The sequence below is a fragment of the Emydura macquarii genome, unplaced genomic scaffold (assembly GCF_026122565.2).
Source record: "Emydura macquarii macquarii isolate MOO-44397 ecotype Brisbane River unplaced genomic scaffold, CSIRO-AGI_Emac_v2 contig_554, whole genome shotgun sequence".
NCBI classification, from domain to species: Eukaryota; Metazoa; Chordata; order Testudines; family Chelidae; genus Emydura; species Emydura macquarii.
In genome coordinates this window covers 3,682,536-3,814,046 of record NW_027130691.1, presented here as the reverse complement: position 1 = coordinate 3,814,046, position 131,511 = coordinate 3,682,536, and the positions used below count along the sequence as shown (strand labels likewise).

General features: G+C 47.5%; 3 protein-coding genes across 4 annotated transcripts; 1 reads left to right on the top strand and 2 right to left on the bottom strand.

Annotated features, from left to right (window-relative positions):
• Positions 1 to 27,619: 27,619 nt before the first annotated feature.
• On the bottom strand, positions 27,620 to 34,782 carry SELPLG (selectin P ligand). Its single transcript, XM_067539359.1, has 2 exons — positions 34,687 to 34,782; positions 27,620 to 29,360 (listed from the first exon to the last, which is right to left on the bottom strand). Exon 2 carries the CDS (start codon positions 29,353 to 29,355, stop codon positions 28,258 to 28,260), a length of 1,098 nt encoding a protein of 365 aa, XP_067395460.1. The 5' UTR covers positions 29,356 to 29,360; positions 34,687 to 34,782; the 3' UTR covers positions 27,620 to 28,257.
• Positions 34,783 to 44,673: 9,891 nt separating this feature from the next.
• CORO1C (coronin 1C) lies at positions 44,674 to 119,737 on the bottom strand. 2 transcript variants are annotated; one of them, XM_067539484.1, is made up of 11 exons: positions 119,619 to 119,737; positions 83,484 to 83,683; positions 67,571 to 67,693; positions 57,461 to 57,590; positions 51,372 to 51,553; positions 50,630 to 50,749; positions 49,754 to 49,858; positions 47,695 to 47,840; positions 46,230 to 46,287; positions 45,896 to 46,141; positions 44,674 to 44,983 (listed from the first exon to the last, which is right to left on the bottom strand). In XM_067539484.1, the coding sequence occupies exons 2-11, from the start codon at positions 83,676 to 83,678 to the stop codon at positions 44,864 to 44,866; spliced, it is 1,425 nt and encodes a 474-aa protein (XP_067395585.1). In that variant the 5' UTR covers positions 83,679 to 83,683; positions 119,619 to 119,737; the 3' UTR covers positions 44,674 to 44,863. The 2 variants fall into 2 exon arrangements, with proteins under 2 accessions (XP_067395585.1, XP_067395586.1); XM_067539485.1 differs by lacking the exon at positions 119,619 to 119,737 and adding an exon at positions 113,124 to 113,242.
• Positions 53,659 to 57,117, top strand: ZBED2 (zinc finger BED-type containing 2). The gene has a single exon (XM_067539486.1). It carries the CDS (start codon positions 54,991 to 54,993, stop codon positions 55,606 to 55,608), a length of 618 nt encoding a protein of 205 aa, XP_067395587.1. The 5' UTR covers positions 53,659 to 54,990; the 3' UTR covers positions 55,609 to 57,117.
• Positions 119,738 to 131,511: the final 11,774 nt, after the last annotated feature.

Below are 131,511 nucleotides of genomic sequence, written 5' to 3'. Positions count from 1 at the left end.
TCCGACGCCCTTTCAAAGCCCCACTATTGGAGCCGCTCGGGTTGGCGATGGGGGCCAGGGAGGACTTTCTAACAAAGCTTTATTACCTACTATGATGGGAAGGGCGGGGGAAGGAATAAAACCCTGGCTTGGAGCGCCTGGCCAGCCCGCCCAGCTGTTCTTCACATTCTCCACCTGGACTAGTTGGCATTGGCCAAGCGCTGAGCAGCAGCAGGCTGCTGGCTTCTCTGAAACACCCCCAGGAAAGCCGAGTGCATTAGGAGAGCTGCCCAGGGCGCCTCCAGCTGCACGGGTGGCTGGGCAGCCAGGAACGGGCCCAGCCTGATGGTCCCACGTGGTCCCTTGCAGCTGGACGTTCCTGAGCCCCCAGGGGCAGGACAGAGGGGAGGTTATCGTCAGCTGTGGGCAGCTCCCCGCCTGCATGCAGGAGAGCTATGCGACAGCCACCATCCTTCCTCTGCTCCTCCAGGGCACTTGTGCTCAGAGAAAGGAGGGCAGTGTGCTGCGGACGGGCACCCCCCTGCTCTCATGTCCACCCGCTTGGCTCCCCTACGCCCGGAGCAAGGGATTTAAAAGCCACTCTGTCCACCCAGCCCCCAAAGCACGTGGCCCCGTACAGTAGAAGCGCCTCTGGGACCGGGCACCTCTACAGGCCGACACGCTGCAATCAAGGGGCGGACAGCTGCCCCCTGCTCCTTTCGATGCACCTTAGCTCCGTCCCCGGGGTACCCAGCAAGCTACCAGTGCAGCCCTCGGCTGGGCAAAATCTGGGCCCCAGCCACTTATTTCTATAGCGTTACCGGGGAGCAGCAGTTTCTTTGCACCTCTCCACTCTTCCGCCTTCCAGGGGACTCCTTCCACTCACGCACTCCCCTCCGGGGATGCTTCCCACCATACCCCCTCCCCCAGCCATTAGCTCTTCAAGCAGCTGCTCTGTTTTCCCCTCCCCAGGAAGGGCTCATCTGGAGTCCGGGATTCAGGCTGCAAACCCAACCGGGGCCTCCTAAGGAGAGGCTCAAGGCAGCTGTGGGGCAGAGCCGGACAGCCCCAGGGCACCCTCAAACTCTTGTTGAAATCAGCGGACGTTTGCCAGCAGGAGGAGCCTCAGGATTTGGCGCACAGGAAGCTCCTGTCAGCATCTGATCCTTCACTCGTCAAACCACCACTTCACTGAGACGGAACGGAGACCAGACACCCTTCTTGAGAACCGAGGCTGGATCTGATCCAAAATTCCAGGAGCAAAAGGTCTAACCCGCGGGCTGCGTCCATCGGTCTGTTTCTCCTGCTTTTCTGTTCTCGGGCTTGCCCATCACCTGCAAGAGTTTAACATCAAGCCATGGACAGAGTTCAGCCAAGTGCATCTTGAGTTAGCTAGAGGATGTTGGGCAGGCCACCCGGACCTGCTCTGGCCACTCCCATAGGAGACAGAGCTGTACAGGTCTGCCAGCCAGCCGTAAACTTATGGCCTGTCAATAAAAAATGTACAATTTTAACAGTCAGTAAATCCGTAAATAAATGAAAATGTCCATAAAATTGGGTAGAAATCAAACGTGTTGTATTTTGCCATGGATTGCTGTCGTTCAGAATCACTTCTTGTATCATAAGACGACACTGCTCATGACTTTATCAATTTCCTGTTTTCTATTATTGCACATGCACTGATCAATTAACTGCAGCTAAAACAACTGCGTAACTCCAAATTCCTGTGTACAAAATATCGCGCGCGAGTCCATGCTTTTTGTGACGTTGTTGTATGGTTTCTGGTATTTTTAGTGAGGTCAGTAAAACGTTTACCGTGTCAGTAAAAAAAAAACAAAAACAAAACCCAACGTCAGATCTTCATGTCAGTAAAAACTAAAATGCGAGGTTGGCAACACAGAGCACTGGTGCGGGGCAATCCTTCTCCAGAGCCAAGCCTGCGTTCAGAACCAGGGACGTGCATGGGGCACAAAGGAAAACGAAAGCGTTAAAATGTTACCTGTAGGCCTTAATCCGCGGCAGGGCCAGGGGAGGGGGAAGGGGAAGGGGAGAGGTTTCTGGCTTTCTTTTGCAAGCGTTGCCAGGGAAGTCACTGCTCGCACATGCAGTAGGACACCATTTAACCGGCTTTGGGCTCTTGGTTTCTAACAGGCCATTTCCCAAACGCTCGAACCAGAAAGCGCCTGCACTAAGAAGCGTGCTTTTCCCTCCCCACGTCAGCCACATGCACGGAGCTGGTCTACGAAAGGTGGATGCAGAAAGGGCTGCGTGTGGGGCCTGATCCTCTTCCCATTGAAGTCAATGGCAAAACTGGTATGGGTGCCCACATGATGCTCTCTCTTTTTATAGGTACCAAGGGTATTTTCCCCACAGCCCAGCTATGGCAACCTCTTAAGCTAAGCTCATCCAGGCTGTTTCCTGCTCGGGGGCCAGTATTTGCTGCTGGGAGCTGTGGGTTAAAAATCCACTTTGTTTTGCCCCAACCGCATGCTGGTAATTGAGCACTTTAAATTGATGCGCTTGCAAATTTTGCAGAGGCAATTAAAGCAGCCCTTTATTTATTAGGGACTGGCGTTTCCTCACTCCTGCTCTTGAGTTTATCTGGGCAGATCGCCTACTAGTTTTTAACAAGCTCTTTTGTCGTGTAGGCACATATAGGCCTTCAGGAATAGGTCACTGAACACTGAAACTCACTAATAGAAAATCCAAAATAGCAATGAGGCCAGGGGCATATAAATACTGTGCATAACCGATGTTATTTAGTCTGAGTGACATTACATCCATAATAGAAACAGCACTTATAGCGTCAGGTGAACAAGTCACCCTGGTTGCTTTGGGCTTTGACTATGGGTGACTATAGGTTCCTAATAATTCTACACCTTTTCCCCCGCAAGACAATAATATTACAACCCCTATTCCTCTTTTCTTTGTTCCATGCTCGCAGGGGAGCACATCAAATTGGTATTTTATTTCCGAGCTTCTTCCCAATGATTTTGAAAGAACCCCCTAACAAGTTTGTGAAAAAACACTTTCTTCGTGTCATTCCCCTTTTCCCACAGGAATGAAGCAAACACGCCTCCTTGGGGGGAAGCTAGGTTGTGAGAATATTGCCCCACGGGACATTTATTACACTGGTAGGATGATTTGGGATGGAAATATGAGCCCTGTAATCCCTGACCCTCCCTCCTGGAATTTTTGCAGCACTATACTCGGGTCCCAGGGCAATTCAAAGGAAAGCCTTTGCGTTTCGGGTTTCACCCCTGTTGCCAAACGGAATCAAATTCATTTCTTTCAGAAATAATTAGTCAGCCTTGCGTGTTGTCCAATTATTGTGTCCAGCAGCCTAATTCAGCCCAGCTGCTGGGTCCACTCTTCTATATGTCAAATAACCGGGCCCCACCCATCCAGGAAAGCAGAGATGGAAAAAGAAAGCTAGAAAAAAACTGAAAAAAGAAAGCGGGAAGAGAGCTGGAGAGATTCTTCTATTTTTCTGAACTCATTCGGCAGCAAATCAAGGGCTTCAAGGACCCGGCTTCCAAAAACGTATCGATGGGAAGCCGCCGTTCTCGCACTTCTGGGAGAGAAGGGGGAAAGGGGCTGGCGTGGCTGTCCTGTAGCAGTCAGCATGGTGCAGCCTCCATGTCGGCCGTGGCTAGGGTGCCGGGGATTACGTGGCACCGTTGGAAACTGACAACTGCAGCAGCGGTTTCCAGGCTGACCCGTCTGGGTGCCTCTGTGACAGCGCCCCCAGATGGCAACCCCAGGGACAGCCGCTCATTCTCCCTGGGCCTGACAGGCCCCTTGCCGAGAGGTTATGACTCAGGCATTTGAGGTCCCTCACGTCTGGTCCGTGATTAACCCGTAGTGACCAGTCCCCGCACAAGACCAGGCTGTGGGGTTCCAATCAGTCCGTACTGCAGAGTAGTCCAGCTGGCAGAGATGCTCCAAGTGAGCCTGAGTGGTCAGTTTCTCATTTAAAAAAAAAGCCCCAGGAACAGGAAACCTCAGCACTGAACTAGCCTGGCGAAGGGCCATCTCTGAAGGTGGTCCCTCTCCTTGCCTCCGGCATGGGGATCTAAGTGCATGAAGCGGAGCCGGGTGCTGGAGCAACCCACATGAAACACCCTGTGGTGGCATCTTGACGCCAGAGAACAGCAGCTCCCCTCCCAGCCCCAGTTTCAGTTCGGTGAATGCTGCGTCCCTGCTGGGAAGCGAGGGAAGACTGATCCTGTGGCTAAGACACGGGCTGAGAGTCAAAACACCTTGCTTCATGTGCCGATGCTGTCACAAGTCCACCGTGATACCTTGGGGGAGTCAGGACATTGTTCTGTGCCTCAGTTTCCCCATCTATAACACTGGAACAAAACTAACTCCCTCTTTCCCAGGAGCATTACAAGCCTTGCTTCCTATTTCTAAAGGGCTTGAGATCCCGCGAAAGGCGCTAGAGAAGTCCTTAACGTTACGTGCCCTCCCAAATCTGGTCTGCAGAGCCATTATCCTTCCGCCGTTCAAGCCCGTCCTTAGAAGTGGCACCCGTCACAGGTGGGTCAGTGCTGACCAGTCTTTATAAGAAGCAGCGCCGCATCACAACATGCTGATTAACTGCATGAGCTGATTCTTGAAAGCCACGTTCCTCTCCCCCAGTCATTTGTTTTAGCTTCGGTTTGCTGCCTGCCATCCTTCGGCCACTTCGTTAGGATTATGACAGTCTTCTTCTGATTCCAACCACGTCTGTTTCTATTCGCTTAGAAATAAACCATGGATCCTTTTGTGCCACGGGTGGCGGGGTCATGGCTTGCGTTGGACATGGCAGAGGCAAGGGAGCCCAACCGGATGGTCCCGGCCCAGGCAACACTCCCACCAACTTCAGATCCTGGGCCATTGGGTCCATAATTTTGGTAAAGTCTGAACAGCGGAGCTTTTCCGAGCCGATTGTCATCCCCATGGCTTCCTCCTGGGCTTTTTACTTAAATCTGTCCTCTTTGATTGTTAATAGCATGACAACTTTCCCTAGGCATTAGATCTAGAATTAACCTAGGTCACAACTAACTGGTAACCCCGACCCAAAAGTCAACAGAACAAAGGGTGAAATTTGCACCATTTGTATTGCAGAAACGACGTGGGGCCCCAGAGGTTTGGATCAAATTCACCAGTGAAGTGGCCGGCTCAGTGTATTCAATGCGTTTAATAAACATTAACAAACCGTGGTTTAGGAAGGGCCGTCACCCACCTTGCTAACGATAACAAACTGTCACTCCTCCGCGGACGGGGCGCTCTAAGGCAGTTCTCAGTCAGCACGGGCAATGCTCCCTGTCTTTGGAACATGGATCGTCCCGTTCTGTTCCCCCGTAGCCTCCCAAGTTAAAAGCTGCCTTTGCCTGCTGCTCTGCTACCGAGAAGAGCTGAGCTTTAGACTTCAGAGGAACTTGTACTGGAGGAGACAAAATACTTCTTAAAAGACCCTGGCGTCCCTGGCGGTAAAGGTGAAGCGATCCCAGTGCAATTCTTCAGCATTGGAAAGACTCCACTCTGACAAAGGTGCTTTCATAATCCAGCTACCCATATCCATGCCTGGAATTTGGATCTGACACGGTTTACTAAGTGCATCGCACTCACAAAGCACGTCTCTCTGTCTCTCTCTCTCGGGACGTGCTGCATATTTTTCCTGTCGGCACAAAGATGGAGTTGGTGTTATATTGACAGGCATTGCAGCATGAATTTTAATTTGGCTTCTTGGTTTTTCTGCTAACACAGAACAAGTGAAACAAGTGCTGGAAACCCAGTAACTCCTGCTTAGTGGAGTCACACACATCTGTGTGAAACTGCATTTGTTGCACAGTAAGTTGTAATTTCCACTGTTTGGCGGGCAGATATTACTCACTGAAGGCAAAAATTCTGAAGTCCTGCTTCAGGTAAACTACAAAAGATGTTTAGGCTGAGAAAGGATTTTACCATTTGCCCATTAAGTAGTAGATTATCCAGTTCTTGTTGATCGTTCTGATGTGTGCAATGTTTGGGATACAAAAAAAGACACAGCTGGACCAGTGGAGTATATCAAAACTCAACAACTGCCATGAAGCGCGCAGTTCAGGCAATGAAGCTTAAGATACTGTATACAATTTCAGCCACTAAAATGAAGTCCTCAGTTTGTTAATGGACCTACGCGCACACAGCTGTAAACTCACTATCCACAATATGCTGCAGGATCATCAAACCATGTGTCTGGAGCAGTTGAATATACAACTGAGCTGTCAAAACCCGGTAGAGCATATACAGCTCCTGGTACTAACACACATTTGAACTGGTAAAGGAGCCAGAGCACAGCTGAGAAAGGGCGTCCCACTTGAACCATCCAGGCTTGAGCAAGGAACAATCACGAGTCTCTGCAGAGCCAGTCATGCGCCATCCATCATCTCTTCCCATAGAGAAAGACAAGCTCCTTGCCTCAAATCTACAGATGCCTCTCCTGCTTCCCAGCCCACGAGGGCTTATACCTCCCTTGATGATCTGTCCCAGGAGAATTTTCATGCTGAAACGTGGCTGTGCCAGAAGACGCCCAGCAAACATCACACCGGACCTGGTGCCACCGCAAGAAAGCCTCCTAGGGACCTATTCCATGGAGCAGAACCACGGACACAGAACTACCAGAGACGTTGGTTTATTTTCATCTTCCCTTCCATGGGGATCCAGCCCTTTTACAATGGGAAGGGAACAGAGGTATCAGATAAGTGGCAAATAAAGATCTTCAGACAAATGAGAACTGTTCCACCCCTCCCCTGGAAAAAAAGCAGGGAGAAAAGCAAGACCAATTTATGTTTTGTTTTTTGAAGAGAAGGGGCTGAATCTCAAACTCCCTGGGATCAAGCCCAGGACCATTACAGGGTTCAGAATCAGCCCGGGAATCTGGATCTGGATTTTGCAGCTCCGGCCCATCTCAGGTTAGCACCAGAGGCCGAGGGATTGCACGAGGGCTTGGAGACAAAGCAGGAAGAAGAGGTTTGTGTGAGGAAACCCACTGGGCTGCTGCTGGGTTCAGCCCACAGTCAGGGATTCCAGCCCCCAGGCCCTTTCCCTACCGCTAAATTCACTTCTCTCCGCTCGTTTAATAAAGAGAAGCCGTGCTGAACGCTGAAGGGCCATTTCAGCCAGGGTCGCGTGAGGAACAGAGCGTACACGCTTAGCCAGCCTGCTCGCCCGCCATACGGATGCCGTGTGCAAATCAGCCAAACCACACGCCCAAAGAAGGCGGGGAAGCAGGGCCACAAAGCACCATGGCAGGAAATCTCCGGCCGCTCGTTCCTCCCCAGAAGTGAGAGCTGTAAAAACTCCAAGCCTTTGACAGTCCCGCTTACGCAGCTCTTTAGCGGGCCAGGCGCAATTTCCCCATGGATTGAGTCAAATATGCTTTGTTGCGAGGCGTGTCCCAAATTACTCACTCCCCCACCAGTTTGCTGACCCCCTTGCATGGAGTACATTGCCTACTGATAAAGGGCGCGTCAGCTCCCCACTGGTCGCCCTTGGCCCTGCCGTACGGGTCTGGCATTAGCCACCCAGAGCATAGCTGCAGGGTAATTGCAAAGGGAAGGGCCTGAGTCCCGTTTGCTTGCCAGATGTACATGCGGGGCCTTGAAACGGTCCCATTAGTTATTTCCAGTAGAGCCGCTCAAAAATATTTCCCCCGTCAAGTAAAGGTCAAAAAGTGGGACAATTGCATCAAACTCGCCCAGCTTCCATAGTGGCGGGGGGACAAAGCGACGTTTTCCGCAGCTCGCTCACTCTGTCTTGGCCCTGACCCTTACCAGCGTTGCTCACCTTTGGTAGCCGAACCGGCGGAAATGCGTTCTGTTTCTGCTGGCCCAGCCGCCGGGAGCGGGTGAGGTCTCTGCCACGGCCCATCGCATGGAACATGCTCTACAACAAAACACCGAGTCTGGAGCAGAAAATCCCGACACCCAGCTCTTCCATAGCGCTTTTCATCAGTCGCTCTCAAAGCGCTTTACGGAGGAGTTCCCCCGCTTTACAGCGAGCGGGAAGAGATTTGCCCAAGGTCACCCAGCATGACGCCGGAGTTTCCGTGTACGCCCAAACCGTGCAGAAGAGGATGCAGTGACTGCGAGTGTTACATGAAGGTGCCTTATCACCATCCGTTTGGTTCATTTGCCCACCTGGGACCTGTAAGTCACTCGCCCCCCTCCGATCCGCGTTTGAAAGCACATCCCAGCAGCAGCACACAGATAGGACCTTTGCCAGAATCAAACTGTCAGCCCCCCATCTGCCATGTGTGACCGGCTAGACACGGGACCCACAGAGGCACTTCAGCCCAGGCATTACGATGCCATTTTAGCTTGCGGGATGGGGTGGCCCAGCTTTCTGACGCTGGGCAGGTCTCGCTGCTCTACTCTTGCTGTGTAATTTAGCCCAGATGAAACGTGGGGTGCCTGCAGCTGCCTGGGCTCTGCGGGACACTTTGAAATCCAGGCTCGGCTCTAACCTGCAATTTTACAAATTTCAGCCCTGCTCTGCCTGTAATTTGCTTTTCTTGGTGGATGTTTGCTGGCTCGGCTCACTGCAGAGCTTACCGAACCACGTGTGCCATCGGCTGAGTGTACAGCTGCCTTATGCATTGCATAAAGAATGTGTGTATGTGGATATATATGCACACACAGAGATAACGAATTCTTGTGCATCAACTGACCTCACTGTCATCTTTCCCTTCCCTTTCCATGATTAATTGCCCCTGCTCCAACTCCCGCACTATATGTCCGATACAGGGTCCGATCCTGCAAGACCCTGAGATCCTTCAGCTCCAGCACCTCGGAGGAAACTGCTCTCAAGTTATAAGGAGGGAGAAAGCGTCTCACCCTCAGCTCTGTGTTTGCAAAGCGCCAGGCCTCTCCCTGGCGCTATCAAAACAACACACTAACCATTTAATAATAATCCAGTATCATTCTAAGTGGCCTCATGCAGCCTGGAGATGTTTGCGCGGAAGGACTCAGCAACAGCCCTAGCCATTTTTCTTATCGCTATGTAACACGATGCGCAGAACCCACTGCATTTCCCACCAGTGGGAACAGCCCAGCGTTTCGAAGGCAGGGTGCACCATTTGCAACAGGCCTGGAGCCGACATTTCTGTGGAAGCTGCAGGGCCAAAAGCTTCTGGTTATTGACAAAACCCGTAGCCCAGCCAATACTAACAAACGCACAGTCCAGACAGCGAGTGACTCACTCGAAGCGACTGGCCCAGCAGCATTCAGCTTTCAGAGTCTTCTGTCGTGCGCTCTGGCCTGGCAACAACACAGAATTAACTAACTATGCCAAATAGGGGGGATGCCAGGCACTGTATCTATTAGAAGTAATGCTGGACCAAAGACACCTTTTCCAACCATTCCTCCTTTCCTGCCGTGTTTCTTGGACTCTTTTCTGCACTAAAAATACAGCCTCTCCAGTCCAATGTGCATGGTCCGAAAGGACAGGCTAAGCGGATGCTCAGATACTTATTGCTTGTCGGAGAAATAACACACACAGAAACAGCACAGAGCAAAACCCCAGGAAACCAACACCTGCCAACAGAACGATAGCCCAGAAACATGGAGATAAGCACTAGGAGAAGGTAAGAGGCCAGCGATTCCTGTTCCAGGAACCATGGCTAGTGGGTATAATAGAGAAACGAGAGTCAGTCCTGCTGCTGGCTTCTACACTTAATTCTGCAGCGGATATGTTGGGCTAGGTTCTCTCAACGCCTGGTGCCTCAGGATCCCTATTTGTAGCAGGGGTATAACAGCTACCTATGTACCTCCTACTGCAACTAAGAGGCTGATGAGGAAGGATGGCCCAGAGGTTAGGTCTCTCCCCAAGCCCCAGGAGACCTGGGTTTAATTCCTAGCTCTGTCACTGACTTCCTATGTGAACTTAGGCAAGTTCCTTAGTCTCCGGGCCTCAGTTCCCTATCTGTAAAATGGGGATAAATCCATTTAAAGCGTGCGTGGGGTCCTGATGCAATGGCAATGGCGGTCCTATCGGTATCTTGCACTGCTGATGGTGCACACCCATGAATCCCAGTGGGATGCAAGGTGCTGGAAACGCAAACTGCGATTAAGAATAGCTTCGCATTTCCCCGTGCCTAGAAGTGGTGCCACCACCATCCGTGTTCCTGCAGACAGTAACAGCATCCTGTGGCTTGTGAAAGGGAGACAGCATTGGGGGGATGTGATGGACTCAGGCTGCTTTGACTTACAGAAAGAATTCAAGGGGTTTTATCTGGAAATGTGTATCTTCACTCGCCAAAGGGGCCAAAACAGAGGCTGGCATCTATCCACGGCTCTCACAATGGACTATTCGTAGCATGTGATTTTTAATTATTTGAAGGTAGAAAAGTAATTTGCAGGGCACAGAGAGATTCCTTTCCCGAGGTACAAAGAGGCCTTTATCTGAACCTGGTAGAGCTGGGTACGTCCCATCAGCCAGTGACTTCTACAACCCCTAGTTTGATTATTAATTTCTCCAGGGAACAATCTGACCTGCCCGTGAGCCGGCTATTGCATTAAAACAGGAACATCACTCTTCCACTAGCACCTTGAGGGCTCAGCTGAGATCAGGACCCCTTTGTGATAGGAACATCAACAGAAGATCCCCAAGTGACAGCTGGCCGGATGGCTGCATTACTAAATGCCCACTACCAGCTTCGAACACTTGCCCAAAACCTCAAGAAACTAAAGATGGGTCTAGCCAGCAGCCGAGAGACACCCCAGGGAAAGGCTCTATAAAAACACCTACACTAGAGTGGATGAAGATGGCTGGAAGGATGGCCCCGTGGTTCGAGTGCTAGCCTGGGGAACCCCAGGTTCAATTCCCTGCTCTGTCAAAGACACCCTTGTGACCTTGGGCAAATCAGTGCCTCCATTTTCCATCTGTACAATGGGAACAGTAGCCCAGCCCTACCCCACCAAGGTGGTATGAGGATGAATATATTACAGATTGTGAGGTACTATATACTACATTGGTGGTGGCCACAGACATGCTATGTTACCCTTCTGACCCGAGCAGTTAGCCAGTTTTCAGGGTCTTGTGGATTGTTTCTGCAAGGAGGAGAACTTGCTGATGGAATCAGGTATGTCTTTGACAAAATCCTGTTTATTTACAAAGAATGTACCTAAGCCCTGTTTCCCTGAACGCTAAACAGCTGGAAACAGTTTGTTCGTTCAGAGTCCCAAGCGTTTTTCCAGCTAACACTCTGCCCAAAAGTTCTGTCTCTCTCAGCTTCCCTCAGGGCCATATTAGTGTTTCTCTGGGCATCTTAGCTTCCCTTCTCTATGTGCTTCTCTGCTGTTTGTGCTCCTTCTACACACAGCCGCCATCAAATCAATCCCCCAGCACTGCATTTATCATCTCAGACCCCAGAAAACCACCTGGACCACACGGCCCAGCCTTTGCTCAGATTTGCATGTGGTCTGCTCTGTGGGGAGTGGTTTTCCATCATTTCAGCGATCTCGAAACAAAAAGAGACGTTTAACTGTTCCCTCGCTTTGCCTGAGCGGTGAGCAGCTCTCACGCCCAACAGCTGCAGCACGGTGGTGTGATTGTCCAACCCCCAGCACAACACAGAGATCAGCGGACAAAAATCCTAGATGCAGGTGTGTTCCTTTAAAGAGCAATGCAAGATGGGAAACCCTTCTCTAAAATAAAAGGCCAATCTTTCTGTGTGGGATTCACTCCACACCGGGGAGGTGAGGGGAAGCAGGGAGGGGGTACATCTTTTCTGCTCCTAGCCCCATACTCTGCAGAGGGGCTGAGAGACTGATGGATCTTGGGTCTTGTTCACTTTATCCCCCTCCCACTGCCAGCTTTGTCTGGAGTCCACCCTGGTCTTCAGTAAAATGGAGGCAGGCTGACTCCTTGGCTCCCTTTCATCCCCCAGCAGAGACAGCACCGAGTCTGCTCCAGACCACGACCACGAGTATGCGGCTTTTCCACCAGATTTCAGAGCCTTTGCCGGGTCCCAGCACCCGCGCTGTCACACAGATGGTCCTGAAGACGCAGTCCAGCGTGACGGCCTCTCGTGATTAACTCAAGATAAGCACGAATGCATGCACGAGCCACAGGAGGTGGGAAGTAACAAGGTCAGGAGAGGTTCCTAAGATGATCAAATGAACTTCTAACACCTGTGCAACCAGCCTCCCCGCCTCGCACAGCGAGTGGGCGCTGCGGGCTTTTCCCTGTGCTACATTTTCCAGGCCGGAGGCAGCCTCAGGGTTGGATTGCATGACTGCCATTGGTCGGTCTTTCCCACCCCGGTCCTCTCCTGAGACCCAGCCAAGCCAGCTCACCCTGGGATGAGAGTGGTACAAATTCAGATTTAGCACAACCTGAAGTCACGGAGCATTCGGCTGCTGGTTCAGCCTGTCATAGAGCTGGGGAGAGTGGCCTCCCGGTGTGGGCACTGAACCCCCCCGGCCCTAACGTGTGGGGAGGGTGCTGAGCCTATTTTACAGTTCTGGTTGTAGGGCAGGCTACTTGGAGCTACTTCACTGAGGGTGGCACAAGCCGGGCAGTTCACCAGGACACCAGCCTGGCCTCCTGGGGACTGTCCACGCACACAGCGCAGGGGCTGGGCTCCCAGCTTGCTGGGTTTTGGGGGGCATTTCTCCACATGGGTGTGGGGTTTCCTGCAGCTTCTTCAGTCTGAGCTGGGCCAGAGACTCACCTGGCAGGATCAGATTGCCTGGCACCAACTCTCCTCTGCTAAAGGCACAAGGGCTTCCCCGGCAGAAATGCTCCAGCCAGGAAGCACGTCCCTCAGCAGGAAATCAAGGGGACGAGGTCCGTCTGGGAAAGGCAGCGGGGCTCTGTCTGGACTACATTGTTCTCTGACCTCGCTTCGCGACTGAGAATGGTGATGGGAAAGCCTTGGCCCAGGACAGAGCCACGCAGCCAGCCACACAGAGGAGCCGTGGGGCAGAAACGCCTCACTGCAGAGAGGACAGCCCTGACAGCAAAGAGGGACGTGAGGACAAGGTGGGCTGAGTTAGAACCAGTGAGAGCTGCCATCCAACCCTAGCCTCTGATTCCCTTTTCTCCCCTTTGCTTATCATTTCCCACACAGCTCTGGTCTGACCGGAAGCACGGAAATGCAATGTGAGGGCCTTGTCCGGGCCCCTGGAGGAGATAAAAATCAGAAATCTCAGAAGGCAGGACCTGTTCTCTCTGGGTTTGCCATATTCTAGAGTTCTGGGCTGGCCAGAGAAGCGCTCCTGGCTGCTTTTCCAAACACAGAACTGCTGAGATCTGCCCATCTTTCTGGCATTATCCCCTCAAGGGAGGACACTCCTTTGAGGTTGTCCTGAAGGAAAAAAGCAGATTCCTTCCCAATCTGGATGGTTTATAAATCTCAGGGGCCCCAGGAACAGATCCTTAGAAGACAATCTGTCCGTCCTGCATTTACCGACAATGGGAATTTTCAAAACAGTGACAATTCTTTTACAAATGAACAAATATTCGATACAATCTTTTTTTTTTTTTCCTTGCATCACAAGAAAAAACAACTTCAGCTGGCAAGAAAAAACCACACTCTCGTCTATCTTTGGAAAATGGGCTTTCTTTAACACATGTTGTATTCCATGGGGTTAGGAAATTATAGTACATGCCTTTGAAACAAAATCTAAAACAAGAAACGCTAAGAGCCATCTTCAGCAGCAGGAGTCCCTCTGATGTGCGTCTCAGCTGAGAGCACTTTAATTATGGAAACGTGGCTGAATTATAATCCATAAATACACTATGCAGATCGGGGTGGACTCCAGTCACACAATATAATAACAACGCGCAGGAGCTTTCATTATGGAACCACAAACTTTTCATGTGGACAGAGAGGTCTAGGTGATGAAGAAAGGGTCTGTTTCAAATAAAAACGATCATGTAAATCGAAGAGAGTTCTTGTAAAAGAACTGGGAAATTTGGTGAAGATGGAGGTGATAGTGGATGACCAAATGGGCAGTGCTGGGGCCTGGATGAGTTTTAGGATGGGACTCATAGTTGAGTCCATATCACGGATAAAAAAGGTCCAGATTCAACAGCAACAAAAGTCCCAGGAGCTGTTCTTGAGAGACATCTGCCCTGAATGGTAGAAATCTCCTGATCTGAGATTTCTGCTGCCTTGAGAACAGTTTCCATGAGATTTCAGCTGGCTCTGAATCAGAGCTGGAAAATAGCCCCTTCCTGGCTGGGATCTGACCCTGAACAGAACCGTAGGGGCAGCTTTGGACCTGGGGGGTTCATATCAGACGCTCTAACACAAAGTGCAGGCATGAAGTGCTTTGATTTCCAGATTCAGGTGCCATCTGCATTAGTTCTCCACTAAGTCAATATTCCAGGGCCCTCTGGATACCAAGGGTGCAGGAACACTGTGTAATGAAATAGCCACACACACAGACCCCAGCTCTCAGAATCACTGGAGTCAGAGAGTTCTGCACTTGGGTTGCTTGTTTGTGCATTAATGACCTACTGCAACCTCAACTAATACAGCATCCATACAGTATATTCCTCACTGCCTTCTCCAGGCCTGGGTTACACGGATCCAGCTATGACGCCTCTACCATTTCCTTAAATCAGAGCTGTGGGGAGTCAAACTCACAACCCACTGCTCCCAAATCACAAAATTCTGCCACTCTAGCGGAAAAGGAGCAAGGCGTGTAGCCGCTTTCCAAGACTTCAGTCTCTGGAGGACGAGACTTGGACCTGGGGGTTTCAGCGGACAAGAAGTTGGATATGAGTCAGCAGTGTGCCCTGGTTGCCAAGAAGGCTAACAGCATATTGGGCTGCATTAGTAGGAGCATTGCCAGCAGATGGAGGGAAGTGATTATTCCCCTCTATTTGGTATTGGTGAGGCCACATTTGGAATATTGTGTCCAGATTTGGGCCCCCCACTACAGAAAGGATGTGGACAAATTGGAGCGAGTCCAGCGGAGGGCAACAAAAATGATTAGGGTGCTGGAGCACATGACTTATGAGGAGAGGCTGAGGGAACTAGGCTTCTTTAGTCTGCAGAAGAGAAGAATGAGGGGGGATTTGATAGCAGCCTTTAACTACCTGAAAGGGGGTTCCAGGGAGGATGGAGCTAGGCTGTTCTCAGTGGTAGTGGATGACAGAACTAGGAGCAATGGTCTCAAGTTGCAGTGGGGGGCGGGGGTCCTAGGGTGGATATTAAGAAAAACTGTTTCACTTGGAGGGTGGTGAAGCACTGGGATGGGTTACCTAGGGAGGTGGTGGAATCTCCATCTTTAGAGGTTTTTAAGCTGAGGCTTGACAAAACCCTGGCTGGGATGATTTAGTTGGGGTTGGTCCTGCTTTGACGACCTCCTGGGATCCCTTCCAAGCCTAGTTTTCTCTGGTTCTATGATTACAAAGTGATAAATGACGGATTTTACATATTCTCCCTCAGTGGGAAAGATTTACATGCACAGACAAGCCTGACTCTTAGTAAAGGGCTCGTTACCAAGAGAAGCTGGGGGTTTGTACCTTTCAAAAAGGGCAGAGGTAGCAGGATTCAGACTGGGTCCCGGTGCCAATCTGCCCATTTTACTTGTGAAACAGGCTTCTAAATCTTTTAGAACCAGTTTGCCCCAGCTTTAAAATACACAGATGGCACAAATAAGCAAATAATCTACCCCCATCCTCCTCCCCAGAGAGGAAGTCGCCATGGCCAACATCTGGATCATCTCTGGTTTTCCTTTAATTTGCAAAGTCAGAGCCTTGCACAAGGATGGATTCCTGCATGGAAAAATCACAGTCTGCAGATTCCTACTGACCCAGCGCTTAAGCTAACGAGCTCAAAGCCCTCATTTCCTGTGCCCACAGGCTAACCAGCTGCTGACTCATTTGTAAACATTTACATTCACCAGGATAAAGCAAGAGGAGAGCGAGGATTATTAGCCTCAGCTGGAAAATATTTGAAGCAGAGTATGAATGTAAACACCAAAAATCTTCAAATGCAACATGCAAACCATCACTTCCTCACAGGCAATTTGTTCTGATGCCTCTCTGCTGAATTCGGAGAACATCTTACCCGAAGGTGAGTGGAAAACTCCTAATACAGCCTGCAAATACAGCGCTCTCAAAAAAATATACAAGTTTCCCCTCTTTTCTTTGGGCTGATAGGATGGATCTTTGATGGGAACCCAGCCCTCACGAAAATTAAAGGATTCTCAGCCCTGAAACCCAAACAAACAAAAAAAAATGCTGCCTTCAGTTCACCCACAGCCCAGACGCTTTAGAGATGGCTGTTGTATCAGATGTCTTATGCTGCTCTAAGAACCCATTGTGGTGTAGCAGAACGCCACTACCATCAGTCTGCCTCCACGGTGTCTCAGCCACTGGCATTGCCAGGAAGGCAAAAGCAGCTGAGTTAAAGCAGCGGGATGAACATTTTTTTAATGCAGAGACAGACGTCTAAACGGGGGTTCAAATCGGGGAAATGACGACGTGAAATTAGCCTCTCAATCAACAGCCCCGCTGATAGCGGGCACGTTACCGGCACAGCTGAGGACTTCAACGACATAAATACGCCGTTAACATTTTGCGCTCCTGTCAGCGCCGCAGCAGCGGAGAGGGAGCTGGATTCTGTTCCGCCTCACGCATCATCTGCGACATTGCTAAGGTCCAGTTGCAGGATCCGGCTGCAGTTGAGAGCTGGAGCCAAGAGGATGCTAAACATGGGCCTCAGTGCCATTTTTAGACACACAGAAGAACGGCGCTGGGAGAAGAATTCATAGTCGTCCCAGAGGCCATGTGCCAAAGGAGACAGCCTTACGCGTCTGCTGTGTGTCCTGCTGGGAAGAATTACCCTCTAATGTTATTTTACTTCCCCAACCGCTGTTTTGTCTCTGTTTTTAATCTCTGTGGTCTTGCCAGATGAAGAGGGTTAAAAAATAACAGCACTGAGCTTGCTAATGAATGTCTTTCCCTAGTGTATTTTATGGCTTCCTACGAGCCCCTAGGCCTCCGAGATAGAGTTTGGAAAGCAGACAGATTTATCTCCGTTGCAGTCAGTGTTCTAAACACTGTAGCTAAAACTTCACGGCGTTTTTAAGAACTACTCACTAAAGTTAACAGGACTTGGGCTTAAGTAGAAATAGCAACAGCTGGTCCAAGCTGTACTCTGGAATAAATCAATAAAGACGCAGCGGGATTTGAACTCCCAAATGAATGCCCAAAATACATGGCGGGGCACCATTTCCCTCGCCCACCTCGAGGCAAATATTTGCTGCTCTCTGCACACGTGGCGTTCCCTCTGCCAGGACCGGTGCTGGAACCGAGAGAACTTGGGCAGGGTAGCTCAAAAGACTTTACAATCTGTAGCCTGCCATGGGGCCAGTTAATAACATCCACAAGAGTCCTTGGAAACCCCTGAACGATGAAATGATCCCGCAGCCCAGAACCGACGCTAGCGTTGAGTCCACTGGGGAGCGTGTGACCCTTGCAATTACTTAAAGGGTCACATTCTTTAGCTTGCACTTGGGGCGGGGGGAAACCCCCCCTGTGGTCCAGGAGAATTAGGCCTGAGTAAAGCCTGCAGAATTCGAGCCCACAGATCAAAAACCTGTTCCTCTGACGCTACGGCTGCTCCCGATCTCCAGCCTGAGGACACCCGCGATGACGCTGACCACAGCTGCAGTGCGAGTTGCGTTGTAACTGACATAAGCCATTAGCAGCCACAGTGGAGGAAAGCAGCGCCCATCCTCCTCCCGAACAAACAACCAGGCTGGCATCGCTTTTGTATTTACATGAAGATTCCTTATAGGGCTCTGCAGAGCCATGTTTCCATCACAAACCTCTCTCTGCCGGCACTCGCCCGCATCCCTTTGAAGGCCATCGCAGCAATGGAAATTCACAATTTATTACACTTTCGGGCCCAGGCCTGCACTCCTTATTCAGGCAAAATTCCCCTTGGCTTCCATGGAAGCTGAAGCAAGAGAGTGTATCATCTTCAAAAGAAATTTGGCCGGAGCATGTCTAACAAAGCACTGCGATGTACGTGCCGATGCTAAGGGCTGTAAATGGAGTTTGACCTTGAGATCCTTAGCGCCGGTCTTACACTAGCTCCAACAGAGCAGCATTTCTCAGCTCCCCAGGCACTTTGCATCATTGTCCCCATTTTACAGATGGGAAACTGAGGCACGGAACAGGAAGTTGACTGGCTTGAGGTCGCGCAGCAAGCCAACGGCGGAGACAGGAATCGAAGCAGGTCCCCTGATTCCCAGTTCAATGTCCCAGTCACGGAACGGCACTGCCTCCGAAAAGCACAGGCTCCTCCCACTGGAGCTGAAGGAGTAACTCCTGACAGGGGCACAGGGCAAGCTGTCGTACTTGCTGATGCCACCACTAGAGGGAGACAAGGTCACATCCCTGAGCCAATGCATTATGCAAGGACCACAGTGCCCTAGACATTAACTGGTGTATTGGTAAGAAAAAGAAGGACCGACCTTCATCAGCCTTTTCTCTTCCAATTTGCCTCTCCCTGGACTGCTGCTGGTGCTTCCCCCATAACAACAGGGCAGATGCAGCTTTAGCTGTTCTGTTCATCAGCCTGCATGAGGGCCAGCACGAGTCGACCGATAGCACTTCTTGCCTCCCTGGGATTAAGGCGGTGATCTCCGTGCCGGCCAGGGCTAAGTTGTCACAAAGCCCTTCTCCACTCCCCACCCCCCTACCCTTTTCACTCACAGCCCCTCGCCCCCCAGGAACACTGACTGCACTCATGCAAGCGGCATTGGGAAACCAGCCGCCCAGCTGGGGGTGAGCAAATGCAATGCCAAGACGAAGGGCCCATGCAGCGGGTGGCTTCTCTGACAGCTTGACCTGCACTGCACAGCCCAGCAATACTCCGAGCGCTCCTTCCTATTTTTACTGAGCGCCCCAGCTGTGCCATAGGCAGACGTCTCCACCGTTTACTGCATGCACTCACACACGGGCCCATTTCAGCCAGAAACATTCAATAAACGATCATCCCCCCCTCCGCGTTCTTTGCTGGGCCCCTCCTGGAAATAACATGTGGAATTACAAACTTTGATCACACAATCCAGTTTACTGCTGGTGACAAGAGCTTCTTGCCTGGGACGCCTTCGGGGTCAACAGACTTGGTGTAATTTTCCCCAACATCTGGCTCAGGGATTCAAGAGCAAAATGTGGATCCTATTAATTAGCACTAAAAAGGAAACTTTTTTTAAAAAAAACCCTATAAATGGAAACCCTAAATGGCTGAATTTAAGGGACTCTCAGGGTTGGCCTTTCTGCCCAGGAGTGGAACGGCTTGTTATGGAACAGCACGGCCATCAGCTATCTGGTAGATAATTGGGCACCACGGCTGGTATCTGAGTTTGTCTCCTTAAATTCCTCTCTTGGCAAAAGGTGGCCAGTCCTGCTGCAGGAAGTGTTATCTACAGCCTGAGAAGAGGGGGAGGATGGTTTTGTCTAGAACGTGGAGTCAGGAGATCGGGCTTGTTTCTGGCTCTGCCAGAGACGCGCGCTGTGACCGTGACCCAGCCACCTGCAAATGAGACGGGAGCTGTGAGGGTGGGTTACGTTTTCCAAAGCACTCAGCTCCTTAGATGGAAGGTGCTACAGACGTGCTGTGGATGGGTCAGTGCATCTACAGTACCGCTATAATGCAGGCCATAGAGACACTGCCCATCCCAGGCCACCCGGCTCACCTCTGATCTGCAGGCACCAGCTGCCATAGGTGACAGGAGACATCGGTCTGCATGACCCGTTCTTTCCTTGGCTTCTCTACAGAGAGCACCCTACATGGGGATACCAGGGTGGTTTTAGACACGGCTCATTCCTCCGCCCTTCTCATAGGCTCACAAACAGCCCTGCGGTGGTACTGGTCAGACTGGATTTGAACGGGAGACCAGGAAAGGAGTTCTGACAAGTCACAGGGAATTCCTATTCATGGAGGAGCATCTGTGTGCTAGTTTGTGCTTTTGAACTGCAACGGTCTAGGGAGTCTGAGGCCGTCTTAAACAGGAAACCTTTATTACAGAAGACAGCTACAACCACGCATGCAAACGGGCTCCATACAGCTCGAGTTCCTGCTTGGTCTCCTTTGTTCACCATGCACCACACCCCATCCGAAGCTCTGTACAGAAAGCAGAGTCATCGAGTGGCTGAATAATACACCGCAAGAAACAATATCATACAGGTGCCAACCTAGGCAAGCTTGCTCGCCCTGCACATATCGGACACACGGCCACCTGCATATCTATTTGAGCCAGTGGCTTGGCACCGGCTGTGAGATGCAGCCAGCGCAGGTCTAAGGAGGGCATGAGCTCTACCAGGATGACAGCTGACGAAGGAAATGCTCTAAATAGACCCAGTGTGACTTATGCAGCCAGCCGCCGTGTGGCAGACACCCAAAGCCGTCTCTCTCCTCCTTAGCCTTACTGGGGAAATTCTTCCAACGTCCTGGCGTCTGGCTGCAGTTTCCCAGCGATCAGAATGCCCGACAGGCAGCCTTGCTGGGATAGCAGGAAAGGGTCCCTGGGTTCTACCCTCGTCTCGGGTGTGATGCACGTTTCAATGGCTAAAGCAAAGGAAATCTCGTCTCCAAACTCCTCTCTCCAGACCCTCCTCGCCCAGCATTGGCCACACGGGAAAGGAGTCCGACGGTCTCTCAGCCAGCGGGCATTTCAGAGGCAGAGACCTGGAGTAACCACATCTAGAGCAGGGTCGGGGGGCATTGCTCCCGTCTCATTTAGCCACTTCCCCGCGGAGATTCTTCCACAGTCAACCCGCTCTCACTGGCGGGGCATGTTTCTTGATCTCCATCTTCCATGTCCCCGTCCATTATCGCAGCCCCAGGCTCCTGACTGAGCCCCCGGTAGCATCCTAAGTGACTCCCGCCCACCCACCAATTTCTGGATGCCTACAGGAGATGCCTAGGACCGATGGGGGCTGGGGGAAAGACTGGGCCGTGCTTGCACAACACCATGGGGGAAACTTGCACGGCCCCTGTCTACAGCGACGGGGCAAACGTTCACGCCTCATCCTGTGTCCGCTGAAAACAGTGAGAGTTTGGCAATCACCTTCAGCAGAAGCAGGCCTTAAAAGCAGAAAACAAACCCCCATTCAGGGCCTGAGCCAAAGTCCCTTGAGCCCACGGTAGTCCTGCCACTGACTTCAGTGGGTTTCAGCTCAGGCCCTAGGGAAGCAGCGTTGCCTAGAGGAGAGAGCACTGAACCAGGGCTCAGGAGACTTGGGTTCTGTTCTTGGCTTCGCCACTGGCTTGTTGGATGACCTTGGGCAAGTCACTTCACCACCCTGTGGCTCAGTTTCCCCATCAGCAAAACGGAGATAACAATATTGACCTCCCTTGTAAATCGCTTTAGGGATGAAAAGCACCATAGCAGAGCCAGGGATGATTATTTAGGGACAGTTGTTATTTTCAAATGATCGATGCTACTTTTTAAACGTAGGCTGGTGAGAACAGCAGCGCCAAGTCTCCCCCTCTAGTTTCTCACGGAAAACAAAAGAACTAAAGCAGTGCACGATGTTCTGGAAATATTTACTAGTTCACTCAGCAAGAAAGCAACACTGGCCTTTGCCTCACAAGAGCATTTGGAGTGATTGCAGATAAGCAGCTGCAATTCAGGGGGGAAATTGAGGGAGGCCGGCGCTGCCGCTGCTGGGAAAGCAGGAGGCGGCAAAATGCTTTGAGGCGCAAAGATTAGTTATTCGTATCCAGGGCCACATCGGTGCTGCGTGATGAGGGGTAGAATCCTTCCCACACAACTGCCTGGGCAGCAAGGGTCGGGAGTTTGAAAAGCGTTTTAAAATCATGCAGCGAATGAAGCAAAGACAGTTACAAATAAGGCAGCTGTCCACAGCCAGTCAATGTCATCAAACAAGACTATTCGTGTAATGGAAAGAAATGGGCTGTTCTTCGTCGTCAGTTACAGCAGGGCTAGAGCAGGCGAGACAAACGCTGGGTTTTATACCAGTATATACCAAATAGCCACATTGCCCATAATTCAGGAAAGCAATTACAGAGACGCTCCAGTCCATCCCTGAGCTGCAAACCAACATACGCGGGAATAAGGATGCTTTACTGACTTGGGGTCAGAGTAAGTAGCCGGCCAGCATCGCTTAGCATCGGGGGTAGAACACAACAACGGGTTTTATTGGAGCCCAAGACTTGCTGCTCTTGGCCCCACCTGTTAGGAGGCGTTAGCTCCTGAGAAAGCTCTTTGAGGTAGGGACCGGCTTGTTAGCGCCGGGGAAAGCATGGCCCTCTGGTGAGAGGGGCTTGGTTGGGGCGCTATCTGGCGTGTGGAAGTACAGGAGAAGGAGGGAAAATTCTCGGCCCACCCAGGTGCGGGCAGAAAGCTTTGGCTGAGTTTAATCACGTTACTTCCGTTTCAGCTTTCAATAAAGCCAGAGGCCAGGGCAGTCGCCTGGGTGGACGTGGACTGCCGGGGTACATCCTGCTCAGAGAGGCGCCCCCCATAGCGGCTCGCAGTGGGAGGAGGGCAGACGATGGCTATTGACAAGCCTGAGCTGACGAACTGGGACTTTTCAAACCTCGGCGCTTTCCAGGCGACGCTGGGCCCCTGTTGACAGCCATTTGCACTGTGTGTGTGTCTCTTGCACGAGCGTAACCTCATCGCTGCCATGTGGCTCTGGAGGGGCTCCCGCACACCTTACGCCCCAGGCTTGCAAGGGGTGGGCGCTTCCCAGGAGCAGCAGCAGCAGCAAAGTTGAAAGTTGCAAGCCGGCGTGTGACGAGAGGGGAACGGTCGGAGGGGGCGGCTGGTTTTATTGCTCTAGGCCACCCACACGGAAAAACCCTCCTGGCATTAGCAGCAGAGCAGAAAACCCCTTCGCGTATTTTAACGCTCCCTATTGTTAAATTCGGTGCACGATTTTTTTTTTTTTTTTAATAGAAACGAAAAAAATCTTCCATCCAAGATACGCCTCCTCCTGGCACTGGCTCAGAGCGGCCTTGCCATGCAGCCCTGAAATGGGCAAAGGTTAAGCGCCATCTAGTGCCAACACTACGTTCCAGCGTAAAACCAACCACATCTTAACCAGAGCTGAGCACGGAGCTAAAACCAACCAGGCGATTCCTTTCCGCTGCTCTCGGTCGGGATGAGACACACGGGGCCACCCAGAGAAAGTTACTTTGCGCCCCGGACACGGGCAGAGTCGGCAGCTTTGCGTAAGTCCCCAGGAAAGTTGCTTGCAGGGCCTAAAACATGAACAGAGGATTGCTCCGTGAATTTCATTACGTCCGTCAGGCAGATGGACACGACCCCACACTGGAAAGCTCCCAGTCTCAAATTCCATTTCTTGGCTTTCAAACTCATCCAGTTAAAAACGTTCGTCTCCAGTGCGCGTTCCCGCAGAAAGAAGTCCAAACCAGGAGGCTCTGCACCGTGCTGTCTCCAGGCAGGCGTCCCTGGCCCGCTAAAATGAAACTCCCTGGCTGGCTGCCCAAGTTCCAGCTGCAAAACCCCCTGAGATCGCCTCATTGCCGTGGAACTCAGATCTGCAATGGTTATCAGAGCCAAGACAGGAAGAGCGGTTTTCTCCTGGACCTGCCCTTCAGCGGGAGGACAGTGAATTGCTGGATCTTGGGAGGGTGCTTAATACCTACAGGTTCCTAGGCGCGTCCTGGTTCTCTCCAAGGTTTCTGAGAAGCTCCTTAAATCAAGACACAGACACTCTCTCTTGAAACAATTTAACCACGGGCTGCACTGAGCACATCTGCACTGAACGGGAGCCCATCACTCCCCCTGTCCCAGCAGGCAGAGGGGTCCGTGTAATATAAAAGCCAGGCCAGATTCCCTTGGGCCAGTCTAGTCTAAGAGCCAAACTCCTACTCAGGGTATCTCCCTGCATGATCACGCTCACCTAACTTCAGGGGCCAGGGAGACCCAGTGCCCTCAGTGCCCTGCTTCGAAGCTCGCTCCGGGAACAGAGGCCCAGAATGGGCCATGCAGTGCGTAGCTCGTACGAGTTTCCACGGGGCTATGACACACTCGGCTTATTTGCCACGCTGCGCTGGGAGGTGCAAAAGCCTGTGACACAAGCTCTTCAGGGAGCCGGCTTCCTTCTGTGGTCAGCCACTCCAGCAGTGACTAAACATTTCCCAACAGACCCTCCAGCCTCAGCACCCGTAACTTCGTCTGGAATGAGAAACCAGCGACCGTGCAAAAGCTCTCCCCACTGGCCAGTCATTTTTTTCCCCCAAGGAGCCAAAGGATTGTGCTAGCGAGGGGGGGGGGGGGGGGGGATTCTTGCAAGCCCGCCCGTGGCCCCCCACCCCCAGAGCAGACGTGTGGTCCCTGTCTTCCGTGCCCGGACTCAGGAGCAAGGCAGCAGCTTGCTGGCGGTTTCGGGCGAGCTGCCCCGTGTGCATAGGGCTTCCGGGGGTGTTTGCAGACTCAGCCTGACCCTCTCACGCCGCTGTATCAGCCGCTGAGTAACGGGGCCCTGGGGTGGGACGACGGTGCCCGTGTGGGCTCCTGGATGGGGCCGTTTCCTGGGTGCTGTTGTGCTGGGAAGATTTGAGGGTTTGCCGCCCACGCTCTTGGACAGAGGCACCGCCCAGCCCAACCTTGCGGCCGCCCTTTCTGACGCCTGCCTCTGCTGGATGGATTCCAGGTGTCTTCCGGCCTTATACACCCACAGGCCCCCTCACTCTGTTCTCCTCTGAAATCGCCCTGGCCCCGGCCTGGCCCGCCTGCCAGCCAGGCCGGGGAGCAGTTATGGGCCCAGCGCTCAGCCGGAAGGCACGGCTCGCCCCTGTTAGCAGGCTGAGCCCCACGGCCCAGAGCAGAACAAGCCCTTTGCGAGGTGACCCTTTGGACACCGGGCCCAAAACCAGCCGGTGCCCGGCTTAACCTGGCGCACGGCCCCAGGGCCGCAAAACACAGCCCGGAAACGGCCCTGAGAGCGCGCTCTGAGCCGTGGACTGCGTTAGCAGCTGATCTTCGTGAGAGGAATCTGTGCGCTGCTGGCTGGTGCAGAGCAGTGGCATAAACTCTCTGTGCCCAGGGCTTGTGATGGGCCGGGTGGTAACCCAGGCCCATATCCCGGGGGCTATGGACAGGAGGGGTAGGGCGGGAATGGAGGCCCAGGAACAGCAGGGGACTAGCGATGGGCCGCACAGGGAGTATCATCTCAGTTTTACAGAGGAGGAAACTGAGGCAGAGAGAGATGACACTGCCTTTCCCATGCTCACACGCAGCCGGGAATTGAGCCCTGGGTCCTACTCCAGCGTCTTAACCACGAGCCAAGCCTTGCCTGGAATCAGGGTCTTCAGCAGAGCCAGTCTGTGAGCAGCCAAACTAGCGCGGCTGGACTGGAGCAGGCGACCGGACTGGCTGCCCTGTTGGATTGGGTGGAAGAGGCAGCGGCGCAGCACTTAAGCCAAGCAGTGCATTCGCCCACAGCAGAGTTAGCGCGTTTGTCCCCGTCCTGCTCCTGCCTGGTCTCATTCCAGGTAACCTCGCCCTGGCCCTGATCTCTGGCACCTGGCCTCTGACGTCGCCTCTGACCCTGGGCTCCAATTCCTCTCTACCAACTCCTGCTCCGCCCGTGAGATCTAACCTCCGCTCCATCCCCGAGACCCGAGTCCTGCGCCACCTGAGAAGCAAGCCCACCCAGGCCCCGGTCCCTGATCCCTTCGAGTTGCCACGGAGCGGCCAGATGGGGTTCTCTGCTCAGCCTTGACGTCTGCTGCTCTGCTGGCGACCCCACCTTCACTCCCATTTTCCCCCTAGCCCCTGCAAGCGCAGGCGAGCTGGTGATGAAGGCAGCAACGTAATGGTCACGCTCACAAGCTTCCTGCAACTCAGGTAGGCCTGTTACTGCTGCGGGTAAAACGGAGGCTGCCGCGCCCAGCGGATCGAGGAAGAGCAACGTATAGCTCGGCCTGGCTGAGGCACGGAGGGCCCCCCAACTAACTGCAGGCTCCTGGGACTTTCCCATGTGCAGAACCATTTCCTTCTCTGTATCTGCAGCTGGTCCGTTCGGCCAGCCAGAGCTCGACAGAGCTCGGAGCCCCTGCAATATTTATTCCAACGGTGGCAAACTCGGTACACGGAGCGTTAAAAATAATGGCACCGCAGGTAGCTGCGACTCCGGAGTGAATGACACACTATGGCGCCCAGGGCAGAAGGCCCAGACCAAGAGACGCCGCAGCAAACAGCAAGTGTCCTCTGGTCTGTCCCCGTCCCTGCTTCGTGCTTTCCAAAGAGGGGAACCCAAAGCCCCGGGACTTGGACAGTCCAGAGAGGAAGGGGGTCAGAGAAACGCCACCCAACATTTCCCTCCCGGTGCAGGGTGCCGGGAACAGAGCAGGCCCCTGTTTGGGACCTACAGCAGAGCTCGGCATTGAGGGGCCACCGCCCGCCACGCAACACTGGGGATTTGTGGGCTCCCTCGTCTGCAGCCAGGCCCGGCTCAGAGAACGCTAGGCTCAGAGAACGCTAGGCTCGGCCTTTCTGCTGGCGGGAGGGCAAGCCAAGGCCGGAAGTGCCACCCAGACACAGGCGAAGCCTGATTTTGTGGGGGGGGGTCTGGGAAGACGGGGACAGGGCCCAGCAGTTCAGAGGCAGCTTGCCACGCCGGCCTGCGTACGGAGAGATCGGCTCCCAGCCAGACTCCCCAATGGATTGCGGGCCACATTCATCCTTGGCGTAAAAACACCCCTGAAGGCTGGGGAATCTGGGCCTGCGTTGAGTGGGAATTGTGCCAAGACAGCGGTTCCCACAGCTCAGCAGCCATTCTGGCGCCCCGCTAGGCTACGCTGCAACCGTCAGCAGCAAACGTTGGAGCGGGAAATCGATCGTTTACCATGCCATATCCGGCGAGGAGGATTGGGGGCTAGGGAGAACCCAGGTAGCTTTCCCTTAGCAGCACTCTTCTACCGCCTGGGGCGCCTTTCCCACCCCTCTGTCTCCAGGTCCAGTGACCCAGGGTCCCCTCACGGCAGCACGTGCGAAGGACTGACTCTTGTGCATGTGCACGAACGAGCCCAAGGCCCTGGGCCGAGTTCTGCCTTCAGGGAGCCCAGGGCAAATCAGGAACAGCTCTGTTGAAGCGAGAGGACGTCAGTGAGCTGGTAAGCCTACAAAATACACGGCAGCCGGCAGGACCCCGCTGCTGTAAATCCAGAGTCGCTCTGATGAAGTCAGTGGAGTTACTGGGGATTCCCCTTCACCAGAGCGTAGCTGATGGAGCCTCGCGGGTCCCCTTCACACAGGAACCAGCTGGCATTTGCAGCTGGCAGCCCCTTCCCTCCCACCGAGGCGCTGGGCGAGCGCAGGCTCCCGTTCCCTCTCCTTCCTGCTCTGCTCGTGCGGCAAAGGGCAGGCTGGAGACCTGGGACTCCCGATGAAGAGGGGACCCAGATGAAGAGGGCTGTCTCTGAGCAGCCCCCCCTGCCCTTCCCCTCTAGGTGGCCCAACAGCTTACACAGGGCATGTGAGCCCAGGGCCGTGACTTTCCCACCCTGACTTTCCCGGATTGCTGGATGGCCGCGGGGTCTCTCCCAGTACAGAAAGGAGGAGAGCCGCTGTCTTAAAGGGCCCGGGCCAAGCCAGAAAGGCGTTCACAGAAGAGACTTAACCACAGACAGGTGCACGGAGATTTTAATGAGATTCATTTGAACGAGGAACATTACATTGAGATTCCTTCACCCGTTTAAGTGCAAAACAGTCGCTTGCCCCTTGTACGTTAGTATAAATTAAAGCAGCACCCCGGCTGTAACACCGTCTGGGCCAGTCCCACAGCTGGGGTAACTCGACTGGCTTCCTGGGGGGGCTGTCTAATTCACCCCAGCTAAGGATCTGGCCCCTTGCGCATAGCATCAAACACAGCAGGCAGGGGGAGGTCAAGAGGACAGAACAGCGGTTTCAAAATCCCCACGCCGGGTGGGGTTAAAAAAAAAAGCCAGTGACACCCCGACCCCGTTGCTCATGCTCTGCTGCTCCTGGCAAACGCCGTTTGCTGACGCTTTATCTTGCGAGATGCCAAGCGCCTACGGCTTTTGGGGCTGAGATTGCATAACAACTCACAGGACCAGGCCCTGTTGTGGCTACAGACAATGGGTCCCATTCTCGTGTAACACAGACCGAGGCAACCTTAGGACTAGTTAGATGGCCACCTGGGCCACCGCATCCAAGAGAGCATCCCCGGGCCGTGTCGGGATGGAGGGTGGGTCACGCCAGCGCCGGGACAGTCCCGGACACGAGAATCCGACCCCCCGGGCAGGTGGCGAGGGCTCTAATGGTCTGGCAGGAAGCTGCTCAGAGTCAGATTGTCTCCTTCGGTCTCCGAGCCGTTGTCCGTGGGCAACTTCATCCTCTTTATCTTGCTGGGCTGCCCCCCGTTGGCCACCGGCTCGCTGTCGGGCAGCAGGGCCGAGATACACACCATCTCGGTGTGGTTGCGCTGCTGCGCCTGGTAGATGCGCTTCTGGCGCCAGAGCAAGCTGGCGAGGACGGCGGTGCAGACAATGAAGGTGCCAGCCACAAGGGCCAGGATGAAGAGGGCCAACAAGCATTTCCCCACCAGGATGTTCGTGTGACTGGGCGGCTTCTGCGTGGAGGCTTTCGCTGTGACAGAGCTGCCTGCCCCCAGGACGAAGCCAGGCCTAGAAGGGGCCGGCTCTTTCGTGGAAATACCCGAGGACTCTCTTGGGGGTTCAGGTGGCGAAGTGGGGGAGATCACCTCCGGTTCCTTCACTACCGCTGACCTGATGGAGGAGCCATTCTCCCTGCTCTCTGCGCCGCCAGGGAGCATTCCTTCTGTCCCAGCGATGGCCGCTTCCGAGAAGACGTTGCTGGTGCCTGGCGTTGGGGCCGCCTTCGCCGAGGTCGCGAGATGGCTGCCTGCTGGACCGCCGGCAGCTTCTGTGGAGATGTCGTCAGAGGTGGCAGGAGACCCAGGCTCAGCCATAAAAGAAGTATAATCAAAGGAGTTTTCTTGGGGGGTGCTTTCATCTAGCAGGTCAGGACTTGGCGAGAACTCGTTTTCATCCCAGGCCTGCCCCGAAACAGCCGTGGGGAAAGTGTTCGGGTGCCCGGCGGTGGTAGCGATGATGGTGGTCTCTTCAGCAGAACGATTGGACGGCTTCTCCTCCGCTTCCCTCTTGCCACGGAGAAATACGGGGATGTCAGCGGTCCCAGACCCTGCCGCGTCCCACGCCGACCGGCCCCGGCTGCCTGGCTGAGCACCCCCGTCTGCAGGAAGCCTTCCCGCGGCCGGGTTCTCTCGAACCGCGTCATCTTGGCCACTGAGCTGGACGGCTGGCAGCTTGTAAGCTGGTGCCTGGAGCAGGCTCAAAAGCAACAGCAGCAGATTGATCCAGATTAGAGCCATTTGACCTAGGAGGAGACAACAAAGAGACCAAATTAATGGTTTAAAAAAAAAAAAAAAAGGCTGAGGAGTCTGAGAACTGCAGGAGTCTGAGAGAAGTTGATAAAAACATCCCAGCAGAGAGGAGCTCAGGCCACAAACCGAGGGCCCAACATTTGGGCGTCTCCGTTCTCTGTCTCGCTGACACTCACTGGGTTATTTCCCACAGCAACACTGCCTGGAAAAGTCTGCCTACCTCAGAAGATAATCACCACCCCTTGTCCCCACATCACGCCTCCGTACCCTAACAAACCCCTTCCTTGCCTCCAGCATGTGCCTGGCATTAGCAGAAGGATTACACCTGGGAACCACACCCATGGATGAGGGCGCCCCTGTGCTAGGTGCTGTACAGACAAATGAAGACACCCGTCTCTGCCCCAGGCAGAGGAGAGACTCGGCAAGGCAAGGGGTGGCGGAGGATGATGGAAGAGAGCGAGCAGCATTTAGCTACAGCATGGAGTCTTGGCCCCGGGTTCCCGCAAGCCGTCCCTGTCGCTGATGGGGTGTTAGGCGGTGCCCAGAGCGGCTCCAGGCAGCTCACTAACAAAGCTCAGAGACGCCCCAGGTGACAAAACCCAGACGAAAAGTGCTGCAAAGCCATCAACCCGACACCGGCTTCTGCCTGACGACAGAGCGGGCTCGAGACGACGCCCTCTCCTTAAATCACAGCCAAGGTCCCTTCGCTAACGGCCACATCTGCCCCTGCCACGCCACCTGGAGATCGCCGCCTTCAGCATCCTCCAAGCGCTGGGCTGCAGTCTGCCGGGCCATGCAGAAGGCAGCCTGTGTGTGCGGACCACGTGCCAGTCTCTGCCGGGGCACTCACCCTTATCTGATCGGGCATCCGGCCTCCGGTGTGTCTGCAGCAGGTCACGGGCCCCCACCACTCCCGGCCGGCAGCCGCCCAGCTCTGAATGCACCCAGCAAGTTTTGGGTTTTTTTTCCCCTCCCTCTCAAGCTTCTAACCCCTCCCAGTCCGAGTCTCTCTGCTCCGGAGAATGTGCTGCTCCGTCGGGAACCCCGCTGGAACGGGCCAAAAACCCAAAGACTCTGGGCGCTGACGGAAACCCAGCACCGCTTGCATTGTGGACGCGTGGGTTGTATCCGCCGCCCCGTTAGGATCCCCCCCGCCTTGGGGAGGGGGCTTGGCCTCATTAGCAGCCATGGCATAAAAACCTTAATGCTGCCCTCCCACCCGCAGCTGGCTTGCAAAAAGCTGGGCTGTTTTACCGCCGGGGAATGACAATGAGCCAAGGCCCAGCCACGGGTCCCTTGCGTAACTTCTGCCGCTGCTCAGAGCTGGATGGGTTGAGACAACGCTTCTCTGGTTGATAGGGCCCAGGAATCCAGCCCAGGAGTGGAGCCCACCCGAAACTAGGCATGCTACACAGTATAAAAGAGACGGGCCTTGACCCACGGAGCTCCAACAAAACCAGGGGCGGGGGAGCCCAAGGAAGCAATGCAGCAGCACAGGCAGCCTCCCGGCGCCCCTCTGCAAAGCCGTCGCCGGGCACGCTGGGGATTTCGCGGAGGAGTTGGGTGGAGGACGGCGTAATGACTCCATGGGTTCCTCCTGGAAGCTCGTCTTCTGCAAACGCCTTCCACACTCCTCCCGGTTTCAATTCCACCTCCTCGCCAGGCTGGCTCTGTAGGGTGGGTCGCATTGTACCCTCCCACCGAGCTGCACAGCTCTGCCTCTTTGCTCTTACACCCAGGAGAGCGTCGCTTGGTGTCATGCAATTTATGGGGGGGGGGGCAGCTGTGAGAGGTGACTCAGGCAGGGGGGACTGGCTAGCCACACCACTGCACTCGCGAGCACAGAGGAAACCACTGTCAGCCCCGTCGCCACCCCCCCCCCCCCCCGTTTCAAACAGGAATCAGCTCCACCTGTGCAAACAGCTGATAAAAAGCGATGCGCTGGCCGGGGTTGCATGCGTCCGGTCTTGCATCATCCCTCCCCCCCACAACCCTGCGCAGCCTGGCGCAGGAGTTGTATGGTACATGGGGGGCGTTCGCTGATTTAATTACAGCTGTTCTGGCATTCGGGGAAGCTCCCAGAGCTCTCCAACTGTGTTTAGATAAAAGACCAGTTCACCACTGAAATGCAGCCTCCTCTGGGGTAGAACGCGGTGATTTTTTAAAAAGATGCGCCGCGGCACGTCCCAGAAAATGACCATTTCACCTGGATGTCAGATTCATCAGTAGGGGTCAGGGTAACAGGCTGTAATTACCCAAGGTGGAATTTGGCCCAGACAGCAGGTTACTCCTGTAGCCTTATGAAAGGTGCCTCCATATTTTTGAGGCACCCCAGTTGTCAGGTCACTTTACACCTCAACAGAAAGATGGCATTTCCACCTGCTGATCCCTCCAACAGCCGAAATCCTAATGCGGACAACACCCAGGGCCCCCACATGGAGCGGGGGAAAAGGGTACACTTTACTGGGGCCTGGAAGCCCAGGGGGGCCCCGGCCCAGGCTGCACCCCCCATAACCCCCATTACAGGGGGGGGGGGGGCGTGTTAAAAATTTGTACTGGACCCAAAAAAATTATGCTTGGGCCCTGACGACACCCATCTCCATCTCACGGTTTAAGTGCAGTTTGTTCACCCTGATCCTCGGGACAATTTGACTTGCACCATTCATGCAGAGACCCAGCTGCAGAGTTCCCACCCGGCTTATCATCCTGGTAGGCCGGGACAGCCCCGGGCCATTGCCTTCCACATGCTTAGGTGACTTTGGGTTCATTTCTAGAGGGACAGCCTGGGTGTGTCTGGGTAGCTAGAGCAGCTCCATCCAGATGGAGAGAGGAAGTGTTTTCTGGATGGGCAGGGAGATGAAGCAAGCCACAAAGAGGATGTTTGCACAATAAACACACCCAGAGCGAAGACCTTTCAGAAGCAAACAACATCTAGGCCAGTGTGAAGGAGGAGAACATCTGCTCCGCCTTGCATCCAAGGGGCGGCACGCCAGCCTCCTGTGGTCAAGGGCGTCAATAATCGTCAGATTGACAGCCAGCAGGTACTAAAGAAAGTCGACTCCTGCTCTGGGGGATGTCACTAGCTAAGGACCCGGAATCAGAGTTTGCTAAAGCAGCTTTTGACAGCGGACAGATCTTCTGCTGGCTCAGAGAGAAATACTTTCTTCAGTTCAATTTATTCAGCTGGTTCAGTTCAATGAAAAGCTCATCTGAAGTTGAGAAGCTGATGGGCAGTTGAAAAAGCAGGAAAGTTTGCCTTCTGCTTCCAATCGATGCATAAAAATGATGTGTGAGAGGATAAAATACCAGTTCTAAATCTTGAAGGGGTTGCTGAGCAGAAAAAATTAGTTCAAATCACTAACTACAGATAAAACTCACTGATTTAATAAGGGAAATGTTAAGTGCAAAACATGTTTGCTAAAGGTACCTTTTTCCCCTTATGCATCAAGGGCATTTAATATAGTATTATTTAAAAACAGTTTTTAAAACACTGGCTTTGTGCATTTTTAATTTAATTCCAACTTCCATCCAAATGCAAAACACAAGTAAAAAATTAATCTCACAAAGAAGAAATGAAGCATTCACCGTTTTCTAACATCATCAAAAATGTAAGAATTAGGAATCTGAATACATGTACAGTAAGCTACGTAAGTGCCTAAACAAGAGAGAGAGAGTATATCCTCTTGCTTAGCAAAAAGTAGTAACAAATTATACCAATCCATGTGAATCAACCTTTTTGAAAGACGGTAACTACAGCACAAATTCAAAACCAAACTAAAATGGCCGACTTAAATCAAGCTTTCCTATTTGCTGATTTAAACTGTGATTAGAACAGGTGAGTTAAATCGCTTGGGTTTAAATCCCCCCTCGTTTGCAAGCTGTTTTGGCGGGTGCTGTGAAGAGCTGAGGAACAATTACTTTCCTGTAATTTAAGGCCCTGCGGGGTTTCTTCGGCAGAGGCGGTTCAGCTAAGAATGAAAGGCCCTGTCTTCCCAGCTAACGGGACGCGTGGGCCGTGGATCAGCAAAGGAAGGACTCACGTGTCCTCCTGTCTCAGAGGCAAGGTGCATGCAGCGTGAGCGGCTGAGACATCAAAGTGCTGCCAGATAACGTTCCAGAGAACTTCCACGTTCACAGTGGATCTGAATTTAGGCGAGACAAATCCGCTGACTCTTACAGAGCTGTGCCTTTGGGCATCTCCTGACAGGGCTCCCCGGGACCTAACAGAGCTTTTCCAGTGCGAACCCTCTCGCAGAGCACCCTAGGACACCCAGAAGTCAGGAGATGCACAGCAGTTTAGGTCACTGGAACATCTTTGGAGTCAGGGGAGCTGTGCTGAATGACGCTGGCTGAGGAGCCGGCCCCAGACGTTTAAGGTTGGAAAAGAAAATCTGTGGGAGGAAGGCCAGTTTCAGGAAATGGGGAGCAAAATCGGTGCAGCCATGAACCAAGGGTCAGGAGAGGATGCAATTACAAAACAAGCAGGAATTCAATCACTGGAACATTACTCATGTCTCCAGCCAAAACACAAAGGTGGAAACATCCCCGCCTGTGACCTCCTGGTCCCTTGTCCACCCTTGTCTTTTCTGGTCCCTTTCCACCCTACCTTTAACAGCTGAACTCAGGACGCTCTCACGCGGCATTAGTAAAACGGGGGCTGCTTTGAAATCCCATTACACGTCACATCTGTACGGAGGCCAACATGCAAGGGAAGCTGCTCCAGATCCTTTCACGGAGCGTTATATTAAAACACCAAGACCCCCGTCTATAAAGGCAGTGCTCTCCAGTGTTCTAGAGCCCAGGCTTTCTCTCCCAGCTCTGCCTCGACTTGCTTCGTGACCTTTTCCAGGTTAATCCATATATTTAACACAGCTATGCCATTTCACCCCACGTGCCTCAGTTTCCCCCATCGATAAAGACAGGGAGAGCGGCGCACAGAGCTCTACAGCAGAGCCCCACACGGATACTAACGGCCCCATGGCACCGCGTAGGAAAGATGTCAGGGGTCACATTTTGCCCTCCTCAACAGCCGGGAAACCCCACTGCCTGGGCAGAGCAGGGTGTGGAAATCAGCCCAGTGGGGCTAGCGTCAGTCTTATGTCTGGCATTTGAAATGAAACCTGAGGCCCGTCATCCTAGTGGACCTGCAGCATTGGCTCATGCCTTGCCCTCCAGGAGTTTCCAGCCGAACGGTTCCAGGAGCTGCAGCTGTTACAGAAGATCTTTCAGTCAACTCTGAAAATGCCCGGGTCTGACTGAGCTCCAAACCCACCCACCCACCCAGCCAGCGCTGCCTTCCCCACGCCGATAGCCGCTTACCCTGCCTTGTAGAAGGCTTCACCTGCAGATGCCCGGTGCAGCGTGTCTCGGGGCAGGAGGGGAACGCCTAATGCTGCCTCAGCCGGCTCATCTCTGCCAAACAACTGAAACGAGAAGTGGCCCTACCTACGATAATTCAGGAAGCCTCCCCACCGGCGTAAAAGCAAGAGTCGAAGGCGGAAGAGAAGTTGTGGTTTGGAGAGCACATCGCGCCGCTCCCAGAGAGAGCGTCACAGCCGACGAGGAGAACTGCCACCAGCCCCCACCGACCGGCTTTTACGGGACGCGTCACTAGCTGGGCAGCCAGCAAGTCACAGGGTATCTCAGACCCAGGCAGGGCTGAGCAGCGTGATAAACATTAGCTAGAGCAAAGGCAGAGGCAGGAGAAGACGGAAACCTTGCAGCTGCGCCCAGGTTAAATGGGCCCCAAGAGTCAGAATTCAAGGGGGGGGTAAATGTAGTACAAAAGAGTCAGTTGCTCCAACCAGGCAACGCCTCGGCGTCTCCCTGCCCACGGCAAACGCAGGCAACGTCTCACTTCCTCCCCTTCTGCAGGCAGCAGGACGCACGTCGCTTGCACAGTGTGCAGCGCGTCCCGCAGATGCTTAGTTCCTGGCCGTTTACTGTGTTTGCAGCCCTCCCTGGACTGCGAATGGGGAACTGGGGCCAGTCTCGCAGCGGTGGTTTAAACGCGATAGGTAAAATCTCTGCTCGGAAGGGGCTTTCCAAATCCTGCCTGGCTGGACTCGTGGTAACGAAGGGAACCTGGCTTTGAAAAGCAGAAGGGGAAAAACAACACACCCACTTAGGTGTTTTAAACTCCCCCGCGGGGCCCGCAGCAGAGTCAGTCTCTGGGCTTCCCCGCAAGCCCCGGCCCTCGGCTCTCCCTGTGACCCCCGACCGCAGTTACCCTCCAGCTCTGTCCCTCGGCTTGTTCCTGGGCTCTGCCCACCCCTGGACCCAGCTCTAAGCGGGAGGCTGAAGTCCTGCATTAACCACTAGGTCAGACCACCCCCGGCCCAGCTGGTAACACTCCCAAACCTCCCGCAAGGCGATGGTGTGCAACACACGGCATACGCCGCCCGGGCGATGCCATGGGGCGAGGGAGGGCTCCGCAGCCCCCCCGTGGGGTGCCGCCCTCACACAACTTACGCTGACAAAGCCTTTCTCCCCCCCCACCCCACCCGCCCGTTTCACACCTGTGCTCACGTGCACCCCGGCTCCGTGGGCCGAGGAGACCGCGCCTTGGGCTGCTGCTTTGAAACCTCAGGACTAGACTAGAAGGTCATTTGATGGCCAAGGGGTTGAGCCAACGCATGTGCATAGCAGCCCACGCTTAAAGCCGGCGAGGGGCTGTGGGATACGCACACCTCCCTGCTCCGAGCTGGGGCCTTCCTTGAACATGAAGCCAGCATCTCACACGACGGGGGGAGGAGACATTCGCCCTTTGTCAAAAGGAAGCAAATGACTCTTTTTAAATCTCCACCACTGCGCGTTGGCATAATCGCAGCTGCTGGCCGGGGCAGGTAAGGCTGGGGCGGGTGCCGTCCCCCCGCGTCACGCCTACCCCCTGTCCTCGGCCGTCCCTTGGACCCGCAGAGCCATCCCCGAGACGAACCAGGAGCTGAAAGCCGGGGGTGCTTGGAAAGCATTTCAGCCCCCACGAATGCGACAACGCAGCAGCGGGCTGCCTCTGGGCGCGCCTCTCGCCGTTACTGCGTCACAAAGGCCAGGATTTCCCAGGGCTTGGGTGAAGGCTGAGGCCAGGGACCAGCCAGAATTCAAGCCTGTTGCCGAGACCGGACCAGCAGGAGCAGACTAGAGAGGGGAGATCTGCCGTAGACCCCGTGCGTGACTGTGGGCAAGTCACTTCCTTTCTTCCCCACCCGGGCACCGTGCGTGCAGTGCACCTAGCACAATGGAGCCTCAGTTCATGTGGGGGCCTTCAGAGGTTACTCATAATAAAAAACAAAAACACAACACAGGATAGGACACAGGCCTGGAGAAGAGTTAGGAAAAAGCTGCGTTTGCCAGGTTGGTGGGACCTAGAGTGCGTGATTAGTAAAATTCACTCGCCCTCAGGCAGCTGGAATTTGCACAAAATGAGGGAATTCGGCATCTTACTGTGTTTGAAAGAGAGGCCAAAAATGATGTCCTTAGCCGGGCACACAGAATTCCCTACACAGGGCAGGGCAGCCGGGAATGCGCTTGAGAGGAAGGAGTCGCCCGTTTTGAGGGTCTCTCTCTTTAGACTATCTAAGAAATGGTTTCCATGCTGCTCACACCCCTCGGCAGTTAGAAGAGGCAGATCGATACACTTCAGAAAAAGGAGTTCTTCTGAAGCAGCACGTTCTGCACAGACCATCCCACTTTCCATCCCTCCTGGGACGCTTGGAGGACTGGATGGGTGTTCCTGGTATGTTGGGTTGTTGGTTGGGGTTGTATTTTTTGGGGGGGTGGGGTGGATACGTCTCATAAAAAAGGGTTTTTTGGCTAGGTCGCAAAACCAGCATAGCCAACGTAGCTACTTTAATGGGATGGGAAGATCAGATAAGGTTGGGTGTTGCCTGTGTCACATCCGAGGCATGCATAATGCAGAGATAAGCAGTAGTTAAGCTGGAAGTGGCTTTCTAGTTTTGACTGTTCTAAACAACGTCTATTTAACCAGTGCACGAAAGCAGAAGCAAACAGTGAGTTGGCAAGAAAAAAAAAATCTCTGAGGGAAGGTGACAGCTGATTGCCATTGCACTTCAGAAATAAATCCATCTTTGGGGAGTGTTTCCAGTGCAATACGCAAAGCCGGCAGGGAGAATTTAGCTGCTTCTCTAACTTTAAAAAGTGCTAAGGGGTCCTGTGCCCCTACCTCACCTCCCAAAATTATGTTTGGGTCAAATCAAGAAGTGTCACGTTTAATCAATCTTCGCATGTAGGACGAAAGGCGAAGAAGGCACAAAGTGAGTTACAATTGGCAAGGGGCGTAAAAGGCAACAAAAAGAGGTTCTTTAAATGCATTAGGAGCAAGAGAAAGACCAAGGAGAATGTAGATCCTCTACTTAGCTGGGAAAGAGAGCTAATAACAGAGGACAGGAGGAAGGCTGAGATGCTTAAAGCCTATTTCGCTTCAGTCTTCTCTAGAAAGGTTAATGGTGACCAGATACTCAACGGTAGGGGTCCCACAGGGTCAGTCCTGGCTCTGGTACTAGTCAATAGTTTCATTAATGATTTGGCTAATGGAGTGAAGTATACGCTTATACAATTTGCAGATGGCACCCAGCTGGGAAGAGCTGCAAGCACTTTGGAGAATTGGTCTGAAATCAACAGGATGAAATTTAACGAAGACAAGTGAGAAGTACTTCACTTAGGAAGGAAAAAAAATCAAATGCACAGCTATGAAATGGGGAATAACTGGCGAGGAGATAGCACTGCAGAAAAGGATCTGGGAGTTATAGTGGATCACAAACTCAATGTGAGTCAACCATGTGATGCAGTTGCAAAAAAGGCGAATGTTATTCTGGGGCATATAAACAGGAATGTCGTATACAAGCCATGGGAGGTCATTGTCCTGCTGTGCTCGGCCCTGGGGAGGCCTCAGTTGCAGTAGTGTGTCCAATTCTGAGCACCACACCTGGGGGAAAACGTGGACAAATTGGAGCTCAGCAACGATGGGAGGCTTAGACAACCTGCCTTGTGAGGAAAGGTTACACAAACGGAGCATGTTTAGTCTTGAGAAAAGTAGACAGAGGGGGGCCCTGGGAGCAATCTTCAAATAGGTTAAGGGCTCTTAAAAGGGGACAGGAATCACTTGTTCTCCATGCCCACTGAAGGTAGGACAAATAGTAATGGACAATCTGCAACAAGCGAGATTTAGGTTAAATAGTAAGAAAAGCTTCTAACTCTACAGTTAGTTACGCTCTGGAAGAGGCTTCCAAGGGAGGTGGGGGAATCGCCATCACTGGAGGTTTTTAAGAACAGGCTGGACAAACACGTGCAAGGGCTGGTCCAGGTTTCCTTGGTCTTGCCTCAGAACAAGGGGCTGGGCATGACTTCTCGAGGTCACCTCCAGCCCAACATGTCTATGAACGTCCTTCTTCCCAAGTGGCCTCTCCATGCCCCGACTGCCTTACAACCACACTTCGTCTTTCTCCTGCCCAGCTCAACACCCTTTGTCAGCCTTCTCCCACACCAAGCTTTGGTGATGGAAGCATCGCCCCCATCCTACCAAGGCAGCCACTAGCACAAACGTCAAACGCCCCATGTCTGAGAGAGAGACAAACAGAAGCCAGGAGTCCGGATTCCTAGCTCCCCACTTCAACCAGCACATCGGACACAGCCTGCTCCAGCACTCGGCTGGGAACAGATTTCCCGTTGGTTTCTGAATTCCTTATACGCCACCCAGCATTTACGGAGCGTGAAACTGGAGCCTATGGTTCAGCTGTGCAGAGGCCAAGCTCCGGAGGAACAGCTGCCGCAGTGAAAGAGGATGTGCACTTGCACGAGCGGATTCGGGGTTCTGCACAAGGGAGGCGTGAGCGTCCAGTTAACGGAGCTCCGTATTGTCCGTGGTGCATCGTTCTCCAACCCAGGGGAGACCCAGACCTTTACGAGTCAGCAGCGCTGGCAGTCGCCACACAGAGCTGATTCAGGGTATCGGAGGGGAAGTGCTCAAAGATCCAGTTGTGAAATGAATCGCTGCGACTTACTGTAAATTTCACAGCCCGAAGAGAACAAAGGGAGCAGTGAGTGCCAGCACATTCGCTACACGGCAGCTGCTCACGTGAAAGCACGCCACTGGCTTACAGCTGTCACCTCTTCCTCTGAGTCGAGGTTTCCATAGCAGACCAGGGGACCTCCTCCCACGACTCCCAATCCCAGCCTGGAACTTCGACATTGCCCGGTTTCTCGTCTCCCTGTGGTAAATTTCAAACAGACTGAACTTGGGAAAGGGGTAGCTGATAGCACAGCACGTCCTAGCTCTGTGCAACAAAAACCAGCGTGGGCTGAGTCTGTTCTCCTTTCACCTCCCACCCACTGCGCTTCCTCCGAGGGACCTCCAGCTCTGGAAGGCCTCACGAAGCCATCTCAGCCGGCAGCAAGCAGAGCAGTTGGGCTTGTGCAAGTCCAAAAACACCGTGCGGCTCCCTTCAGTTAAAAGGGACGTGGCTGGGCAGTTCACCTCCAGAATGAACTTTGCTTTCCCTCCCAGTCTTTTCCCTCAGGAGACTCCTGAATACAAAGAGTCGATGGAAACAGTTTCCCAGAAAGACATGCTTCCAAGATTTTATTTGTGCCACCGTTGGGCTTTGCTCGGTGGCCAGGAATATTCAGGGAGCAACAACGGATGCACTGCCCCGTGGCAGGGCTGAAGGTGGGGAGGGCTAAGCCCTTTGGCACTGATTCTGGTCATGTTAGAGGAGGAGCTGTTCCTCCGTCTCTTGGCACAGAAAGTCTAAGAAACACGCTCTCCGGCATCTACTGAGCTCTGCAGAGGAGGACGTGGAGAGACACGACAGCGGCATGCAGGCTCATCTGGGACCCCACTCCTTTCTCGACCCGGCTTTCTCAGCCCCGTCAGGAACCTGCTCTATGGGGAAGTTGAAATTTGCAGCTGAACTCTGGGGAAACCATCAGCTTGGCTGGATGAAATGGCCTGGTGAGAGTGGGGAGAAGCCGAGCTGAATGGCACAAACGGAGAAACTTTGCCTTGGATCAAACTTAGACTAGATACCAAACTTTCAGCTGGCACAGGCAAAGCCCGGAGCACGGAGACTGGTGGAGGTTGCTCTTAGCACAGCTGGGTGAATGCTTCTCTCACCCAGCTGTGGGGGTGGTAGGGATACCTCACTGGGAGAGGGCCAAAGGAGCTGGGGGCCTCCTGACCATATATGATTCTGCCATGGGACTGGAACACATCTGTCAAATCTGTAAAACAGTCACCCCAGTATTCACCTGTCCTGGGGAATCATACCACCCGTCGCCACTGATCCGTCTCCACCAGGCGCAGGTTTGCAAGAGGCTTTTAAGAAGTCACCACCTTTTTGTTCTAAACAGACTCTTGCTCAAACCCTTCAGGGCCAGGCAGTGTCTCAACAGCTGCAGATTGTGAAGAGGGCGCACGCAGCAAATCGCACTGCAGTGGGCAGGCCCTGCAGACGGTCTGCCCTGGCCACCACACCGCAGCCTGCGGCAGATGGGCGCTGAGCCAAGTCAGGCATTCGGGTTAAAGCAGACAGAGATCAGGCCCTCAGTCACTGCCACCGACTTAGGGCTGGAAAACATGGGAGATTTTCAAACCCATCCATCCTCTTCCCCGGCCAGTGGTGAAAAGGTCAGGTGTAATGTTGTGTCTGTTCTAAACAGGGCATGTTGTCAGCCCGGGACATTACAGCACTGTTGGGTGACCCCCATCTTACAGCCCAATGAAAGGAAGACGACCATGGGGGAGAGGTTACATGTCCTTGTCTCAGCCTCCTTACAACTTCTAGCAAGAAGCACCCCATTTATTTGAACTTTCCTTTGATAAAGTACATTAAATGTGCTGGGAGAGTGGCAGCATTAGAGAACATGACGCTCTGCTTACACAACATGCACCATGTGGGCAGCAGCGGCAGAAGAATCTCTACGTGGCCCTACCATTGTGTCTCCTCTGTCCTCTGGAGACCCACCATTACAGGGGAGTCTGCGTGGGCTGTTGCGCCATCCCAGGCTGCATGGGGTGTGGTTTTCTGCTAGGAACTGGATTGACAAACAAGCCATTTCACAAAAGCCTCTGAAGAGCCATGGGATGGGCACAATTTTCAGTCACTGCTGATGTGGCTTGGATTCAAACCAGCAAGCCGGAGGGGAACAGCTTCAGGCTCCATTACCCACTCCTCAGCCATCCAGCCTGCACACCCACTGACCCACAGAAAGACACGAAAGGGCAAAGCTCATTTTGAGAAGGGTGAATTCTGCAAAACTGGAAGCGGACTAGAAATCCAAGGCTCTTGCAGCCTGGCTGGGGGAAAGGCAATGCTCGAAATAAATGAAAATACAAGAGAAAGTTTGAGAGTTTTTGGCTTGTTTCCAAGAATGTCCAACTAACGAAAGGACGTATTTCTCTGATAAATGGCTGTGGGTTACATTTTCAAGTGTGCCTAAACTTGGATTAAGTGCCTGTGTCACTTTTGAAGATGAGCCTCAGGCACATTTTTGAAAGTTTCACCGTCTATTTTGTGTGTTTATAGGTCTAGATTCTTATCATTTGCAAACAGACAGAAATCTTAACTCCCAGCAAGAAATAAAACAACCGCTGACTGCTGCCTATCTGCTCAGCTTGCTGACACTCGCTCGAATGTAAGTGAGCAGCACAGGACATACCAGGAACAAGGGGTCAAAGAAAAACAGCAGACGATGGAATTTTGTAATCAATGATTTTATCTTTGAAAATGGAAGCCAATATTTGGACAGAATACTCTGGCCGCTCTATAAGAGCGCATCTCTCGAATACTTCGCTGGTTCTCTTCTGGGATATCACGGCTAAAAAAAGCTTCAGGCACTGACTCCGTTTGAGCCTGGCTAGGCATCATCAGTTCATTTAAATAAAATACAAGCTATCAACTAAAAATCAAGGAGGACTTTTCCCCCGTCCCCTTCTTAAACCATCATTCCACCTGGCACCAGGCTTGGTTAGGCAGTTAAATCGGGCATTTCAGAAACTTAATTCCCTCTGATTAGAAAAACAAAGATCCCCAAGCACACAAACTTGAAGCCACACATTCAGATTAACAGGGAGATCACTACTGTGGGGAGAGTTGGGTTTGGTTTTGTTTTTCAAAATCCACACCATCTTATCAGCCATTGATCGCAGTACAAAAAACACCGAACATCCAAATAACCCAGAATTGCCTGGGCTGCAAATCCAGCCGAGCGCCTCTTTTCAACACACAAGGCCAAGAACGTTTGCTCACTGCCTTAAATAACCCAGAGCTGGTTTTATGTAGCTTTCATCCTGCGACACTTGACACATTTTCTGTCCTTTCTCATCAAGATCTTATGCTTCACCTGCTAAAAGTTCACTTCACTGTCCCAATGGGACGATTTCACCTTAGGTCACAAACACTCACACTTTCCAGAACAAGAGACTCCTTAATCGTAAGTTTTGAACATGCAAATACAAGAAAATGGAGAACTTGAGAAATTCTAGCTAAGCTCCCGGAAGAAGTTCAGTGCTCATGCCTTAGCCCAGACAAAGGAATGCAAACCCATCCCATTCCAAGGCAGCCTGTCGTACAGCACGTCCCCCGTTAACTGGGAAAGCAGCCCTCATGTGCGTGTATGCCTGACAAGCACATGCACACGTGTGGATACGTATTAAAGCGGCAGTGAGGCGATTCAAAGATCAAACTGCCGGTGGAAAAGGATATTTTAGGCTTATCAGCGGATTCACTGCTCTGGCACACAGGTTTTAGCTACACTTGTGTTTGATCGGCCCTCCCAATGCCAAGACAGGTTGTTCTGGCACGGGCAGCGCTTGACCCACGTTCAACGCGCATCACAGCAAGCTGTGCAGACCCCCAGAGGTCTAGCACCCTTTGCCCCGACTGGTCCTGAACCTGCTCACAGCTGCCTGCGAACCCTCTGCAAGCCTGATCCAGGGCCAAACTGGGAAGCTGCGTTTGTCACTAACCACCACTTCCTCTCAACGCAGACCCTCACGGTAAGCAGATATTGACTGTGCTGAGGCAGTCACTGGACACTTGGCGTCCCACACCCACGTCAGGAGGTTGGCTTTGGATGACCATGCACTTACACCGAGTCTTTCACCTGAGGTTTCTGAGACCAGGGCAGAAAAGCTGGGACTGCAATGAGACTGGAGAGAAAGGTCACTTACATTACAGGAAAGCTCGTGTTCCCCTGGGTGGGATTTTACTATAGCTAGTGCGGCTACCAGGAGAGAGTGACAGAGGGAGAATGGATATTGGAGGTATTTTATTTTTGGGGACCTGTCAATGTAAAATTACCCAGCTGCTTTTAATGATGCTTTGAAAGCCAGAGTGGGGCTGGAACCTCTCAAACCAGCATCTAAAACGGGGGCAGGAATAGTTTAAGCTCACAAATTTAAAAGCTTCTTAATGAGCAAAGGAGCCTGGTCTCACAGCATTTAATGCAGACACTCACATTTACAGCTAGGCAAATGACGAATAGACACAATGGAAAACCTGACTACAAGCTCACATCCCGCTGGCCTGCAAATCAGAAAGCTGGGCCTTCGTCTTCGCTATTTCACTGCAGCCCCTTACACCTTACGGGAGGTGATCAATAGAACACACGTCTGCAGTGTAAAAAATATTTGGCCTTTAAAAACCAAAAGGGTAAATAACACGATATGCCCATTTTGACAACATTAGAACAATCCAAAGCACTGGGTGTTGGAATAAGGACAGCACGACTCCATGGGTCGGGCTCTAGAATGCCAAAGAGTTGTGTGGGGACATGAGTCACTTCACTCACAGCCAAGTTTTTTAGGTAGGTGCTTATGGTGACTGGGACACTGTTAAAAAGGCAGTCAAGTCAACTCACGTGGGTTTATGGGAGGGTCTCTACAACTGTCTTGTCCACACGGCAAATGGAAGATGAAGATTTATACAAAACAGCTTCATTTTGTTCTCAACACAGTATAAACACACACACACGCCCACACCCCAATCTCTACACACGCACACACAGTGCTGTCCCTTTAGATTTAAAAAACAAATACTGCAAAGTGCCAAACAGGAAAAATAAAAAGCTTTTTTTTTTTTTTTTTGGCAACTTTAAAAAAAAAAATGGTTCAGAACAATGTGGCATTGGTCCCTAATTCTATAAAAAAATATTTGGGCACAACACTGAAAGTCAGAACAGTTTGTTTTTCAAAAATTCATAAGATCTGGAAACAGAGTGTGTAAAAGTAGCACTTATTCTTTCGACTCAATTTTGACAAAGTCACGTAACACATTAAAACATCAAAAATCTTTCACTAAAAAGCTTGGCTTTTAATCATCGGCTTTCACCGAAGTTAATTTAGGAGCATAATAAAATTCTGGTTGGAATGCTGCACACGCTGCTTGCTTGACGTACTTCTGAAATGGAAGGTCTTCTCCAATGGCAATGCCTCCCCAGCCCCTCTCGCTTCATTGCTCAAGTTCTGTTCTCTTTGCTCTCAAACGCCGATCTTCGCCATCTGCTGTTCTAACTTGGAAATGCGCTCATCTTGATTGGAGATTGTGTCTTTTATAGATTTAAGCTCTTTCAAAATCTCATCCAATTTGGCTTCGTTTTGCTGGAATAAAAAACAAACCCCCAATTCATTAAAAATTGGCCTGGAAGGAACAATTCTGTATATTGAAGTTTGAGGTTTCCAAAGCAAACCTTGTTCCAGTTTAAAGGAATTTTAAAAGAGGAATCCTACAGATAAGCCAGCTGGGAATCATGTGCTCTTGAGTGCTGAGATGAAGCTTCTGATACAGGGCAAATGCTAATGGCCTGGCTTTCTGCACAGCTAGCAGCAGCGTTCCTAATGGAGTTAGTGGAAATGTAAAGGGTACGCTGGACCAGGGTTTGCTTTTTAATGGAGTTTATATTCCCCTTTATTAATAGCCTTCAGTTCAATGGCCCAATACATTGGTATAAAAGCAGATTCAAACATCATTAGGGCACCGGTCAGCCAGCATAACTAGACCACAGTGCATTTCATACACTCTTCTTCTCAGCGTAGAATGTCAGGGGTTATTCGATCGGATTTCAGACAAATGATGGACTTGTGAATTAGGATCCAAGCTCCTCTGTTAACCAGCTGCTCTCTCTGAATTCTGTACAAAAGTCAGGTTCCTGTGGCCGCCACCCGAGGACAAGCTCCTATCACAAGCCATTTCAAACCCTGCCACTGTCTGACAGCACAAAACCATCTCTCAGTGGGAACGTAACTACCCCACATCCATGTGTGGCCAAAACAAGGCCTCACACACATTGTTCAAAGGTTCATAGGACACGCCATTAGCTACAAGTGACCTGTTGTCCAGAAAACCACATAGGGGCCAAGTGCTACTAGGCTAACTCCCTGCTAGCTAGCTTGGCTGTTACTACAATGATGAGCCCCGTGTACCTTTTTTTTTTTTAAACTGATTCAGAGGGTACAGCTCCTCTGCCTGAGACTCCAGTGCCACTCCCTGATGGCCTGTGAGAAGTTACTCACAATATTTGAGGTGTCTGCTGCTTTCTTTGGGGTGTTAATGAGATCACTTTTCTTGTTTGCTGCAGGCTTGTTGTCCAAGATGTTCTTCTTGACCACTTTGAGATCCCTGTTTTTGCCTGGAATGTACCCATGTTTCAAAGAAATGAGAATCGGATCAGCGTTCTTCCCTTCAAACCACTCTTCAGCTTCCAGAGCTGCTTCAGGACCAGCCGTATCGGGATACAGGTCATCTTGGAAAAGGTCAGACTAGAAGGCAGAAGGAATGAATTGGTAATGTGCTTTGGGCTGGACAGCAGGACAGAGCTTCCAACGTGTAAATGTGAGCAGCACTCACCTTTCGGGGGACAGTCATGATTATGGGCTCGCACTTCCGCTCGTGAAGTTTGAAGAATCTTTCAAAAAGAAAAAGCATAACTTAGTGGGAGCATATCCAAGTCAGCACACGAAAGCTGGGTTTGATTCCTCTGTTCACACAAATGATCCTAGTAGTCAAGAGGTGTGGAAGAGGCTGTAAAGTGAGAATGATTAAAAGCTGGGTAATTCCACCCCCTGGCCCCAGCTGAAGGGGCTTTTATAAGGGCTGGTGAAAACTACCCAGCTTTGTGCTCCAATGCTTCTATCCCTTTAATTACCGGGTGGTCTGAAGTGCAGCCTGTGTGCAGAGAACAGTACATGGAAACCAGATCTTTAGACAGAGGCCTGGTCTATATTTATCTTGAAATTCGGTGGCAGGCGACAGGAGTTACGCAGGCTACGCAGAGCAACTTGCGTAACTCCCATCGACTTCGTAACTCCTATTCTACACAGCGTCTTCACTGTGCTGCGCCGACGGGCAATGTGCTCCCGTCGACGCAGCGCTACGCTGCTTGAGGGGGTGCTTTTAATGCTGTGTCTTCACTGACCGCTCAATCGAGCCAGATGGATCCATCTGACAGCAGCAAATTCACCGCCAGTGAAGACGTATCCAGACTCTTCACTTTGGTCTGACGATGCTCTCAGCAGGACACAGATGGCTGCCAAGACCATGGCGACAAGCACTGTACAAATACAGGTTACACGCACTGTATCCTTGGCTGCCATGCTGCTGCGTTACACACAGCCCATCTCCACCCCCCCTCTGCCACCTCTGCTCATAGTTTAAGCTAGAAGACAATCACCAATCAAACCATTAAGGTAGGTGCCTCTTCTTTGTCATGGGATGTTGACCTGGCATGGCTGTCACTGACAGTTTTAAGCCATGTCAGCAATCTTTGGTTAAGCCAGTGCTGCTGTTCTCCAAGAGCCTGAAAGTGTTTCTAACGTAAGTTTATAAAACAGCATGGTACAACCCAAGGAGATTGATACCAGACCATTAAAGAGTTCTCTCTTTAACATGAAATCCTGTAGGAAACTAGGCTGATCTTGGACCTAATACAGACAGAATCGCCTAGACTGAACACACTTCGTTTTCGCAAGGCTGATTCCAGCAGCTTCCTGCTCATCAGCCTGTTATCTCAATCGAAACTCTGCCCCACTTTCTGATATTACCCCTAGCAGATGCACCTTCACTTCTCACAGGGAAATCCTGACGGGACATGAAACGCGCCCCCTCCTCGCTTCTCTCCAGTTCTCTAAATCAGTCGTTATTTGTGTGTTGTGCCATATGCATCTCCTGCTTGTGTCGGACCATTCTGCTCTGCACTGTATGAACCTGGCCGGTTCTGCCCAGGACGTGTACCAAAAGCAGGAATTTAAATGGGCTCACCCAATGAGCCGTGTTGCCCAAATCCCCGTGCCAGCCGCTCAGCGTTTCTAGTTACCTGGCTATCTCACACTTGTTGACATCCAGGCCTCTTTTCGGCATGAAGCCCATCCCTCTCTGCGGTTCTTTGCTGCTGAAGGTGTTGAGGTAATGTACGTATGGGGACTCATCTGTGATCTCAAAGTAGCGAATGCTGCTGTCACCCTGCGGGGAACAAAAAAGGATAATAAAAGGCACAGGGACTACTCCGGGGCCCAGGGATCCCCTCTCCTTGCTATGGGGTACTGTGCTTAGAATGTGAGGGGCTCCCTTCCCGACCAGGCACCATGACCTCCACGTGAAAAGCGGGCTGGGGTCTCCTGCTGTGGATCCTCCTCCCTGAAGAGAGAAGGAACGAATCAAGCCAATACACAAGCAGCCCCAGCCCACTGGCCGCCTCTACGTGGCTGTCAAACAAAACGGCCATGCAAAGAACATGCGCTGCACTGGCACGTCAGCAGTCCAAAGCGGACATGGATGAGGCGGTGCTGAAGACGCATGCAGTCCCAGGGTACCACGTATGTGAGGCAACAATGCAGGGGCTAAATGCAGGGACTCTTGGAGTTTCCATTACATGGGAGGCGAAGGTAACATCTCATAACAATCTGACCTTCAAAACGCATCACATAAAAGGAGAGAAGCATCAGAAACAACTGCCCCATGAGTAATGTACATTTTATAGTTGATTTCCTCCAGCTGAAACGTCCACTGATCATCAGGCTAATGGCCTCATCTCAGCTGGCTCAGAACAGTTTACTGCTGCATTCAAATATACCATTTGCATGGCTATCATAAAACAGATGTCCTGTGTAATCAAGGCTCGTTATCTCAACAGGCTCTCAAAATTGAGGGATATGGTCTGGATTTAGAAATCTAAGTGGTGTAGTATTCTCAGCATAGGACTGGAGACCAGGAATTTCCATGGTCTAGTTCCACCTCCAACACCCTCTGTGCTATGGACAAATAAAATTAACCTCCCTGCTTCAGTTGCCTCATCAGCAGAATGCAGATAACTCTTGCCTTCCCTGCAAGCCTGTAGAAAGGGTTGGTTATTTGCACAGCACTTTGAAATGGAAAAACTATCTTGAAGCATTATGTATTTAACTATATAATATTGAGTCTTCTTTCTGTAACAAGGATTTCATTGAAAATAAACATGCAAAGCAGGCCATTTAAAATGCAGCATTGACAAGGAAGCATCTGCACATGTCTGAGTCTGCCTGGGGGTAGAGATTAATAAAAATGGGGGGTCTGGAGATATCGGACGGAAGGGCTAGAAATCAATTACTCCTCATGAATTCCAGGGGATTCTAGCTGTCTCTCTAAAGCAGCAGGAGAAGTAGCAAGAATGGAGAATGAATCTCTCTTGTTAGCTGCTTGTTCTGAAAACGTTCTTCCATTTGCTTGCACAGACACTTCTCCGTAATTGCTCATTTATCTTGCTCATCTTTAGCTGCTTGTTTGCAGGAAGTCTGGAGCAGCCGTGCTCAGGAGTGGGCACTTTACGGCACGTTAACACTGACAGTACCTCACTTTCAGAAGCAACGCACACAATTACAGCAATCGACTCATAACACAAAGTTGGCTGAGCAACACATTCCACAGTCTGTAAGGGCAGCCAAGGTACCATCAGTGTGCGCCGTCCTCCTGCATTAATGCAGGTGGCCCCGGGTCAACATCAAGCAGTGAGTCTGGCTGCAAGGCAAGTCTGCCTTGTATTCTTTATGTACAGCTTTGTTTTGCCTAAGTAAACTCTCCCAAAATAAAACCCAGGGTCGAGCAGCATCCCTCATATTTTAGGCTCCATGGACCCTTGGAAAATCTTATGGAGTCGGGATAATTACTTTGAAAGTTGCAGATCTTTGTAGATTCATCTGCAGCCTTGACAAATGCTGAAGTACAACTTTATGTTTCTTAACTTTCCAACCTTCTGGCTTTTCAGAAACACTTTTGCACACAACGAATGATGCTGCATGAAGCAACTGAACGCAACGCCCTTCCCCAGCACCGTCCAATCACCAGTATCACAAGAAAACGGCTGCACAGCCACTTCACTCCTCTTGGAAGTTGCTCTTTACCTTGCCACACAAGTAAATGATATTGGTGTCCGGGTCATAGAAGGGAAGCAGCACCCCATTGCTGGTGTCCATTTCGTGCAGGGCTATTGGCTCTTCCATATTTTTCTGCAAATGAGAATTTGTATCATATCATTAGAGAATAGAAATACCCCAGTACATTCAGTATCTAAATTCTTTGTGATTCCTATTGTTTAGTGGAACGACCACCAGCGATTTCACTTCTCTGAAGGGCCTCACGTGGCAGCACACAGGACAGGACACAGCACATGCTGTCATGGTTTGTGAGGCCACTGGTTTCCCAAGGACTTGCTATCAACAGTGGTTTTTAACAGGTCCCCAAAAACACTTGCAAAGTTAAGGAAAAGTTCAGAGACACAACCATGGTCCTAAATCTATTGCAGAGTCTAAGAAATAGACCACGGCACAGTTACGTACAACACTGTGCTGGCACATGAAAGGTTTAGGATGGAAATGGCCCACTCCGGGGGCTTGCAGGGTCTGCTTTTTGCTGTGGTCAGATTTACGCTGGCCTCGGCTGGTTTGTTTGATGACATCACTCCTTTGCCTTTATTTTCTGATCTGTGCAGCTTTAACTATTTAGCTAAAATGACACCTCCACCGTTCTTGGGAAGATACAGAAGGACTTCCTCAAAGGAGGTGATACGAGAGTCGATGTACTTTACAGATACAATTTTGGGTGAAATAGGCTGGCTCTGTCCTCTGCTGTGACATGTTCGGGCAAGATTAGAGAGCTGCAGAGAAGGGGAATATAATCCCGCTAATAAAACGTAAAGGTTGTGGGAGCTAGCGGGCTGTCGCGGCCGGTAACTGATGACAGCACCGGAACAAAGGACAAGCAGCTGGATGGGCACGTACTGGATTCCAGAGGGCGAGCTGCCGTTCACTCATGCGGCTGAAACCGGTGGTGAAGACGTTGCCGTCAGAGAGGAAGATGGCTCTTATGGGCCGTGCTCCCTCATGGGCCTTCTCCTTCTCCTGAAATGGATTTACAGAGAAAAACATTCAGCATTAAACACAAATCCCGACTCATGATGAATTAACCCAAATACTATTCGAGTTGCATGGAACCACTGCCCCATGCAGCCTACGGAAGCTGACCAGGTGGGATACAGCCACCAGATCCTTGCCCAGTGCTTCAGGGGAAAAAATAATTACTAATGTACTAGAGAAACAGCATCCAGTCAGTTGGTTTCTGTCAGCTTTGCCTACCAGGAAGAATCAGACATTCTAAAAGCAAGATTAAAACCAACGGACATTTCAGCAGGCTGTAGCAGATACAAAGGGACAGCTATGCCGCTAGCCCTCCCGCTGTATCCCATTTTGCATGCACTGATGTGGTACTGTAATTGTGCATGGAAATTAGGTGTGAAATTACATTTGTGCAGTTTTAAAAACCGGGCCCAAAACGTTGCTAATTCAAGCACAAATTCCAATCAAGTTAGGCGAAGTCCCTCAGCACTGCTACCCTCCCTGTTACATTTCCCCTGCTTTGCAAGTGGCTCACCACGTTAAACAAAAACACAAAAATTGAGGTTTTTCCACATGCTTTTACTAAGCGTCTGCGGCACTGCTACTCCATTGATTTTAGCATACTCACAGCAATGATTTCTTGTTTCCTAGGGTCAATTACTCGGACTTTTTTGTCTTTAGAAGCCGTACAGATCAGGCTGCCATTGCGATTCCAGCTCACATTGTAAATCATATCCAGATGCATGTCATCCAGGTTTATAAGGGCTTCACCTGTTCCCACATTCCAGATGATGACCGTATTATCACAACCTAAAGAAGAACAGTAACCAAGCATTAGCACCACCCCACATCCAGAGCACACAGAGCATTTTAGAGTGTTTTAAAACAAGGATAATTCTAAGAGCAGCCACTTCTAGTCTCAGGAAGAGGAAAAAACTATATGTTCTGCTTCCATTATTAATTGTGTTACTGCAGGTCTAGACGCCTAGTAACAGACCAAGATCCATGCTAGGAATAGAAACAGATTCTCTAGAACAAAGACCCCACCCCCCCCACTTCACACGGTTTGCAACTGCAGAGTCAGTATCAATCTAGCATAGCTGCGTCATGTGCAGGTCATATGGAAGGTCTGCTCCCATTTAAGGGGGTGTCTAAGTCAGAAAGCTGTAAAGCAGGCCAGAGCCACCTTCACCCTCCAGGATTCACCACCTGTGCATGTTTAAAGATGCCTGTAAGCTTTGTGTTGGGATGAAGAACATTTGTCAAGGTCAGTGACATGAAAGGAGGCTAGGAACAGAAGGTAAAATGTCTTCGTGCCTTCGGGCAGGTGCTTGCTAAGGAGCACTGTACAATCTGTTCCCAGCTCTTGCAATGCAAGAATAAAAGAGGAAAAACTCAAAGGTGTAGGCAACTCCAGAATTCACACACAACCCTTCCTGTGGCTTCTTAGTGGACTGGGGATCAACATTAGCTACAAGTTAATGAACAGAATCTGAGTGACCTTGTAGCAGAGGGCAGCTACTGAGAAGTCGGTGTCAGGCTGGAGGACATTTGTGTTTGCTGGAGTGACAGCCATCCAGGCCAATGGGGCAAGAGGCCAGCAGGGTCTGCTTTCTGCGGTGGTCCGATCTACGCTTAGCTCAGTGGGCTTGTTTCCTGGCTCAACAGGCTCAAGACTGCCTCTAACAACCAGGAATGGAAACTCTCCCCTTCTTAAACACAAAGTAAGAAGCTACTTCTTAGTATTTTAGTTGCCTCTTAGATGGTGTGTTCTGTTCCCCCCGTGTCAGGCTTTCAGCCAGGACACTCGACAAAGAACTGCCCACGGCTCTCCAAGATCACTCCTCAGCTGACAGCTTTTTATCTGGACTCCACCCCACTCCCGGTTTCCATGATAAATATGGACCACATCGGTAGTAAGGGGCTAGCAAGAATGGAGACTTTTCACACAGCGGAGGCGCTCTGCACAGGCAATAATACTCAGCACAAATGCAGCGCTTATCTTCAAAGCACTGCAAAAGCCTCACACCAGGGTACAAATGTGTCTGCCCCCCCAGTGGCTGGATCTCCTCACTGGTGGCGTGGATGAAGTGTTCTGAAACCTAGATTCCCTCCTGGTTCTAAATAACCTGTGCACCCCCAAACCCATCTGCCCCGTGTTCATCCAGCTCTCCCCACCTCCTTCTGGCCTGCTGTTCTGCCTCTTCCCCCAGCACCCCTCTTCTACCATGCACTGCACTGCTAGAACAGCTGAGCCCTTTCCGGCCCCTTTCCACACACTACGGACTATCCGATGTCCCAGCTGTGCTCCCTAACGCACTAAGAATCAGTACAGGGGCAGCAAATCAAGCCCAGAATGTCCTGAACATCCCCAGCCTGGCACACAGGGGCAAAGCTCAGCAAGGGGAGAAGTAAAGTTGGGCATCTTCAGAAACCATCCTCCCCCTCACTGACGTGCACCCCCACCCCCTGAACCCAAGCAAGACATACAACCCTGGACCAATCAGCCACTCACTCCCTGTCCTCGCCTTCGAGATATACGCGCCCGCTGGCCAGCACTTCCAGCTCTCAGCCTCTTATTCTAGAGCCACCCAAAAGACGTCCCAGATTCGTTTCATTGCCAAATACACGGTCACGCTAATATCCTCCCTGCTCGCTGGTCTCCGGGGCAGTCTGCACAGCTGGAAGTGCTGGTTACACTGCTCTGCATGTGACGTTGAAGCTGTAACACCTGGCCTAGAACAGCCATCCAGTGAATTAAGAATCCGGTTCCTGGGACTCGAAGCTGCTTCTGGCAATGCCCCAGACCTCCTGGGATCCTGTCTCTTTAAAATTTCTCTAGTGCAGAGAACGATCGACACAGGAGTGGGCTAGCACTTCCTGGTCTGATCACACACTGAGCAGTAACTGGGGGAGGAAACGGCTGGGGAGAGAGACTTCCCGTCTCCCTGCTCAAAAAGTGGCTGAAGCCAGCCTGGGGGCCAGCGATTTCCCAGGGATCTTGGCACCAAGTGCGTGCCAGGAGAGGAACCTCCGGCTCCTCCTCTCCCCCCAGCCTGCAGAGAGGGCGGCTCCGGCAGCTGTGCAGAGGGGAGTCTGTGCTTCCAGGATTGCACATCCTGCCTCCAGTTTTGGGCTCAGCTGATGAGAAGTTGAGGCAGCAGGAAGGGAAGCGAAGCGGAATATGGTGTGGCCTGGCCTGGCCCAGGCCAGGTTTGGTAGGGCCGAGGAAGGCCCTGGGAAGTGAGCACCGTGGGAAGATAATGGGAGAGACCCACTGCAGGTACTGGCTTCCAGGGAAAGTTACAGACTGACTCCATGCACCGGATGCTGAGAACTCCAGCGGCACTGGATTACAGCAAGGGGCTAGTGAGCGGGCCCCAGCTGGGCAGAAAAGGACATGCAGCCATGGCGAAATCGTGAATGTTGCACGTGGGTTTCAGCTGCCTTATGGCTGCTGTGATTCTTAAAAGCAAAGAGGAGTCACTCTGCCCACTTTACTGACTGCACTGCTGCAGGCTGCCCCATGCCAGCAGCCACTGCACCCCATGCACAGAGAGCATGACTGAGGCAAGTAACCAATGTACAGCGGATTTTGCAAACTGGTTTGGAATACGCTTTGTGAGAGGTGTGTAGTCTAGGGAGCAAAGGACTGGGAGCCAGCACCTTCTAAGCCGTAACCCCAGCTGTGCCATCAAAAGCACTCAGAGCCTTACACCCTGGCTGCGTATTGACCTACCACACAGGGTGCCGTGAGCACTAGCTAACGTTTGTGCAGAGCGTTGATGAAAAGCACTAGGTAAGTGCTAAGAATTTCTAGAGGAGAGAAAGCTGTAACCGCAGGTCTGGTTACTGCGGCGTCTTCAGTTCACACCGTTTTGGACCCTCCGAGTTTTGGTTTCATTCAAATCCAAAACTCAAGACCCAACTAAGTGACTTTTGCTCAGCTTTGCTGCATCAGCTACGGGCAAGAGAAGTTTCACGCAACAGTGGGAGAGGCTGGGGACTGAACAGGGACTCTGCTACTAAGGAGACGACGGTCACATAAGAGAAAGACCGACTCCCTCCCTCTCTCCGGTGGAGGGTAAAGAGGAGAAGTGAATGTTCTGGAGTGAGCTGGACCCACTGGATGCATGTGTCTCTTGCACACATTCTGAGGTTTAGGCGGCTGCACACTTGGGATGCCGGGGGTTTAGAGCATTGGTAGCATTTTGGACTTCTTTGTGCACTGAACTTCTCAAGAGGGGATGAAGCAGGAAGAGGAGGAGGTGGCTGTGAGGACAGAGGAGGAGGAGGGTGGTAACGCAAGAGCGCAAAGAGGTGCAGTGCCCGCCCCTGCACACCATGGCAGGGGAGGGAGATTTTCTGAGGTGTGGGAGTATTTCCACATTGCCCCAGCCCGGACTGGTCACCGGGCCAGCCAGTACGCTGCCTGCAGGCTGTGCGGCCGACAGGTCAGCCGCGGTCCAGGGCTTAATGTTGGGACCACAGCTCTATGGAAACATCTGAGAAGCATGCACAGGGATGAGCTGGAGAAGAGGGGACACAGGCAGGCCAACCAACACCCAGTGGTACAGCACCGGCCAGTCGCAGAGGGGGAATGGGCTCGGCTCCTGGAGCAGATGAGGGCGCTGGCTCTATGTGCCAGCCAGCGGGAGAGGGAAGTGGAGAGGAGGGAGAAAGCCCTGGAACGCAGGGTGCGGGCTGTGGAGCGGCGCGAGAGGGCTGTGAAAGAGAAGGAGAGATCTCTGGCAGAGAGGATCCTGAAGATGAAGGCTGAGGAGGTTCAGGGGCAGCTGGAAGGCGCATGCGAGAGGGAAAGGACCCGGCCCTCAGCAGCTGCTCTCCCCGTACATTTTGTGTAGGCATACTTGGGCTTTAGCCCTTGTTGTGAGACTAAGATCAACACCCAGGCAGGTGACTGAAGTAATATTTTAAGACGTGTGTACTGTCTGGACAGTGTTCTAGGCCTCTGACCTGCAAACAGAACCACCAATCTCTCCGATCCCCTACAGCTTCCGACTGCCTCCTTCGGAAACAAAAGGCAAGGATCTCGCGTATTCAAAGCTAGGACAAATGATTGTACGGCTTCCTGTTTCTGACACTGGGAAATATGGAGCTCCACCAGGCACAAGCAGTCTCAGCAAGATCCCAGCACAAGCAATGCTGGGGTAGACGGAGCCAGTCATGACCCTAGCACGCCTATGACGTGGTCAGTCAAACCTTTGGTTAGGAGACCAGTTCAAAACCAAACCAAAGTCCCAGAAGACATTGGCCTATGCAGGGAGGGCAGAGGATCGGACGGCTCAGAAAAAAATTCTAGTGAAACTCTGCTAGATTCCATTATCAGGCTCAAACCTAAAAGTAGCCACGTTTCACACAGCTTCAGGTTATGCAATCAACTCCTCACGCTGCTTTATCTGATATTGACTGGGATCACAAAAATATTTCTTCATCTTGTTTTCCTAGGCATGCCTTTCAAAGAATGTAATTGTCACAGAGGTTAAGAAAATCCCATCGGACGGATTGTACAAATAAAAGGGACAGTAAGTAATGAAATGGAGTTTGTGAAAAGACACTCTCAGACACACACAGGTACCATTCAGATGTAAATGCAAGACTGCTTGGCTAATCTCAGACAGGGACTTTGGTTTTGTCTACATGGGAAAGTTATACCAATTCAGCTACATTGATAAGGCACCCTTAAACCAAAATAAGCATCTTCCGAAGGGGGCTGCCCAGATTTCACCAAATCAGGACAATTCTCATGCAGACAAGGCCTTAGGTGCCATCCACATGGGAGTAAAACCAAGAAAGCTACACATTTGAAGCAGGGTCCTGCCAGAACCTTATGTGATCACACTGTGGCTAGCTACAGCTGGTTTTCTATACTGTTCTCCCCAGCATGCAGAGATACTTGCTTTCCCAGATATCCCTGCTAGCAGAAACCTAGCTGCAAATCCATCCCCCTACCAGGTTTCCATCATCATTTATTCACATAGTTACACACTGCATTGAGTGTGGAAACAAACCAAATCAAGACTAACAGTGTTTGAAAATTGTTGCCAACACTTATGGACTTCTGCTAACGTGGACAGGGCCAAAGATTGAACTGGATGGAAGAAGGGGGCCTGCAACATGTATGTTTATAATCTTCAACACTTTTGTTTTGATAGCCAGAATATCAGAGAGAGAACACCACCCAGTTTGTTATTTTCTGTTACTGTGAAAATGTTTTTATATGAGAAACTGACCTGGAAAAAAGAAACCTTTACACTTTTGTTAAGGGAGGGGGAGGAAAGAAGGTGAATTGTTGAACAGCTGAACTCAAAGTGGTCATTATACTTGCTTATCAATAAAGTTTGGAATGGTTTAAATACAACTTTTTCCCCTCAGACAATTTCCTAGATCTCATATCTGCAGATTAGAGCTGGCAAGCGCTTAGTACAGAATGGGTTAAGATGGTAACCCTCTGCATTATCAGAAAAAGTCATATTGTTCTGTTTATACAGCACCTACCACAATGGGGTCCGTGGCTGGGCTCCCAGGCCCTACAGTAATACAAGAACAGTATTGAGAGTGACCCAGCCCTGCAGACCAAAGAAACTCAGGTAACTGGGAACAGGGAAGGGTCAGCAATTCCCCCCTGAATTACCCGGTGTACGAATGAAATGTAGGGGAGTCATTCATTCCGCCCGCAACGCTTACACATCATACCTGCACTGAGCAGCACATTGCGTGCCGTTGGATGCCAAGCAACGATGCCAACTCTTTTTGAATGGCCTTCTAAAACTACCACAGGCTCCGTCAAGGAGAGCGTGAGTCCGTTCTCCGGGATCTGCCACACCTGCAAAGGGGTAAGTAAAAACGATCACTGAAGGGCCATCACCTTTAAGGGTCATTCCAAGTATGCTGTACCATTTGCAGAAGTCCAAATTCACACATCTTGATCTGAGCTGGAAGACAAGAAAGCGAGGGACTCACTCAGTCCCAAATAAGTCTGTGCTATGACTGGGCTGCTTGGAATATACCTCTGTAGATCGCATGTTGAGGGCACACAATTTGACCAGCTATACTTTGCATGCACATCTCCCCCATTTCCATGTCCAAGGAAGACACCTCATTTAAGACAAACTCCTAAATAAGCGAATTCAAAGAAATTCTCTTGCATCTCAAACTGCATCTGAATAAGCGGGTCCATTTCTTAACTGCCTTGTTCTTGTTGGGAAGAATAGGCAGCCATTTTAGGGTGGGGATTCTCTAGTTTTGATAGGCGTGGCTGTACTTGGATTAGCAATGTTGACAACTGGTTTCTATGTGAAAATTCAAGGTCTGATTTCTGTTGCCGGTTGGATGGGGGTGCTGGTGGAGGTTAGAGGGGTGCAGGTCGGTACTGTGTAAGCTACTACCAAAGAGCTGCCAATTCACTTCACTTCCAATCTGCAGCATCACACGTGTGTGCTATTGGTGTGGTAAGAGGTCTCCAAGCAGCTGGGAAACTCAATCTGAAGGAAGAAACACCAGAGATCATGAAATCCCAAACACTAAAGATCACGTCTCTTTGGAATTTTAAGTGAGGAGGCAGGATGGGACACGTGGTGGCTTCTGTGATCTACCAGTGTTACTCATTTCTCAACCAAATTTGACTTACATGATGTAACAAACATCTGACGAAGTGGGTTGCAGCCCACGAAAGCTTATGCCTGCAGAAATTAAATGTGTTAGTCTTTAAAGTGCTACAGGACTCTGGTTGCTAAAACACACTATAATTGCCCACCAATAGATGGCAGCATAACAACAAATTGCTTCAACCTCCCATTGTTTGCTTTTTTGGAAGGATTGACGAAGGATTGTCAGATGCTGCCTGCAATACTCAAGCAAGCTGTCAAAGTCAAGCCCACAGTCAGCCAGAACAAGATGTGCTTAAAGAAGATTTTGAAAATAAAATAGGGTTGGCTAGATGCACACAGCGGGAGCAGCACAGATTTTAGCACTAATCCCAATTTCTTCACTCCAACAGAGCATGGTCATTCATTGTAACAAAACAGACACAAAAAACCAACACCCACAACTTTGAGACACAGAGATGCTCAAAGCAAATCAGGTCACCTCAAAATAACCCCAAACTGATTTTTCACTGTTCAATGATGCAGGTTCCTGAATGCCATCTCTGCCCTGTAAAGGTCACTGACCATCCGTGCTTTGCCATCAGGCATTGCTAGCAAGTGCTAATTGTTTGCCATGTTAAACATTCAAGCCTTGATGGTAACTTGAATTACTCATGGAGTGTTTAAAGCTTGTTTTCTCCTTTAGCTGGTTCATTCCACCATTTAAATTGTGGTAGCAGCAACAATGATATTTAAAAATGGCTTTTGTCAGTAACCACCGTGTTTAAGCAGGTTACAAAACCCTGCACACATGCTCACACACTCTGCAAAGACTGGCTCTCCCATCTTATTCACCTTGACGTCAACAGGAGTTTTGCCACTAATTTCAACAAGAGCAGCAGCTGGATCACTGCGTAGGAGGATCACGTTATCTATATAATAGGATTCCCGGAACATCACTGCATGTCACTCTGAAGCCTAAAACGTCTGTTGACTCAGTGTGACACACTGGAAACAGCGACAAGCATGGGTGAAAGCTCTTTTTGTTAAAAAACTCACCAGGTTCAGTCATCACAGGGTTTCACAGTCTGTTACCATCCAATTTTTACGTTCCTGGCCATTTTTACTTTACAAATTACACCTACGCATGTACTGCCACAGTCTGGCCAGTTTCTATGCCACGCCAAGAGTCCTAGTCCAGTGTGATATCAGAATTAAATCAACCAATCACTATTCTGTCTCTGTAGCTAATCTGCATGCAACAATTCCATTGGCTGTACGAAGGAGACTGCACAGATGGTGGATTACTTGGCCCAACTGCATCTGCACCAAAACGCTTCCAAGACAACCTCCTAGACACAAGTCAACACAACCACCAAACGCAGGAACCCATCACTGCAGCACACACCCCCCTTCGCCACCAGCACAAATCCACAAACACAACCAGCACACAAATCAACACCCCCCCCTTCCACCCATACCACCACCAGCACACACCATAACCCCAAATATCACTCTGAAGCCTAGAATGTCTGCTGAGTCTGTGTGATGTGATGGAAACCGCTACAAATATGGTTAAGAGCTCTTTTTTGTTTAGAATATCACAAGGCTGAATCATCACTGGGATTTGCGGTCTGCTTCTGTCTAATTTTTTTAAAGTTCTCTGCCGTTTTCAGGTTTTGTTTTTGTTTTTTTTACACTCGTGACTTTATAAATTACACCATGCAAAGACTTTCAGCTACTAGGAAACAATACACTGATTGCATTATAACCCTTTGCATATGGTTATATGTGGATGAGTCCCAGCCATGTTATAAACTACGTGACATCTCTGTAAAATGTCTAGTTTGGCCAGAACTTTTCTTGGGACAAGTCTTTGTGCCAGGCAGGGAACCACAATAAAACCCTGCTGCTAGTGCGGAATCTTAATTCTAGTCTCTTAAAAATGGACCATTTGCAAACATTACAATAATTGTACGTAGGCCCTTTCATACCAACTATCCCACAAAACTTTGTACCATTTTAAACACTAGGATAAGGTTATAGGAAACAAATTATCTAGTGTCTAAATTAAAGCAACCACATGGTCAATATCGAAGGGAGAGAAATTAAGAGGCATTGGCAAAGGAGGCTATTTAACTGGATTTAAAGAGACACAGGGCCTATGAAGAGGAGAGTTACATGAAAGCTGTACCAGGTAGAAGAAGTTGCAGAGAAGACCCCAATGGTAGGATGGGTGGGCATATGAAGGGACTGGAGACCATGCCAGAGGGAGCAGGGAAGGAGATAGAGAAGCTGTGTCTGTAAGGTAGAGGCTGAGGCAAGTCCAGAGAGGGAGTAAGAAACATGAAGTGCATTTTGAAAACTGGATTCTCTAGTGAGTGGAGAAGCTGGTTTGGATATGAGAGTTCAGTGATCTTGCTTTTTACATAGGCTTCGATAGAGGAACAGAATTCTGCTCATGCCAGAGGCAGGGGGTATGGAGTTGGAAGAGCCCTTAAAACCACTGCTCCTTACTGTAGTGGTTTAGGCTCCCTCAGACGGAGCCCGGCTTATCCACGTTTATTTCATAATAAGACACTTTCAACAACCTCAATCCCCAAATTGACTGTCAGGCTAGCTTTAAATGTTCACGTACGTGAAGCTGTATTGCTATTTGCAAGTACTGGACTGACAGCTCGAGAGAGATCAGGCCCAGCACGAGAAGCGGCAGCACAAACCTCTGCACGTGTACCACTCGCCAGTGTGCTTTACCTTGGCCTAGGTGGACCACACCAGAGGTTAGAGCGCAGCTCAAGCCTGTAGGTCCATTCCATCTTTGTTCTCTCTGCAGAGTGCCGAGAAGGGGGACAATCAGTACCAACTGTGCTGGTGTTCTGTTATGTGGACATCCGTCCCCCAGGACTGGATCCGAAATCAAACCTGTTCTACACAGGAGCCATGGAAGAGCTATCAACTGGTCAAGACTTTTGCTCACTACCAACCCAGGCCAGATTTGACCCAGAAAGGCGAGAGGCTCTATACTCATTACCAAATCCCTTGCCTGGAGTTCCAGCAGTAATAAGAGCGCTAGCAGCCACCCCACGCCTCTAGTTTGGTTTGCGTTTTTAATGGGAAAAAATTCCATTGTGAATTTTAGAAAATCATACTACTGGTCTGGAGAGCTCAAGTGTCAGATGTAAACAGAGGTGAAACACTGAAAATATCAGTGAAATGTATTTTAAAACTACAGAAAAATGCTGAAATAGAATTTTTTTGGGGGGGATGGGGGGAAGGGAGGGAGACGAAGCCACATGCCTTTCACAGCAGCTGCAGATCACTGTAATCCTTTGCAAATTACAGCAACTATTGGCCTAACAATCCTGCTTGGTATTGCAAAACACAGAGAAAGCAAAAGGTCAGACTATGTCGCAGAGTGAACTGGCCAACTCATTCCAGTGCAAGGCGGGGCGTTTCTTATGTGGGGCATGTAAGTAGCTTCCAGTTTGGTCACAGGACCCAGCCTGCTACACACCAGACATAAGACACATTGAGACATGGGACAATCGCCCAGAATGAGGCACACAAAGGAAAGCTTAAAAATGCTGCGAGAGCCATTGCTTTGACATCAGTTGTATTTTCTGTCATCTCCGTTTCCTAAATTGGCATTGCTCCATCAGCTTTCCATACAGGAAGCGAAGCAGCACCAGCCTGGTGTCAGCGTGGAAGTTTGCCTTTTAGAACAGCAGCAGCAGCGAGGAGGTTTCTTGCAGTAACACCACATGTGAGAGTAAGGACAGTTCCACCATTTCTCAGCACTGCTTTCCTTTATAGCCTTAAAGAGTAGCAGTAACACTGCTATTCTCCCATGGCCCTTAAATTAGTGAACAAACTCAATGAGTCAGTTTCTAGAAATAACAGTTTTATTACCACATACATTTTAGGGGTGATAGCGGGGGGGGGGGGGGTGTGAATCATTATATATTGTGGTTAAAGTAAAGCAGTGAATTAGGCATCCTGGGTTTTAAGTCCCAGCTCTGCCAATGTTTGAATCACCTTGGGAAGATCACTATGTCTTTATGTGCCTCAGTTTCCCCATCTGTGACATGAGAAGACTATTTCCCTACCTCATAGGGGGAGTTATTTCCTGTCCTATTTAGATTCTTGTACCAGTGCTCATCAGCACAGGATCTGAGCGATTAATTCACTGTTTGAGGTGCTAAGATAGTATTTTTGTGGCCTTTAATTGCCATGGTAACAGAACTACGTGTTTGGGTCGTTGGTGTTATTTCTAGCTGGTGCTCCCAGATAAGCTATCTGGGCCTCTAATTCGTGCAAGAGCTCTGGTTTCATTTTTAAAGCATTCAGTGGTCAATAGTTTAATAAAACTATTTACCAAACCAACTTCTATAGGCCAGTACATGAAAAGAAACTACCAGCTCACCTCATTTAAAAGGCTGCTTGCTTATGCCAGAATTAATTCCTCCTGTCTGAGAAGAGCCATTTGATACCTTCTATAAGTCCTTCTATAATAAACATTTTCCAGCTGAATACAAAACCTGCAGTACATTATAATCATTCAGAAGGTTCTTATGCATGAATATTTAAGTAGTTCCTCATTTGCTGGCACAAGAGAATCATTCTTCAAAGGAAACATCCAACATATCTGCATAGCACAGCACTTTAAAGGAAGTCTCTCTGAAAGCAATTCAGAGAGGAGGAAATGGTAGGAACTGCTCATCTCATTCTTCTGAGAGAGAGCAGGAAAGTTAAGGTAACTTACTATAAAAAAAAAGGCAGATCTGCATTACAGAAAGCATTTCCTCAGACCTCAGTCAGATTGAGGTTCACTGTAACAAGGTCCCTCACCAAAGGCTCTTAAGGAAATTAAGCAGCCATGGAATCAGAAAATGTATTCTCATGGATCAGTAACTGGTTAAAAGATAGGAAACAAAGGTTAGGAATAAAGAGTCATTTTTCATAATGGAGAGAGGTGAGCAGTAGGGTCCCCCAAAGATGTGTACTGGGACCTCTGCTGTTCAACAAATCCATTGGTGATCTGGAAAAGAAGATGCGAGCAGGGAAACGGCCAAGTTTTTTCAAGATAGTTGAGTCCAAAGCAGACTGTGATGAGTTAGAGGAATCTCACAAAACTGAGTGTCTGGGGAACAAAATGGCAGATGAAATTCCACAGTGATAGATGCAAAGTAAAGCACATGGAAAAAATAATCCCAACTACACATATACAATGCTGGGTTCTAAATTGGCTATTACCATCTAAGAACAAGTTCTTGGAGTCATTGTAGTTAGTTCTCTAAAAGCTTCCACTCAATGTGCAGTAACAGTCAAAAGAGCTAACAGTATGTTAGGAACTGTTAGGAAAGGGATAGAAAATTTGACAAAAAATATCAATGCCACTAAATAAATCCTATGGAGCACCCACATATTGAATACTGTGTCCAGTTCTGGCTGCCCCATCTCAAAAAGGGATAGTGGAACTGGAAACGGTTCACAGAAGGGAACAAAGATGATCAAAAGGGTAAAGAATGATTTCCAGAAGAGCACAGACTATAAAGATTCGGGCTGTTGATCTTAGAAAAACAACATCTGGAGGGGGGAGGGAGGGGATATGATAGAGGTCTCTAAAATCATGAATGGTGTGGAAAAAGTTACTAAGGGAAGAGTTAATTACCTTTTCCCTCAATACAAAAGCCAGTACCCTTTTTTTTTTTTTTTTTAAAAAGAACATACAACTAACCTGTGGAACTCATTGCCATGGGATGTTGTGATGGCAAAAGTATAACTGGGCTAAAAAAACTGCATAAGTTCGAGGATAGGTCCATCAATGACAATTAGCCAAGATAGCCAGGGACACAACCCCATACTTGGGGCAACCCTAAATCTCCGACTACCAGACGCCAGGAGTGGAAGACAGGTGGATCACTCCATAACTGCCCTGTTCTGTACACTCCCCCTGAAGATTTGGTACAGGCCACTGTCAGAGACAAGATACTGATAAGTTTCCAGCCTTCATGCAAAGTTAACCATCCCAATGGAGCACAAGTGACACTGATGAAGTGGTGTCCTCCTGAGTCATCAGAATGGGAGTGAAACCCATGGCTGGTAATTGTTGCAGGGAGGAAATGCAGAGGCAAGAATGGAGAGGAGACAGAAAAAATGAAAGCAGGATGGAAAAAGAGGAACATAAAGCAAAAATGGCAGGCCTCCTATAGGTAAGAACGTTTTTCCACCAAGAGACAATGTGACTTTTCATTATTAGGTTACTTACTATCTATAGGCCATGTTCTAGCCTGGATCTTCCTGCAAACATCCCACTGATGTCAGTGGGAGATCTGCTGTGGACTGAAGGTAGCACAAATTCCTGAAATGTGTGCCACAAATTCCTGAAATGTGTGCCCCAAATTCAAAGTCAAAAATTAAAAATAGAATTTTCCAAAAATGAACCCGACATTCCTGCACAAGCCCGCATGGTTCTCTCCATCAGGGCAGCAGCATGTTTATCTTGCTTCATCTTAGTCATTAATGAAGAGTACAAAACTAATTGACAATTTACATGTTTTATTTTAAAATAGGTACATTGAGTTTTTCAAACCAATAAGAGTTTAGGAAGCAGAATTTGAAACCTATGTTGAAGACAAGTGGAGAAAACAGAATGCTAAATTACCAGTGCCAAAATATATCATCAATTAGAGCTGGAAAGAGACTCATTGATCATCTAATTCCTCTCTACCCTTATCCAGTGCAGGCTTCTTCCTACAGTATATTCTCTGTTGCTCTGTCTAATCTAGTTTAAAATGTACTTAGTGGCTTGGGTTCCATCACTTCTCTTGGGAAATAATAAATCAGTTTGTCTAAGTTTACCATGCCAGTCAGATTATTTAACTTGTTTTCATTTCACTGCCTGGCACAATTGAACTGTGTTTTCAAAATGTTAACTAATGTGTTTAAAATTTTCAGCCATGGGCACCAGGTAATGTAGGCGGGAGAAGGCTTAGCCAGGCATGGCCTTGCCCCCTCCTGCTGCCTCTGCAGCAGAAGCTTCCCGGGCGCAGCTGGGGCCGCTGGTGAGCACTGGAGCTGTGCGCAGCCGCCACACCAGAGCCACCACCAGCGGGCGCTGGGATTGCACATGGCCCCAGCTCCAGAGAGGCTGGGGCCGCACGTGGCTCTCTCTCCAGGGTGGCTGGGGCCATGTGCAGTTCAGGCCACCCAGCTGGTGCTGCTGACTGGGACTCTTGGGCAGCTGGGGGTGCCAGGGCGTCCTTACATTAAGCTGTCACTTAGGTAAGCTATAATTGCACTTTGCTGATCTTTCCGCATAAATCAATACCTCTGGACATTCCAACATGCTTCTTGGATGCTGCAACTTGGATTACGGGCTTATTTTTCCTTCTACCAAAGTTCTGGATTTAAGTTTTGCCAATTCTGTTGATGTTTATGTTTCAGATAGTACTTGTTCCGTTTCTGAAATGTGGTTTCTTACAGAACATTCCAACACCATTTCAAACATTTCTAGATCAGTGATGACCTTTACAAAAACATGTTTTTTTGGTATGTGAATACATTACATTTTGTTAACATGCTTAAGTTTCCAAGACACAGAGATCACAAGCAATGTTGCCCTGGAATAAGACCCTATAGGAGGAATCCCACCTCCACCGCAAACAGCTGAACAATAAACAGTATCAAAGCATGGGTATCTTTTGATCTGACTTTACATGAAAAGATTTCAATGTCGTTTTCAGAGTACAGAGTTTCTACGTATGGCCAAAGTAAGATCTTGCAAGTAAGATTTTCATAGTAATTTTATCTTCTAAGGATTTTCCTTTCTTTGTTATGGAGTCAATGCCCATCACCAATCAAGGCCTATTGTATTGTGGTTTGATCCAAGCTAAAAAGGAACCCAAGTGCAAAATTTAGAACCCTGTTAAAGTTTTGACATATTTACACATCCTGTTGATGTGGAAAAAAGCAAGGTGTTCATCGTTAAATCAAGGGCTGCAACAGTCCTAAAATCACCTGGGTATGTCGTCCTTTTCCCCATCCCAACCCTCCTTACTCTTCTTCAATCCCACTAGGGTGTCCAGACTGCAAGTGTGAAAAATTGGGACGGAGTGGGGAGTAATAGGTGCCCATATAAGTCAAAGCCCCAAATATCAGGACTGTCCCTAGAAAAATCAGGACATCTGGTCATCCTAAATCCCACACCCCTCCAGTTAGGAGCTCTGGGGTTAGGAGCCACATCTGCCATCTGCAACGCACTATCAAACAATACATGTCAATGACTAGCTCTGTCATGATCACTTCTTTTTTCCTCCTTACCCCTAAAAGACCCCCCATGTGAGACCATGAAGGAGACGTCCAAAAACAAAACCCATCAGTTAGTGCAACAGTTAGGAAGGATGGAGAAAGGCCAAGGTTATTACGCCAAGGCTGACCCAATATCCAGATGCTGAAAAGAGAAGGTTCCTCTAGGAGTTTTGGTCCTTAATTTTCTTGAACAAAAGCAATGAAAAGTCAGACAGACAACGGTGGAAGTTCAAAATCCTGTAATCCAACTGTGTTTCCAGATAGGGTTAAGTTTTACAGGTTTCTTCCTGACTAATAATTGGGTGACCATCATATGTAAATATATCGTATTGTTATGAATACTGATCATGGTATAAGTTACCTGACCTGCTGCATCCTGCCTCATACTTCCCTTTATAACCCTCAGTGTCCCACTTAACTATGATAAAGTAGTGATATCAGCTCTTTGGTGACTCTTCATCCATCCTGTCGTGCAGTTATGGATGGAGGCTGTTAAACACCTTCCTCTTCAATCCAATTTGTTGAATCGGCTCCGCCAGATACATTAGTGTCATTGCTTAGCCCAGGCCAGATGCTGCAAAGTACAGAGTGACCACAACTATCACCGAAGTCAATGGGAGACGCAGCCTTCAGTAGATTGCAGGGTGGGGCTTCCAGCGGGTGCTGAGAGACAAGCGCTATTACAGGAGACACTTACCTGTCTTTGGAAGTAGAGTGGCACCTGCACAGTCAATTTTTAAACTGAAACAACCTCCCTAATGGAATTATTTCAGAAGTCAATGAAACGTCAGTACCATAAAAGCTCACCCAATACTCTTCCAAAGAAACTTTATTTGAAGATCAAACAGAAGTGAAATTTTCTAAATAGAAACCAGGTCTCAAGCTTTTACATATACTTTTATTAACTTACCATGACAGTGCAGTCCTCAGAACCACTGGCAATGACGTGATCATTATGGGGACTCCAGTCTATGTCAAGCACTGGTCCTGTGTGACCACATACTGTTGGGTATGACTTGTCAATTCTACCTGTCTAAAGGGAGAAAGAGGGACAGTTGTAATGTGCAGATCAAACCAGGCAACACACATGATATTTCACAGGGAAAATGAACATTTCCACACTCTACTCTACACACAACAATTTCATAAGCCTTGATTTTATGTATCAATGACTTATGCAGCAATGCCCCCGTCACATCAACATTCTGACAATTTCTGACTCTGAGACACGTACATACATAGATGTGCAGCAAATACGGGGGCTTTCTTCTCTCAGCAGTGTAATTACTTTGCAAGCCCAGCTCCCACTGGTGTTACTGGGAGATACTTCTGGCAAAGGACATTGGTTGCTCAGATTCTCCTGACTGTAAAGGAATGTGGAGAGGCAGTACCGCCTTAGCTGTGTCCCCCACATAGCAAGTATAAAAGTTATTTTGCCATCCTACATTTTTTGTGGAGACTGGCAACAGCTAAAGATACCTAAGCTAAGAGTTATCTCAAAGGGGTGTTCTGGACACTGGAACTTCATCAGTGCTTGACTGTTGTTGCCTTTTGTGAATATAGGTTTTGTGGAAAGTGCGTGACAGCTGTGCTGAGTAAATCCCTCTACGCCCAGAAGAGAAACAGCAGACGGCAGCCATGAAGGCTTCACAGATATACCAACCGACCCACCGTGATGCACCTTTGCCTTCTACTGGAAGGGGTTGGTCTAGGGTAAGAGGAGTTCAGTCTACACAGCCCACTCAATCCTTGCCCAAACTGCTGATTGACAAGACCATCAATTAGTGCTATGTGTGATGCGGATCTCTCTCCACTAGGAACTCCAGCGGGACCAAGATAGTGATAAGATTCACTATAAAAACAATTTTCACACTTATTTGCGATTGAAAATTCACATTTCTACCAAGAAGTTAGCAAATCTCTAGAGCACTTGCCTAAATCAAGCCAATTGTAAGGACAAATCTTACAAGAAAATTAGCTACTGCCTGGCGTTCATCTGAATTCGAGAAGACAGAATTCTATAATTTATGGTTCTTTCAATTACTCAGGTTGTTCACTGGTACTACAACAAAGGGACCCTGTCAGCTTCAACATCACTCTATTGTCTGATAATCTTTTATTACCTACCACTGGTGCCAACAACATGTGAGCTTGCTGTAAGTGAAAAGTAAAAAAGGAGCGTTTTCTACTGTCAGTCTCACCTTTTTTCCTGTTCTTCTGGGTCTTTCACATAAAAACAAAATAAATCCGTATTTTTTAAAATAGGGTAATGTGACTAAAAACTGTAAAGATTTGCAGGGGGATTTGGGCAGTTGCAGTACCTGAAACGGCCTTCAACTCACTCTTTAAAACTGACTGCATTTCAAGCTGACCATGCATGTCCCCCCTTTTGCAAGGTTGCAGCCTAGAACAATGGGGCCAGGGAAGCTCCTGAGCAGATTCTAGTTTCTTTACATACAAAAAGCTGCAATTTGAATGTCAATTCTACCGTTTGGTGATTTCCTGACCCTGAGGCGTGTGCTGCCTTCACATACTGTTACTAACTCCCATAGAGCTGATTATTCCAATTCAAAATTCTCTACATATAAGGATTTAGAAAGGGGCTGGACATAGATAATGCTTGGTCCTGCCATAAGTGCAGGGGACTGGACTAGATGACCTCATAAGGTTCCTTTCAATTCTACGATTCTATGATTAGCTTTCGAGAACTACTGACATTAAGATGTATTTGTCAAGAATAAAACAAGATGTAGGTCCTAAGGGAGTACGAGGCAACGTAGTTGTAAAAACAAGGTGCAGCCATTTCTTAAAAAGCTAAATTTAAGTTCAACAATGGTGTCCCGTCTCAATGCCTCATTTGTTTCTGAAAAAACTTTTTAAATTAAAATGTTGTAGACTCAACCAATAAAAATAAACCAGAAACTCCATAATATTAAGAGCTAGAATCTACTTACATCTTTTTGCATGCAACAACATACAACGTTTAAAGAAATGAAAACAATGAACTCATGTATGAAGTCACTACATTTTAAACTAAGTCAACTTTAAAAAAATCACACAGTCTAACACATCAATACTGAACACGCTCTAAAACAGTCTCTCTCAACCTTTTTGATAGCAGGGACCGGCTTCCTATACTGTGTCAGGGAGATCTCAGGGACTGGTGCCGGTCCATGGACTGGTCGTTGAGAAACACTGCTCTAAAACACATACCATAAATTAAGTCCAACTAAAGAGCTAAATCAAAAGGACTGGATGGTCATGAAAGATAGTGTCTGCAACATGTAAATAAATAAACGTGACCATTCCTAGGCAAGGTTTAAAGTAATTTTCTTAGTAAAAGAGGAAGCTACATTGATTAGTTCCCAACTGAGAAGAGTGAGCACTTGTCAGTCTAGATTTGGGTTTTGAACAAACATCTATCAAGATTCTTATTGGAGGAAAAACATCAGTTGAAGTAAACTATAAAATGAATTAAACTATAACATTTCTCCTGTCTGTATGATCAAGATAAAGCCTGAACATCAAGTCCAGATGACTGTACTGCATGCTTCTGATGATCTAAAATGAAGCTCATTTTTTAAACTAGCTATCTTGTAATACCATTAGCTCAATAAGCAGTTGTCACTTTCAGAGTACACTAAAAATGACATGATGGGTATCCATGTTTATCGTCTATCAGTGACTCGTGAATCAAATGTGCTCCATTTACAAATGAAGATTTTTCTTTTTCCCCAGCCCTGCAGACAACCTGAACTCTGAGAACCAAAATGGATTCTTTCCTTTTTGGCTACTGATAGCCTCAACAGGACTGGACGCCAAAGTAAGCCACTGATTCCTGCCCAACTCCACTGTCTTCAGATTATTATCTCAGTAACATTGTGCAAACTCATGGTCTTCAGTGAAGATTAACAGATGGAACTGACTGGTTCTGGAACTGGAACCCAGGAAACAATTCTGTTCAGAGTGCACAAGGAGGAAAAGAATCCAGCTTACTCTCTCTTAGCTGCGACAGGGTTAACAGAAATAAATTGTAGCAAAACTCATTCTTGTCACTTAAGTAACTAGATAGAACCCAGAACACAGGGAGGCAGCTGGTCTGGGTAAGTGTGATGGGGTATATATGCCACACATGGGTGACAAAGCAGTTTAAGAGCTACTGTGAGCCAGGCTGACTTCTCCCCTCCAACCCCAATACCATGGCCATACAAGGGGCAGCAGGCTCCAGTCTATCAGCCACTCAGGCTAGCCCCGACTAGCCCCACAGCAAGCTGCTATACCTTTGGTACTTTAACCCTCCAACCCTCCCTGAGGGGAGTGAATCTGGGGCTCCACTGAAAGGATTTGGGGAATGGGAACCAGCAGCTCTCATCCCCTTAAAATAGACAGACTCTGGTGTAATTTAGTAGTGAGAGGACCCCTGTTTATGCAGACTGAGGCGCCCCACTGCCTTTGCAGAGCTCAGCCAGTCAGTAACCCAAGGAATAGGACAATAAGAAAGTTCTATTTTTAGTCCCTTTTCAGAGCAGAACTGTACTTTAAATGCTCAAACTGAGAGGAGAAAACAACAGATATACAGAGAAGAGGTCCGTCAAAAGTCTGCAGAACTGGCTTTGCATGTGTTGCAGGTGAACAGTAACTTCTCTCTATGTTTATATAGCATACCCTTTCCTTCATGGAAGCAGTCAGGGGATGATTACTACTACAGTAGATACACTTAACACCTCAAGCAGGAGAATAAAGATGGCACGGAGGCACTCACACACCTAGAATGGAATTGACATGAGCAAGCACTCAAAGAACTCCCTAGTTCTAATTCCAGTTCTGCTGCTGTGTGGAGTTGGAGAATGTCAATTTCCATTCGTGGTCTCTCAAACTAGACAATAGGATACACACTGTGTGGGGTGAGGATGAATATTTGTACATGCTTTGAAAATGTAAAGCACTATAGAAAAGTGTTAAGGACAAGTGAATTAAATACAGAACACTACATTATGAAACATTCACAAAAATGAAAGAACCAAGATGAAACTAGGGAAAGTCATCTTGGACTTTGATATAAGAAATGCCACTACAATTTAGGGATACCCCATTCAAAGTGTGTGTGTTTTAAAAAAAAAAAAACACTTCAATTAAATGCACCACCACCCTAGAGTTAAGTGGGGTATGAAGTTTGCATCTTCTATGCCAAACTGGTGGGTTTTTATCCTGCCATAATCCTAGAAGGTTTTTTTAAATGTAATCTTTTAATTAGTTAAGGATTTACAGTAAATCTCAAATGTTGATACACAGTTTAATATTAACTCAATACAACTACAAGAAATTAAATCCTTTTCATAATCCATTACCATTTAGGATGAGCAATACATGACAGTAACAGTTTCTGATAGTTCACTGGATGTGGTTTTACATTTAGGACATAATGAAGCCAATCCAGAAAGGCGAATTAAAAAATTAAGATGTTAGCAGGCTGGATGGCGTAGGCTAAGAGGTGCATGCTCAATATTCAAGTCCTTTAGCAGGCAGTAAGTTAACTTTACCAAATAAAGTCATCTAGCTGTTTCATGAATCCCAAAACAAAGTCACTGAAAGAGAAGAGAAAGAAACTTCTGTGATTAAGTCCAGAAGGGATGGATAAGAAGCACCGAAAAATAGTTGCTAAAAGTGACAGTGTTATTAAATCATTTGAATGTTTTTTACAACTGATTCTCTGCCAGGAAAGGGCAGTTGGTCAGAGGAAACAGTTCATGGATTACAGTAAAAATATGCACAGAGAACAGCTGCTTCCTCTGATTCTGTGTTGTGCTTAGTAAGATCACAGCTGAAAACAGGGAAGAGGCATCAGACTGCATAAGTGAAAGCGATTCCACTCTCTGAATGCCGAGGAAGGGGTTTGGAGAAGGAAATCAGATCACAAAGGCTGGGTTTGAAATGCTAATTTATCAGTAACTTTTTTCCTTCAGAGATGAATTGATCGTACTGGGGCGGGACTTTTTTTTTCCTACTCACCCTACAATCAACTCCATTTCACAAACCTAGAATTTGTTGCCGAAGCTTAATGTGAACTGCTGTGGCCACAGAACACCCATCTCTAGCCATGCCAGATGGTCACATATGAGGCTGATAGAATTTTTAAAAAGGCAGCATATAATGCAAGTGCAATGCTCATCCACAACCATGACAAATGGCTATTAGTTATCCAGCAAACCAACCAAGGCATCCATGGCTAATCCTCAAGGCGGAGAGTGTTACTCCCAAAATGTACACAGTGCTGTGTGTCGCAGTGACAACCGAGCTAGCGAAACCTGTAAAACATTCAGAGCTAAATGCTGCAGTTGGATTTTCACTGTATAAATATTCTTTACATCGTCCTGAAATCCATGCATCATGCTCTGCTCCAGCTCGGTTGATCATTAGTTATTTCTAAAGCTCCGTAGGTCTGCATGGTACTTTAGAGACCTAAGACAACAAAGGTCTGTGCTCTGAATTCCATAAATCTAAATTGATATACAGACAAAGGGGGAAAGAAGAAGGGATGCAACAACTGATAGGAATGTTTCTCACAAAACAAACCCACTCTGAACAATCAATCGGAAAGAGATGCAGAGCTTTAAAGTCATGTTATTATTGTGCCCCAGCAGATTTGGTATTATTGCTCACAGTACTTTAGAGAGTCTCAGGAGTGTCATCAGCCTAGCGTAGCTTGCAGCAGTAACAAGGTTTATTTCATGTCTGCTGGGAGATGAGAAATGCAGCAGAGGGGTGACTTCATTGTTTGTGCCATGTGCTCATAGCTGACCAGAGGAGAGAGATAAGGACTGGTTATAATGGACTCTACAACTAAAATAGTTTCCAGGGATGCTTTGCACCAGAAAATGTATGCTAATCCCCAGAATCCTCCACAAAATTAGCTGTAGCAATCAGCAGCATCACACACAGACTTTTTAAACAAAACAAACTGCTATCTCGCATTGCAATGAACTGGGTGTTCAGCATGACTATTCCAGTTCAGCTACCGAATATCTGATTGCTACTCTTGCATTCTGGACAAAAACCCTGCACAGCTTTCTGGAATTAAACCTCTCGGCTGTTTGGTTTTTAAATTTGCACCCTCCCCTATCCCAGTCAAAAAGGGTTTCAATGGAGTTTAGAACACACTCAAGAGGAAGAAGTATTGTCCTGTGATCACAAGAGGGGGGTCAGGAGAGTTGAGCTCTATATCCCATTCTGCTACTGACAATGAGACCTTGAAAATAGTCTGAAGTTATCATCTAGAGGTGGGGCGGGGGAGGGGGGCCGACAAAGACCACTGGCCATTGGCAACATGGCATTGATCTATAAGGGAATGCATCTGAGCTCTAAACTCGGCTGGAGGCACTATAGGAAAAAGCTGCTCAAGCAACCCCCTCCAGGTGACCATTCAGTGGTGTTCACATGCTCCAGTGGGAGTCATATTCAGCCCTACTTGCCTACTAGGCTAAGCTGGACCAACACAGGGCTGTTAAAACAGACAAGGAAGGAGAGGGATGAAGAACAGGGTAAATTTGGACAGATCACAAAAAGATATCAAATTCTAACCATTTCTGTAAAACTAATTGTGTGTCTGGATTTACAGTTTGCTTCTACCAGAAATTTTAAATGGCTGAAGTACTGGACCAGGATTTTCAAGATCTCACCCTCAACTCAGCAGCATTCCCAGCATTGCTATAAATACATATCAGAGGACAGGGCAGAGACCGAGGAATCTGATCTGCAGGTGATAGATACATGGATACTTGCCTAACCTGGAACTGACTCTCAGCAGTGCCAATTAACTATGCTAGTCTCCCTTCATGCCAACGTGCCCACAAAGTGTCAAGAACAGCTCCTTCAGTCTATTTCCATTTGGTCCTCAGGCTTTAAGACTGTGAAGTAATCTAGCACCTGTAGTTGCTTCCAAAGAGATTGCTGCCTGAAAAGTGAGTGTCTTACCAAAGCATTTTAGTTGCCCAAGTTCATCCAATAAGTGAACGAAAAACTCATCTTTAATTCCGATTTCTCTGCACTAAAATACCAATGCTCATAGCTAGACAGAAGTTTTCCCCAAAATTAGGGAAGAGCCCTCCTCCTGGGCGTCAATCTCACATGCCAAATAGATATTGGCATGGATAAAATATAAATAGTGGAAGTGGCAGTGCTGACAGCCCCTCAATAGCAGCACAATTTAAGTCAGTCATAGCCCATTTTAATTCACGGCCTTCCATCAGCACTCCATCTAAACAGCTGGAAGGATTCACTGAATCTCGGTCACAGCAGTAACACTTGATTTCTTCTTTTTGTTTTTTTACTCGTACGCACACACACATGCCCCTACTCACCCCGGAATCGTCTTTTCAGTGTCTCCTGAAGGAATTACACACCATGGCTGAATGATGAGACATAGTAACATGTCACTGACAGAATATGAGCATTTCTCGGGTGTGCAAGCACTTTATACAGTACATGTTGTTTGCAATAGTTTGGTTCAGGGTTTCGGTGGAAATGCTGCCAGTTTAAAGAAACACTAACAAGAAGCCAGACACGCAAAGGGCAAGGCTAACAAAAGGTTTAGCCAAATGGGACTGAGTAAGTCCCCAGTCACATGCACAAGTAACAGCCTCATTCCCCTCTCACAAAGACCATATCTACATGATTTCAGTCGAAAGCAGCTCTCTCAGGAGAGATCAGTTTAAGTAAAGAAGAAGGACTTTTGGCCCAGGGCGCTGTAACTACGGGTGGTAGGGATGCAGCGGCAACACCCTCCGGCTTGAAGTGGTTTCCATTGCACACCAGGCTTACATTTTGGTTCAATGGCTCTCAGCACCCCTACTATAAAAACTGTTCAAATGCCACTGCTTTTGCCAGACCTTTTTTTAAAAAGGCAAGCTGCAAAGATTTTGTCAAGAGGTGCATTGTTTTTTCGATCTCAGATTACTTTGGGGATGTGTGGACTTAACCATTACAGTACACTGGTGTGTTAAACCCAGGTATTTGAAAGTCATTTCCCCTGGTGTATCAGGAAACATAAGAGGTTTTCACTTCTGTCAAGATTAGGCAGGCCTTCCCACACAGCCCATTTTCCTTCCACCACGGATGCAGTGGATCTCTGTGCTGCTCAGCTTCAATGCCCTGTATAAAGCTGAATAAGTATATTGCATTTTACAGAACTAAGGAGGCATAGCCTCTGGCCGAACGTGGTTAAGAGACAAGTCCCGTGTTCAAAGTTCCACATTTCATCCACAGCAGCTGATCATCACACAACGGCGTAAAAAAAATCCACTATAGATGGTGCTGCCTACGAAAGGCAGCCACAAAAAGCACCCAAAAGACGACCCATCCCCCTCGCCAGGTTTCAGAGCCAGGGCAGGAACATCTACACTGTTCTTTTTAGCCCCGAAGCCCAAGTCAGTTGATCTGGAATCTGAGACTCACTGCCGCAGGGTTGCATGTGTTTTTTGGTTTGGGCTGGGTTTTCTTGCCGTATAGATGTACACTTAATGAGTTAGGGTTTTGGTACAGTAATGACTCTGTGATCTTATGCAACGAGCTGTGAAAGCACTCCTAATGAACACCCAGCAAATGGAACAGCAAGTTACCCAGACAAAATCCAAGCACACCTCAGTTCCTTTCACATCAGAGATCTCAACCGGGTGTGAACAGAAGTGTTTCTTCCCCACTTGTCTGCCTTACTACTTCTTATTTCCATTAGTCCTGCCTTGCTATACTGCAGAAGTAGTTGCAAATCTGACCTAACAGTTCATGCCTATGAGCAAGCAGGAGCTGAAGTCACAGTACTGTTGCAGCAGCATACTTGTTTCAGCACCAGGCTTGATTAAACTCAACAGCGAACCCTTGCAGCAGATTAAGGATAAATGTGGATTACCTCCAACTCTCAGTCCCATGGTGCACAGGCCATACATGTACCCTGGATAGAGATATCTGGAGGATGTTGTCTGACAAGATTTCATGGAACAAAGATTAAAATTTGGAGATCAATTCACAGGGATCTTCAGTGACATTCATCCGAGGTGTCCTCTCCTACACACCCAAGGTGATGTGTTGGGAAGAGAGTCAAAGGAAATGAATGTCTAACTCTTAAAAGCAAGGGAGTTCCAAGGTTAAAGGCACTGGGGCTACACCATGCTGTGCTTTGTTCCTGCAGTCTGGATAGTGGGTAAAACCTACAGCACCATGTCTCAGTGCTGTGCGTAGGCAACACAACAACTATGGAACACTGTGTTTGGATCCATAATTTCCTTGCTGCGGTCAGTTTAAAATCTGAGTCTATTATATGCATGTAGCTGTATGCGGTTAAGTCCATTTGATGCTCTTCTTTAAAGACCAAACCACAGTCAAAAATAGACTGTCACTCTCTAGCACTGGAAATGGTGAATTCCCTACATTTGCACGCACAAAAAAAGAACAGGAAATTCAGACAAAGCATTTCAATGGCAAACCAGTAAGGAAAGAATCAGCTGCACAAGTCCTACTACTAACCCAGCATCAGGATTTGTTTTGCTGGTAAGACAGTATGAATGGAGACAATCTGTAGGCCTCCGGCTTCCATACATCTCCACCCACTCACCCAGTAGCTGCCAGAGAGGGCCTCCTCACAATCTTTGCCCTCCCCCCAAAATTGGCAGTATGCACTAAGGGCTGCGTGGCTCAGAGACTGAAGCACTAGCCACTTCACATCCAGCCAGCTGTTCTAAATAAAACTGGAAAGCGTGGTTTGAAATCTCTGACTGTCACTGTGAACTGGGCTGGTAAAGAAACGCAACACCTTTCCTCTCAGGGTCCACACCACAGAGGGGTGACACCAGCACCACCACTCACCCGAAAAGGGCATTTGAGGAACAAACGTGGGGTTTGAAACTGCTCAATGTAATTAGACTGCACAGTGATTTAGTGCGCTCTATAATTCCAAGCAGAGCTTGCTGCAGTTCCAGGCATCAGACACATCCCTTCCTTCCTCAGAAGGGTATGGAGCCAGGGATCCAGCAGGGATGTTTTAACAATATTGATTTCCACTCATTTTTTCCGATCCCTGTCCATATTACATTTCAGCGGGAGCTGCCAAGAGCTCTTCACGTGTGAAGTCTTGCCTACGAACAGCAGAAACTCACAAAAACCAGGGCTGTCAGTAACCCCGCTGGCACAGGATCAAATCCAGGAACCGAAGAGTTAACGAGCCTTTACACTTGTCTCAGAGAGGCTTTTCTCCCTTTACAGTACAGCCCCTATCCCACCATCCTCCAGTCCTAGCCCAAAGTGGCCAATCAAGGCAAAGGGTGGAAATTATTCGGGATGTCTGACAGTCCAAAGAGCTCGGATGACCATATATGGTAAAAACCACGGTCGGAGCCCTGCAGTGCCTGCTGCTGTTAGACATATCAGTGAAACGCAGCAGCGGAGGCAGGGCCAAGGAGAAACACAAAGAATCAGCTGCTCATCACTGGGGTGCGGTGGGGGGAGGGAAGAGGCATTCATCTGCCTGGGCACAGTCAAAATCCGTCAGTAGAATCAAAAATCACTCCTGTGTACATTGCGTGGGTCTCTGGGCCAGGCCGTCGGGCTCATTGTGGCCATGCTTATTTTAAAAATATGGCAAACATTCATTGGGAGAAAAACAACAAGCCGTTTGCTTGCACTTCATATGGGAACAAGACTACACAGGGCCGGGACTGTGCCAGTCTGCGTTGTAATCATTCAGCACCTAGTGCCTCGTGCATCCCCTCGGCTCACCCCTCCCACCGTCCATTTCCCATTTCAAGGTGTCAGTCCGGAGCAGACAGATTTACAAGAACCACGAGGCGGCATCAAAGGGCAGGCGGGTGCTGAGCACACTTCGCTAACAAACAGCAGCGTTTTATTTCACTGCAGCGCCTGGCTTTCATCCCGAAGGGCTTTGCCTTCCACACGCATGCAGACCCAATGAAAGAAAGCTGCCGCTGGGTGGAGGACTGCAACCAACCAGCCAGGGCAAAGCTTGCTGCACCGCTGTGCGGGAGAAGAAATTTTTGAGCAACCCCTTCTCTTACTAGTCCCATGGTACCTTCATACACAGGACCACGGCTTTTAAAGTCCACGTGTGGTACTCAATTGTTCTGCCTCAGAAGGATGAAGGGGTAGGTCTACCCTGCTGAGATTTGAACAGATGGTTTCAGGAAGTCTAAAGGTATTTAAAACCACGAAGTCATCCCCTCATGCTGTAAAAACCAATGCATCCTTCTGAACCGTCTCCCACCTACAGCACAAGACATGCTATCGGTATTGCTGGACCAGCTCAGACCTTCATACTCAGGGGAGAACACGATGGAGCCTCCACAGCCACACGACGAAGGCCGGGATGCAGCTCGAATCTTTGCCTTTGTGTCCCCAGTGTTACACCTTTACTTCCAACCCAAGAGCAATGGGTTTCGCAGGAAAGCTCCTAAGACTTCTCTGCATAAAGATGATTCAAGTGCTGGGTGGGGACTGGCCACCCATGGTGTTAGGGCTCAGCTCCTCTGTCTCCCCCCAGGCAACTCCCACAGAAGGTGCCGAGAACAGGCTTCCCAAGTTGTACAGAAGCCAGTGGGTCATTACTGAAGACTCTATCGGGGGGGGGGGGGGGGGGGAGAGGGAGTGTGTGTGAGCGCGTGGGGGAGTCATGCAGTGGTGGGGATGGGTACTTTGCATGCAGCCATATGAAGGGCTCCCTGAGCAGAGGGCAGGATGTGGATGGCTTAGATGATTAGCTGCTGATCCTCCCATTCCCCTCACAATGACGAGCATGTCCCATGTGGGCTACTTCAACTATTGACTTTTCTTCATGTTCCCACTCATGGTCTGGCTATTCAGGTTAGGTGCTGGGATCTGGCTTTGGCCCTGAATACATTAAATGTGCTCCACCCAAATAAAACTGCTTCAAGTCAAGCATTTTAGAGATACTCTGCTTACAGAACATCAATTATAAGGTTTTTAACTCATAAGCAATTTTAGATTTGTTTACAGAAGTTCTTTAACTAAGAATCTGAGGGTTTAGTATTTAGGTAATTAATCTGTATATTTTCCACACATAGTTTTGCACATCCCTTTCATATGCAAAGAACTGCAGAAAAATCTTTGAAGAACTTGCCAAATGAAAGGGCTGCAGGCATTTGGTTTAGCCGGGCTGGTGGAGTTCTTCAGTTATGATGCCGGTAACCAAGCAAACAGACATACAAACCACCCCAGAAAACCTTCTCTCATGGTGACACTTATCCACTAATCCAAGTTATCAGAACTGAACTAGGAGTTTGAACATATCCATTTCTGCAGTACAGACCCATTCTCAACCCCAGTGTCAAAACCAGATAGAAAGACCACTCGGCTGGCTGCAGCCTTGATGATCCAGAGGTTAGAGATGCTGGTGTAAGCAGGAGGGTCCATGCACCCCTTTGAATGCAGAAGGCTGCAAATATGCTGGATCTAAGCCTCTGAGTGCTTTCCGCATTGTGTTGGCGTAGCTGTGCTCTCCCAGCCTGGCCTAGATGAGTCAGCTTGGCATCAGCAACGTGGGCCTTCCATCCACAAGAAGGTGGGGGAGGCGTGTTTGCTTCAAGCTAGTCAGATGTTCCTCCGGTGCTGGGCCTCAAAACCTGTTTACTCCTGAACCAGTTAAACTACTGCAGAATCAGAGAAAAACAATGCTCCATGGCAGAAGCAACAAATCAAAAATTTGTTCTTTTACACAAGGTTTGCTTATCAGCTGACAGCAACAAGTTGAGATGCTGGGGAGAGGAAATAAATGTTTCACTTCCTTTTAAAAGGAGGGATATTCTAGGGCATCAAAGATGCCTTGATAAATAAGATCCTTGATAATGTGTTTACCTGACTGATAAATCAGCCATTTCACCTTAATACTGAATATTCTTTAGCCTTTGCACTGTATGTTATGTTAATGTCCATGGAAGACTGTGGATAGCACTTAAATAGAACCAAAAACTGTCACCACAAAAAAAAGTTACTCAAAACTTAGAAAACGTAAAGGCAAACACAAATTTGGGAAAATAAACTCTGTTTACTTTCAAGATTATACTGACCTTTTATATCGTGGCTTTGGTCTAACACTGCATAATAGGTGAAGCCACATTAAAAGTAGTTTGCAGAGACCTGCACACTAAGTGAGGAATTTGAATAGTTATATTGCAATTAAGTTGTGAAGGAGGTTCTCGCTCTACTGGCTCTGGCAGCTCCCTGGTCTCTCAGGACTACACTGAGTGTAGTTTTATGGTCCAACACGGAAATCATCAAAAAACAAAGTCTAAATCAGCCCTTTTGTAGGTGAACATGACAGCAAGGATTTTAGTGGAAGCCATCTGTGGACAGCTAAGTAAAAACCTCAGCTCAGTGTACAGTGGCAGTCAGAAAAGAAAAAGTGTTATGATGTTTAAGGAATGGAAGAGAACACTGAAAATATTATAATGCTAATAGATAAATCAATGGTATGATACACTCTTCCCATGAACACTCTGCTCAATTCTGGTCACTATCAAAAGACGTAGCTGAAGTAGGAGCGGGTCCAGAGATGGGCAATAAAAAGGTTAAAAGCCAGGACACACTTTGATAAAAAGAGATTGAAGACACTGGGAGTGTTTAGCTTAGACAGGAGAAGCGCAAGAGTGGTCACAATAAAGGAATATAAAATAAAGCATTACAAACAAATAAAAACAAACTCCTAATACAATAACAAGGGGACATTCCATGAAACAAAGAAATTTTAAAGTAATAAGGAAACACTTTATGCAACACAGTTAACCTACGGAACGCATTGCCTCAAAACATCACTAACGGCTATATATGTGAAAGGTTTAAACTCTCCTTCTTCATGGACTGTGCCAACCTCTAACTGCCCGGGTCAGGAAGACACTTCTCGCTTGTGTATGTCATTCCCCATTCAAGCAGAAGGATACACCAGGTTCAGTTAAGTGTCAGACAGGACACTTGGCTAGATAAAGCACTGGTCTGACCAGGTAAGGCAATGCCTATCCTCCTACCTAATGCTTCCCTGAAGTCAGAGTTACAGTTTTGGAGAGAGATCCCACACACATACTTTTGCAGACTGGGCTATTCTTTTTATGTTCTCTCCAGTCATCCTGAACCAATGCATTCTCTTGTAATGTTATAATCTTAGGCCTCTTCCAAAATGACCATCCTATTTTGGAAGAGAAACTAATGTTGTGAAAGAAGAATCACTGGAGTGAAACGATGCAGTCATTTTTACTTTTTTTTAAAACAGCACATGAAGTAATCAAGCCGCTAACCTCATTTAAAGGATTTGTAACCGAAATTATGAAAGACTTATCAACTGACTGTGATAAAAGTCAATCTATCGAAAGGGGAGCTTGGAATACTTCTTTCCAGCACAGAGAAAACACAGATATTTTGTGATCCATGGCAGACATACCTTGGAGTGAGAATGTGTAAGGACTTACTTTCATTTGATATATCTATGAGACGCAACCCTATTGCTTTATGCGTTTTTTGCCACAGGTGCAGAGATTGTCATGAAGCCTTCCAGCACTGATCTCTTCAAACAGTTTCTCTCCATGTCCTTCCAGCTAAGTGGTTATCCTGCATTCTGTATTTGCCTCTGGGGCAATAGGTTTTGTAAAGTGAATGCATATATTTAAGATGTTATAGAAGTAAGACTAATGAAGAGGTAGGGATCCAGAGTGGGCCATCTATACAGCTTCCCTGCAAGGTTATTTATCAGAGTTATAGTTGCCTCTTGCTTGTACAGAATATTAAAATAGGTCTCTCTGTCAGAGATGTGTGGAGTGGCTCCTCCATTATATTCCATCTGCTGAAGGTAACAGGGCTCTGGCTGAAATGCAATCACAGACTGCACAAGGAATCATTCATGTGATCGTGGAGAAGGGTTGGAGAGACGTGGCCGAAGCGGTTATCTCACTTGGTTATCATACCAGCATTTCACAACTAGAGCCTTGAGTGAAAGACTAACCTAAAGAGCCAAACAGCAGACTGAACAGGAATAGGTCATCTGAATCTTAGGGTACGTCTACACATCAAGACACAAAAAAACAAAATAGTGACTGGCCTGGGTCAGCTGACTTGGGCGCTGGACTGAAAAAGTGCTGTGTACACGTTCAGGCTCGGGCTGGAACCCGAGCTCTGGTACCTTGCGAGCGTGGAAAGTCCCAGAGCTCTGGCTCCAGCTCAAACCCGACTATCTACACAGCAATTTTTAGCCCCACAGTCTGAATCACCTGACCTGGGCCAGCCACGACCAGACTGCAGGTCTTTTATCCCTGTGCAGACATACACTCAAAGAGCTCATAGCAACAGGGGCTTTAAGAATCAGATAATCGCCTCCTTTTTGTTTTCACTCTTTATTTTGCCACCTAGCTGTCGCTAGTCAGATGCAGAAAGCAGTTAATGCAATACTGCACCGAGACCTACGAGATACATGGCTATCTTAGAAAGCGAAAATCCTGATGGTAAAAAGATGGACCATCACTATACCAAGCAGAATTGCTTCATGGAAATACATCGTTCTAATAACGTACTTTTTTCAGACAGAACTGGGCCAAATTAGTCAAGCAAACCATTTTTATTTACTGTGTTTTGTTTAAAGAAAGCATTAGACTGATTACTAAGGCATGCAAGACTCTGTCTAATGGCATCAGAAACCAGCATTTGTCATTCCAAAAGACAGCTCTAAAGTAAGACTTCCCAGGCTCAGTCTGGCTCATAAATAATGTTGAGATGATAAAGCGAAGCTACGGATGCAATAACGAGAAACTTTCAAAAGCACCTACCTTGTGCAAAGGCAGCACCAGGAACGCTCCACCACCACTCGCTTCTATGATTATTGCAACAAATTTGGGGTTTACTGCGCAAAAGGAACTATCCCAGGTAACGCGGGAAACCCGGATGTCGTCATAACACTGGTCATTTTTAACTGCTTGCCCAAACACATGCCGAAATTTGCTCTGTCGTACCACTCGCCTCATTGTGTCTGCGGAGAAAGAGAATAGGAGTTTCAGAAGAACTTGGCCAGTTAAGTGTACATTGACTGGTCGTTTTTTATAGAACCCATCTGCCTACATATGCTAATGAGCTCACCAAAAAGAGTCGACCAAGTACCTGCTATGGCAGGAGAGGCAGCAGCTTTCATTCATTACTCCTACACATATATATGCCCAGTTCTAGACCCTGGCCACTCTACAGTTCAAACAGGGCTAGTAACAACTGGTTTCAAAGGGAGAGTTCTATTACATTTTTTATGTTTCAGAATAAACACTGTCTTGTAGCAAGCATAACTGAACTGAATTTATTTTTTAAATGATATCGTATTTTACAAGAAAAATGGTAAGACTGATTTTCCACAGAGAATGGCATTTTCCCTATTGTGATTATATTCCCTTTATTCCAATAAAAAAGCACCCAACTCTCAAAGGGATTTTTAGGTAAGTTTCTACATATTTAAAAATGGTTTGGGGACACATGGTGAGAGAAATGTATTTTGTATTTTGATTAACTTATTTACTTTCCAGGAGATGTAAATAAAATGCAGACTTTCAAAAGCTGGTACTTCTGTGAAGTGGTTTCACAAGCTAGCTAGCTTACTTTATACTAACTCAAAAATCTAATTGAAAATAAGTTTGTTTTCTAAGCAGGGAGAAGTAAGGGAAGCAAGCTAATTACTTGAATTAATTTTGTTAGCTTGTTTGCATTGCTCCCCTCCTCCTAAGAAACAAACTGTTTTGAGTTAGACTAAAGAGAAGTTGACTGGTATGGAAAATTCCAGCCCCTGCCTCTGCATAGATGGCAACGAGGTAACACTTCATAGGAACACTGGGTCTCAAGGGAAGTGAGCACCAGCATATTATCCATCAGCATCTCCAACTTCCAGATCCCTTCCGAAACTAACCAAAAAATATCAAAGGAGTTCTTCCATAGTAGGAGATTTTCTCTTCCACAATTGATCCGCTAACAGGTAAGTTAGGAACCTCCATGTACCTTCTTGCCTTAAGGCCTTGTCTACACTACCAAGATAAGTCAACTTACATCCACCGTGTTAATCACTCCTCCTCGGGGCAGTGGTGCATGTCTTCACCAGGAGGAGCTTCCATCAACCTAAGGGGGCAGTGTGGGGGGCCGAGAGCCAGCTCTTTCAGCTCAGCTGGCAGCTCCCTGCCAGGAGCCCAGCTGCCCCACAGGCTGCCCCCACCCCACCCCACCCTCCCTATCCCCGCTAGGAGCCAGGGGAAGCTGCCTAAGACTCGTCCCCTTCCCATTCCTGGCGGGAGCCAGGAGACGCCGCCCGGGGCTTCTCACACCCAGGGAGTGGGCTCTAGCTGTGCCAGCTTCTCGCCGGGAGCCAGGGAGCCTTGTCAAGTTCCAGGCCCAGCCATGAAGGGGGGGCTCTCTTTGTCAATCTGACAGCCAACGTCCGAGGTAAGGAACGCAGTGTCTATACTGACGCTGGGTCACCCTAACTACACTGACATAAGCCCTACACCTCTGGTTGAGGTGGTTTTATGATGTCGGCATGGTAGGGGAGTCGAATCGGAGGGAGGAGCACTTGAACACGTACACCTCCGTAAAAACTACTTCTGCGGTGCCCAATCTCTGGGCAACAGACATCAGAGTCCTGCACTAAGTCTGCCTCCCCAAAGGTCCATGGCTACACACCAGGAGTGGGAAAACGATGCTCCAGTTCACAAAGCTACTTGTTGAGGAAACATGGGCTCTGATTATTCTGCAGTGAAGTGGTAAACTGAAATACTTTTGCACACCACCCAGTGGGCGTGCTAATGTGTGCACAGTCTGCCTGCAAGCAAAAATTCTGAAAGATTACTCAACACACTCGTCCCATTTTTAACTTCCAGAACTGCACGAAAGTATGCTGCAAGAAAGAGGTAGGAATGACTTATTTGTAAAGTCTGGGAGCTAAAAAGTTAATGGGCTGTACATCTGAAGTAAAAACTCTCGTCAGAATTGACCAATAAGTCATACAATTAAAATAAAATGTATACCACTCTTAATAGAAAAGTCAATTACACAGTGAAGCACTTCAAGTTTCCACATAAATAGGGGAAATTCTCTACAATTTGTCTGTTTCCTGCAAAATCCCCATGCCTGTGGTGATAATGTCACACACAGGACTCGGAGCTGGACATCTGCACAGCAGACTTGCCCCAAAATCTAAAAATCTACGGATTATGCAGACTGTAAATTTAAAGTGAAATGGTGACAGTGGAAAGCTGCTGGATTGACAGCCCTGGAGAACGAAGCCTTCAATCCACAGAGACACAGCCCATGCAGCAAACAGTGAGACAGAGCTTCCACTACCTGCCACGGTCACGTTCCTGGAATGAGAATGGAGCTCAGCCTCCGTGGCCCAAACACTTAGAGGTTTCCTTTCAGAGACCAGTAATACATGTCCCAATTACGGTGGCAATTTCTGCAATATGGATATCTGTCTATCTAGGATTAGGACAGAGGCCACCAACTGCTTTCACACAGGCCAAACAGCTGTCAGATGGTAATGACTTGCAGCCACTGATGACCTTAACGGAGTTCAAGCCAGAGACCTAGAGATAAAAAGCTCTATATATTATCCCAAGTCTCTTGAGCTGTCTAGTCCAGACAGGTGGTTTTTTGTTTTTAGCATTTCTCACAAGTATTATTCTGGTACTAGCATCACGTAGCTATTCAGCATATAGCAGTCTCTATCGAGAACACAATGAAATTGCCCAAACAGCCTTTCCCTCACACTGAAGAAAACTAAGGATGACCCAGGCATATTCACAGCTCAGCTTCCTAGAGTCTCTTCTCCATCAGATAACACAACCCAACCACTGTCTACATTGATCTTGATGCACCCATTCTCAAGTCTTTCCAATTCAGCCAGGAATCCTACGTGATTGTTTAAGACAGCGCCAAAGATCTCACCTATGAGTGTGAAGAATAGGGGAGGGCTGTTTTCAACAGGGGTCTGTTAAATTGCCCAAAATAAATTAGCTGTTTTTAAACTACAGGAGTGCCACAGATAGCATTTTATTATGAACTCATGCAGCTTTAAAGAAAAGAAGCTGTAGTTTTAAAAATAAAATTTTGTGGACATCTGGTGAATTGGAAATCTATGGGCAAGAGGCACTACAGAAAAAGATTGGTATTATTACTATCCTTAAATGGCCTTATGCCGTTTCAGTATTTACAAATAAATAACTGAAAGTTAATGAGCTAATGTCCAAACGTTGGTTACTGCATATTTATTTTATGTTTAGCAAAAAAATCTAAAAAAGGGCCTCATCCCAAGCTCTACACACCTCTGGCATAGAAGTGCAATTACAAGGAATAAAACAGCAGCTTCTTTTCAGCTGCAACTAGAAAATAATCTGAGTGAAAAACCCAAGTAACCCACAAACACGAGTAACTTTTTATACAAAAACCATTGCAGCACCAGGTCAAGATCCATGGAGCAATTGAAACCTTACATAGAGAACAGCTTTCATTCAGCAAGACTCCAGAGCACACTAGAAACAAACTGATATACAAACTAGACAGATATTCCATCCCTGAAACACACTCATCTGTGGGGTGAAATACCACAGCTACTCTGCCAACAGTGCTGCAGGTTTTTAGCAGAGGAGGGAAGAGAAAGCTATCCCAAGCTGAAACGACAGGGGGGGATAGTCTAAATAGACCTGTATGTAATAATGCAAGGTGGAATTCTGCCAAGACAATAGGAAGGCAAGCCTACGTTTTAACAACCCCAAATAGGAAGGAGTGTGCAGAGCAGGTGACTGAGTCAAGAGACCCTGGTTCCATTCCCAGTTTTGCCAACGACTCACTGTGTGATCTCAAGCAAGTCACTTAACCTGTCTGTGCCATACATAAAATGGGGACAAACATCTGTCACGAGCACTTGCAGCTGCTAGAATGAAGGGCCCTAAGAAGGGCCAAGGATCGAACGAGTAAGTTGTCTGGCCCTCAGTTAAAATATTTCATGTAAAAAATTCAGTACCTTATCCAACTAGTAATTCACATTATTGAATCTTTTAGATCTGATCAATAACATCGTTCTAAAAAGATCCTGGCTTGTATTGTGGTAGAGCCTCAGGCCTGGATGAAAACTCCTCTCTGCTAGGTGCTATTCAAACATTGGTAGTTTCAATACAAAAAGCTGCCTTTAGGAAGCAAGCCAGCAATTATTTGTACAATCCCAGTGACCTGGACAGATGCACTATTAAGAAACTCACTTTTACCCTGGCTTATTTATGGCTGCATCTTAAAAATGGACAGTACCTCACAATATGTTCAACAAAAGTATTCCTGTCCCCAAAAGCTTCCTCACACGAGAACTGAGTATCTTCATTTCTTTTACCCTCTGCTATTATTCAACAGTTAAACTAACAATGAGTTGCTGTAAAACATTCTGGTATACAGCTTATATGAAAGACTTCACATTGCTAACTCTCATGATTTTATTGCAAGTCTCTCAATTTTTTTTTAAGTCGAGCTCCAGGAGTCCTGTGATTACATGAGGATTTCAGCTTTCCAATTACATCCACCCCCAGACTTTTTAACCATCATGATTGTACAGAAAAGCCTTAAAACATGAAGCTGAGGGACTCAGAACCAGAAAGTAAATATAAATCCCCCCGCAGATTTATTTTTATATGGCTTAAAAAATTATGATCCTATCTCATGATTTTAAAATGCTTGGAACTGGCAATACTGCAGCATACTGCTGTACTGGGCTTTCCAGATTTTTATAACTCACTGCTCTAATTTTGATGAACCTTTCTTCTCTCAACAGTCACTTCACCTCTTGCCAGGACACAAATAAGTGTTGCACTTCACAATTACTCAAACCAGTTGGTGGGGAGAGGACAGAGGGCTGCTCTCAATAAACACTATCTGTTGCAGTAACTGGGCACAACAGGAAGTGTGCACGCCCAGCTCAGCTATTTCTCACCTGATAACACATCTCACAGGTACAGTGCTCTACAGCAAAATTCTACTTTCTCATTTACCCAGGGTGAGTAATTTTTTCTGAAGAGCAAGTAAAATATTAGTCATCCAGGTAAGATAGGCAAGCAGGTTGTGTGTTAAGCTTTCAAGACAACTTTGTAACACTGTTCTTTGGTTAGCATTCTTCCCACCCCATGGTGGGTCAAAACTTTTAAAATCTTATGTTTTAGAAAAAGTAAAGCCAGATCTTAAATCTATATTTCTGCGGTGACCCCAAATTGCCCAATCTCAACACACCCAATAGAGGAATTTTGCAATTTGTCTGCATTAATGCTGGGAACGGGGATATGACAGTAAAATGTAAGAAGGTTATTGTGTACAGCTTGGACAATAATTCCACCTGCTCAATGAGACCCCACAAAAGAAGCCAAGTTCTCCAGCTCACAAATCTGATGCCTTTAGTTCTATCATTCCTCCCAGACCAAAAGCTGAAAAATTCCCTTCTCCCCAGGGTGAATTTCCCTTATTGTAATAATTTGAAGGAAGGGTTTTAAAAGCCTCATTTTTAACAGTGCAAAAAAGTGAGGACTATCAATTAAGTCTCCTCACTCATTTAAGATCTTTTTGCTCATGACACACACCCTCTTCCTCAGCCCAAAATGCACTGTTCTCAACAGGAACCTTGCGTCTATGATGAACACATGCTAAACACACACTAAGCCCTCATTTCCATAGCAAAGGGAGTGATTCTTGGCTTTGGATCACAGCCATTTTGATCTGGATCTTTTCCGGGGGAAGGGCGGGAGGAGAAACGTGCAGGCTCAAGTTATAAAGAGCAGTGACTATGGATCTTTCAGTGCGCCAAGGAAAGCAATCAAGTAAAAATATATACAGAGGGTTAACCTGGTCCTGAAAGCCAACAAAGAGCTTTCTTTCCCCACAGTTATAGCCTGAAGAGAGTTTAGTATCCTAATTAATTCCCCAGTAGTCAAGTGCAGCAGAGGATCCCTTCCCCCCACCATCTAAAAAATGACAGCTGAAGCCTGATTGCCACTGGTTTTCTTAGCAGGGTTAGTTCACAGTCATCAAGTGAGGCAGACTGCAGGAACAGAAGGCAACTCTTAGGGGGGAAATAGTTACGCTGTCTAGCAAACTGGATAGGTTTTTCACTTCTGCAATTGTTAGATAAACCCTGACATGCATCTGAAGCCACTCACCTTTTTAAAAGATGGATTCAGCCCTTTATCAAATAAGCAAATTACACTAGGACCTGGATAATTCAGGCTTATGACTGGGGAGCCTGGCTGAATTACTGATTTTGTGAATTCCTCAGGCAGGGTAGCACATCATGAAATAGTCTTTGTTCCCTCACTTCGCCAATTGCAGTTTTATCTGCCCATGCTATTTCTGTAGTAAGGATACTGCAGTGTCTCCTAAGAGCAAGGAAGTCAGAGGAGACTCATGACACCACTGTTAATTTAAAGACTTTGCTGAGAAGTGGGAAGAGAAGTTCAGGGCACGTGTGCTAAATATGCAATATTTATCTCAGCAAAGTACAAATCAGGAGGGTTAGAGACACCGCTCCCAGTTGGGGGTTTTAATATTGCTAGAGTTACAACCCTCAGCAAAATTAAAGGCGTCTTAAAGCTTGTGCTGTAGGGGGTATCTGGATGAACTCCCTTCAGCTTTTTAATACTAAGAAACTTGGGCCCAGACTCTTCCTTTGGTTACCCCCATCCAAACCTGATTGCAACAGCCGTTGTACAAGCATAGAGTCCTGAGCATTGAATCTGCCCCTTAAAATAATATTTAAATGGACCTTAGAAATCAATTGGATGTTTTTAAGAATGGTTAGACAAACACTTGCCAGGGATGGTCTAGGTATACTTAGTCCTGCCTCAACACGGTGGGGCTGAACTGGGGGACCTTTCAAGGTCTCTTCCAGCCTTAGCCCATTTCTATGCTTCTAAGGGTTGACACTATACATGTCTACACAGTACCTTTCATTCAATTTCCTTCTGATCTTCCATCATGACAAGCCACAAATATTACCCTGGATCTGCCCATTTTCCAGTTTATAAAAGACTTATCTGTCTAAAATGTCCAACAGATGTATTTCTGTGGCTTGGAGGGCTTTCAGACTGCTTGCTTATGTGAGAGGAAACACATCCTGCTAGGGAACACATACAGGAAAACCACCCACAAATGGCAAAATCCTGTTAAACCCAGGTGGATGTGATCCTTCTGGAGGGCCAGGCATTCAACAGGAATGGTCAATTTAAAACATTAATTCAGCCAGTGACCATTTTCAGTAAAACAATTCACAAGCCAACCTTATGGGAAGAGCTTCTTTGCAGAATTTCCTTATAAAAAGTTGGCCCCTTTGATGTGAAAGGAGGGTGTTTTTTCTTCCATGCAAGATTCCCTAATTAAAAGAACATTTTGGAGGTTGCACAGTCAAGCACTCAAGTTAGGAAATGCCAGAGTTAAGGTAGTCTGTGCAACCTTTCCTAGGTGTTTTTTTAAAAAAAGTAAATGGAAAAAACAAATTCCATCATGTGGCATCATATTGACACCTACATGGTTCATCAACAGGGTTGGAACCATACTGATCTCTGCCACTTGAGCTAATGAAGTGATTGATATCAGGGCCTTGAGAAAACATCTGTAGAGGGAAACAGCCTTACAAGATCAGTTCTGGGAGGGTATCTGATGCCTAACGGGCATCATGAGAAAAAGTGTGAAAATGTTCATGGGAGGAGTAGACAAGCAGGCTTCTGAGGTTGGCGTAACTGGTGGAGCCCTAAAGAAAAGAGGAGACACTGGTACCTTCTTCCTGAATTAGCACGGTATACTAAATCCAGGGAGCTCGCTGCCACAAGGTATTAAGGCAAGTAGCTTACTCTAGAAAAAAAGCTAAGAGCCGCATCTGCAATCAGACTAGGCGCGCTAGAAGCTACAAGAGATTGCAGTCCTCATGCTTCAAGGCCTGAGCTGATCGCTATCCAGGTCAGAAGACATTCAGCCACATGGTGTCATCATGCACAATCAAGTATATCATAAAGGGACTGATGATGGATTCACCACTTTCCAGTGCAACATCCCACAAAGGCTATTCAAGCAGTGGTGCCAGCTCTCAATTTTTTCAAGCCTTGTGATATATTTGGCAATTTCCCTAAGGCCTCAGCTTCTGCAGTCATAGGAATACATGAGAATCGCAGATTTCATTTTAAAAAGTAGAAAGCGTCTAGCCCTGTGCTAGAATGTCTTTGCACGATGTACAGACATTAAATATATTTGCATAGCGTTGTACCAAGATTCATGCTTTGAGATCCTCTGATGGATGGAGCTGAAGTAGTACAAAGTGTCTTGCAATATTAATGAGCTAATGCTCACTTCACCCTATTAGTTTGTTTGTTTTTTTAAACAGATGATGCAATGGAGGCTCAGGGAGGTTAAGTGACTTGTCCAAGATCTCACCGGATGCCTACAGCAGAGGCAGGAAAAAAAAGCCAAATATTCTGAGTCCCAGGTCTTGTGCTTTTAAACACACAGCCTTTCTTCCTGTTGCATTTCATAATTGTGTTAAAAAGGCTCATCAACTTCAGTACTAGAGGGACCATAAACACCAACTGCAGCAATGACAAAAACTTTTATTTTCAGGCATCCAGAAAGATTTAACCCAAGCTGCACATTATCACAGCCCCCGGACATATCTGATTTGCACACTGAAAATAATCTATCTGGTTACTGCAACCTAGGTTGAGCAAGATCATCCAACCCTGATTTCAGTTCATTTTAAAGAAAAAAGATAGACTGTAAACTCAACAGTGAAGTCTCCAGCGGTCAAAAAACAACTGGCAAAATTCTATTGTGCAATGAGAAACCAAACCACATAAACTAGCAGGAAATTTGGTTTTATCCCAACTAGGAAGTGTAACAAATTCAAAAATATTAAATTTAGCAAAAATATTACCATTTTTAAAAGGCTAAAATTGCTATTCCTGGAACAATTCAAGGTTGCTTGTTTCAACCTATAAACTCGTTTGGTACCATTCTAATCCCTATAACTACACCCAGATTCCAAAGTATGGTGGTCTCATCACCATTGTGAGTCACAGATTAACAAGGTTGTATAAAAATGCTTAACTCTTATAAATACAGACAATAAAAACTACATGGTCTGTAAACTGTAAACTCTGAGACCACCACAGTATGCATGCTATGCTAAGGCAGTGATCTAAAGTGCAGTTGCTGACTATACGAGCAAGCCCATGTTTGCGGATTAGACATCGGGTAATTCTATTAAAAGGTTCCTGACTGCAAAATTCATTTCCTTGGGAGGTTCTGAAGTGAGTGACCTTTTATAGCATAGTGCAGAACATCTTTGAGGTCTAACATTGGCCATCTGAGGGCCATTTACAGCTAGTTGGGTGGTGGTGGTACTGGCACTGGACTGTTTAAAAATCACTACCCAGACAAGACAGCAGGTCTAGTTGCATTTAATCTGTGTCATTTGCCTTAATTCCATAGCAATAAATGCACACAATATCATTAAATAAAGTAAGTGGTCAGGAGGATATTGATGAAAAGGGTAGCTAGAGGGCAAGAAAAAAAGCTACTTAAAAATCCTTGGCCCCAAGTTTTATGTGGACAAAATATACAACTTAAAGCAGGTACTAATTTCTTAGGGAAAATGATGTAGAAGACCGTGCAATCAGAGGTAAATACTTCCACAGACAAACCCTTTCAGATTTTATAACTGATAGAGAAAAGGATGGAAAATAACCCACTTCCCCAGTCTCTCTTCAAATTTGAAGGACACTGTCAGGTCACATTAGATCAAAATTTAAGTTTTATGAACACAAACTATTAGGAAAAAACCAGGAAGAAGGTGATTTTTTTTAAAAAGGCCAATTGCTATTTATTTAACACATAAAAGTGTTTTAGGAACTTTAAAGATATATACAATGAAAAGTTCCTGCCCGGAATAAGAGTGGGAAATTTCAACAAGCCTCATATTGACTAGGCATGTGCCATCTCAGGAAGGGATATAGCGAGAAAATCTCTAGGCACCATAAATGACAGCTTCTTCAAGCAGCTTGTCCTGAAACCTGCAAGGGAGAGGCAATTCCTGATTTAGTCCTACGTGGATCACATATCTGGTCCAAGAAGTGAATGCAGATGAACCACTCTGCAATAGCAACCATCATGTAGTTAAATTTAACATCTTTGCAGGGGGGAAGATCCCAAAGAAAGCCCTCACAGTAGAACTGTACTTCAAAAAGGGGAACTACATAAAAATGAGAAAGATAGCTAAATGGACATTAAAACGAACAGTCAAAAAGGTGAAATGGCTGCATTCCGCATGGAGAGGATTTACAAACATCATAATAGAGGCTTAAAACAAAATGAATACCCCCAAATAAAATAAAATAAAATAAAATAAAATAAAATAGCAGCAAGAGGACCAAAAAATGCTACCAGCATTGTGGATAATTCTCTGAAAACATCTGCTTAGTGTGCAGCAGTAGTCAAAAAAGCTAACAGAATGTTAGGAACCATTAGGAAAGGGATAGATAAGACAGAAATATCATAATGTCGTTATATAAATCCATGGTACGCCCACACCTTGAAAAGTGCACGCAGTTCTGGTTGCCCCATCTCAAAAAAGATACATTAAAATTGATAAAGGTGCAGAGAATGGCAACAAAAGCGATTAGGGGTATGGACCAGCTTCCATATAAGGAGAGATTAGAAAGCCTGGGACTTTGCATCTTATTAAAGAGATGAGTAAAGGGGGATATGACAAAGGCCTATAAAATTATGAATGGTGTCAACAAGGTGAACAGGGAAGCATTATTTACTCCTTCACATAACACAAGAACTAGTGGTCACCCGATGAAAAGAATAGGTAGCAGATTTAAAACAAACAATGGGAAATGATTCTTCATGAAAAGAATAGGTAGCAGATTTAAAACAAACAATGGGAAATGATTCTTCACACAACACACAATCTGTGGGACTCCTTGCCAGGGGATGTTAGTGAAGGATAACTGGGTTCAAAAAAGAATTAGATCACTTCACTGAGGATAGGTCCATCAAATGCTATTAGCCAAGATGGTCAGGAACGCAACCCCATGCTCGGGCTGCCCCTAAACCTCCGACTGCCAGAAGCTGGGACTGGACATCAGCGGATGGCTCACTCAGATTTGCTCTGTTCCGTTCATTCCCTCGGAAACACCTGCCACTGGGCCATTGTCAGAGTGACAGGATACTGGGCTAGATGGACCACTGCTCTGACCCAGTGCGGCTGTTCTTATGAAGAGCTTACAAACTAATATGGGCAAGTTACAGATCAAGGAGGAGGAGGAAAGGGACATTAGAGCAGTGGTCCCCAAACTTTTGGGGTAATGCCCCCACCCCCACAGGAGCTGCCAAAGCTGCAGACAGGAGCTGGGGCCCGAGCTGCAGTTGGGACCAGGGTGGGGACTGGAGCTGCAGCCATGGAGCTGGAGCTGCAGGACCTGGGAACAGAGGCGCAGGGGCAAGGCCGGAGCCAGGGCACATGGGACGGAGGCAGAATGGGGCTGGATGGCCTTTCTCTCTACCCCCATGGGGGCTGGCCCAAACCCTGCCGCACTTCCCCGCCCCCTGAGGGGGGCACACCCCACTGTTGGGGACTGCTGCACTAGAGTTTTTCTCTTTTGTTTGAGCCATGCTTAAATCCTGCTGTTTACGGTTTCTTAACCTCATACCAAACTACCATTATTTTTTCATCTTTTCTTTTTTAGTCACTTTTGCCTATTCTCTTTTTTCTTATTTAATCTTTGCCCATTTTCTCCAACTTTACCACAGAACTTGTTTTAAAAAAAACATTCCCCTGTAGTGTTTTTAAATCCCAACTTTGTACTATTGTGCCTGTACCAGATCCTGAAATTTAAATGGGACCAGAAACTGATTGAACAGATATGAAACTAACCTCCCAATTGTCATCATCCTAGACAAGTGAAAATCCAAAATGCAAATAGTATAAACAATGGAAAACAAAGTAGATTTTCAGAGCTGTTTTTCAATTGTAATATCAGGTGATCTTTGTCAAGAAGGTAAGGACATTTGTTTTTTAAAATATGATTTTTAACCTGTCACTGTCCCTTTTACATTCAACTGAAAGAAAGCATTAGTGAAATAAGCTATGACACTGATCACACCATTTTCACAAAGAACTGACTAAAAAGGCTGCTAATGATGAAAGATATATTAAACAGAAGACAAATGAAGAGGGGCATGAGATGCATTATAAATAAAGCAATAAGCCCCAGAACAAAGATCCAGGCAATGAGGGTAATACAAAACAACTTATGAAACCCCAAACATTTGCACACACAACGAAATCTAACAGCCATATTCAGGTACAACTGCTCACAAACTTTGGGTTTAGACACCCTGGATGTCAAAGCACCCAAGACCAATCTACGCTACCACTTCCGCTTCCACCAGTAGAGCTGTACCAGTGATGAACTGGGGTTATAAAGCTTGCTTGTTTAGACAAAACCTAACAGGACATGGAAACTATAACCCTACACTGGGGTATAGTCTTCAACCACTTTTTTAGGACCCCCAGATTAATGATTCTGAACATACACTACTTGAAAGAAAAAAGGAGTCTTGAAGGCAAATGTCCAATACCATAAAAGAGCACAAAAGGCCTTACCCTGTTCCAATGTGGGAGACTATTACCTCTACTACCGTCTTTTTTTTTTTTTTAAATGGTGTAGAAAAGAAACCGTGAAGAGGATCCCTCCTCACATCTGTATATTCATCCAGCCCCCAGGAACAGCAATATCCTTCCCAACCCAACAACATGCTTCTGCCAGAGGCACTGCTCAAGAGTAACGGAAGGTGCTACCTACACCTCCAGAAACTGAGTGCATCACCTCCACTGCAACAGAGCTCAGGACTGGAACTCTGACCCCATCATCTGCGGTGAGAAAAACACTAGACAACCAGAGCGCAGAGTCCTCTCTGCAAAACTACAGCTCGACAATCCTATTAGAAGAATCAAGTCCAGGACTCCAGTCAAGAGAGGTATGTAAATAATGAAATGCCTTCCTCTATGCAGCTGACCTAGTTTTCTTATCAGTGCAACAAAGCTAACAAGGCAGTATCAATCTGCTTGATTCTGCTACTCTACTCGTTGGCTTTTCTCGCTCTTTGAAGGTTACACATGGGTCTCTCCCAGATTTATTTTTAATGAACATGTCATACAGAATTAAAGTGAATCAAATAATGCCAAATATGGGCTCTCGTCTCCCCATAATATGCACTTGCTAGGGTTGAAAAAAACTCTTTCCCAGTGGCCCAATTGATGGAAGGTGGTTTCCCACCAGAGCACTAGCCTTGGACCTCTCTTGGAGTCTGAGCCCCCACTCTCTGCATCTACCTCTGGCTAATTATCCAAGGCCTGAGCACTTCATTTGCAACATTATTGGGAGTCATGCCAAGGAAAGAGGGTTTCAAATCCTTTTCTCCTTTATCTCCCCGCAGGAAACACACATGCCCACATCAGTTCTCATTAATAAGTAATTTGGGCATTTTATAAAATGATAAACAAAAAGGTGCAATAGCCACACTAGTGAAACTCAGCTGTTGATATAGAATCCAATAAAATCATAGAAGATAAGGGCTGGAAGGGACCTCAAGAGGTCATCTAGTCCAAACCCCTGCTCAAAGCAGGACCAACCCCAACTATCTCATCCCAACCAGGGCTTTGTCAAGCCGGGCCTTAAAAACCACTAAGGATGGAGATTACACCACCTCCCTAGGTAACCCATTCACTGGTCTCTTTTCAATCTGTCCACATCTTTCCTATAGTGGGGGGCCCAAAACTGGACACAGTACTCCAGATGTGGCCTCACCAATGCCGAATAGAGGGGAATAATCACTTCCTTCGATCTCCTGGCAATGCTCCTACTAATGCAGCCCAATATACCATTAGCCTTCTTGGCAACCAGGGCACACTGTTGACTCATATCCAGCTTCTTGTCCACTGTAACCCCAGGTCCTCTTCTGCAGAACTGCCCAGACAGTTGGTCCCCAGCCTATAGCTATGCATAGGATTCTTCCATCTTAAGTGCAGGACTCTACACTTGTCCTTGTTGAACCTCATCAGATTTCTTTTAGCCCAATCCTCTAATTTGTCTAGGTCACTCTGTATCCTATCCCTGTCCTCCAGCATATCTACCACTCCCCCTGTCTTAGCATCATCTGCAAACTTGCTGCGGGTGCAATCTAACCATTCCCATGGTATGTCTGAAGCCAAATTAAGACAGAGCTCAGATACCAGAGATGAGCCTTGCTATTCTCTTGAGGAATTTAAACAAGCGTAGGATTTCTCACTCTACAAACATTTAGTGAAAAAGCAGATATGAGTCGCTTGATTAAGCTTAACAAGAGTAATGACCAGACAGGAGGAAGAACAAACTCTATTGGCTTTAAGGTATTGTTGGAAATGCTACTCTGCTTCTAGAGGTATACCATCAGCTCTCTCAAAACAGCTACCAATTGAGAACTGACAGGAGAAAACACGAGAGGCAGAAAGCAACCAAGGACTGGATAAACTGCTCTATCTTCTTCCCAAACTGCAACATGCCCTGGCATCTACAGGAAGAAACTGCAACACTGCAGATTTCTAAAGACAAGAGTCTGCCTGATTGTGAAAGTGCCACAGGTGTCTGTGTTGATGCACTAAAATTTGACTATTCAAGAACCTCCACTGCAAACATAAATGGGACACAGGTTTATCACAGACTGGAAATTAAAGCAACAATGAGAAATCTAGCTAAACCAGAGCCTGTAAACATACAAGCCAACACCGTGTCAGACTGATGGGGTACTTCCCCAGGCAGCCTTGCCTGATAGCAAGCACTCCATTGGCTCTGCCTGATCTGTGTGAGGCACTCAGCCCTACAGGAATAAACGGGAGAGGAAGAATGAGTGTTTACCTAACCCACCTGTATAGGAAGTAGGGAGAAGTGGGCAACCAGGAGGATGAAGGGAGGTCCTAGAATGGAGTGTTTCCCTTTCAGCAATCCACTGAGGGGCATCTTTGCTACCAGCCTCAACTCGCTGGGTTAGTCCTATAGCTCTGCACAGTCAGTTTGTTTCCAATCCAGAAATGATAAATACATACCCCCAGTGTACCCGAAATGTGTCATATGGCCAGACTGGAGTTACAGAAGGGGTTAATTTGGCCCACTAACAGTGAACAGGGTAAATGAACAATAAGACATTTTCCCATTCCAAGAAACAGTAATTCCTGCATTCTGAGTAATTTCTTAATCCAAATGCTCAGTAAATTAGAACCTGGTTTAGGGAACTAAACTTCGCAGATTCACTCCCATCCTGACGGCTAAGGCCATCTATAGATGAAGCACTATCGCTGTGCAATTGTTCAGTATGTTTTGAGGGCAGCAAAAGCAATGACTAATTGCCAGATACAAGATAGTAATTTCACTAGGAAAGACAATAGATGACCTGAAGAACAGCTCAAGTCTGACAATGCAAGTATTGCGTAAGTGAATGAGTAAGTGTTTTCAAACTTCAATGCTGTACAAATAAGCTGCAAAATGAATTTCTCAGCTGTTCCAATTGGGATTGGCACTCATTTCTCCAGATTTCCATTTGCTATCCTGCCAGCTCCTCTGGCCAAGGAGCCAATAATCCAAAGGGTAACCCAGCCATTCTGTCCTGGTACCAAAACATGCAGTTTGAATGGGGGGGGTGTGTGAAGGGGGACCCTAAAACTAACATCTAGATATTTCAATGCATTAACTTGATTTTCAATCCTTATCTTGTGGTACCAATTATAGCTCCTCCAGCATCTGTTTTAACAAAGGCTTTCAAGTTCAAAACATGCTTCTTGTGTCTTACAGATGTTCTGTATCTTCAGACCTTTTCCTATTTCAGGCCAAAGTTATTATCCTGAACTACTGAAGGACAGAACCCACAATATACACAACCGATATCGTTCAGTTTACCTAAAGGTCTGTCTAAACAGCAAAGAAAACCTGCGGCTGGTCCATGCCAGCCAACTCGAGCTTACAGGGCGCGGCTGTCCCACTGCTGTGTGCAGACTTCTGGACTTGAAGTGGAGCCAGAGCTCTGGGACCCTCCCATCCCGCAGGTCCTAGAGCCCAGGTTCTAGCCAGAGCCAGACATCTACACAGCAATGAACAGCACGGAGCCTGAGCTTTGCAAGCCCGAGTCGGCTAGCACGGGCCAGCCACAGGTCTGTCTTTGCTGTGCAGCCGTACCCTAAGAATTCAGCTATCTAAGCAGGCAAGTACCAAAGCATTAGTGTAACAGTAAGCTCATCTGTCACCTCATTTAGAGGGCAGGAAACACATTTTGCCATATGGATGCATATTAGTTACCTCAACCTTTACTAACATACTTACATGATGACACAACTACAAAATATTCTACAAAACAAGGCTACATTGGGCAGAAGCCTGGATGGTGCATTACAAATGAGAGGAAAGTAGATCTCAGGTGCAGGAGACAGGAATTTTTCTACACCCACAACCCCATTTATGGCAATCCAGATTGCCAGACAGCATATTGGATGGTCACTAAGGCTATGTCTTCACTGATGGCGGCAAATTCGCTGCCATCAGATCAACTTATCTGGATCGACTGAGTGGTCAGTGAAGACCCGCTCAGTCAATCCAGAAATTGACGTATTAAGACCACCTTCTCAAATGGCGCAGCGCAGTGAAGACGGCGCGCAGAACAGAAGCACAGAAGTTGACGGGAGTTACGCAAGTTTTTTGCGTAGTTTGCGTAACCCCGGTCGACTGCCGCTGAATCTCCGAGGTAAGTGTAGACAAGCCCTGACAGTCTGCCACCATCCCAAATGCTGCAGCCCCCTGCTCTTTAAGGAAGGTCTCATTCAGCAAGCACACGAAGTGGTGCTCTGACTTGCAGAAGGCACAGATTGGTTTTGGGGAAGGGATTGACGGCAAGGTATTCTCAAAGATGGACCCCTCAACTTTGGAACTTCCTTCTCCCCAGGGCAGGTCACAGCCTGGATTCGATAACGTTTAAGCCATGCTTTCAACTGGAAACCAGTTGTCCGGATAAATACATCACTGAGTCTGCACCCTAATTTGAACCCCTGTGAGACTATGGTACCACTGTGATTGCTGGGCAAGACCATCTGAGGTGAACAGCACCATTTACATTGAGACAAGTATAGGCTTTCAGCATTTACTATTTATTTTTGCATTACCATAGCTCCTTAGAGTCTTAGTTATTGACCAGGACCCCATGGTGCTAGGTGCTGTACAAATATAGAACAAAAAGATAACCCCTCTCCCAAAGCAATACCACAGTACACAGATGCACAGTACAGAGATACACACATGCAGCTGATGTGTAGGGAAACAGGAGGTCAAACGAAGCTGAGCAATCCTTCCTTTCAAGCAGACCATTTTAAGATGCAATACAAAACATTACAATAAATAGTTACTGTACCTTCTGGGAGAAACGCTTAGCAAAGAGATGGTCCCTGGAAAGCATCACACACCTCTGGTTAGAAAAGGCTAGTGCCATCAGAGCAGCACTTGTGGTTCACGCTTTGCTAAGACAGTAGAACATATCTTAACTAGCTCTTATAACGAAAGTTAGCATGAACTGGCTCCAGATTTTCCGCAGCTTGCGAAGCAAATACAGCATGTCTGAAATGGTAAATACTTTAACCGTAAACCATTATGACATCTAGCTTACGCAGCAGCAGCAGCAATTCTCTACACTCAATAAACCAACCCTCTTGGGGGAGAGAGTTTATATATTTGCATTGTTACATATCATGGGAAGGTAAATGGCCATTCCTCATGTTCTAATTTCCTGAATACAAAGTTAATTGCTCTTAATCAATACAGTACAGTAAAAAGGCACTCAGATACCATGGTGATTAGCATGGTACAGACAAAATTACCTGCAAATCAGGGCACGTGGTTCTAGTTCAGAGTAGCCAGGACTGCTGTGTTTTAGTCCCAACCCTGTCAATGAATGACCTTGAGCAAGTCATTTACTCTCTGTATGCCTTGGTTTCCCAATCCATAAACTGAGAATATTTATCTACTCCACAAGGATATTGGGAGACCTACTTGTAAGAGTAACGAAGTAATTTGATGAAAGGTGGTACAGAAATGCGAAATATAACTGTAAATGCCATCAAAAGTGCACACTGCGCAGACTGCATCAGTCAATAACAGTGTCTAAGATGAACTGAAACACTCTGGCTTTGATGGTATTTAAAACAAAGAAAAAAACTCTGAACAGTTTCTAGAGAAAATGTCAGTTATTCTACAATGGGCTTCATGACTGATCTTTTGTTGAGGACCAACTTCTACACTAAGTCATCTGCATATACTGACAATCTGTCTTTGCTCTCTAGGGATAGATCACTCTGCTTTGAAACAGTTACCTCCTGCTAACCTCTACTGATATTAATTACATCCATAACAAACTGTGTGGTTTACCAGCTCTGGGGTTGTGTCTGCTGCCCCACCTTCAATTCCCAAGTTTGGAATATTTTAGGATGTTAATGTTTTGCATAGTAAAAGAAATCTTCCAAAATGCAACATTTCAAGACTCTACCTTTGTACATTCAGATGAGATGTATTGGGTTTCCAAAGACTCAATAACACAGTAACTATGGCAACAATACATAGGAGAGGATGTGCAGTGGGGGGGGCGTCCACATTTATAAATATTTTGATCAAAAGTGACTTGAAGTCTCATTTCTACAGATGGCTTGTCCCAGGGACCGCATGTGCAGTGTCTCTCTTAGGTTAAGGACATAAAGAGTTTTCAAAAGCTCCTTGAAAGCAGTGGGGGAAGAGGTGGAAATAATTCTCCTTAAGGCAGATTACTGAATATCCACAAAATGCTCCGTCATGGCTGTGGCATTGTTTGGAGGCAAGTCGCATCAATTCCCAAGTGGCACTAGATCTACGGATATGTACAGAAAACAATATATTTATTATTTGTATTACCGTACAGCCTATAAGCCCCCGTTGGGGACCAGGACACCATTGTGCAGGATGCTGTACAAACAGAACAAAGACGGTCCCTGCGCCAGAAAGCTTACAATCTAAGGCCTTGTCTACACTCAAAAAATAAGTTGGCAAAAAAAAAAAAAAGTGTCGACTTACGTGGCTTCACATCCACACGACCCTCCTTGGGTCAGTGGAGTGCATCCTCACCCGGAGCACTTCCCACCTCCCTACTGGGACCCCCACTGGCTGGTTCCTGGAAGGCTGCCTCCCCCTTCCCGTTGCCTGCCAGGAACCTGCCCCAGGCTTCTCCCATCCCTGTTCCCTACCGGGAGCCGAGAAAAGTCACCAGGGGCTTCCCCTCTCCCTGTTCCCAGGGGGAAGCAGCCCGGCACTTCTTGCCCCTGGAGAGTGGGGTCCAGCTGCCCCGGCTTCTGGAACCCCCCACAGGGAGCCAGCAGCCTTGTCAATTTCACGCTCAGCCGTGAAACTGACAAGGCTTCCAGGCTCCTGGCAGGGAGCAAGTGACTGTCCTGACTCACAGCAGGGATCCAGCAGCCCAGGCTTCTCACACCACTCCCAGACAGAGCAGGAACCAACTTCCCCGGCCTGGACTTTCTTGTCAATTTCATTCCCACCACAGATGTAAGCCATACACAACTCTCATCAAGGTGGTTTTATTTTGTTGAAAAAACAGGCAGTTTTGTTGGGGGGGGAGGGAGAAGGGCAGAGGGAGTGAGATTGCAGTGTGTACACCAGCACTGTTTTGTCGACAAAACCTGACTTTTGTCGACAAAACTCTCCAATGTCGACCAGCCCTAAGTATAAGACAAGAAACAACAGATGAACAGAAAGGGGAGTACAAGGAAACAGTGAGATCATACTGATTATAACTAAAGTTAAAGTGAAAGAAAACTGGAATAAAAAAATCCATTCTTAAAGACGTTAAATTTTAGAACATGACGTGAACCAACAAAAGCCAGAGAATTCCAGGTGAAGGCTGCTAGCTCCATTCTTAACACACAATCATATCGAATCCCTTGTTTTTAATCAGTTTGAATCACAATTATTTTAATTTCATTTCCATTGCTTTTTAAAGTGGATCATTGAAGGAGAAAAGAAAGAACTAATTATAATGAATTAAGAGAAACCAAACTTTGACAGAAATCATTCTGGTTCTTCCAAACACAGGATACCATGCAGTATCAGAGACTTGCAAATATGTTCAGACCAGATGTAGTCTTTCACCACAACAGAATGCCTTCTACCCATTACATCAATCCATTGCAAAGATAGTGTGCATATTTTTAAAAGATACTATAATCTGGATGAGACAAGCAGGATTTGTAATTCTTGAACTGCAGACCAATTATTCCAACAGTAGAATTAAAACCGTCCAAAAAAGCTGCGTACTTTTAATATTAGTCTTGTCTATCTTGGAAGACTGAGGATAACTAGGGAACTAGTGACATCCCAAGAACCAAGGGCTTTTCAGTCATTGTTTAATTTTTTGTTTTGCTAACTCCTTCACCCTTTAACTTCAATTACTAACATTTTAGATAATGGACATCTATGTTAAAGATTCAGCAAACACCATTATACATCACATCACTATCACACACACTGAGATCCTGCATAGATTCTAGTCACTTTACGTTGCTTCATTCCTTACAAAATTTATATCTACCATATATATTTTGAACTAAAGTAACAAACCCCACCTACTAACAAAGGCTGATGTTCTATAAAGGAAGCAGAGCTTTACAGAGCCTCTTGCATCTGGATCACTGGTCAATCCTGACCAGAGCAGTAGAGACCAGAAGATACTACCATCTGTTCAGTGGCCAATATGAAATGAGTTGGATGGTCTCAGTACATTTCCTACTGGACAGTTATGAACTTCCCAAACCAGAACTAGCCCCCTTTTAGCAATCCCCAACACTAAAGATATAGCTACTTTCCGCCCTGCAGGTGGGCCCTCTAGACAGAGTTCTAAGATAATCCTGAGGCACTTTGGACCTGCCACTGCGGTACCTGGGAGGCAGACGATTATGCTGTAATCAGATACCTTTCATGAACATCCCTGTCACTTTTTTGAAGCAGATCAAACGTCATAGATTAAATTACAACAGTATTTTAAAAATCTAAATTGTTTTATTGAAGTTGGCCAGTATGACCATGGGATGAATTCAACTCAACCAAAAGAGGATTCAGATTAGTCAGAGAACAGACAAGAGCTACCTAAATGGGATGCTGAATACGCCTAAAATAACCAACTTTCAAAAAGCAGCCATCCTGAATCACTTCAGTTAATGTGAGGCCAGGTCTCCACTGACAATGTAAATTGACATAATGTGGCTTACATCGACTCCCTAAAGTATGTGTCTCCACTGGCATGTCAGTTCCGCCGACCTAAATCACAGTAAAATTTGACTTAATAAAACCACCTCCGCAAGTGGCGTAGCCCTGAAGTCAAATTCTGTGGGTCGAATGAGTGTCAGTGTAGGCAGAGCGCAATGTAAATTGATGTCATTGGCCTCCAGGAGGTATCCCATAATGCTCTGTTCTGACCACTCTGCACATTTGCAGTCTGCTGCACTGCGGCCACATAAACAGGAAATAGCTCCTCCCCACAAGCCCCAGGAAATTTTGAATTCCCATTTCCTGTTTGGTCAGCCTGGAGAGAGCTTGCCAGCACAATTGATCATGGCGACTGCACGCTCCAATGTGCTCCAGCCTGGAGTCGACCTGAGGTCTTGGAGATCATCGGTTTGTGGGAAGAAGAGTCTGTTCCGGCTCAGCTCTGAGCAAGCAAAACAAATTTGGATATCTACAAGAAGATATCTCGTGGCATGTTGGAGAAGGGGCACAACAGGGACGTGCAGTACTGCTGCATTAAGATCAAAGAGCTGAGGCAGGCTTGTCAGAAAACTAGAAAAGCTAACAGTCATTCTGGCTCCTCACCCAAAACATGCCGCTTTTATGAGGAGCTGCATGCGATTTTCAGCGGAGACCCCACCACTATGCCACCATCCAGCATTGATACCTCGGGGGAATCCGAGGCCACAATGAATGAGGACGAGTCTGTGGACAAGGAAGATGATGAGGAGAACAGAGGGCAGGTGAGTGGGGTATCCCTTCTCCCTGAAAGCCAGGAGCAGCCCACCCAGACGTAGGAAACCGTGACTGATCAGGATGCTGGGGAAGGCACATCTGGTGAGTGCGTACTGCAAATTGCATGTCTTTGGTTATATCCCCAGTCCAGAAGCTTGTACCAATGTGAAAAAGTGGTGTGTGTGGCGGTGGGGCTGTGCTTCCTTGTACTTGGTGTGCTTAAGCATTGGGTTCACCCCGGAAAAGATTATTTGTGTGCACAGGATGCTCCAAGAATCCTCCATGCATATCTCCAGGAAGCTTTCATGTAGGTACTCTGCAATCCTTTGGAGAACGTTTCTTCGGAGGACAGCCTTATTTCTTCCACTGCAATAGGACACTTTCCTCCGCCACTCTGTTATTAATTGTGCAGGAATCATCACGGAACACAGCATAGCAGCATATGGGCCAGGCCTCTAGCTAGATGCTTACAGCAAATCCTCTCTTTCCGCCTGTGACCCTCAGCAGGCTGATATCACTCACAGTTACCTAGGGAAGATGGCGCACATTTACAGTACCCACCCAAGAAAGTTTTTTAAAGTGTGTGTTATTGCACAACCAGGGATGGTTTCTTGGTTCAGCACACCGCAAGTCCCTAAGCAGGACGTTGTTGCTATGGGTCTTTGGCATCCACAAACGAGTTCCCCTTTTTTCCTCCAGAGATGGTTAACCCGTACCCACCCCTCGCCCTTTCTACTGCCTCTTAAAAGCCTGATCAATGGGAGCCCAACATCCATGCTGGTCTAGGGAGCATGGACTTGTGCAGCATGAGCACCGGGGATTTCCCTAAAGTAGAATCACTAGCCCTTTATTTACCATGACTGGAAGGCACTGCGACCCCTACAATAGTCAGACAATGGTATGCGCTTGTAGCCTTCCCTTGGGAATGTTCAGGGGAGTTATTTTTACATTATAACATTGCTTTTTGTCCATGGGATGAGTTAATAATAGGTACCTTGTGCTTTGCTTCCCTCAGAGTGGACAATGTGGCCTTCAACACACCACCGTCTCATACTCCTGCCGCAGATAAGGCGGCAAAAAAAACCCCAGGATGACATGTTTAATGAGATAATGAACGCCTCCGTGGGTGCTGACACAGAGCTAAGAGTGTGGAGGATTTCATTATCGGACGGGCTGAATATGGACATGGACAACAGAAAGGCAGCACAGGAGTATGAGCGTTCAACACAAGAAGAGATGTTGCATATTAGGAGTCATCAGTCGGACACGTTGAGGCATCTGATTGAGCTGCACTCCTCGCCGGTTAAGGGGAGCAGAAAGAGGCGACAGCTCCTTTAAGGAGTGGGAATGTGTGATTTGTGTGTGCACAGCCAAAATGGGCTCTGTATCCCTGGCCCCACACTATGCATGAGGAACATTCAATTATCTTCCATTTCCCCCTCTGCGGATGATCACCAATAAAAAAAGTACTGCTTTACAATTGATTACTGTTTATTAATAACAAGGAAATAAAGGGAGAGGAAAGTTGGGGGGCAGGGAATGGATCAGTGGGGGAGGGGGAAGGTTGGGGGGAATATACTGCTTCACAATTCATTATTGTTCATTTATTGATAAGGGAATAAAGAGAGGAGGAAGGGGGGGGAACTGGAACGGTGGGTGAGATGGAAGGGGAGACTGGCTTGGTGGGGGATGGGTAGGGGATGCGAAGTGAAAGCACAGCACAGATAAGCAAACACATTACTGTTGTGTCGTATTGCAAAAGCATTTTTTCAATGCTTCCTTGATGTGCAGCACTGCGCAATTGGATGTCAGAGTTGCAGTGGCATCTGGCTATTCAAAATTTGCGGCCAGCCTATCTGCCTCCACAACTCAACCCAATAGGAACTTCTTCCCCTTTGTCTCACAGACATTATGGAGCACACAGCAGGCAGAGATAACTATTGGGATGTTTTTTTCCACTGAGGTCTAACCTAGTGAGCAGACTGCGCCAGCGCACCTTTAAACATCCAAATACACATTCCACCACCATTCTGCACTTGCTAGGCCTATTATTAAAACACTCCTTGTCACTGTCCAGGTGCTTGGTGTAGGGCTTCATTAGCCAGGGGAGCAAGGCAGGATCCCACAGAATCACTATTGGCATTTCAACATCACCAATTTTTTTTTTGGTAAGGGAAGAAAGTGTCCGCCTACATCTTTTTGAACAGACCTGAGTTCCTAAAAATGCACGTCATGCACCTTTCCAGACCACCCCACACTGATGTCGGTGAAGCATCCCCTGTGATCCACAAAGGCCTGCAACACCACTGAGAAGTATCCCTTTTGATTTATGTACTCTCTGGCAAGGTGGTCCGAGGCTAAGATAGGGATTTGCACGCCGTCTATGGCCGCCCCCCCAGTTTGGGAACCCCATTGCAGAAAAGCCTTCCACGATGTCTTACACGTTTCCCAAAGTCACTATGCTTCTTAGCAGAAGCGTATTAATGGCCTGGCACACTTGTATTACAGCTGCTCCCACGGTGGATCTACTGGTCTGGCATTGCTAGCTTACACAGAGCAATGGCCATTCTCTTCTTCATTTTCAGAGCTTGTGTCAAGTGAGTTTTCATGCGTTTCGGGGCTGGGGAGACCTCTCCACAAAGTTCAAAGAAAGTGGCCTTTGGCATTCAAAAGTTCTGCAGCCACTACTCATCATCCCACACCTTCATAATGGTGCAATTCCACCAGTCATTGCTTGTTTCCCAGAACCAGAAGCAGCATTCCACCGACCGCAGATGGTGCGTGACAGCCTGCAGCAAATGGCAATTGTTTTGTTCTATGGCTTGTAGCAAGGCGGCCTCTGTAACATCACAATTTTCAGTGGTGCAGCTTCTGTCTCGCCCCTGAAAATACTGCAGAATAAGTCGTGAGGTGTTTGTGATTCTCACAATAATAGTGCAGAGCTGAGCAAGCTCTATTCCTCTCAGGCAATGGTGTGCACGCAGCAGAGAGTGAAGGGTTTGATAAAATGTGAAAAGGTGATTGTCTGTTTGTTTAGACTGGGACAAGGGGGGAGGGAATACGTTGCATGATGGGAGGACGACAACCTTCCCAAAAGCCTCTGCAGCCAGCTGCACTGTGGGATAGCTACCCACGATGCACTGCTTTGATTGTCGACCCACGCATGGCTAGTGGGGACACAATCCCCCACCACCATGAGCGTGGTGTGATCATGCTCCTGTGACTTCTAAAATTCAGCAGGTGAAAGTCTATTTAAAATAAATCAACTTCACTCTGCAGTGTAGACAGACCTAAGTCTTGTACTATCTCAGTTCTGCTATTAAGAGCTAATCCTAATAACTTCTCCCTCACTTGCCCTATATCAAGTACACAAGAAATACAAGTATACATTTCACCAGCCTGATGCAGATGACATTCTGATTCTTTAACTATGATAGTTGATGTGGTTGTGGATTTTAAACAAGCAGTTTCTAACCAGCCTGACTCAATAGGCAGTAACCATACCGCAAGTGGGTTCAAGATTTTTTTTTTTGGGGGGGGGGGGGGGGGGGGGTTGGCGAGAGAAGGGGTCAGGAGCAAACACTACATTAAAATCTTGTTCATATATACTTAAAGATTTTAAACTAGGGCACTTCAAACCCTCAGTGACTTGCTGTTCCACTACATCGTTAAGGAGGCACTGAAATATTCATAAAAAATAGTTAAGCCTAAACATACAAAAAAAATCTTTAAAAATCAGAAGTATGTGCTTGGGAGTTTGCATGAAACAACATTCTTCACCCTGGGAGTGGTGCACTGATGACCTCACCAAGCAGAAAACTCAAGCCAGGAAGTGTTTTCTTCATGTCCTCAAAATAGGAAGCCGGCACCCAAATTCATTTTATTCCACGGAGGCAACAGTGAAATTGAAAACAGTCACTTAAATGCTCTTGCAATTAAAATCCAATGTTGTGCTTAAATGGGACATTTTATGAAGTCGCCATTAAAATCTTTAAGTTAACTGATTGTTAAGTGTTTATATCCTTCATACTCTTCTCTGCTATATCACTAAGGAAAGCGGATATTTTATTCTTTCAAGCATTCCATTTCATTGCTATCACACTGAATCTCTGTCTCGTGCTTGGAGTGAATCCCAGAAGTGACAGATGCAATAAGCATGAAGATTTAACTTGAAAAACCCAATGATGTTTGAAAAGGCAGCTCACTAGAAGACAAAGTAATCCCAACACAGTACATAAAAAAAGACAAATGCTAATTAAAGCAATCTGTGTGCAAGGTTACAAATGACCACTAAAAAGTTATCATCATGAAGAATATCAAAAACAACAGAGGGTGCAACTCCCTTACGCATATTACAGGTTGTTAGGTCTTATTGTAGCTACTGGAAATACACAAAAAATAAACTTGCTTTGGCTGTCTCACAACAGTATTTGATCTTTTACCTTTGTGTACACAATCTTCAGCAAACGTGAATATTAGCTGTAACAAGATGTGGCAGTGAGTGTACAGCAACCTGCTTTTCTCTTTGGTGCGTGAAAGTGTTTCAAAGCTTGCTGTTAAAATCCACTTTCATACACCCCCCCCTAAAGTATTTGCCATTTTCTCTACTCACATACCCCTATTAGATAGGGACGCATTTAATTCCTGAGGCATGCAGTGTGTCAATTCACACAGCTTTTTTTCTCAAGCTCCAACGTGCACACATGGCTTCTACCATCATGATCTTCTTACATGTGTATGTAAATAGAGGTTAACTTCAAATAGTTTAGTTATAACCCATCCTAAGGCTAAGGAAGGACTGATATTAGTGAATGGGCTGCACCAGTTAATAGTTTTCAAAAACAAGTTATCTTATATGTTGCTAACATCTTAGGCCTGATTATGCAAACTGCATGTATAGTTCCAATAGATCTACTCATGTATGCATTTCCAGGATTGAGACTTTAGATTAATAATACAAAAAAATCCTACCACTAATGCACATCAATTATCTTGAACAATAAGTGCACCAATCAGTTTTACTTTTGTTTCCAGTCGGCTTCTAGTCCATTTCTTTATCAGGTTCTTATGCACTGTCACAATACTGCATTGTAGTGTTTCAACCGCAGACAATGGAATGTTTATTTGTTTAAAAATGGTAGCTATTGTATTTTGATTTATTGGGAACATTTCTATTGATCTTTAGTTTTCTAGAAACATTTTTATAAAGCAGAAATTGGGGCCAACAATTAACATCCCTTTAATTCCAATCTTTCACTTGTCAGTATTCACAGAAAGTAGCTTAATCAAATCCAAGGGACACTTCACGTAGTTTTGTGCTTTCCTTGGTTTTCAAGGGGATTTAGAATAGGCATCATTATGACATGACACCTACTAGACCAACACAATACAACATAAGCTTAAGCAAAATGTTCTACACTTGATCATCTCTCTCCCTCTGTTACATTACACAGCAGCAGAAGAGCCTTCCACAAGATGACATACACATTAGTTGGAGTTGACTAATAGCTCCACTTGTACATAGTCAACAATTTGAAGAACAAAAGAATCAGATTTCTTCTCACATATGCATATATATTATGTCACCCCTTAGGCCTGAACTATGTATGGCTCACGATGCATCATCATGAGCAAACTGCAATGCAAAAGTCATGTATGAAAGATGTACAGGGAAAAAGAAGCTTGACTTTCTATCAAGGGGACAGGAATGTCCAATTTTTAAAATCAAGATGTTTTTCTAAAAGATAAGCTTAGGAATAATTTGGGGCAAGTTCTATGACCTGAGTTATACAACTCAGACTAGATCACAGTGGTCCCTTCAGGACTTGTAATCTATGCGTTTATGAATGTGCATCATCTCATAGTCCTTTCTTACTTAAAGAGATAACCCTTCTCTCCTCCAAGAGACGAGTCACTTATCTACAGCAGTGGCTCTCAACTTTTCCAGACTACTGTACCCCTTTCAGGAATCTGATTGGTCTTGTGTACCCCCAAGTTTCACCTCACATAAAAACTACTTGCTTACAAAATCAGATTTCAGCTTTGAGCAGGGGGTTGGACTAGAATAGATGACCTCCCGAGGTCCCTTCCACCCTAATCTTCTATGATCAGACATAAAAATACAAAAGTATCACAGCATACTACTACTGAAAAATTGCTTACTTTCTCACTTTTACCATATAATTATAACATAAATCAACTGGAATATATTGTACATAAAAGTATATAGAGCAGTATAAACATGTCATTGTCCGTATGAAATTTTAGTTTGTACTGACTTTGCTACTGCTTTTTATGTAGCCTGCTGTAAAACTAGGCAAATATCTAGATGAGTTGATGTACCTTCTGGAACACCTCTGTGTACCCCTGGTTGAGAATCACTGATCTATAGAGAGCCTTCATTATGAATTAATTTTAAGTAATGTTTTATTGCATTTCTCTTGGGGAGAAGGATTTTGCTGTGTGTTCAATGAGACGATTAAAGCTCACTCATACTTCAGAAACCTCCCCTATTCAGATTCTCCACAGGGCTACTTAGCTGTGACAGCATCCCATCTTTAAATATGGACAAGGCTTCAATAATCACCCCACGGCCTGCAGCGAGGATGCACACAGAAAGATCTCATTCAATAGCTGCTGCAAATATGAAATATCTCATCTATCAGAGCTCAGTCTCGAAAAAACTCCCTTTGTTTCCCCTGGTCAGCAGAGAAACCACGTCCCCTCGTTTGTCCCTGCTACTAGCCAGTCCCCGCTTTGTCCTGAGAACATAGACAAGCTAAACCCCATGGAAGACATGCTTTGCCTCAGCACAGGCAGCATCCATCTCCTCCCTCAGCCATCACAGCAGAGTGAACTAAAGCCCACATCCACCCAGACAGCTCCGTCCCCAGCCCACCCGGCCACCCCCATCCGCAACCTGTTTAACATCAAACCCCTCCATGCCTCTGGCTCCTACCCCACCCCATCAAACCCACCCAGCTCCCCCCCCAGCCAGCTGCCACCCCACCAGCCTACAGGTAGCTCTAACCTTTCCCCAGCCTCCACCTTCTCCACCAGCACCCTCTCCCCACCCTGCTCCAGCCCCCCACCGTCCTCTCCTCCCCGCCCCACACCCTGCACCCTCTCCCCCACCGTCCTCTCCTCCCCGCCCCACACCCTGCACCCTCTCTCCCCCACCCAACCCCAGCCCCGCCCCACATCCAGCACCCTCCTCCCCGCACCCACATCCAGCCCCACACCCTGCCCCCTCTGCCCCTCCCCGCACGCCGCTCTAGCCCCGCGCGCCACGCTCACCGCACAGCGCCAACGCCCGCCCGCTCGCTCGCCGCGCACCACGATCCCGAGCCGCCCCGCTGCGTCCGCTGCTCAGACCGGCGGAGCCGCCGCCCGCTCCTGCCGCCGCCCGATTCCGACTGACCCCCGGCGCTGCAGGCACAGCACGGGGCGGGCAGCGCCGACACAGGCCCCGCCCCCGGCTCGGCCCCGCCCCTTTCCGCACACGGTAGCCCCGCCTCCCAGGCCCAGAGGAGAAACTGAGCGACAGGCTGGACGGCCAATCGCAGTGGGGGGCGGCCTCACTGCGGGGGGCAGGGAGCGCGGCGGCCCCACCCCCAAGCCGGCACCGGCAAGCGCGCGCGCCGCCGCCCTTCCCTTAGGGCCTCCCATCTCCGCCTCAGGCAGCCGCCAGCCGCCGCCTCTCGCGGACCCCCCCGGGACGCTTCTGCTCCGCCGCTAGGAGGCGCCGGCCTCCCTCATTCACCCGGCGCGGGCGGGACCCCGCTGACAGGCCGCCCCCTCACAGGCCCCGCCCCCCTGTATCCAACCGCCGGCCCCCGCCCCCACTGGGCCCAACCGCCGCCCCACCCACCTCAGTCCCCGCCCCCACCCACTCCCGGCCCCGCCCCGACGCACCCAGTCACCATCCACCGCTGGCGCTGGGCCCTGTCCCACCCCCCAGGGCTGCGGGGGTGCAGCGTGGGCAGGGCCGCACCCCGGGGCCGTGACAGACGTGGAGCCAGGGCCGTACCCCCACGGCGGCGAGGCACGCACACCCCGCCGGGACGGACGGACGCACGGACGCAGGGCAGAGGCCCCGCTGGGCGCTGCTGACTCTGAGGGGCAGCGCTGCGCACCCCGACCCCACGCGCTGACCCTGGACCCAGACCGGCTGGTGACCAGCCCCGCGGTGCGGCGCCCCCGGCCCAGCCCCCTGCGAGGTGAAAACGAGCCACGGCTTCTCCCCCGCCCGACAGTTAAACGGCTGGCCGCGGTCACTACCGGCTTTAACGGCCCGGCCGGCAGGTTCGTTTCCTCAGCTGAAGGCTGAGGACGTAGCTTTCCACCAGCCCGAGTCCAGCTAACCTGGGCTGAGACGGACTCTGGGCCCCCCGCTGAATACTGCACCGTGCACACCCCGGACATCAGCTCTCGACACCTAAGGCTTGCCTCCTGCCGGCCGTAAAAATGAACCCAGACGTTTTGGAGGTTGGCCTCACGAAGGTACAGAACTTTTTCTCTGCCTTGTTCAGTGCAATAACCTAGATCAGAGATGTACAGAGTGGACACACACGACTGGGTTCAGTGCAAACCCAACCCATACTGCCACGGCCCAGCTGGTGTTTTTCGGTTCCTGCCAGGCACACGAAGCAGAGCCAGATTACCCTGGTTCCCTGCTCACCTTGCTCCGACTGCTGCCACAAGAAAAGACCAAGTGGGATTCCTTATAGCGGTTGGTCAAGATTTCCAAATTTGACTGCTTACAATTAGACACTTGAGTTATTTGCTTTTCAGAGGGGCTGACCAGCCACAGTTCCCATTACAGTCTCCCAAGCTTGAAAAATGTCCCCCAGTTCACTGATGCATTGGGATGAGAACACTGTGTAATAAAGTGCTTGGCCCATTTTGTGCCACATATTAAAGACCCTCAGGGGTTTTATATGTAAACGATATACGTGGTACATGACAGACAGGTGCAAAATATGCAAAGAGAAACTCTCAGCGGAGACAAATTTATCACAGCTCCTGCTGTGTCACACTTGGTAGAAACACCAAGGCATAGAGTAGCTCCAAGTCAAACAAACCACCATGTGAAACCTGACAAAAGTTTAACTGCAGCTTCAATAAATGAAAAGGTCTCCCTCATTGTAAAGAACACCACATTGACAATAACCACTACACCCAAAGATTACATTTAAAATTGGGTGCATCCCTTCTTTGAGCTGCCTTCAGTGTCTAATTCCTGTGGATCAAGATCTTGCTTCCGAAATCCAGCCTAGCAAATTTCCCCTCCATCCTCATCCACAAAAATCTTCATCAAAAATAAGAAACTAAAAAAGCAATTTGGCGCTACCTAAGTAACATTGCAACTAGTTTTTTCATCTTAGCAGACTTGAATTGTGATTCATATTTTCCACACACACACGACTTGCTGAAGGTCACACAGTGAGTCAGCGGTAGAGATGAGTCTAGAACCCAGACATTTTGACTGCCAGGCCCCTTGCTATAAATCTGCTCAGAACCATTACACTAGTGTTGCTTTGCTGATCCCTGGAGAATAACAGCAACTGTTACAGCACACCGCACAACAGAGTAGGACAGGAAATGAATAAGAATTTTGCATCCCTGTAGTTTCAGTTGGACATTTCAGATAAGGAGGATGTAATGAATCCAAATGAAATTTGGCCACCCTGTCTCTTCCAAAACTGCCATGGTATCTTCAATGACCACAACTGACCAGGGCCTGTTTTACATTTTACCCAAAAGACACTCCATGGCAAAGTTTCCCCCTGAAACCATGCTGGAACATTCACTCAGTACTGACTTAGAAAGGAGAGAGACACCACTCAGTTCTCAGCACCATTTCCTCCAGCATTTAGGTGGAAGAGTGTCAAATATCACCCAAATTCTGACCTAGGACAATGAGCTGGTTAGGTCTTGGTATGGCTGCAGACACAGAGACATCATAAATCTTTGTAGAATGTCTTCAGCAAAGTATAGAAAAATAAGTATAAGATTATAAAAATTCTTCAGTTCCTTACAGGACAGTAATATTCGCTATTCTAGCAGGATAAAACTATTCTAACTAGCATGTTGCTTACAACTACAAAGTGTATCAATATCAGCCTGACAATATTTATCAATATTTTTAAAATACACATTAAAGGGTGATTCCCCCGCCCCACAAAATGTGTGTTTTATTAGTAAATTCATGCCGCTAGAAGGAATTACACAGCCAAGTTCATATTCCCAAATCATCTCACCACTACCATGACGTCTAGAAATGTAATTTTACACACTGGCATGTGATAAAAGGGATGTATAGAATTGCTTCAAGTTGAGAAGTTCAGGGTTTTATTTGCCCCCTTTGCTTCCCACACACACTTGATAAACCCTATAATTCTTTTACAGAAATGAAGCAGAGCAAACCATCCATCTCCACAATAACCCCTGACTCTGAAAGCCATATCGGTTGCTAAATTTAGCTAACTTGCAAATGCATATCTGTTCTACCAGCACAATAATCATGCTATTATGTTCATGTGAAGATCTCAAAGTGCTTTACAAGCAATTCACTGGTTATGCCTCACAGCTTTACAGGTGGAGAAACTGAAGCATGGAAGGGCATATGGTGTGATTTTCAGAAGACCTGCGCACAGCTCCCTTAGACTTCACTAACGGCTGTGGTGCACAACATTTCTGGGAGAAAAACAAGCCCAAGATCACTGGCAGAACCAGGAACAGATCCCAGGAGCCTTGCCTCCTGGTCCCCTGCTCTAACCATTCTATCTACTCCATCCTAATAAGACTGTGTGTGCACGCACATGCGTACTTAGCTCCCATCTTTCTCCGGTGTGTACTGCATGTACAGTATTCCAGGTGAGCAGACAGTGGCAGAACAGATGCAACACTCGAATGCATCTCCAGATGAGGAGAGCTTTTCTTTGGCCTGTTGACCTTGCTGAGGGTAACTGCAGAGTTGGTCTTGTCCTATGTTCAGCAGCTAACAAGATAAAATGGTACCAAGAGCCCGTATACAAACAGCTCTTGAATGTGGTACAACAATAATGCATCTCAATGAAATACGGGCCTGTGGTGATCTCTTCCCCAGACCTAGCTAAGCATTTATTCAGAGAGATAAAAACCTCTTTTGTTTGGCCTTATGATTCATTCACTTCTCGGCCAGAAAGAGGAGCTATCGAATTATGCGATGACGATAACTAGTGCAATAAAAGAGTCTGATTTGATAAAAAAGGGATTCAGGAGAATACACATTAGCGTGTGTCCTTCAGGACAGGGAAGGAGAATGAATGTGTGGGTTAAAGTACAGGGTTGGGAGTCAGAAGGGCTGGGTTTTATTCCCAGCTCTGCTACTGACCTGCTGTGTGGCCTTGGGCATGTCCCTTCACCTCCCTATGACTTAGTTTTCCAGGTGTAAAGTGGGGATAATGCTACTGACCTGTCTTAACAAGGGGGTTGTGACAATCTATTGGAGTGAGTTGAGAGATATAGGGACTTGTAATATAATTAAAACATTGCTTGCAAGGGCGAAAGCTTGGCTGAAAGTACTGTAGAGTGCAAAGTACTAATAAACTAAGAGTATTAATAATTGGGTTCAGGGTAGTTATTAATGGAAGACTATTGTTGCAAATCACTTACAAGTACATTATATAAAAAGAATTTTACATTATGTACACACACAATCATGTAATATATTACACACAATATTTATCTACAGATATAGTATATATATTCAGTATGCTTTTGTTTCACAGGCTCCAGTGTAGTGGTTTGTTCAAGATTTCTTCTTCCCTTTTTTAATGTTTCATTCCTAATTCCTAATTAAAATGTTGGGACACTAAATAAAAAAAAGCAGCAATTAATTGCAACAGACGGGGTTTTCTTTGTGGCCTGTCTCAGATATAGTAGATGATTAACTATAAAGAGACAGGCCAGAAAGAAGAACAAACAAACAAAAAAGGGGAGAAAAGGCAGAATTTTATCTATGAAATGAATAATTTGGGACCAATATTTCCTCTTGTGCTGAATAGTAAAAAGAATTCAGCCAGGCTCTGCATTGTAAACAGAGGTTTTTGGAAATGAGCAGTAACGTGTGGATTTATCATCATTATTCCTGTATCAATTCTTGTGACATGTCACATTTGAAATCTGCATCCTGATTAATCAACCTATTTTGAATTCTTTTGTCATCTCCTCCCTTTTCACTCACTGCTGTTAAAGTTCCCATTAGACAAAAGCTACAAGAGAGTCAGAAAAAGGAGACAAATGCAGCCAAAATCCTTGCCGTCAGCCAGGGCCTGCCTGGGTCAAGTGGGTACATTTCTTTTAAACATTACTTCCTCTGTGCGCTTATTTATTTTTGTTTTTGGAACGGCTAGATCATGACCATGGCACAATGGAAGGCCACTATTCCTTATCCGGAGCTAAAAGTAACGTTCCTGTAAGAAGACTTATTGCATCTACCAGCTTTTTCTGTTCCCCAAAATGCTGCCTCTTTGCTGATGCAAATGCTTCTTGGCTGATGTAAATATTGTGAATTTCAGAGCCAGATGCTCCACACTCCTTATTCGGATAAAACTCTCACTGAGTGAAGAGTGGTGGACTGGGCCTTTAAAGTACCAGACAAGTGCCCTGAGAAGGGTCAGTAGCAGGGGTGCTAGGTGTACTTAACTCAAGTCTTTCTGGTTGTTGATAATTTGCAGGTGCACACACATTTCATTTTGCACCTGTTTGTTTAATATTTTCCCTGGAACCTGCTATGATGTGGCTTTAAACATTAAACCATTACTTCCTAAGCATATGAGCCTAGCTTTGCACCTTATTCCCATGCCGATTCAGGTTTTTGCCCTCTTTGCATAGGTTTAAATGACAACATAATGTACAAGGCAGGGGGAATCCAGACCTATTTTTAAATTAAACACTTATTAATTGAAAAATATTCAAGGTTAACATGGATTTCCAGTGCATTAAAATGTGTCTTTGCCCCACAAGAAAATGTACAATAACCTACCAGATCATCAGTAGTCTGGTAATATGAACTACCCGGTGCAGATCTACGACATACCAGCAGCATGCCACCTACAAATGTATGTCTTTACCTTTAGCTTGATTAAGTGTTTGTCTGACTCATGCCTGTTTTTACAGTTTTACTGGTTTCATTTTTACAATGTAAGCTTGCCCACAGCTTGGCAATGAAACTACAGCTTCAGGTTAGTATAGTCCTTCCTCTCTGGAGAGTCATACAGCTAAGTCACACCACAGGAGTAAAAGAACCTAAGAGAAAAAAAACTGCATCTTATATCAACAGGAGTAAATTAATGAAAACATTGGTCCAGATAGACAGCAGCAAGTGTGAATATGGGAAAGTGGGTGGAAGAATGGCATCGCAGAGCATGTATCTGATGAAAAGCACTATATAAGAGCTAGGTACTATTATTCTGGGATACCTTTGTTTAGTTAAGCCCTCTTTTCACAAAACAACTTAACTGTAAGTGGCAGTTTCACTAAACTCTGCATTGAAGCAATTTGGGATTTTCACTTTATCCTACTATAGAGGTTTGCTAGATACCAATTTGCCATGAGTGGACCCCAAGTGTTACTTGATATTCATCAGGTAGCTTGAAGAGGGTCACCAACACATTCCATCAGACTCATCTCAGCACGGAACCACCACCTGTGGTTTTATTTTAAACTAAGCATTGCAATCCAAAGCAATAAACATAGAGACGTATGCTGAAATCTGGCCCCCCAAGCAGAGTTGTCACAGCTCACCTTTTCTGGCTGCACTGTGCGGAGATGCTGACGCTTTGCTTTCAGTAGACTTCTGCTTTTCAAAAGTTTTCTTCACATCTGCAACTTTAAGCACTTTTTCATCCCCCTGATTTTCTTCCCCCTTTTGCTCCTCCTGAGCCAGGCCCCCTCGTGGGATCCTTTCTCCACTGATTTTAGTTGCACTATCTGGAAACGTAGCTTCTGGCTGGTTTTTGCTAGCAGTAGTTCTATCGTTGTGTGGTTTCCCTAGCACCTCTGATGTTACAGTCTCACTGAAACTCACTGCCAGACTTTCAGTGTGTATCCTGGTTGAAGGGGTTTTTGAGGAGATTTTCTCGCTGTTTGAATTGGATACCATGGAATCTGCCGCACTTCTGAGGTCTTCTCCACTCTCAGGGTGCCGGATCTGGCTCTCATTCTCTGTCGAGCCTCCAGCAACCACAGCACAACTTGCAATTGCTGAGACCGTTATCTCAAGGCTCTTCACTACCTGCTTATCTTTGTCAGGCTTTCCTGCTGGATCCCTTTCACCAGTCTGACCATCTGGGCAACGGTCTGCAGCGCTTTCAGTCGGAGAGGCCAAATTAACCGTCTGCCTAAAGCTTCTACCTGCACTGTTGCTTTCCCAAAGGGCATGTGCAGCAGATTGCACGGCCGTGTCCTCTTTGCTTTGCAGTGCACAATCCATCACCATGGATTTTCGCTCCCTGCTATCTGGCATGCTCTGGAAGCTGAGTTTATTTTCCTCCAAGGGAGAGTTTAATGTCAGCTTGGTAACTTGTCTGCTCTCTATGCTACTTTCTGAGTCCGACCGGCTTATCTGCTTCTTCAGAGTTCCTTGAAAAGTGTTGATCATATTTACACATCCACTTGCAGCCTGCTCTGTCCTTTGATAACTTTCCTGATGGCTGGCATCTCTCTGGATCAGAGGCAACCTGTACTCTGTCATTTCCTTTTTCCCTTCAGGATCCGTGTGGACAAATGGATGAATTTCTCCCTCTTGGCTGGAAGCACAGATTTCAGTTTCCTCCAGCCTGTAAACAACAGCGTTCGCCTTCCTGCTTTCAGCCTCCCCTCCCAAACACCGCTGTCCAAACTGCATTTCAAACACCTGTGAAGAGATGTCACCTTCTATACCTTTCCCACCTGCTTTGGTCACGGTTTGTTCTTCAGAGCATGACTCCTCTGCCATCAACCCTCTGGTCACCCTCTCACACACTCCTCTGCTTATTTGTAACTTCTTGGTGGAAACATGCACATCATAATCCATGTCCTTGGGTTCACCCCTCTCCATTCGGAGTCCTGGGCCCCCATGGCCAACTTGCTTCTTACTCAGCAAAATGTAATTTTCACACTTCATCTTGGAAGTGTTTCTGGAGAGAGGAGAGTCTCTCTTTCTCATCTTACCTTTGTCATCCAGTAAATATCCAGAGCAGTGCCAGGTGGAGGCTTCCATCACTAGCAGCTCAGGACTTAATCACTTATCTGAATGCTTTGAAACTGACAAACTGAGCTTTTTCCCTACGTTGGGCTTCCACACAGTTTTCACCACCACCTTCTCGTTATTTCACTGCTCAGTGAGACTGGACACAGCTTGGAAGCCTCCGTTACTAGGTAATGGGAACCAGTATTATTTAGAATCACAGATGCTGGAGGTGGAAAATACATATTGGCATGACGGAGTCCATTCCCTCTGTCAGGGCAGGATGTCGTCTCCTGACAATGGAGGTGTTGGCGTGATACGACACTTATCCCACCTGAGTAGGCACAACCACACCCAAAGTCCACTGGCTTCTGCTCTGTTGGTGCCTAACACTTTATATGCAGGATTTGCTATATTGCTGCATCCTCTTCCAGTTAATATCCCTCTTTTCTCCGACTTGTTGCAACAGTAATTTCTGGCAATTCCCTACAGTTTCCCTTTGGCGGCTGATCTTGCTGCAATCCCACAGCTGGTTTCATGGTTATTTATGGTCAGATCATTTGTTGTAGTTCATCTTCTGTCAGCTGTTCTGCGGTTTTTATGGAGATCTTGGAAATAGATGTCCACACCCTTGGTCAGCATTTTCCAATGCTTTCACATGAGCCTCTGTCACAAACCCCTTCTCCCCAAACACTCCTTCCTTGGAAGCTGTGCGCAGTGCACGCTGAGGCTGGGACCTTGGGAAAGATACTGTACACACAAAGTATTTAGGGCAGAGACAGATTGGCTGGAATTATCTGCAGGAATATGTTATTGTTAAGTGAATAACTGTGACATAAAAGTATTCCAGAGATAAACAGAGCAGCCCAACACCAGCTTCAGAAAGAAGATTCCATTAAGAGACTAAAAAACACACAATTTATCAAAAACCCTTATTAAAATTCTGGGCATTTCTAAACAAACCTTCATGCAAAAAGTTCCTCTCTCCAGATTACAGTTCTGCCAAACAAGTGCCTGTAAACGCTCTTGAGAAGGAGGCAGAAGGGAGGGGAAGGAGGGATTTTTTTAAAAAGAGTCCTAATCCATTTATATACAGCCCCAAATGCCTGACATTTTCACTAATCGTGAGCATGGCATGCCATCAACGACCTACTTCCATCCCATAGGCTCTCCCCAGCTCTTTGCCTTTTAGGGTGTGCTAGGTGTCAGGCTTCCCTATTTGTATCTCACTTAGAATCGCAAGTGGGAATATATATATATATATATAAAAAAAGCACGTAGAAATACATCAGTCCCTTCGCTGTGTGAGTAACAATGCATTGTGCATACACAACCCTCTCCACATTCCAGGGCAAGGCTGAGACTTGTTTGTTCTGTCCTCCTGGTCTGTTCCGATTTACGGTTGGAGGCTAAAATGAGGCGCAGGGGAGAGGCACCTCTGAAAGTCAGCCGAATGCAAAGCATGAATGGGTCTGGAAATAGGGCGCAGAGATCTGCTCCGTGAACTGCAGGAAGTTCAGAGGAATTTTTTTTTTTAATTATTTGATTGCTGACAAAAGGTGCCAGGCTGGCAGGCGCGGAGGCCGAAACCCTGTGATTTATCCACAGATCAGGGGCAGGCCACGGAAAGCTTCCCTCACATGGCCACTTGCCGCCAGCCTTGCTCTTCGCCTGCAGGGATCGGCTCTGGAAGCAGGAACACAGCTCATTCTCCATGCCCTTTTCATCTTTGGCCTCTGGGCTGAAACTGTCAGTGACTTCTGCGATGTGGCCATGTGGCTGCTAGGACTTGAAATGGAGATGCTCCACCCCCTTCACACAAGCCACCAGACAGCCACCATAGCAGTTACTTTCTTTCATCACCATCCGGAGCCAGATTTGAACCAATGGCCTAGAAGTGAAAGGCTCTATTGTCTGAAAGGCTCTATTGTCTGCAGCATCAGTGCCTTGCGCCAGCCAGTCCCCCCAGGTGGGAACAGCATCAGCGCCCATATTAGAGCCGCTTCACAGCGAAACAAACACCGCTTAACGCCAGGAATTTTACATCCACCACAAGGTCGCCCCAAACAAACAACTGCCCCACTTCGGGGTCGCACTCCACACATGGCTGCGAAAGACCCTGAAGTGGGCGGTTTCCAGCGACAGGCTCGTAACAGCGTCACCATCCCTGCAGGTGGACGGGCTCCTGCCAGCCAGCCCCGAGCAGGGGATATAAACAGGTCTCTCAATTGGTTTGCAACATCTTCCCTCTCCCCCATTCCCATCCCATCTTCACTTTCGAAGCAATATTTGGAGAAAGCAGGAAGGAGGGTGACGAGTCCTACGGCCAGGTCACTTCCAGATCAAGACATCAGATTCATACGCATTTGCCTTTGTCATGGCAGTTCCCTCCATCTGAAGGGCCATGTTGTCTGTGGTGCTGACTGTTTTCCACCTCACCAGGCATGCTCCATCCCTAAAATAGTTGCAGGCCTTACCCCTTTCCCGTCCCCGATTTCTCAAATGTACTAAAGTCATGGAGCTCACAGTAGAGTAATAGATGCTACTTGGGAAGCGGGGAGGGTTTATCTCTTCCCATCATAAACAGGAGATAAAATTTCAATTTATTGGCTAGATCTACACAGTAGTTTTATTACCTGGAACTGGTTTCAGATCTGCAAGATAAGGTGAATACTGCCTGATGCTTCAAAATCAGGGAAGAGGAACTGGTCTTGTCTGCAGCTTCCTGGTGATGACGGGGAAATTTACAAAAAAACCCAAAGCATTTCCAGCTGAATCTGCAAAGCCACGCCCTGCAAACCACACGAACTTCAAGGGCTCCTAGTCCCCTCAAGCTGCAAGAAGAACGGCATTGCCCTAAAGCCTTATAGTCAAGTGTGTCACAAACCAAGTGACATTACGACACAGCATCGAGCTTCCCCAGGCGAGGGCGTTTCACAGCAAGTGTTTCATTTCAGAAAGTTCTTTGTCAAGCACCTAGCAGACTCCGAGAAGGGCTCCTGCGATGTGAGCTGGTGGCTGCTCTTTAAATCTCTGCATAAAAGGAAATTGTTATTGCAGTGTCTTTGCCACCACATGGTTGGAACATTCGCTGTAGCGCACAGGGCAGCAGTGAAATACCATTAGGGAATATGCTACACGCCAGGCTAGGCTGAAGCTGGAGCAGATCGGCCAGGCAGCTCATCACACCACTTGCTTAGCCAACTGACTTCCCAAAGCTGGCACACTAAGTAGAGGTGTTGGCAATTTGAGATCTACACAAACACACACACATGCTGGCCAGGGCTCCTGCGCCCCCATTCTGCCCGCAGTGTGATCAACACTCACTGGGCAGGTAGACACTGCAAGTGACAGGCCTATGAAAGGCTCCATAAAGAACAGAATAAACAGGGCCCAGAATGCCCCCTGGGATTCCATGATCTTGGAACTTGCTGCAGAAACCTACCCCGGTCTCAGAACCGACTCCAAATCTAAGCTGCCAGTTAGAAGAACATTTACATTTCTAGCTCGTTATGGCTGACAAGGAAGCTGTCCAAATGTGACCAGAGTGTAAATTGATAGTCGTCTTCACGAAGCTGCAGACAGCTTGAAACTACTAATAGGAAGAGAGGAGGAGGCTGCCCTGCCTATCGCAACGGGGTGTTAACCCAGAAGCTTAATGCTGGTCACGTATGGATCGATACGGTTAGCTATTTCATTACTATATATTCTGCCACAATCCCATCTCCCCTTCCCATGTTTCTACAGGTTCCCAAAGCGCCAAGTGCCCTCTGTCCAGCTGCCAGAAACTCCAGCTTCTCCGACAGCTTCTCCAAAACAGCTGCACATTGAGAACGTTCTTAGGGCCTTAGCTTAGGACTTCAGAGACCCAGGTGCCATTCCCTGCCCCGCCACAAACTTCCTGTGTGACTTTGGGCAGATCACTTAATCGCTCTGGTGCCTCAGTTTCCCCATCTGTAAAAAGGGGATGAAAGCAAGGCCCTACTTCAGAGTGGTGTTTTGAGGACAAAAACAGTAAAATGGGTGAGGTGCTCAGATATTACAGTGATCGGAACCATAAATACCTTACCAAAAACACAGCAACTGGACTCGTGGCAAAAATGGGAAATCTGAGGGCAGAATGAAATAAAGTGAATTTAAGAAATACCACATAGTCTGAGGAGTGCTCAGCAGATAGGCCAAGAAAGGAACAGACCACAGAACAAAACCTGCAGCCAGGATCTTTACAAATCAGGTCTTAGGGCATGTTGGACGGGGTAAGCATGTGAGAGAAACTTATTAAGGATGGCGGTGGATTCTCCATCCCTGACAGGTTTTAATCAAGACTGGAGGTTTTTCTAAAAGATCTGCTCTGGGAATTATTTGGGGGAACTTCTCTGGCCTGGGTTATACAGGAAATCAGACAAGATGAGGACAGCGGACCCTTCTGGCCTTGAAATCTAGTCAGCCCCCTGGCCTGGCCTGGTCCTAATAGACCAGGGTGTTCACAACATTCAGGTTTATTAAAATAGTTACTGGCTATGCTTATGCTTTCATAGCTCCAGATGTCAACATTTCCAGGGGTGACACAAAAAGGCTTTTAATGAGAAGCAATGGGATTGAATTAAGCAAAGTAAAATTTTAGGCTGAACATCAAGAAAAAAAATGTGCTGACTCCTCCGCGATTCCCACTGAGAAATAGCCTCTGGAGGGAAGTGGTGAATACCCCAATCAGCGGAATCATTTAATACTAAACTGGGCAGATCCCTAGAAAATATGCCACAAGGAGCAAACAATCCTGCATCGGGGGATCGGGGACCAGCAGGAAGCATGGGCTACATGACCCAATCAGAGATTTCCCTGATAATTTCTCTGATAACGTTTGGTCAATGGCTTTGTCACCATCAGGGACTCACTCATGTTGTTATGTCCTAATGTTGTTTGACATTCTTCCAGGCATCGGAGTGAGAGGGAAGTGAGGGGAATGTTGCATCTAGGCCACCTTACGTATTGAACCACGGTCAGACGCTGTGTGTTGGATTCCTTAGGTGTTTTATGTTCAAGCAGCACAGTCTGGTAACAAGCCTATAAATAAATTCCATGCCAGTCATCAAAAACAGACGGAATTTGTGTTGCTCCAGATGTTGTCTGGTTTTGCCATGGCAACATCATAACAGGATATAACTTTCAATCATAACAAGAAAAAAAATACATGCTTACCGGCAATAGTAGCAAGGACTTTCATCACGTTTATAGCCCTGTCTCGCAATGGCTGCTTATAAATTATTTTTATGTGCAAAAGCCTAAAGAGGCAAACCTTCAAACAGCTTCTGAATCGAGGCATCTTCAGAGACCAGAGAGAAGCAGGAGAAGTTTCCTTCCAGGATTCATTGAATGAGAAAGTTTGGTTTCATCAGTAAATAACAAACTCAGAGCTCCTTCATGTACAGACACCTGCTTCCACATGGTTTTGCTGGTGAATGGAGGTCAGGGCTGGGGACCCAGTTGCACATAACAAGGGAAGCTTTTGCTTTTCAGAACTGCGAGGAGGATTTTCAGAAGACCCGACACTCCTAACTTGAAGTGAATTCAGTGGGAGCTGCAGGTGCTGTACACCTGTGAGAGTCAGACCCTCGTGTATAAAAACTGAACACAAAGGCGTATTCCCTGGAGCATTATTTTTCCTACCTAGCATCATCATGTGAGTATGTTTGGGCAAATCATAAAAGGCCTTGACACAAAGCCAACAACTCCACACCGAGAACACACCGTACAGTATCTGTCTTCAGCCTCAAAACTGGACATCTACCATGTCATGGGAGGATTCTTGCTTACAATAAGGGGACAGTTTACAGACAGACGTGGGTGTCATTAGATAGCCTCACACATGCACAGCTATGCTAGGGCTGGAGCTGACTTTACAGCTGCTACCCAGAGAACCATGGTAGAAGCCAGGATAGACAGAGGGATTTGGGTGGAGGATGTTGCTTCCACAGGATGAAATATTTTGTTCTGATCTAAAGAGAAATGCAAAAACATCAGGCAGGTCAGGAACTGTGGCAGGGCTGTAAAAACCTGATTTACGGATAACCTCGTTCTCAGGACTTCGGTTCAGAGAATTCTGCTTTCTTCATAATCAATCACATTTATTACGGTAGCGGCTAAGGGCCAGCCAAGAGGTCAGTCACGGTGCCAGGCGCTGCACAAACCCAGAGCAACTGACATCCCCTGCCACGGACAGCTTGCAGCAGGGTCTTTGCTTCTTCCTCCTACTCCCTCCAACAGGCCTACCCCTTCTTTCAGGGAGGCTTTGTCAGTCGCTGGCTCTAGTCCAAAGACAGCAAAAGCAACAGGGTCTGCTATCCCTCCTGGGCTACCCTTCCGCCCTGCTCACTGGTAGAGGGACTTTCTCCATTGAGCTGCGGAGCCTCCGTCCTGGATTCCTTCCCCAAGTCTGGGTCCTTATTCCCAGTTTATCACCAAGCCATGTGCTGGGAGGGAGAGGGGGACTTTTCCCAGGCCTGCCCTAGCAGCCTCCTTCTCGCCTGCCACTCTCTCCATTCAGGGCCAGGCTCAGGAGACAACCACCCTCCTGCAGCTCCCCTCCCCAGCCCTTTATGGAAACCACCCAGCGGGGCCTGATGATTGAACGGAGTCACCTGATCCCCAGGCCATCAGGATCAGTTCTGGGGCTCTCTCTTTCTGTGGGCTGAATGCTTAGGAGAAAACATTTAGCCTTTAAAGTCCCTGTTTTCCTGGCTGCGGAGATTTCATTCTGATCTCATTCTGTTTGTACGGCAATTTCGTTTAGTCCGTCAAATCAGCAGCAAACACTGACCTGGCTAGGTCGCCTGCCCTGCTCTGCTGCAGTGTGACCCAACGGAGCCAGCTCACCACCAAACTCTTGCCCTGTTACTAATGTGCATCACCCCTGCAGCTGAACATTAACATCCAAGCCCTGGGCACATGGGATTATGCCACCCACTTCTGGGTCAAGCGACTTTATGCCGCTCAGTTGCTCCTCCGACCCCACTAAGACTTTCCAAGATACCAGCAGATGCAGACTGTGATAATAGTTCTTGTGATGCAGACAGTTAGCCAGTAGGGACCTGAGACCACCAATTCCTTTCACATCAGCTGCTGAGCAGCTGTCAAGTGGCAATGAATTTCAGCCGCTATTGACCTGGGCCGGGATCAAACCCATTTCCTAGAGAGGACAGTCGTCATGTTTTGTTACTAGTCCACAGCCATCCAGCCACCCACAAAGACACAAAGCTTATCTAATTGAATTCAAACATCTAAAATAAACAAAGGCTTGGATCATTAGAGAATTTCAAACCAAGATGTTTTCCTGGGTGTACATTTGTCCCCATCGCTAAATATGCAAGCAGCCCATTCTTACACTGTTTAAGTCTGCAGCAATCACACTGCCTTCACTTGTGTACCTTTTCCTTGTGTTCTCCCTAATAATCTGGAGTGAGCATGGGGGCCCAAGCAAAAAGTCTCAAAACCAACAAAAAGGAAAGGGAATCAGCCCTAAAAGGAAAACAAGTTTCACTAGGATGGGTGTGGATCTCAACAGTTCAGAATAAAAATTTTTAAAAAAATGAATAAATTGGTGCCACCCTCCACCTTGAAGCCAGCTCTTTGGAGACCATCCTGAGACCAACTGAGATTCTGATAGTTTGAAGGACAAATTCATGTTGTTGACATTAAGACCGTTCTCATTACTGCAGCGTCAAACATCCTCCGTTTGGCTTGGGCAGTCGTTTCCCATCAGCTCTAAGACATTTGACCTTAAGCTGGCACACTCAGCCAAGAATGGCAAGTCATCTCAATGCCTGCTCTACAAGCATCCAGGATGGCCTTCTCCAAGACTGGATATTTGCCTCTCCTTTCATAATACTCATTTAGAATGAGGCACCAGGAGCCTGAATTATTGTCATCATTACCTAGATATACATAGAAAGGCTATGGGTGACCGACCGGCCAGACATATAGGTGGTAGCAGAGCAAATGCAGCACTAAAAAAGATCATGTTCACTGCATACCTGATCTTAGGTCACTCCCTGGCTAGGAACAACTGACTAGTAGGAAAAGTTATACAAAGGGCAGCTGAAGATAAGAATCCGCACATGGAACAATTCTCAAAAGGAGGCCCAGTTTTATGGCCCAGTAGTGTTGGCAACCTCCCCAAATAGGTCTTGTCCCTGTTTAAACACAGCCCGTCTCAGACCACAATTGATCCAGGAGTTATTTCTGGGGCACACACTGCCTAGACACCCGTCTTTGCCCAACCCTTCAGCAGGGTCGCGTGGAAGCTCGGTGGCCCACTTTGGAGCCATCTTCATTTACTGGCTGAGAGCAGAATTTAGCTCATAATGACCTCAGTGCTGGGGCTCACTCTTAGCGAGCTGCGTTTATTCCTGTTTCACTGACAGCAAGCTCCCACTCCCGCTCAAAACATCATGGGAAGGGCTCAGCTTTTGAGGCACTGTTTCTTCTCTGCCCAGTTATCACAAAAAGCGGATTTTCTTCCTCCTCCATTTAAACTGAAACTATACTAGGTTGTAGGGGCCTGGAACAGATGTCAGACAATCCACCGGTAAATTCCCCTTTCGTTTACATCAATGTAAATCTGAAATAATGCCACCAAAGTCAGTGGAGCCACTCTGGATTTACAGTGGCGTTAGTAAGAACGGAATGTGGTTGTAAATCAGAACGAGACCTACAACAACAGACCTTTCTACAGATTCCAGGGCTCAGCTATAATACTACATTTCCACACAGGCACTGAATTCTTCTCCAGTGGGCTCATCTTTCCCCCACAGATGACTTTCTATAAAGGTCATAAGCATAGTTCAAAAACTCAATAAAGAAGCCAAGTCCATGGGGCTGTACGAAGAACTGCAGTTCCAGGAGGATACTTTATAAACCCAGAAAGTTAGAGCAGGTTTGAAACATTCCCAGCACCCGCTCCTCTCCCTAATCTCTCCGCAGAAAACAGCCGCCTGTGTTAATATTTGGACCAAAGCATAGCTCACATGACATTGCTGGGCGTTCCAGAGAGGCTTAAAGGTGTTGGATGCCTAACTCATTTCAGTGATTTCCTGGCCTACACTTTTCACACTTAATATTTCGAGAAGCTAGCAAATCAATGGTGGCAAGAGATTAAAATACGTGTGGAAGTGTCAGTTATTTCCCAACATCCTCACAGCATCTTAGCACAAACCAGGCTCTATGCTGGCAGCCTCTGCCGAAGGATCCAGTGGATTATAGACACTAGCTAATCACTAAGCTCTCCCTGGAGGTCTGAGAAGCAGACTGGCGGTGCAGTGTGAAGTTCAGGTGTGGGCTGCCATTGCCCAGGCTCCTCCTGACCGATGGCTAAATGATGGCTGCCAGTCTCCAGGGCTGTCAATTTGGAGCCAAATCCATTTTTAAAATGTAATTTTAAAACAACACTTCTCGTTGGGGTTAATGGCGTTCTCTCAGACAATTAGCGAGGATGCCAAAGCTGGAGAGCATCCCCAGCCTGTGCTTTGTTACTCTGCCAAGGTAAACACTGACATTTTCTTCCCCGAAGCAGCTTAGAGAGCAAGAACAATTCCAGGCAGTAACAAGACTCCTTACAGGCTCGAGAGACAAATGCGAGCTGTTTGCCTTTAAAGGCAAAATTTGGTGAATACACTGGCTGGAAGGCCTGATCCAACGTCCTAGGAACTTTGGTCTGGAACAGCATTGACTCATCATGAAAAAGGCTCCATTTTCCCAGTTACATCTTGTAACTTACAATTAATCTGCTTTAATGCTGGTTATTTGTTCTTTGAAGGCGGCATTAAAGCACAGGTTTCCGCTCACATCATCTGTTGGGAGTTAAAGAGCCCATGGCACTGTCAGATAATGCCATATGTCCTCTCAAATAAAATGCATTCTCCTGTGCTGTGTACAAAATATTGCTTAGCATGTAATAGCTGCTGCCTTTGCCTCCACAGATACCATGCTATTGGCATGCAACTCATTACTGGGTAAGATGCTTTGAGATGCTCAGAGTCTGAAAGAGTTTCCTTAAATAAATTCTAGTCTCTTAAAAAAAAGATTATTGCCATTGTATATTTAGTTACTATTCCTCCTACTCGTAGTCATTTAACATGGTTCTATTTCAAACAGTGTCCCCCCCCATCCAAAAAGAAATAAAAATAGACTTGCAACATGGCTCATGTTCAGGCTTTATTTCCAAAAATTAAGTAAATGGGGTTAAATACGCCCAGCAGACAAAGAGGTAAACACTCTCAAAGTCAAAAGAGAGCAAAGCCAAGGGGAGGTGAGAGTCAAATGCTGATGCTGACAACTCTTAACAGTGAAGAATATTGGAGACGTTGTACCATGAGCGTCTCAATCTTCAGCGTTTTGTAGCTACCTCAGCCTTGCCACGTCGTCTCAAGGATCAACTTCTTTTGGAGCTCTCATGGCTGCCCCTGCAGCATCTCT

Bases quoted from the DNA above. Each gene is read 5' to 3' on its own strand.
- ZBED2 (XM_067539486.1), top strand. From the start codon at position 54,991: ATGAAGCAGGAAGAGGAGGAGGTGGCTGTGAGGACAGAGGAGGAGGAG.
- SELPLG (XM_067539359.1), bottom strand. From the start codon at position 29,355: ATGGCTCTAATCTGGATCAATCTGCTGCTGTTGCTTTTGAGCCTGCTC.
- CORO1C (XM_067539484.1), bottom strand. From the start codon at position 83,678: ATGAGGCGAGTGGTACGACAGAGCAAATTTCGGCATGTGTTTGGGCAA. The intron at 67,694-83,483 runs GTAGGTGCTTTT...TTCTCCCTTTAG, and splicing joins TGGTGCTGCCTTTGCACAAG to ACAGGTAGAATTGACAAGTC. The intron at 57,591-67,570 runs GTAAGTTAATAA...ACCCCTTTGCAG, and splicing joins CTGAGGACTGCACTGTCATG to GTGTGGCAGATCCCGGAGAA.